The 144,179-nt window shown below is 41.9% G+C and overlaps 1 protein-coding gene across 1 annotated transcript; it reads right to left on the reverse strand.

Annotated features, from left to right (window-relative positions):
- Window positions 1–14,341: 14,341 nt before the first annotated feature.
- rerea (arginine-glutamic acid dipeptide (RE) repeats a) lies at window positions 14,342–111,881 on the reverse strand. The gene is given in 23 exon segments (XM_032572667.1): window positions 14,342–16,445; window positions 16,519–16,711; window positions 16,802–16,945; window positions 19,275–19,995; window positions 21,085–21,301; window positions 23,048–24,222; window positions 24,224–24,316; window positions 24,318–24,401; window positions 24,806–24,913; window positions 24,999–25,160; window positions 26,181–26,380; window positions 26,879–26,971; window positions 28,284–28,446; window positions 40,594–40,674; window positions 50,666–50,764; window positions 52,153–52,252; window positions 52,958–53,082; window positions 55,340–55,388; window positions 64,373–64,477; window positions 65,892–65,988; window positions 67,393–67,498; window positions 99,846–99,916; window positions 111,725–111,881. Coding segments are annotated over 23 exon segments (4,275 nt in total). The 5' UTR covers window positions 111,780–111,881; the 3' UTR covers window positions 14,342–16,411.
- Window positions 111,882–144,179: the final 32,298 nt, after the last annotated feature.

Here is a 144,179-nt window from a genome sequence, read left to right on the forward strand (position 1 = left end):
TAAAATAATATATATAGACCACATCAAGGAAACCCATCTCCCAATACAGAATGACAGCTACACCTGCAACAGTTGCTGAAATGAAAGAACATCATGAGCTGCTTTGATATTGATGTCTTTGTTTCAGTGACAAATTGAACAGATCACTTCCTAAACACGAGTAATTTTAACCGTAACAAATTTGCTCTAACCCCACAATACCTACATATAGCTGTAACAATTCAACAATCTGCTGTTCAAGCCATCTGCTCGCCCTACGATGTCAACAGAAACCAACAAATCTGAACTGAACTTCAAATATGACTGGAAAATCAAAATGTAAAATAAAAGTTGTCAAGATAAAATGAGCAGCAAATATCTAAATATGCCTGCGTAGAGCAAAGAATAGATGTTTTCTTTATGTTTTTACGTTTCTCGTTAAACTTTAGACAAATTGAAGAACTTTAGTGTGATGCTTTGTTCCGTCTTCTGCCATTTTGCTATATCTAACTAATTAAAATAATCCTTTAAAGCATCAAAAATGAAACTACAGCCATTATGAATGTAATGTTCAACTAACTGTGCCTCTAGTTTTTGCCACTGTTCTAATTAACCTAGAAGCTTATAAAGTCACAATATTCTGGTCTGGGCTTACCTAAATTGTTTAAAGGCAGAAAAATATCTCCCAGTGGCATATTCAAACATTTAAATAATATATTTCATTCTAGTGATTGTATGTTTTTCATTTCAAATTCATTGTATTAAAAATTGTTCGCTAGACCAACTTGTGGATCCTAGATGTCAAGATGCAACTTGTAATTGCACCAGTTTCTGCAGTAAAGCGATGGAGTTGAGCCAAATTAAAACACATATAATCTGAGGCTTGACCACTTTACCATGTTGCTGGGTTTTCTGCTGCACTTCTCCGAATTCAAAGTCATGAAAGTTGGGTTTGGTCAGCAGCTCCATGGTTTCAGAACCAGCCATGACTGATCAGGAGGAGCAAAGTCTTGAAAATATCAAATTATGTCGGAAACCCTGTTTGTAAACGCATGTTTTTACAATATGAGATAAAACTAAATGTAGAAATTTAGAATAAAGGTTGTTGAGGCTGTTTGCGTTGGTGTTTAAGGAGCTTAGTAGAAATGTTTGTTTACTTCAGCTAGCAGAATACAAAGTACAACTCTGCTGCACTTCTAGTCTAGGTCCGCAGATTAAACTGTTGAGAGTTACTTACCTCTGTAAGTTAAGAACCACCACACAAACAGCATCTAGAAACACTCCTCCAGCAGTCGTCACCAGGTTGGAGGCAGCACATTAAACCAACACTGATGTTGTGGTGAAACTGGGAATTGTCCCATCCTGACAATCAAGATGCTGTTACTGTGCAGAAGCAGTCTTTGAAAACACAATATGAGCATGAAGTGATCCATCTTGAAGTCTGTGTAAAATGAACAACTTGGATTTACCAACCATGTTAGAAAAAACAGACTAATCTTGATAATCTTGCACAATCTGTTCCTCCAAAGCCTTTATCTTTTTTTCTCGAAACAAGATCAACAAGGATTTACGAGGCTTAGTAACAATATTGCACTTTTTCCCAGTTATATTTTACCCACTCCCTGCTCCTGTTACTTCACTTCATTCCACCACCTGCCCACCGCACTCTCACTCTGTACACACACACAGCATCAGTGCAGCTTTCATTATACAACCAATAATCTTGTTTTGAGACATTATTTTTCTGTGTTCCTGGTTTCACCCTAGCTGCTCTCCATGAGGTTGCAAACCAAAAATTAGTGAAGCGAGCACAAAGGCAGAACTGGCTGGTCTGCTGATGTGTGTGTGTGTGTGGTGGGGGGGGGGTAAGACAAACAGGGTGTGACGGGTCCGCTCAGCCAAGTCGGAACAGAGGGTCACGCTTGTAGCAGTGCTCCAGACAAGGTCAGCCATGAAGAGACTGACAAGCAACGCTGGTGGAGATTACACACAATAAGCCGCCTGGGCTCGCGTTTCCTTCCCCGGCCTTCTCATATCTCTCGCCGTTTGCTCCTCTGAGAGCCATTTTGTTTGTTCAAACCCTCAGCTGAGCGAGGGTGTTTCTTTCCTTTAACGAGACCAAAGAGCCCCGTGCATGCAGGAGACCGGTTCCACGGTCAGCTTTTACTCAGAGACGTCACAAGGAAGAAGCAGCCGCTAGACTTAGAGACGCTGTGCTGTGATATAACAACAAACCTGCCACACTACTTACTCCCACACAGAGTCTGAGCTGCTTCTGTCAGCAGTCGGTGGGAGAGCGCGATTCTGCGGAGTATTTGCAGACATACAGACTCTACGCAAACACAACCTTATCAGTGTTTACACATATTGCCTGTTGAAGCTCATGTATGCACAAAGTAGCTGTGCAAACTGCAATAAAACTTACCTCAGCCTCAGTCTGTTTGGTCTGCAGCAGCTGGTTAATAATCCAGGAGGGGGAGAGAAGGGGTGTTATTGTGCAGCGACAATTTGTTCAGTCTGCCAGATTTTAATGTGCATGTGTAAAATGTTTCAAACTGAAATAACAGCAGCAGGGAGACGATTTCGGCTTCACTTTTCTTATAGTTGCGAAATTTGATACGTTTTCGGTTGGTAATAAACAATCAGAGCAACAGCAAGAAGTGCATCACGGTGAGAAGACAATTAGATGTTTGCAAAGGATTCTAGCTGACTTCAAAAATTAAACTTTGAAAAGTTTGGTTTGGATTTGTGTCCAGCCCTCTTTATTCTGATACCCCTAAGTGAAACACCCTGATTCAGAAGCATTCTAATTAGTGCTTAGACTCATTTAGATTGCAATTCAGAGAGTATGGCTTAAAATGAGCCTGTAGCAACAAGACTTGGCCATCAACCTAAGGCTTAGAAAGATAAGCATTAATTAGGGAAGGAACCAATAGCACTTTGGGAGAGCTGCAGAGAGCCACAGTTCAGGTGGGAAGATATGTGAACAGGACAATCATTGACTGTACATTTACATAAGAGTGCCAGGAACAAGAAACCATGACAAAGTTTAGACTTTAGAAAGTCTAAACCTAGACTTAGAAAGTTTAGACTTTGCCATAAACCATGAAAAAGACAAATCAAACATGAGGAAGAAGCTCAGATGAGACCCATACTGAGGTTTTTGTCCTTCATGCAAAATACTATGTGTAGCAGAAAACCAACACTGCAAATTCCCTTGAACACATCGCCCCACCATGGGATACCTTTCTTTAACAGGGTTAGAAAAAAACTGGCCAGAGTTGATATTCGGCGCTAAATAGATAGAAAATATAGTCTAGAGACTTTGGCAAAGGTTTGCCTTCCAGCAGAACAATGACACAAAAGTCAGAGAACCTCGACTCAAAGTATACAGACCTGAATTCAACTGAGAACCTCTGACAAGACATGAAAACCAGTTTTCACAGACAATCTGACTACTTTGCAAGGACATTACAGACTCAAAAATACAGTTATTAAATGAGTAAACAAGAAATTCCAAAGTCTCAAAAGACTCGACTGGAAACAAAAGCAGGTTGAATGTTTCAGACTTTTATTTGCAAAACATGTTGAACAATGTGTTTTATTTTATTTCCATTTCACAATAATGTACTAATTTATATTGAGCTCTAAAAAAAAAATTGGATGTTTTTGGTTGTAATTTGATCAAACGTGACAAAATGTTCTGAATACAGTGGTTTGCAAATATTTATTTCATGCAAATATTTATTTATCTGGCTTATGAGAGCCAGATAAATAGAAAAACTCAAAATATCTCAATAAAGTTGAGGAAATTGTAGTTCTGGAGTGGAATACTTTTTTTTAAAAAAAACAAATTGCAGGTAATAACCTAAAGCAAAAGCAGTACTTTTTGCGTGCTCCACTAGAGGGCTCTGCACACCACTTTCAGTCCAAATTTAAAGCGCATTGAAGAGCAGATGTGTTTGGAGGATCGTGGCGTAACCTGAAGAGGGCAGCCTTGTTAAGTGCCTTTAAATATACTGTTATATCTGCTGCTGCTTCATAATTTAACAACCAACACCAAGCACACTGACACATGGGGGAATAGAAAGTAAATACTGGCACAATGCTGCCAAAAAGCAAATACAGCTCATTTCTTTCTGCTCGGCGGGTGAGATAAACTCTCATAATAGCACAGCAAACCCAGAGCGGGGAGTAAAGAAACAAAAAAAAAAAAAAAAAAGAAAAGGGTTATCTAATAAACGGAACGAGCACAAGCTGTAAAACAGTTTTAATGGAAGACTGCAGGACCCTGTGGCTGCACCCAGTTCGGGCTCAGGCAGTCGCAGCTTGTGCCGTGGTGTTCGCTGCTCTTTGTTCTAACCAGAGCATATGCCACAAGCTCTCGCTGCTTTTCCTCAGCAGCTGCTAAACCCATTAAATCTGCAGCCAGCCACCGGAGCAGGGGGGGGGGGGAGGCCTCCACTCAGCCCCGCATGCACGGCGCTCCCATCATAAGCCCTGGGGGGCTGCGGCCGCGGAAACGGGGGTCCAACATGGACGTAGATCACCAGGAGCAGCGCGCCGTGCGTCCCGTTTTGACGTGTGTTTGCAAAGACGTGATCGTGACGCTGTTAATGCGAGGCGATATTGTCAAATTCACTTTAGGTCCTTATTATTACTCGTCTAATGTAATTCGCTCCAAGTGGCGCTCGCCTGCAAAGTGAGGCGCTGTAGAGGAGCCGCATTGTTGCGCCTTGCTGCTCCACAAGGCGAGTGTTTAAAGGAGCCTCGTTGAGCGGCGTGGTAATAATCCAACATCCATTCTGCATCATTACATGAACCAACACTCCGGCTGTTTGCTCTGCGGTGCAGCTTTGTGCCTCCAGGCTTTGAAGCTCAATGATTCCCAGAGCTTCTATTTGCTGTTGCTGCAGGATATCACGGCGCTGCTCATTTCCAGGCTTCACATCACCTCATTAAACTGACCTGTCCCCCTGCACGCCATTAAAAACTGCTTTATGTGGACTTTACTTTCTCCCCAAAAAAGGGGGGAGGAGAAGAAAATTAGTGTACTTGAATATCTGTCTCATTTCGAGGACTCGGTGTTTGTTCTGAAGGTTCTTCAGCCGGTCTGGACCCACACGGCTCCACGCTGCAGGGATTAGGAACATCTTCTGATTAGCGGCCCACCACGGCACCTAAAGCAGAAATTTATACACGAATTAGAAACACTTTCCTGATCAAAGCGTGACCATTCAGTGGCGTAATTACTTCTCCCCCTTTGGATGTTTGACGTTGCAACAACAAACTCCAACTTGTTGTAGTGGGATGATGGGCAAAGACATTCATCACGGAGCTCAAGCTCAGTCAACTGGACGAGGATTGTCTGTGGACAATCGTTTCCAAATCTTGCCGCAGATTCTCAATTAGATTTAGATCTGGACTTTGACTAGACCATTCCAACTTATCATTTAAACCTTTCCGTTAGCGCTCTGGGTGTATCGTTAGGGTTGCTGCTCTGCTGGCTTCCATAAAGGACAGATTTGTTTATTGCACAAATATTAGTTGTTCTCTGCAGCTCCTCCAGAGACACGTTGAGCTTTCTGTCATTTTTTCCCATCAATGTTTCCTTTATTTGCCCTTCCTCTTAGTTCAGACAGACAGCCACGGCTTGTGCCACACTCCCTTCATTCTCAGGTGAAAGGTCGAGCCGTGCTTACAGTAGTGAGACGATCAAAGCTCGAGATTCTCACCGTGTAAGATCCAAAAGTGCAGGTTTGATAAGTTTGATAAAGAAGAAGAAAGCATAGCGGATATTACCCATTTAAAACACGACTGGCAAAACAAAAAAAAACTCCGCCAAAAAAGAAGGGAACATGGAGAAGCCAAGCTTGAAAACAAGAGAAGATGCAGCAATGAGCGACTGCGGCGTGGAGGAATGTGGGCAGAGTGATAACTGAACAGAGAAAGAGGTGTGAATAATTACCTTCTCTCTGCTGAGAGAGAAACCAGGAGACTGAGTCTACTGAGGGAAGTCCCGAGCAAAAACAAGCACAGGAAGCAGAAAGATGTTCCTCACAAACCCGACAGGACGATCATGGAACTCGGTGCCCGAAGGAAAACCAATTTACAAAATAAAGCAGGAAATTAAGTCGATGGGAAGACATTAAGATTAGTCTAAAAGTATAAAATACAACAGGGAGGATGAAATGAACACAACCACAATGAAAAGCAAGCTATTTGTGACCCCTTGAGTAATTCAGGAGTTACAGACATTTGGCTCTCAAGACAGGTGGTTGATGCAGATCATGGAGACTTTTGATTTTGAGGTTTTTTACCAACAAATCAAACCCTTCTTACAACAAAACCACACTAAGTAGTTGACTGTTACTCCAATAGTGCGCACAAATCTGCTTTAATGTAATCTGTTAAACTTTGCTGAACATGTCAAGCATTTTCACAGAAAGAGTCAATCAAACTCTGTCCTTATCCAGGGGAATACCTACTACTTCTTTTTTTTTTTTCAATCAAGCTGGAAAAGTAGGCAGGAGTGCAAAAAACAAACATTTTACACAGCTCTTTCCTACAAAACAATCTGACTACTTTGTTTAAAATATATTGTATATAGTTTGTTGTTAGAGATAAAACAAATTACACAAAAAAACAAAAAACAATTTAAAAGTCATCATTTCACCTCTAAGCCCTGATTTTTATTAATATCATATTGCAAACAAAGTTATTTCAGTAACTGGTGAACGTGTGCCCACTATTAAAGCCCCTATAGAGAAGATTTTAAATGTTTTCTTTTAGGAAAACGCATGATCCGGATTATGATTAATATGATCCCAAAAAAAAAAAAAAAAAAAAAGTCCGGCTGCACATCTTTCGGGTCTTTCCGAATCACAAAGCCGTTCTGTGTGATGTGGGCAGGTTTTGGGGTTTCCATGCAGCACGTTGACACAGAACATAAAACAGTGAAAGCGCAGAAAATATCCGTTTGCTTTAAGCCATTTTAGCCCACAGCCTTATTATCCTGTGAAATGGAGCAGAAAACGTGCGCTGCAGCTGAGGCTATAGGCAGACAGAAAGCAGGCCTCCGAGTAAAAAAACTAAAATAAAAAAAATAAAAACTATGTGACGGCAGCGGCGCTTGAGACGCTCTATTACTGCTGAATCTTCCCGCAGAAGCCATTTCCATCCAAGATAAATTGTGCTCCTGAGCAGGGACAAATATTGTGCCTCACAGTCTCCTCCTTTTGATAACCAAGGTTGAGGGCGGAGGCGGCTTGCATTTAAACATCTTCTTTTGCCATCTTCTTGGTGGTGGTGTAAAAAAAATTTTTTAAAAAGCTGGTCCTGCTCGCCCTGCCGGTGAGTTTGATCTGCCAGCGGCCATATAGTCGCCGAGCACCTTCCTTCTTCCTATGAAGTTGCATTGATGATTAATTTCACAGTGAATGGAAGGAGTTCGGTTGGGGGGTGGGGGGGCAAGAAACAAAAGATCGATCCATCTGTGTCAGGGCAAGTGGACAGCCCTGTGGCGCAGCAGGTGAACGCTCTGGCAGCGCCATCTATCACAGGAGCGGCCATTACAGCATCACAAGGTCAGGGCGCTGCGTGTCCGGCGGACCCCCCGGGCTGCAGCGGGAGGCGCCCGGGTTTCTCAGGTCCTGGCGTGGCGCACGGCCAGATTTTCATTATGGCTTCTTGATGCGGAAAGTCAACACTGGGATCTTCACCGGTGGCGTGATCACCGTCACAGCAGAGGAAAAATGATGCTATGGTGGAGAGAAACTATTAGTGAGCTTGCGAGTTTACTTCTTCGGCAGCAGGAAAACAGGAAAAATAATTAAAACAAAAAAGGTTCAGGAAGCTGCAGGGATGAAAGGAGCGGTGGATCATTCCTGCTTGGTTAGAGGCCATGCTGACATCTGATCAGCTGGTCGTCTTTTCTCCTTGATCTTATTAGAAAGTGCAAACGTCCCCTCGCGGAGAAAGTGGTTCACTCAGCGGTGCTCGATTAAAATACGTTTTAAATGGACAATGACTCTAAGTATTAACGATGCTGCGCTATTTCATCAGATGTCATTTAACACAGATGTAATTTCAGGGCTATGCCGTCACTGTGTTCCCTGTCTGTCTTCATGCCACTCTAGTGGCAACTACTTACTTAAGAGGAGGGAAAATTGTTATTCAAAACCAGAAGAAGAAAACAGAGCACAGTGTTGCACTGAAAACACTGCATAAAAAGACACCCACTCTCGTTTTCTGAATCCTTCTTGAGATTACAGACAGGGACCTCACAGCTCTTCGTCAGCTATAAACGGACATCATGTTGTCTTCATGTCCACTTTAACAGTCTGAGGTCGATGCTTTGAGACTCACTGCAGAACTGTGAGGCATGCGGCTGTAGAAGCAGCAACAGCCTATAAGCAACGGTTCAGCGCTGAAATATATTCTCAGGCTTTAAGAAGGAATAAACAAAACCATCAAATGTTTAGCTGATTAGCTGTGACTCCTGTGACTCCTGTTGCATTATCTTACTCTCTCTGTGGGGTAAGATAATGACTGCTACTCCATCCAACCCCACTGCAAGTGAAAATGTCTTCAACAGTTGATTTTTGTGATATAAAAATAAAAATCTGAGTCACAATAAATCTTTTCATTGTGTTTGTTTCCCTTCTTAATTCTGTACGTTAAGTATAAAATGAACCTGTTAAAGAGGAAAATTGAAAACTAGACGCTCCTACACTAAAACTCGAAGGACCTGTTGAGCTAATTTCAGTATCGGCGTCTTTGGTAGGAGTCTAGCCCTCATGTTGACTTGGTGATGTTTGCCCAATCTGCTTTGGAAAAGATCTCCAAATGTCTCAGTCAGTCAGGAAGTTTGTGTTGTTCAGAGCTATGAGCCGCCCTGTAGATTTTACACAGCATTTAGTTTTTCTCTCTCTAAGCACACCTCCATCTTCTTCTAGTGAAACCTCTCTCTCTCTCTCTCTCCTTCGTTGCTTCCACTGCCATGTTTGGCTGTTTTTGGACACACTGTCCTCGAAATGCACAACGTTGTTTTAGTGCCGTCCATAACACAACCTAGCACAAGGTTTTCAGATAAGACGACGGAAAATTATGACCAACAAAACCTGGTCTTTCTCAACAGGTCACCATGCCACACCGAATCAAATTGCTCCCTTTCAAGGCCTCCCTACCATCACCCTAATCGTCAGCTCCCTCCACAGGTTTTCCATCAAATTCAGCTCAGGACGATGGCTGAGATAGGCTTCCAGTCAAAAGAAAAACACGGCAAAACTAAAAGATGACTTTAAACCGGCGTATGAATCATTTTGAGTTGAACTGTGTATCTTTTTCTTTTTTAATCAAGCCTTGCAGTGAGGAGTTCAGGATGACCTGGTGTTGGAGAGACGTCATCTTTTCAGAACAGATTCGGAGAGAAACGTTTCATCATTACTTTTGGATTCCTCTGTTCTTTCATTTTTGCCTTTCTTTGAGCTTCTCCATCCGGTGTCAGGAAGCATAATGTCAACAGATTCCCCCATGAGCAAAGCAGAGAGCTTGTGTAACACACCGAGGAGCCGATCCAGTTGGTGTTCTCCGACGAACGGTACCAACTTGGCTCTCGTATGCATGTAAACATCGTGGACAGGAAAAACACACACACAAAAAAATAAACCTTTTTATTCAAAGTTCCTGCTTGATTCTGCCCTGTTTTTCTCCGCACAATTCAGAAAACGTCGCACAGAGAATCAAGCAGCTGCAGCTCTGCAACAGCAGCGCGCTGAGCTCTCTGGGTAATGAAGGAATTTGTTTGCAAAAAGCTTGGAGTAAAACAAATCTGTTTTTGAGTCGGACAGGGGTTATGAAAGCCACATGACGGCATGTTAAAGGGGATAGGGTTAGCCACATGGCAGCGCGCAGACCAGTTCTGGGTTTCTCTGCCTATTAGGAAGAGGGGAAGTAAATCAGAACCCAGCCTGGAGTCTTATTTTCCCCCCTAAGAAAATAAATTCATGACAGAGAGTGCTGCCAAAAGAACCAATTTTCCTCCACTGTCCCAATATTTTTTAAAATGACAGCAGAGGATGTTTGATTTTTTTTTTCTTCTTCTTTTTTGTATGCCCTTATTTTTCCAGATTTTCCACTGGCTGACTGATAGAAATGAGAGGCGGCGAGGAAGCTGAAATGTCAAGGTCTCTTTGACTGTGACGGTGCGCAGACACGGCGGTGTAAGAGACATGTACGAGGACAGAGAGAGGGGCCCAGCGCCCGGGCCTGACTGAGCAAAAGTGAAGTCTCTGCCAGCTCAGTGCTTTATGACAACACATTAAAGAGGAGCCAGGAAGTCTGGGGAGCGAGCTTTGCATTGTCTCTGCTCTGCCAGCAAGGACCCAAACCTGGCACGCTTTATTGGACAAAGAGTTCCTGCGACTCCAGGCCGCTCCTGCGAAATAAAACTCAGGACAAAGAGGCAGAAACGAGGAAGGAGTGTGTGTGTGTGGGGGTGTATGTGTGAGGGTTGTGGTGAGCAGCAGCAAAGGTCTCCTGAGGTTGCTGGTGTGTGTGTGTGCGTGTGTGGGGTGTGTGTGTGTTGGGATGGGTGAGGAATGCGCCGACCGTGCCAGTGGCCGCGCTGGGTTGATCCGCTGGTGCGGAGAAGGGGGAAATCCAGATCAGCTATGACAGGAATGTGAGAGCAGATATCATTAGACGTGCAGGAGCCTCAAACTCACAGCAGGCAGCAACACAAACAGATAATATGACCTCTCTCTCTCTCTCTCACACACACACACACACACCCACACACACACCCACCCACACACACACACACAGCAGCTCAGAAGGTGCGTGTAAGATGGCCAGATCCTGACACGAGGCGCTGGGATGTGATGCGCATGCGGGCGGGCCAGGAGGGATCCGCCGGTTCATCGGGTCGAAACAGATCCTCCTTTAAAATGTTCTGAAACTGGAAAATACAAAACTTCCTTCATGTTTTCCTCCATAGTTCTTGTGTGAGGCTCGCTGTAAAAGACCAGTGTGCATGTTTAATCCAAGAGCAGCTGCAGAGAAGCTGCTTTGAAGTATCACTCCGGTTGAACTTTTAGTCCACATTTTGTCAAGTAACAACCACAGTTTCATAGATTCTAAAGGGGAACAACTACATCACTTTCAAAAATGTTAAGGGTGGCGTAAATTTGGATTCAGATTTTTCTCCGATTCCAGAAGATAAAATCCAGTGCAACCAATTGACCAAGAGTCGTTCTTAGTCTACAAATATAAGAGAATTATAAAACAGTGTATAAGGCACAGCAAAACTAATCAATATTTCATCTAACCTGATATAAAATTAAGTAATACAAGTCTGCATTGTTGTTCTTCAGTTTAGAGATTTAGGAACTAAGTTTTGAAAAAAAAAGAAAAGAAAAAAAAATGGCAGAAATTTTCTTTGTCAGGGCAAGAAAGCAGTTCCCAAATTGTAATAAGTTCAAATGCCAGGGCTTTGGGCTTTCAGACTATTGTTTAAAAACTTTCTCAACCTACTTATAGCACAAAATAATAAAAATAATGATAAAAAACCAACAACAAACCTTAACCAGAGTAAGAGGGGAACTATAAAAATGACAAAAGATTCAGCAACCCGTCTGCATGAGAGAGCGTTAAACCTCTTCTGATAGGAAACCTTTTTACCGAACTGATTGTGTTATATTTAGAACCAACTGAGCATACCTATCGATAAATATAAATATGTAGTTCTGCTTGTCTCGCAAAGGGAGTTCAGAGGATGTCACTCTTCTTGTTTCGGCCATATTTGACCCAATATGGCTGCCTGATGAATTCCTTAAATTCGTGCTGTTGTCCTCCGCCATAATGGGTCAAAAACTAAATGCTCTGTGCAACAATTCATAACTAAATCCACTCCAGGTCCATCTGAAGACCCCAAAACATGATGCTGCCACCACCGTGTTTTAGTCAACAAAGGCATTTCTTTCCACTAGTTGACTTTATGCAACAGTAGACGGACAGGAAGAGAGAGATTAAATATCCAAGCACAAACTGTAGAAATCTCCAAGGAAGAAATACGTTTAAGTAATGCACAAGCAACATAATTAATTATACGGATTTAACAGTTACATATCAAACTTTTAGCACAGGTTCAAATAAATGATCTCCATTTCCTTCCATGTTTCCCTCTCTATGTTTTTCCATGTGCTGAAGACCAGGAAGTAAGCAGCCTGTTCGAGGAAGAGGTAATTAGAGCGGCATGAGAGAGAGGTCAGAGGTCAGTAACATGGAGCCCCCGATGGATGCGTCTGCACCCAGATGTAGTTGGGATTTCAGTTTATGTTTTTTTTTTTTTTTTAAATGACGTCGTTTTGACAGATATAAATATTCAGGCTGCAGAAACGTGGAGACGGAGCCCGTTTTAAATAAATCACACACGAACGAATGCATATTTGGCTCATTTGCATCTTGGAGGCGTTTAATTACTTTAATCACATGCATCAAATTCTGACAGCTGCGCTCCATTTATTCGAGGGTCTTTTTTTTATTTTTTTTTTTTTTACATAAATACAGGTTTGCTTGGTTTGTAAATCGACTGCATGTTGGCCCAGATGTTGAACGAGCGGGGCTCCGTCCAATAAGGGATGTATATAAATCACGCCGTCGCCTCGGATACAGAAGGTTTGCTTCTGTATCCGAGCGCGGCTTTTATTTAGAGATAAACAAGAAAGCTGCCTTCCGACTGAACGCACTAAAAGCTCAGGCTCGTCTCTGCAGCAGCAGCCAGGCCCGCTGGAGCGAAAGGAGAGACAGGAGGCTCTGTGGTCTGAGACCTGCTGCTGCTGCTGCTGCTGCTGCACACAGTAACAGCACAAGACATATTGCTATTCAGACGGAGAGAGATGATTTTCTTTCTTTTTTTTTAAGGCCATGAATCCCTGTGTGGCTGCCGGAGGGGTACACACAGCATTATGAGAAGGATTTGAGCTGACACAAGTCACAGTCGCTCCATCGCTGGTGTGAAGGAGGAAGAGGAGGAGGAGGAGGAGGAGGAGGGGATGAATTATTCAGGCAGCCGGATTTGAAGGGCTCTGACGTCTTGTTGTTTTACTGGTGAGGTGAAACAAGCAGCCAGCAACAAGCCGCTCCTCCTCTCAAAGCGCCGTTACCTCACATCCACAGCTTTAAAAAAAAAAAAAAAAAAAAAAGCCGCAAGGAAGCTCAATTTTACCCCCTTCCCTCCCCACCACCACCACCACCAGAGGACAGGGGCATCATTTCAGAGGAGCAGCAGTGGAATAATAGCTCCCTCTCAAAATGACAGCCATCGCTGCGGCTGCAGCATCACAGATTGCAGGTCTATCACTCCCCACACGGTGAGGCGAAATGACAGCCGCGGCTCGCTGATAGCGGAGGCATCTCCAACCCGAGAGGAGGTGTTCCTCATGGCTTAGCCCGGCTTTCATGTTTTTAAAGCGCAGCAGAGCAAAAAAAAAAAAATATATATATATATATATATTCCGCTCAAAGATTCACAAGCAACCTGCTGCTGGCTGCTGCCGCCGATCTCTCTCAAAAGCTGTGGTTGTGAAGCAGGAGAAAATCGAAGGCTGCAAGAAAACGAGCCTGAATGAAGGGCTGGTCTTCCTGAATTGCCTATAAAAACAAGGAATTATAAGCTTCTTTTTAAACTAATCAGACCCATTTAACCCAATAAAACAGAAACGGATTGAAGTGTTGTTATTTGAAACAAACACAATAAGAGGGCGCATTCCAGAAGTAATCACGCCAGTGGTTGTTTTTAACAGTTTCTTATGTTTCGACAAGCGGCTCCAGTGTGTTTTATTGGGATTTTATGGGACGAACCGACACACACGGTTGAAAGCGGAGTAACAAAGCACAGACACCTCTTTTCCCTCCAGACTCACTCACCGTCAGAGTTTAAGCCAGAGCAAATCTCTGTTTTAGGTCAGTTTGAACTTGCAGAAAGTTTGCAAAAACAAGCAAGCAGACTATTGACTGATTTCTGTTTTGACTACGGTACATAAATCAGAGGAAAGAATCAATGCTCACAGATGCTCTCCATCAAATCCCACCTAGATTTGAGATGTTTTGCAAAGACAAATTAGTAAAAAACAAAATTTTTAGATGGGAGACTGATTGAAGCGTACTAGAAATCACATAGTTGTAACTGTAGAGGTGGTTGTAGAGAGGCTGAATCCAAACCCATGCCACACTTTTCAGATTTTCACCTATGGAAAATGTTGGAAGGCCGCCCCTTTGTTCCGATTCGCCTCATAAAATCCCGACAAATCAGCAAAAATCAAATCCACGTCGGCGACTGAAGCAGGATGACGGCGTGATCTGTGGTGTAACTCATTCGTTTATTTCATTCCACAAATTTTTCAAAAAAATTACAAAATACTCAAATGGAGAGAGAGAAGACAGGACTCACAATTTTTCTTATTATTTCTACTTTTTGTTTTACATTGTGTCATCCCATGGCGACTACTCGTATATACAATAAGCTTCAAGATACCAGTATATATATAAATCTTAGCAGTCAGAATTTACATTCTGCTATTGCCGCTTTGAAACAAGAAGCTAAACCATTGACAACACTTAACATCAAAGGCTTCGGAGACACAAAAAAGAGGGAATCAAAAGGCGAGGCGAGAGGATGACGATGATGATGAGGAGAGAGAGAGATGAGGAGGAGTGATGGGGAAACGGTGAGATGAAGCGACAGGCAGTTGTCAGCGTCAAAGTCCTTTTTTGATAAGTTTGAATTTTGCCGCTGTTAAGATAAAAATATAGTGCTCCATGGGAAAATGTGGTGCAGTCTCTTCAACTGGCTAGACTAAAAAATAAAAAATAAAAAAAACATAAGAAAAAGCCACAGATGTTTTTTCGTTAACACGTCCATGACAAACAGTCTTAGTGCACGGGAAAATAGCAGAACGAACAAAAACGTGGGCTTGTGCACCGATACGACAGGTAACAGTCAGTGGCACACAAACACACATAACTCCCGAGCTGCAGGAAGCTGGGCGCGTCTTTAAAAAACAACAACATAAAAACAAGGCATACAATGAGAACGTGAACAGAACGGTCCCTTCGCCTCCTGCTGGTCAGCAGAAACCCAGGAGGCGGCACAAAGGGACTCCAGGCAGGTCCTGAACTTCTTCAGCTCATGTGTTGCTTTTTGATGTCTTTTGGCCTACTTCATGCTGTCAGACAGATCCTATGCAAGTGGTTTCCTCATATTCCGTGTGCAGCGGGTCTTGCGCTACTGTTTGAAGGTTAAAAAAAGTCCTCTTAGGCTCTAAGATTGAGCAAAATTCAAATCCTGCTCGATTTGAAACAAAAAACTCAAACAAACAGAGAAGGCGCCTCTTTATTTGGCCTGAAATTGGTCCATGTGGTTGAAATTAAAACCGCTCCACTACACACGGCGATGGTGTACCGCTCCCTCCTGCTGATGACACAAATTAAAAAGGATGAGACCATCTTAGCCGAGCTCCAGGATGCTCACTCAGTGCAAAGTTCTCCTTTTCCCGTCCGTCGCCTCTTCAAGTGTTTCAGATCAGTAACTCAACACGCCAACTCTGACAACCCCGCTGCGCGTTACAGCCGATGGATGGATAGATGGATGGATGGATGGATGGATGTGTGGGCGGGTGGATGCGGAGGCGTGCGTAACGGGGGTGAGGGGGATTATGGTTTACATACAACAAGCGTATGTGGGACTAAATCTAACACAGTGAGGTCACAACCGAACCGCAACTCTCAGAAACTGCTCGTATAATGCCATGGTGCTCCCCTCTGAAACAAGGGATAATGCTTCAAAACAAGTTATATTGGAGGCTGAAACGACTTGGAGTCCACACCTAGTAATAATAATAATTATAATTATATGTTTATATATACTATTTACAGACTGAAAAACGCCATGCTGTAGCTTTTCTTAAAATTATGAAAAACCTCCAACAATGTATTAAAATAAAGGTTGAATTTAAGATAGCACTTGTTATTTTTTCATAAATGGTCTGACAGGTCTTTATTTTTTTTTCTCCGTTCTTTTTTCTTGATAAGCACAGTGTCTTGTTCTAGCACCTACAAAACATCAGGGAAGCTTGTCATGCAGGAGTCTTGAGGATGTTGTCACTACTGGTTATATACCAAAGAAAGTCAATGTCTTGAAAAATAAAATAATAATAATAATAATAATAATAATAATAATAATAATAATAAAAAGAAAATCAAAGGTCCTCAACGGGAACAGAAACTGAAGAAACTCAGAAGATCAGCTTGGCCTGTTCCTGTTCTTCAAGACTGAAGGTGTTCCGAGGTTCGTGAGGAGCCTCCGAGACCGCTGCTTTTGTGACAACTTCCTGTGTCCTGCACTCGTCAGTCGCCGCCTCCCTCCGGTTGGTTACAGCTGCTTGTCGCTCTCCTTCTTCAGTCGGCTGAAACACAGAGAGGAGTTTTAAAAACGTGGAACGCCGGGTTTACGTTCCAGGCGTTTGGCGCTCATCTGACCTGTAGTAGTCCTCCTGACCAGGAAGTGGCCCGCCGTGCATGTGATGGTGGCCGTGGAGCCACTGCTGCTCCATCGCCAGCCGCTGCAGCTCTGCATGGCCGCTACTCTGCATGGCGTGCATGGCCTGCAGCTGGTGGGCTGCGGACATCTGCGGCGGAAGACCCCCTGGTAGGTCCCGTGGGTACGGAGCACCTGGAGGGACAGCATGCGGTCAGGAGGAGCGCCGGAACACAGGGGTGATGGATTATGGGTAGCCGACGTTGACAGGGAGGGAGAGCTTACCGAAGACCGGGTGGCGCAGCATCTCGTGTTCGTGCGGCGGCTGGCCCAGGAGAGGGTTGGGGATGGCGCCGGGCGGGTAGGGGAAGCGCGCCAGGTGAGGTCCGGCTGCCAGCGGGTCGACGGCCAGAGGGTGGGCCCCCGAGCCTGGAGGACAGACAAGACATTCACCACCACCTTCTGGGTGTCAGAGTCTTAGGGTCAAGGTACACTCATCACATCATAGTGCATCAGCAGCAGGTCATGCTCTGCTGGTGATGCACGGTTTCATACAGTGGCTCTCCTCTCATGGAGCAAAGCAGCAGCTGCTCTCGCTTGCAATCGTTTAGGTTAGTGCGAATATTTGAACATTTTGGCGGTACGGACTTTTATCGCGGTATTTTCTGGTACTATTGTGATCACGATAGAAGTGACAATAACTATTCGTCATTTCTTCTTAGGTAACCGTAGCTGTGAGTGCATGACAGCAATCAGATCCCCATAAACACAAATACTGCTCTCAAGGAAAGTACTATCTGTAACACTTCTTTAGGAAACCAGTCACACAAAGAAGTGTGATTTTTGTCACCAACTGCATATAATTACATTTTCAAACTTATTTATATTTATTGATACTCTCATTGAACAAACTGGAGAAAATAGTAAAACTAACAATCAAAACAATACTGACAGTTTTAGGGGTTTGAAGATTAATTGGAGTTTATTGCGACAATAAATCAAAATTCTAATCGCGATATGAAATTTATTACGGTAGATGGTAAATGATATGATAAACGCCCTGCCCAGTTTGGGGTAAATTGTTAAAGGTTGAACAGTAAAATTTCCCGGTTAGTCACTGCTTACTGCGATGAGAGGAGTAAAACAAGAATTCACAAAACATCACAACTTCAATACAGAAAATATGACAAATTAATTATCTAATAATAAGGCCTGTAACTCCAGGCCTCCACTGTCCTGCATCTTTTACATGCATCCCTGCTCCAACACGGCTGAATCAAAAGGCTGAATTTGCAGCCGTCCATTTGGTTCAGGTGTTGGAGCAGAGATGGACGGTGGCAGTGGAGGCCTGGAGTTGCAGATTCACGTCTTCAGAGCCTTGCAGAAGTATTGCCTCCCCTTAATCTTCTTCACATTTTGTCACATTAGACAACCACAAGCTCCAATAGATTTCATTTGGGGTTTTAGAGGATTGATTTTCAAACCTTTTCATGAATAAATAATAAACCCATAAAATCACATTTTACTGCAAATACAGCAGCATGGCTGCATCTCTATCAGTTTTGCACAATCTACTCAAGTTCAGCTGAGCTGGATGTCTGTTAACGTCACTTTGCTGGTCTTTCCACAGACTCTCAGTAAGATTTAGGCTTGGACTTTGACTAGGCTAATTCTTCTAATGCATAAAAAAAAGCAAAATTAACTATTCAGTTGCAGATTTGGCTATGTAATAGTTTATCTTCCTTGAATGTAAACCTCAGCCAGAATAGCTGGCAAACTATAATTACCAATTAGGGCAAAGAATGAACAATATGCTTCTCAGATTTTTAATTGTGAGATATCCTGTAAACTACATTTATTTTTCTTCTGCTTCACAGTAAAAAAGCCTAAAATAAATTAAAGCTTGTGGTCGTGATGTTACAAAAGGTTTAAGGAGTTTGCAAGGCACTGTAAACTTATCACTGAATATAAATTGACCAAATAACACTGACAAGTTCAATAACTACAAGTACAAGGCATCTTATAAAACATTGCATATTTTATCTAATTATTTTAATAAATCTTATAGATCAAACAGTTTTAACTTCATGGCAAATCATAAAAATCTTTGAGCTAAAACTACAGTATGCAACTTAAAAAAACAAACATATTTGTTAAAACCGTCACTGCATCGTAAGAGTAAGGTATGAGAAACAATCTGTGGAAAAATTGAGTTCTTCTGCCTTTTCCATATAATTCTACTGTCATCTACAGAAATACACTGCTGTCAGAAACAACCAATCAGAGCCAAGGGGAGGGTCTTAGTGCTGTCAATCATCCTTGTGTATGCACTGCTGCTTGCTCTCTGCTATGCTACAGCTGGTCCACCACAACAGAGGCAAACTACTCAAGCTAGTTAGCATGACCATGAGCATGATGGCGGATAAAAAGTTTTCCTGCAATGGTAAGTTGTTTCTTCACCATTAGCACACTGAGCAGCACGTACATGGTGTTGATTGACAGCGCTAAGATCCTCCTCCTGGCTCTGATTGGTAGTTTTTGACAGGGAGGAGATCGATCTTTCCACAGATTATCTGTCTCAGTAATTGTCACGACATGCTGACAGTTTTAACAAATAACATTTTTTTTTCATTAAAGCTACATGCTGTAGCTTTAAGCTACCACAGCATGTTAAAATATCAAGTTACCTAAACTTTCCTGATAACATGCTGTAACTATTACAGTAACATTGTTAAATATAAGCAGGGCTTTCGTTCACCTTGGTGGAGAGGGTCCTGCTGATGGAGGTGGAGGTGGGAGTGGATGTGCGAGTGTTGGTGGTGGTGCGGCGTGACGTTGAACATCTGCAGGCGGGCGATGGGGTCGTTGGCCACCGTGGCCATCCGCTCCGCATGGAGCCTCTCTGCTGCCAGCCTCTCTGGGTAAGTCATGTCCGGCCGCAGCTGGGGCCCCGGGAGGCCGAGCCGCTCACGCTCCAACGGGTTCAGGCCCGGGTGGAAGGAGGCGAACGGGTGAGGGCCGGCCATGGGGGGCAGGGTGAGGGCCCCGTGCCGGGCGAAGTGCTCCATGGGGTTTGTGGAAGGGTGCAGCGAGTCCATTTCTGGGGGTTTGACTTCGAAGCCCGGTTTCATCCTTTCCCTCAGCTCGCGCTCGCGGATCTCCCTCTCCCGCATTTCCCGCTCCCGCAGCTCCCGCTCCCGCATGGCGGGGTCGGCGTTGTACAGGCCGGGCATGTGATAGGCCAGCAGCGGGTCGGCGGGGTTGAGCGAGACGAAGAACGGGTGGTTTCTGTTGGTGGGCGACATGACGTGGGGTCTGGCGTACTCGCTGAGGGTGCGCAGCGCAGGAGTGTCGGGGCCGATGTATGGAGGCACCGCTGCGATCGTAGTTGGGGGGCCGTCGAACGGTGGCCGCATGTGGGTGGGGCCGGCCATCTGGGGCTCCCCCATTCTGCTCTCATGAGCAGAACTGGAAGCTTTCTGTGGGGAGAAACAAAACATTTAGGCTAAATGTTTTGTCTAACCTGACGAATAGGATCTTTTTCCGTTCATTTAGGAGAAGGCTCTTCTTCTACGGCTCCTTTGACTTGCAGCGTACTTCAGGGCTCTAGTCTAGGTACGCTACTTTTTAACCTTTACATTTTGCCTCTGGGTTCCTTTTTTTAGAAAACATAATATTCCCTCTCTCTGTTTTTGGAGCTTATATTCAAATTTATCAGCCAATTAAGCAAGATAGTGTGAGTTGTCTTAAACCACTCTCCAAACTGCCTGACTGCCATTAAAATCTGGTTGAAAGTCAGTTTCTTGAATTTAAATGAAAATAAGATTGATGTTTTCAGCTTTGGAAAATGTATAATCCTCCTTTGCTTCTTTCCTGCAGTCAGAAATTTGTGTCTTATCTTTGATAGTGTTTTTAAACTAGACTAAGAGATAAATGTTGTTGTAAAGTCCAGTTTTTTTCCAACTAGACGAATTGCCAAGGTGAAGTCATACGTCCCAGCCAAAGACCTTGAAAAATTGTGATTATTGTAACACTTTCTATGTTGGGCTATATAAATCATGTCTGCATCGCCTACAAACGTCCACAGTGCAGCAGGTCATCATTTAACAACTCTAAAAAACGACAACACATATTTTCGGTTCTGGCTTCTCTTCATTCACTTCCCATTTATTTTAGGATTGATTTTAAGACTATCTTGATATTTTTAAAAGGTAAAAAGCCCTTCATATCTTTGGTCAACCAACCAGTTTCTCGTACATGTTCATAGATCCTGGTTAAAATTCAGAGGTGATTTTGCAATTTGTACTCCTAAACTTCAAAAGGGTCAAAACTGTTGAGACTTTTAAACTCTGCTCAGTATCCATTTTTATTATTTGGCATTTGATTCAAACAGAGTTTGAGTTTCTTTTATAATAAAATTTATGAATTATTTTTGGGTTTAGTTTTAACCTGACTTTTTTCTATTTCTTGCTTTGTTTTATTGGGTTGTGCAGCACTTTGGTCAACATCTGTTGTCTTTACATACTTTTTCAATAAATTGACATTGACAAATTAGATTAAGTACTCACCGCTGCACGCTCCACCTCCTTCTCCCGCTCACGCTCTCTCTCTCGTTCTTTTTCCTTTTCCCTTTCCTTCTCTTCCCTCGCTTTCTGCTCTGCTTCTCGCTTCGCTTTCTCCAGAGCTTCCTCTCTCTTCTTGGCCAGCTTAGACGAGGCCAGCGGAGTGAAGTAGAAATCTGTCCGAGCGCACGAGTTATAACCTCGGTCCAGGTACTTGTAGAACCTGTCGGAAACACAGAACATTTCCGGCTCGTCAATTCGGACCAATCAGAGGCGAGCTACATCTCAATTTTACACTCTGAATGTGGCTCTAATGCCCTGTCGTGCATTACAACAGTCCATTATTCAACGAGGAAATAAACTCCCACTGCGGCCACTTTTGCTGCTACGCTGACTCTGAATTAAAATCCTCATTGCTATTCATTGGCAGCCTGAGAGTCACTTAAGCACAAGACAACCACAGATAGTCATATTCAGAAGCCCGAGGTTTGCTCACGTCTCTCTGTAATTAATCTGCCCCAGCTCCATCCTCTGTAATTCTAAACTATCTGCCACCTCTGGGCTAATTGCGGCCTTGGACCGACGTTCTGCTGACCACATCCAATCTGCTGCCTCAAAACGCAGAGCAAGCATTTTTGATTTTGGAGCAAAGCAAACCTGTAACCACATAGGTAAATATTAGCTTATGTACTGGCTGCACCATATTGACTAAACACACATCTGCTGTATTTTAACTGTAAAGATTAACCCACATTTCCTCACGCTGCTCTCTCATCATCGTGATGTCTCCAAAGCTCTGCATCGGTTTTAGGATTTGGGTCACTATAATCTGTTAGCTTTAGGAATCAAGGGCAGTTAAACTTCGTCTGACAAGTCAAATATATGGTGGACAAGCAAAGCATAAATGGGATTGAAAGTGACTGGCTTCTCCCAGCAGTCTCTGCAGTTCTGATATTGTACATTTTGATTATGATTCTATTGTGGAGCTCAGGTTTGTTGGTTGTTTTCTTCCTCTGCAGCTCCGGGTCAATTAACCAGTTCATTCATAGAGCCATGAATTCCCTAAACAATTTAAATTTTCTTTCCACTAAAGTATTTTCAAGAATAATGAGAGGAAAATAGTCATAAAAATCCCCAGTATAATTTCATATAAATGTGCAATTTTTTTCCTGATGATTATATTAGATCTTAATTTATAATTGATTCTGATCTCCATTTGAGCCGGTTGAGTTTCATTAGATCACTCTTGAGAAACCTCCAGTTATACTAGTTAGCATGCACGGGATGGCTACTGGTGTCAAGGCACTGTGAGTGTTCATTAGTTTAGGTTTTTAAAACAGCTAACGTATTCCAGCAGAGACCATAGACACATCTCTGCTCTCACACATATATTTTCTAGGCACATAGTGCCATTTTATAGCTCAATAAAGTAATTACATTACCTTCAGTTGTTTTTCAGGATAATAATGCTTTATATACCAAACATAACAAAGAAATTCTGACTTTGTAATTTGACGCCTTGAAATTGAGCGCCTGTCTCTTTAAGACGCTCCGGCTCTTTCAGATACTCTGCCTTCAGCATTTAATTACAACAATGATCCTCCAGGAGTTTGCTAATTGCTGCTGCCACTAGTCTGCAGGAGCTCGGCTGGAGAAGGAGCTTTAGCTTTAGATAAATAGGTGGAGCTTTGTGAGGCACCCCAATGGTTGCTATGGAGATTCAAGGATTTCTCAAACATGCATGAATGAATCAAATAAACACTCCACGTAAGTTTTTGGTGTGAGAATAATGTTATAACAGGTGATAAAGCAGAAAAAAGTTGATTTTACTTAATACCTCCCTTTATCATACTGGCCTGAAGCTAATTTTTGGTTGTCGAAGCGGTATCAAACGAATCACTGCCGATATGAAACAACAATAACTGCAGAGGTATGAAATTAACACCATTCTCATTCCTTCCAAACGTACCGTGCTGACTGGCTGGCGTGGCTGGGCGTATTGACAACAGTGGGCTCTGGGGAGGGGCTTCTCTGCGGGGGAGGCGGGCTCTCTGGCTCCTCAGACTCATCCGGCGGCTCCTCTTTGATGTGTACAGGCGGGACCGCCTGGGAGGGTGGAGCGCAGCTGACCGAGGCAGGGAGTGGCATGGAGATGGAAGAGGTCGGGGCGGAAGAAGAAGAGGGCGGCTGTAAGCCAGGCATAGAGTTCGATGAGGAAGGTGGTGGGCCGCTTGGAGGTAGAGCTGTACTGAAAGGATGTGAGGAGAACGGGGGCTGTTGTGGCGCCCCGCCGGGATGTGAGGCTGCTGACGGAGGGGGCAGAGGCGGCGGCGGGGGAGGCTGGTGGCTGGCCGACGGCGGTAGACTCTGGGACTGGGTGAGAACCGGAGGCTGGGCTGGTGGAGGCTGGAGCTGCTGCCCCCCAGACATCAGCTGGAGGGGCGGGGGGTGTGCTGATGGAGGGTGGTGGTTGGATAAAGAGCTGAGGGGCTTCAGGGCAGGAGGAGGGGGCAGGTTTGAAGGCATCTGAGGGAACGGAGGAACAGAGCCGTGAGGGGGGTGTTTGTGAGACTGTGGGGTGGGCATCTGGGGGATGGGGGTAGTGGGAGGGGGCTTGATGTGAGGCATGGGCATGGGTGCAGGGGGCAGAGGTTGCTCTCTGGGAGGCTGGCCTCCGCTCTGAGAGGAAGGCTGAGGACTGTGAGACCTCTGCTGTGATTGGCCAGAAATGGGCGGGGGCGGGACCTGAGAGGCAGCCACAGGGAATCCCTGAGGGGTCATGGCGTGAGGATGTGGCAGAAGCGGAGGTCCTGGCTGTAGTGGATGTGGCATGGGGCCATGATGGGGGCTGGGTAATGACGGAGGCGGGCCAGGGGGCGGAGCCTGAGTCAGAGGCGAATGAGGAGACGGTAGCCTCTGAGGGTGAAGCGACGCCCCGGCCTGGATGAGAGACATCGGGCTGGTCTGGGGCAGCGGCTGAGGAGGTAGAGAGGTGGAAGCAGTAGGCGCCACCTGCGGAGGCAAAGAGGGGGCTGAGGCGGTGGGAGGAACAGGTGCTGAGGAGGCGACTGAGGAGCCCGGTTGACACTGGATGACCGGCGGATGCTGGCTCTGCAGGAGCTGCTGCTGCTGGGCTGAGGAGTCCTGAGTCGCTCTCATTGTCACGGGGACTGGGGATGCTGGGGGAGGAGCTCCGGTTGTCCTGGTCAATGTCTTTCGGATCGCTGCTGAGCTCCTCAGTTGATGCTCCGCCCATCGGAGCTCTCGCCCTCCCCTTCTCCCTCCCCGTCACATTCAGAGGGCGAATCCGGCCGGGTGAGCTCCTGTGAGACACAGAGGAGCATCGGATGAAGCTCATCATAAGAAACCTCAAGAAGCTTCAAAAAGAAACAAATATGGAAGATCGAACAACAGAATTTATGGCGGCAAAGCTCTGATGTGAAACTCAGAAGACCCCATTTTATTTTTAGAGAACAGGCTTGATAAATCCACTCCTATAATAGATACACGTTATCATTATTTTAGATCAAGTTTTAATTTTGTGTATTTTTATATATTTCTTTGTATTTCTTACTATTTAATTCTTATTTATCATGATGCACATGTGTATGGTTTATGATATTGTGACTAAGAGTTTTGTAAAATAGGAATCAATTAAGACAAAATTTAAAAAAAACAAGCTAACCGCTACAGCACCAGACTTAGAACAACAGAAACCCAGACTCACCTGTGTCTTGGACTTTTTGGCCCTTTCAGGTTCCTCTGTGTCCGAAGCTCCCTTCTCTCGTTGCCGTTTGGCACTCTTAATAGGTGACGGCGCTTCCTCTTTAATCTTCTACAAAGCAGCAGCGCCATTAGCGGACACAGTGCAAGCAGTTGCAGAGCAAAAATGCTTTTTGATACATTTATGTGATGTTTACCTTGCTCGTCTTTTTCATGGAGTCTGTCTTGCTGTCGGTGCTGTCAGTACTTGCTGCGCTCGGCGAAGTGCGGCCGCTGGAGCGCAGATCCTCGTTGGTAGGCGAGGCTCGGCCATCAGGACTGACTGTCTGCTTCTTACGACCACTGCGTAGCGTTGACATCTGTCATCAGAGTCGAGACAAAGGGTGTTAGGCCTCCACGTAAAACGACATTAAAAGTTGACTTCGTACAGATTTTTATGTCCCAAACTCAAAATCACTCCAGACTCACTAGCAAAGATAAACATTATAGTTCACTAGGAACATACAGATTTGTGTAAATTTCTACATAGAATGGACCTGTAAAACCCCAAGACTCTAAGGCTGAATGAATAAAAGACTGATGGATGCATGAATGGGTAGAAAAATACAACTCTCAAACAGTGGAAAATGGAATGAAGTCTGAAAATACAAAAAATTGCCCAAGCTTGCATTATTTTTTCATATTTACCTATTATAATTCCTTGAACAGGTTAGGCTATGGGCTATACAAAACATGTTCATTACATTTTTCACTTCAAATTAAAATGCTGTTAGCCGTTTACACTTGAAAATGGCTGCAAACAGATGCGCAGTTATACAACTGTACATCTTTGAAAAGCAGAAGTGGAGCCTCCTGTGCAACCAACAAGAATGCAGCAAGTGGTTTCTGGATGGTACGTCATCATCAAAACTGTTCTTTTCTAGCAGCCATTGTACAGAGAAAACAATGGTAAAAGTGGTTGCTAGGTGATGGGCGGGGCTCGGCAGGTGTTGCTAGGTAACAGCACAGTGCCTGTCGTTTGTGATTCAACAACAGAGGTTTCTATAACACCTAATTTTCCAGACACCAAAAAAGCATAAACTTATTGTCAAAATCAGCTGGATTATTTTTTAAGCACTTGGGCTGCTTTTACAATCAGCTAAAGCACATAAATGGACAAAAGTGAATTTTGCATAAAAAGTCCCCTTCAAATTAATGTCCATACATTTCCAGACTGCACAGAACTCTAAATATAATAAAAAGCTATTTTCCTGTACTATTTATTTATTGTCAACAGGTCCTGTAGTCTAGCTGCTCATTTCTCTGGGGAAACAGTCAGAAGATTTGTTTTGTGAAGGTGAGAATAGGTGGATGGGTGTGGGGAGCGAGTGTTGGCGCACCGAGCCTCGGTTCCGTCGAGTCCTCATGCTATGCTTCCCGCCGAGGCCATCCTCTTCCTCTTTGACGGGTTTGAACATAAATGGTGGCGGGTCCACGGGCTTCTCGATGGGGGGCAGCTCCCCGTACTTCTTGAAGTGGATGCGGCAGTCGGTGCACAGCAAGATGTTCTCCCGGCCCCCGTGGTGCCAGTCCTTGGAGGCTGAGGAAACCCATTTACAGTTGTGAAATAAGACACTCTCATTGGGGGGGGAGACGCGAAAGGAATAAACAACACACCGCAATAAACAGACAACTACAGAACACAAGGAAGTGCCTTGAGCAACGTCTTGACTTTACATTTCCAGTGCTATAGCCTGCACCTAAATTGTCAGTGATTTATTATTCTGTGTTAACAAGGTGAGGCGAGACGTATTAGCCACCCGTGTGATGGCAACCTTAGACTGTTCAGCTGGCAGCCCGGTTCCGGGAGCCAGCTGTGTGGAAAAAAAGAGAGGGAAGGATAATGAGGTGGAGAGAGTGAACGAGCTGTGGGCTCATGTCTGATTTGATCAAATTAGTCCTGACATCCTCTGATGCCCATCTGTCACACGGCTCTGTGTTGGGGCGGGATCACACGGATCCCGGGACAGACCAGGAATAGCAAACCGAGTCCAAATGATGAGCAGTGTGCTGAAGTGGTTTCATGTGGTTTGCTTACTGGTGGTGAAGCAGTGGCGGCAGGCGTAGCCCTTCAGCTCCTGTTCGCTGTCTTCACTGTCAAAGTCATCTTCGCTGGCGGAGCTCAGGTCCACTGGAAGAGAGACAAATGCATCACATTTTCACACCGGAAGATCCAGGATACACGTTCGTCTCAATGTAATCTGCCACATTCAAAAGTATTCACACGCCTCGACAACCACAATACTTCAGCGTACACAACTGTTGGTTTATGCAACGCAGAAACAACAAGTAGGGCATAATCGTGAAGTGAAAGGAAGAGGATGCTGTGGTGTACGTTTGCATTTACCATGTAGATCCACCTCTAGTTGCCATTTCAGCTGCAAGTTATTTGGGGTTTGTCTCTACAAGCTTTGCATGTTTACAGACTGGAATATTTTGCCGTTCTTCCTTGTAAGAGTTCCAGATTGCTTGGCGGCATCAGTGAATAGTAATTTTTAAAGATGCTTTACAAAGTTTAAGTCTAAACTAATCACAACAGAAGAATATAGTTAGATATAAAAACCACAACACGCCTGTTACTGCTAAACCAACAGCTTCCCCACAGCTGGACTGTGCCACCATCAGAGTTGGGCATTAACTTGTTACATTTACTCAGTAACATCTATAAATATATATTATATAATACATATTATATAATATATAATCTGCTTAACTTTACTAATAGTTTCAACATATTATTCCACCCAAGCTGTGAATTTCTGCACTTCCTCTAGAGTTTTAAAGTTGTAATTGTTTCGATTTAGTAGTTTTAAATACATTGTTCTATATCTCTTTTTGATCATTTTATTGTATTTACTGTTGACCTCAACCTTTCATTTAAATAACCTGTTAACTATTCTTCTATGGAGGCTGTTGTTTATTAGCCTTGGCTATAAAAACTACGATGAAGGTATAAGATCGTGTTGATATACATTTCTTGTCTGCTACCAAATAAGCAATAAAATGTATTTTTTTTTTATAAAGTGCGTCCTGACTGCTACTCTGATTATTTCTCCACCTCCTGACTTGTCACTTTAGGTGGGCAGCCATGTCTTGACAGGTTTGCAGTCGTTTCATACCATTTTCATTTTTTTATTATGATAGGGCAGAGTTCTGATTTATACTGATAAGTAAATTACACGGGTTGGCTCTGTTTACTAATTTTATTTATGCGTTAGTAAAGGGTTAAGAGTAAAATAAGAATCTGAACATAAACTCAGATTCTTAGTTGTGGAAAATAATTCTCTTCCTTCCACTTTGGTCCACCCTTTTGCACTTTGCCTGTCACATAAAATCCTATTGAAATATCTTGAAGACTGTGGCTGTGACCTGACAAACGAACAAGATTTCAAGGGGGTGTGAATACTTTTGCGAGGGAGAGTAACTGGGGTGTGTATACGCACAGAACTCGCTTGAGGGTGGGCGTGAGGGGGTGTTGACAGGAGTTGAAGCAGTTCGTGTTTTGATGCGGCGGAAGACAGGCTGGCGGCGGTGTCTCCTGTGGGCTCGGCAGCTGGCTGCCTCCGGTGTCTTCTTCCAATAATAGTAGAAAGTAATCAAGTCCCCCTGAAAGAGAGCAGTTAACACCATCAAAAGAGTCGCTCAGGCATTGTGTGTTTTGGCTGCATAAAGGTGTCTGGATCAAAAACGTTTTGAGTCGACTTGCTAAAGAATCTGCGTTAACTAAAACTGGAGTAAATACAGCTGTTTGGGAGCGAAGGGCTGCGGCGCAGGTCAGTCCATGTCGGGATTTGTAGGTGCCTGAGGCATGTTTGTGCTGCAGCCCTGTCTGTCCCTGGATTAAGCAAGGAGGCTCGCTGAATGCGGGGATATTAGGATCAGTGCTTTGGTGGCTGCCTGGGTGGCAGGAGGTTGAATGGGAACAAAAGAACATGTCAGGCAGCGCTTTGGCGCTACAAATAGGGAGTGAAATGGCTCCTCGCCCCTTCGCTGGAAGAGTCAATTGAACTTTAATCAAACATTCGGTGGGGTGCACTTGCCAGCGAGCCGGGCGGATAAATCCCACACACAAAAGGCCGCCAGGAAATCAATACCCGACTGAAACATTTACACATGCAATCATGGATCAGAAAGCACTTTGCTGCATATTAACATCTGTTTTGCAATATCACAATAACGCATAACAAGCTTTGGAAAGTGCTGAGTGAAGTAGTTAAAACAACCTTTCTTACCAACCATAAACTAACTAGTGGAATATCAGGATGGCAAATTCATGAAGTCATGGTATGTGATTGTTTAGTGAGCAGTAAGTCACCTGTAATCTTTAAAGCCCAGAGGGCAGCCATCTACAGGCGGCGGTCTGTTAAACTGCTGTTCGACAAAGCTCCCCGGGTTTAATGGCTATTGACTGTTTTCCTTCCCGCTTCAGCTGCAAAACTTGACATAAATTAGTCAGCCCGTTGCTCTCTGAAATGCATTAACGGCTTTTCAGCAATAGCGCCACGTCGTCTGTAAAAATTTGCCAAAAACAAAGAGGTGGGAAAACCAATTTGGTAAAAATGTGTGTTTATAAAAGTATTTAACTGACACAAAGCCAGCTGTTCAAAAGCATTGCATGTTGGACTAAAAGGAAACAAAAGGTCTGCAGTTGCTTTAATTTCTTATCGTCAAAGAAGTCTGCTTGAGGCTTGTAGTTGTTGGCCGTGAAAATACAAGAAAGCAGCTTTTTTATTTCAACAAGTCATTTAGGGTCAACATTAAGGAGCAAGCTTGGTTTTACTGAATTGCTGCTTTGATTGGTAGTTGATGCTCAACTCAGTGGGATTTAGGCCAGTTAATGAGATCTCTCTTCATGTGGTTCTTAGGGGAAATTCATATCTACCAGAAACAGTAGGGACTCCCATTTTATCAGGCAAAGCAGCACTGGAAAGTATTTACTGAAGAGTGTTGGGCTCTAGCGGAACCTGCTAGAATTTCAGAGGAAATCAAGGTGCTGCAAAACACATGCAAGAGTTTCCTTCACATCTTCACCAAACTCCAGTCTGGTTCTCTATGCTGATGACAAATAAAGATGCTCTAGCAGATATTTTAACAGTGGCAGGACTAAGGCTGGTGCAATAAACAATAAATTAATCAATCAATTAATTGCATGATAAATTAAAACGAGGTTGATAATTTCCTATTTGGAAGATTGTTTTTCTCATGTCTCTCTTTTTCTACCAAAGACTTGATGAAAAAAGGCTTCAGTGTAGTGCATTGGTCTCTACTAGCCCCTTTTGTGAAAAGCAACTTTGTTTCCAGAGTCTTTAGTATACATTTTATTTGTCTTTTTTTTAATTTTGTTTATTTATTTTGGATATTTAAAATGTCTTCCAGTTCCAATGTGAAATTATTGATCTTTGAGAGTGTGTGTTTGCATTATTAGGCCTCTACCACTACATCACTTGAAAATGGTGTCAAAACACCAATATCATCCTTTATCAAAATAACTTCTCGGGCAATTTATTGTTCAGCAAAATTTGATATCTTGACAGGCCTACGAAGGACTGTGAATTTGAAATCTACAAAGATGCCACTGGATGGTTGGACGGACGGATGCTTAGGATGGATGGACAACCACATGTTTTAATAAATAACTGGTTGAATGCCTGGACACATGATGAACAAAATGATGTACGTATTGCTGAATAATGGACAGATGGAGGGACGGTTGTGGACAAACGCATGGATAACAAATAAATCGAAAGACAGATGGATGGACAGACTGACAATGACAGATGGATGGACAAGTGGCTGAAGAAACGGATTAAACTTTCAGAAAATTGGATAAGGAATAAGGCCTGGAAACACAAATATTTGTCCATCTTCGAGGTTCTGTCTCCATAGTTGGATCAAATTCCACATTAGCTTGTGTACGAAACCAGCTGAAGGGGAGGCCATCTTGAAAAGTTGGGCCAATTTCACTCGCAAAATTTGCATGAATAAAAAGAAGCTGTCTTGCATAAATAAAATGAACAGCCCACTCAAAACAACATGGATTTCCTTCTCTCACTCCATAAAAGCAGGAAGCTAACGATAATTCCTGTCTGCTCCCTGAAAGCCGTGCTGTTTGTGCATCCATTTCAGGCGGTTACGGGGCGCACCGGTCGTTTCCTGTACGCCTACCTCCTCAACCTGGCCGGGGCCAGCTGGAAAGGCAGGCCGCAGGTGCGAACTGAGGGAAAGCAGGCGTCCTGATGTGAAATCTAATTGAAATGTGCAGATCAAAAGTGTGGAGCGGTGCCGTGCGCTGGCTTTGCTCTGTGCTTAATGACTGTTCTCAGCAGTGCTCCGCTGCCTTCTCGCTGCGGGCTGACAACCACACGGCCTCAGCACCAGCTTGGCAGACACAGAGAAAGGTCACCCTGCCTCTCCATCACTTGCACTGTGTCAAGTACCATTACATTAGGGCGAGCCTAATGAAAACATTAACTCAGCCTTTTGAATGAGAATTAACAGGTGCACTGATGAGCCGCTGCAGCCGGATGGAAATGAAAACAGAGTTACAAAGGAGGCGGATTAATAACGTCTTGATGAATTTAAGCAACCGAGAGCCGGTTTTGATGAGGAAGGACGGCTAAAGTGGAGTAAAAGCCAGAAAGATAATCCTCTCTGTGCGGTTCAAAAACAACCACTTTCAATGAGTCATTGTAAACAAAGGATATTGATCGTGAGACATAACAGGTTCAACATGCAGCCAAGTTCTACAATATGCAAGATAAAAGCAGCTGAAGATGAACACAACATTACTGCGGCTGAGGGAAGCTTTGCGCTGTAAATTAGTGTCAAAAGGAGACAGACAGATTACCTCTCAGGCTGCCTGCATGTCAAATTTAGGCCCTCTGAAGCTTCAGTCGCGTCTCTCATGCCAACTTTGTGCTTTTCTCCATCAAAGACACTTTGTCATGCTGCCGTAGGCAGCACTTTAACTTTCATTACCTTCTGTTTCTACCCCCGTGATCGGACGTCTGGGCTGCCAGTTAGGCGCTTAAAAGTGAAATTAATACCAAAAAAGCTGAAAACTCCATAAACTACATTCACGTGAATCTACTAACCAAAATTATGAAGGTATTTGAGCAAAACCTCGACAGGTCGTGGCTTTCGCTTAATAATTTTCTCAGACTCTGCCGAGTTGCTGTACAACGGCACAGACCTTGCTGTTGCTGCTCTGCAGAACATGAGATAGTGACAACATAAGCTCAGCATTATAAGGCCTTTTAGACCTCTTCCATCGGCAGGAGCTTTCTGGCTGCTGGATTATCCGACAAGCAAAGGGCTTACCCCTCTTATCACGACACTCAGAGCTTCCAGGGCAGTTATTGCCACTTAAAATAGGAAGCTGCACACAAATACAAGAGTGTGAAATAGATTTAAAGTTGGAGACCATGTGCTAAAACATTTTATCAAAGTTCTGGGATGGCCAGGAAGCAGGTCTGGGCTTTCAAATTATACATTATATTAGCGAGGAAAATGTTTTCTTGAATTCAGGAATGGCCATCTATGACTTTTTCTAAAACATTTTGAACATGAGCTACTTTCATTTAAAACTTTGAAACAATTATTCATTCTTCCTAATGGACCTGCTGGCTTAAAAGTGAAGCTCTGCAGCTCACACGCCTCTCTTGTTGCACTCCTGTCAGCTGCTATCTTTCAACTTGCCGACCCGGACATTTCCGGTCCCTCTCAGTGGCAACAGCACAGATTTCCAAAAGAGCTTTAGCACGTTCCATGAGAGGTAGAGGTTGAAAGTTTAATAGTATGTAACAGAACAGATACACAAAACATCTGATATTTCAGTATTTGTATTATAATACATCAGACATTTTCTTTCAGGTACTCCACAACTCTACCAGGAATCAATTTCCGACTTCCCGTAATATATTTCTCAACACATTCTTCAAATTAGGGATTTCCACATATAGATTTTTCTTTGTTGTCTATACAAAATTCAAGTCATTGGTCAGAGTAACAGGCCAAACAGAGTGCCAAACAGCTCTAATTATGTATTCAAACAGTAACTCTGAATAATTGTTGTGTACAGGCATTAAATGGCGCCGTTTTGTTCCATAAAACACAGATTTCAACCCTGGGATTTGCAGTAAAACAAAAACCTGCCATTGTGTCTCAGTCTCCACCAGTTGGACCATATTTCACTGGTTTTATATTCCTGACTGAGTTAACACATGTTGAATTCATGTGCTGCCATCTATGACAGCTGACATAATTAATCTAGACGCAGCAGCTCTGAAATGGCTTCAGTAATGCACAGATGTACTGATATGCTAATTAGCCATGTGCTGCGGCTATAACCGATATAAAACAGATCAGGAGCCGTTGTCAATAAACCACATGAACCAAAACTACCTTCCTTGATTAAACGTTAGGATTTTTTTTTTTTTGATGTCAAATATCTGTCCTTATAAGGGTGCAAACATGGTAATATTTTATAGATAGAACATACAGACTAAGTTTATTATAAATGCACAAAACAGCTTTTAACAACTAGCATTACGATATGTGTCGTGATGCAGAAACTGAGGTCAACAAGTTATAATGGATGATTTATAAACAAAATATAATTAACTATTGCAGTAATTTCGGCTGCAGCCTAATTGCTGATAGGACTTGTGGAGGAGCTGGAGTCCAGTGATCCTGCTCTGCTGGTCTAGGTGGTCCAGTATGCGTTGGCAGGGCAGAGGGCGAGGGCTAAACTCGTGTGTTTACACCCTCATCCGTGCTCAGGCCCAGGCCTGGACAGATGGTTTCTGTTTTTCCTGGCAGATTTGTGACAGAGCCACAAAAGGCCCCTGCTTTGACATGAAGCCAAACGGTTAAGGCTGTTGCTGGCAGGGAAAGGAGAAGTGTTTGGGGGAAGAGGCGACGAGGGGGAGTTGCCGAGTCCGAAGCCGGGAAGAGACAAGAAGGAGGAACGAGCCAGCAGTGGATTACAATAGACCATCAAGGCCGAAACCGAGCAGTTTTACTTACTGAGGCTAATTCAGCAAGTAAAAATGCGTGATAAATATTTCAGGCGGTATGAGGGAACGGAGAGCACTGGGATGTCGTTTCTGGGCTCTGCTGGATGACGGTGAGTTGTGTAAACATCCATTAGAGCAGCGTGAAGCGGAGCTCCTCCCGTTTCCTCCTCAGCCTTCACACGGAGGAGGGCAGATTGCTTCCTGATTCATTTCAGGCAGGTTAGGGGGAAGTATTTCTAAACTAAATCAAACCGCGGTTTATTATATATGTGCTTGACCCATGGACCTTGAATTCCTCAACAGCCGTACAGCGTTTCGTTTGGCGGGCGCGCTGACTTCCATCACCTTTGAGCTGACTGCTAATGTAGGAGGAACCATGCTGCGTGCTTACAGAGTTGAAGGAGGCAAGAATTTAACTCCGAGGCCATTACAGAAACATTTTAGTGGAGAGAAACCGATCAGCCTTTTCATGGCTTACACCAATGTCTGGTTCTCTAAACGTCTAACCTGCTGATTCTGGTTTTTGTTTATCCTTAGGACAACGCACAAAAAAGAAAAAGAAGATGAACAGGTTTTCTCAGTTTTGAATACAACAAAGAGTTCAGTTATTCCCTTTTTATGCCCAAACCTTGATTTCTGTTAATCTTAAGAAAATAAAGTCAAATAAGTAAAAAAAACATTAGGTTACCTGTATTTAATTAAAGCCAAAAAAAACCCAACAATCAGATGTGAAATTTTACCTGGCAATCAAACAGATTCCATTAAGGGAAGCTGAAAATGTGTATGTATCTCCTATGTGAAAAATGTTTCAATATGTCGCAGATGGAAACCAAAAAAAATAGATTAACACTAAAGACTTTACTACCACTGTCTTTAGTGGTAGTAAAGACAGTGGTAGTAATGCTATGATGCTATGAAAGCACCAACCAGCAGCATGTACTTTGAGGCACTTCTCTTCATTAGATAAATGAAAAAATAATGGAGGATAATCTTGTGATTATTTAGTTTCCTATACAATTCAAAGCTTATTCAAAGCCAATTCTGGCTTGAGGCACTTAATATCAGGATAAACTAGTAGCCATTTGGGGCTCTAGATTTTAAATAAAGCAGAAAAACATTAACATCATAGACCTGCTGGAATATGTTCACTTATATTTATTTAGATGAAATATGTATACAGACTCATCTCACTATTTGGCAGGAACCTGGTCAGTTTTCTCTTTCTCAAAGTATCTAAGCTATTTTTCAGTCATTTACAAGAGGAACCTTACTGTACAGATGCCCCATACATGTTAACAATTTAACTCTTACAATTGGACTGGAATTTTCAATTTTAATAATTTAACTTAGCACACAAACTTGTTGAATCAACAAAAAATGATAAACACATTATAAAATGTGGCGGCTTTGGGTTAACTTTTGCAAAATTGTTTAACTGCTCTTTAAATTGTCTTTATTTCTTGGCAATAAAAAATTATTTTTAAAGAAATCCTTAATATTTAGAGGCTAATTATCTGTAGAATCAGACACAAACAGCGTTTAGTCATTAAAATGTCTAAATAAAGCAAAGCGATGAGGTCGCGCATGGAGGAGGATCTCTGCATGTGGAAACTGTTTAACCAGTTTCCACATGCAGCCCTGCGACGGCCATGCTGCGCAGCGCCTTTCTGTAACGGGGCGACTGGATGAGCTCGGCTTTCACAGGTCAGGGATGCACAGGATGAAGAATCAGCACTCGTGTTTTTCCTGCTGTAAGCTCTTTTCCCAGTGAAAGCAGAGTGGAAGGCAACAGCGCCTTTGCACTGGCAGCTCAGTCCGGTGTGTTCTGCTGATAAGCCAGTCTGCAGAACCCACACAACACGTAGCCTACCAAAGACTCAATTACACACCGAGCGTCATCTATTAATCTGCCTACATTCAGCTGTGCCGAGCTGCCTGCCGCCTTCTAAAAGAACATCAATATGTGCTGGTTGGGTTTATCTCAGCTGACAGCAATATTACTACCTAAACACGCTAACCCATTTACCAAACACCGATCCTGTTTCTCTCATCTGCTGTCAAACCCACCAGGCCACCGTAATTTTGCAGCAGCTTTAATTAATGTTTTAACCTAAATATTTATAATCACACCTATCCCCCCTGAGGTTGGGACTGCTGGGCTAAGGACAAGGCAATTTAATCAATTTGACGTTTGTACAGATTGTACCAGGGCAAACATCTGCTGTGAGGTTGTGTTGAGAGCAGTGCTCTCCTGTTGGCCGTCTAGAAGATGACAGCAGCTGGAGGGGACAGAGCGCCGCTTTTACACACAGACACAGGAGGAAACGAGAGAGGCTCGGCACGTCACCTTCTGGTTGATCCGAGCGCTAAAAATCAGGATGAGGTAAAAAAAAAAAAAAAAAAGATCACAAGCACAGACGAGGTCGTTCATGGCCCTGAAAACCATAATGCCAACGTTTCTGAATGCTAATAATCCACGCTGAAAGATGTAAAGACAAACTAGCGGATGCTAATTCAATCCCCTTCCGGTGCTGTAGGAACCAAAAGTGCTTTTAATCTGATTGTGGCTTTACTAGTTGCCGGTTTGCACAGCTTTATGGTTTTTTTTTTTAACCTGGTAGGTGATAAAGCAAGAAACACAATCCTTCATCGTAAAATTAACAGATTTATTATAGTTTTACTCCCTTTAAAATAAAAATAATTAGGTTAATAATTTTGCATTTTTGTAAAACTAGAGAAAAAAAAAACAATGGTAAGAGTAAGAAAATGCGTTGGTTTAAATAACTTTCAGATTTAATATTCAGTATCACATTACTTAAAATATGTGTGGGTTTGTGGTTTATATCAAATAAACACTAACAACACATATCCAACAAAAACTTTTAAGTTGGAGGACATTTTACTTGTTTCTGCTCTGCAAGCATTTTATTTAAGTAAGCAAGCTAGCGCTAACTTGCGTCTCTCGGTTTTGATAGGTCTTGTTGATTCAATTTGTGGGGGAGCTAATGTTCATCTCCTGCTGCCACTGGGTGACAAACCGAACAAATGGACTAATCCAAATGTTTGTGTTAGACTCCTGATTCTAGTTTCTTGTAAAGCTTTGACCTCCTTCCCTTGGCTCTGATTTACCTTTGAGGACCCAAATATAGAAAATATAGAATATATAAACAGGATTGAAAATATTTTCCAACCGTCCTGCTTTGAGCAGACATTGGTCATCTTCAACGTTGAGTCCTCCTTCCTCAGCAGCACCAACCACACACAGCAGAAATAATAATATAAAAGAACTAGTTGATAAAAATACAAACATACAGCTTTTGCTCTAAGCTTGTAAACATTTTATGCTACTTCACTGGGTTTATTAGATTATAGTTGCTCTCTGTTCTCTTGCTCATCAGGTTTACGGTCTATAAATAAACATTATAATACACTTCTGCGTGTATCAAGTTAATAAATTACTTGGGCTTTCATGCTGTTTAAAATCTCTCGGGACACAAAGAAAAACTGAGCACAGAGTCAAGCATGAGATGTTATTGCAATAGTATTTTTGTTCAGTGAAGCGTATTTAACTTTCCAATTTCTGTGAGATGAAAAGAAACCAGTGACTGAGCACTGAAAATTGTTTTATCTGTCATAAAATAGTAAGGTTAGAGATGCGTTTTTGTGTCCTAAAAGTCTAAATAATTAATTTATATGTTTTTGTGTGTAGGATGTTGTTTTTTCCCCCTCTTTAATCTCTGGAAGTTTTGGCCTGTCCATTTCTGTGTTGAGCTGCACTGCAAACAAAGCTGAAGCTGATACAGCTCTGTTTAGCAAATACAGTCTGTTGACCCCCCTCCCTCCCTCCATCCCCCAAACAACATTTTTCCTGAAAACCTCTCCAGTAAAAAAATAACAGCCGCAGAGTTTATCTCTAATCTGCCATTTTAGCATATTTGAGCTGTTCAAACAGTGGACTCAGCGAGCGCGTGCTCCATGACGTCCTCTCAGGAGTGAAGGAAATGGTGGCAGCACAGCTAGCTGCAGACGGTCAGACGGCACACCCACTTCCCCCCGCTGGGCCTTGCTGTGACTTTATATAAGGCATTCCTCACTGCTAGTCAGGCCTGGTGTGTTTACACAGAGCTGGGCGCTTACCCCTGGCACTGGCTGTTCGAGCTGTGCTGCTTCAGGGGCAGAGCGTCTAATACGAGCGAGGAGGAGCAGCGAGGGGCAGACACTCTGTACCGGACCTCTGTAGCCCTGGATATCCGCCCGAGGGCTTTAAGCTCCGCGCTACGCGCCAGGATTTAGAGCAGGAGTAAGCAGGCATGTGAGACATACTGCTCTATTTATGAAACAAAATATGAGTAAAAACACGAGATCAGCCCAGCAGAAATCCATATCATCCTTCTGCAGTGACAGGCAGATATTAAACGCAGCGTTCCTTGAGGAATTGGCGCACAATAACTGGAATCATGTAATGTTTTAAATCCTCCATGTAGCAAGCCAGGCATTTTTAGCATCTAAAACAAGCTATATCCATTCTTCACATGTCACGACAGCCAGCCGTCCCTTCAAGTGTTTACAGGCCAGTTTATTTTTCGTATGCAGGAGGAAAATTAAGCTCTCTCTCTCTCTGCTTTGTGGTGGCAGGCAAGAGGTAAGGTCTATTACCTGCCAAGTAAACTCCCCCTCCAGGTTCGACTGCGTTAATACCGGCCTTTATAGCCAATCAACCAGCCACATATTAAAAAATAAAACTAAAAATAACTGGAATGACTATTAAAGAATAAAAGGATTCAGCTTAAGACTTTTATGCCAGAATAACCAAGTGAACATATCACCAATATATTTTATGTTAACACAAGTAATCAAACTACTTCTAGAGTAATATTACATAAATTACTAGAGATTTAAAAAAGCTAAATAGATTTTGACCAGAAATTTAGTAATATTTAAGTGTGTATTGTGCAGAATATTTTTCCTTTTTGCCGTTCTGGTTTTATAAAGCAAAACCAGAACGGCAAGTACAACAAGCTGATATTAGCTGGTCAGCTAGGCAGGCTATCTGCTCAGGTAGCAAGCCTGCAATCAGCTGCGTAACTGTAATTTTCTCTTGAAAGAAGCTCCATCTGTTGGAGTTTCTCTCCTAGATGTATTTTTAAACAACACAATCCTCCTTGTAAACTCCTGAAAAGATCTAGGATGCCTCTTTTAGCCAGCTACATCAAACTTGTCACGCCACAATTTCTCATTCATGGGATTCAGGCTTGAGGACACAGAGCTGCTAATATTCTTCAACGCAAAATTGTTGTTAAAACGAAAACGCCATCATGACTGGAGCTTTCTTTGCAACACAGTGCTGCCCCTTCCCCACCTGTTGCTGCTCACTGCCAGTCAGCTGGCTGAAAGGAGGCTTATACACTTGCTACCAAAAAAAAAATACAAATCTGATTGGAAATATTTTCGATATAAAGAAAAATTCTCATGAATGCAAAGCACAACTTCTTACTAGAAACTGGTCCATGAATAAATCAGAAGTCATTTTTTCAAAAGGTCTGAATCGGTTTTCAGAAATAAAAAGAAACTGTGACACAGAAGCACCGAGGAGTTCCTGAGTGTGTGAAAGTCTGTGTGTTTGACAGAGAGGTCTGCTGTACCCCCGCCCTGCAGCAGACGAGGAAATGAAGCAGATGAGAAGCATGACAAACAATTTAGGTTTTTTCGCTTTGATGTCTGTGTCAGCATTGTGCCGACACACTTCCAGCGGGAGCAGCCGCACAAAACAACAAGGTCTGCAAGGCTCTCTGAATCGAGGCTTCTCAGAGAGAGTAATCCAGCAGACAACTCAAAGGTGTGAAGCTTTCTGTTGTAGGAAAATGCAGAATGCTGCTCTAAATTTCTCCTGCAGTAGAGCGGAAACTTTGCATTTTGTTGGCGGTGGGTTGCTTTGTAATCAATATTAAATTTCAGCAAACAGGAGCAAAGTCAGAACCGTGTTTTGCTTTTGTTACAATTTCCAGTCAATAAAAGTTAGCAGTCGTTAATCATTATCTGGGCCGGGATTTGAGCTTTTTTTTGCACTTTGACAGAGGTCATACACAGTTGTTCAGCAACAATTACCACAGTGACGTTTGCATTCACTCAAACGCAGCGGAGGGAAATATTGCAACAGCAACACCCCACGCTGCTAGGGCATGCAAATAACACAATTACAGAGTGTGAGAAGGATTAAATAACTGCCTCCACAAATCAAAAGCGCTGGCAGTGACAGGATAAAACGGCCGCCTCCACTGAGCCTCAAGTGTTTGGAAAGTTAAAAAAAAAAAAATCTCATTTATTCATGTTTCGGGATCTTGTAGCCCTTTTTTGCAACTTTGACACACAAGCATTCCATAAAACAATGGAAGCATTAGACAACTGATAACTGCTGTAAAGGTCGACACTAAACTGTTACAGTTTACAGCACACATGCTGGACAATCGGGTGATGGTGTGCTGCAACTTTACAAGCAGCAATCAGGTCTAGTCTTTGAAGCAGATTTAAAATTTTATGTTTCCTGTTCCACGGAGTCTGTTAATGCAGGTCTTAGTAATTACAAAACAAGGCCTGTAGTTGGAAAGCGGCAGGGCTCAAAACATCCCCCTCAAGAGGTTCCCAAGAACGCACCTTGTTTTTCTGTGCATCTGTATTTAAAACGAGCAAACTCTGGAAAAGTTCAAGCTGCACAAAAAACAAAAGAAAAACATCTTACCGTTTCTTTGTTGGGCAGCAGCTCTTTTCGGATCCTGAAGAAGTTTTTGCCAAACTGTCTCAGCCCTTTAATGAAGCGCTTCTGCAATTTTTCACAGAGGAAGAAAGAAAGAGAGAGAGAAAAAAATACAAGTTAGTATATGTGAAGTCAGCTAAACTGCGGCTGCAAGAAGTTACTGCTGAGTACCACAACAACAAGGAAGAAAAAAAAAAGAAGGTTTTTCGTTTCTCTGGTCTGTGGTCGCAGAGGTTTGATGTGTGTTTGAGAAACCTCCGTCGCTCCGTTTAAACTCCGGAGCAAACACAGCCATGTCAGGGCAAAAAACGAGAGAGGAAATGACTAGTAAGGCAGGGAGAGACTCTGAGATTAATCTAGTCGTTTCATGTGCTGTGAAAACACAGTTATCCAAACACTGCTGGATATAGAAACATTCACAATGTGCGTGGCTGTTAATCTCAAAAGGGAAAGTTCAATGTCAAAACCTGAACTTGGGAGTTGACAAATCAAGAAAACGTCACTAATTTTAGAATCTTTAGAATCAACACAAATAATCCGGTCGGAGTCAGAAGAAATCAAGTTACCAACACAGCGGTTGCCACTTCATGACATCGGCTCTAATGTGAAATAATGAAGAAAAGAAAAAAAAAGCAAACGTGAACATGCCGCCTCACTTCACCGAGAGCAGAAGCAAAACCAGAAATCCAAACTACCTAAAACGCATTCGTTCTCCTTTAAGAGCCACAGACTGCGAGCCATGAAAAACGGTGGCCGAAAAACATTCACAACCAGCGAAGCAGACGACCAACAGATTTACTTTCTTGCTCCAGAGGCAAGCCCCGTTCTTCAGTGATCTCAGCCAACCGTTTCCGACCAAGCAACTCCGGCAAAAAGCGGGGAAAAGTCCACAGGGAGCGCCACACGAACCTCCGCGTCCAGCCGCAGGTAAAAGAAGGGGAAAACAAATAAATCAGGGGACAAATCCACAAGGTCTCCGACTGCACGGCGATTCTTTTTCTTAACAAGAAAGAAATAGCTTGTCACTCTGTGCTCCTCCACTACAAAGGGGAAGGCTTTACATGTGATCTTTCTGCAAGAGAGCCTCTGGTTTGCGGCAGGCTGGAAAACCTGAAGTGGACTCTTGGTGGGCGCAGCGCTCATTTCAGCTCGTTTCTGCCCCATCTAAATCAGCAGGCGCATGATCTTTACCCACCAGAGAAAACACAGACAACTGTCTGCTAACAACAAATCAATAAAACTGCCTCTTTAACAGGAACCTACGCCGCTCCTTTAAATGGATTTACAGCTTAGGGTGAGCATACACGGAGGTAAAACTAGCTGCGAGCCTGAGAGGGGAGGAAAAGCAGGCAAGGCTGACACAATTTGGGAGGAAAAAGCTTCTGGACATGATGGAAGGGAAAATGAGTGGGAAGTAAAACCAGACACGGAGCCTCTAATGAAGTTCACTTTCCAGCACAGTGAGTTATGTAACCGCAGATTGTTTACATATCCAGCTTTGGTGTGGAACAAAGGCCAAATTTACTGAAGTAAAAACAGCCAGCTGCAAAACACAACCGTTTCCCAGGGGGGTGAAAATACAGACATGCACAGGAGAAGAGCTCAGTGTAACCAGGAGGTGCAAAACTCTTGCATTTGAAGTCAGATATTAGCACAAACACGCTCTCAGTGTTAGGGTGTAACTAAATTACTACTCAACAAAAACTACACCAGTCTAAACAATCAAACGCTAAAAGGACTGATTAGAAGCAACACGTGTTCTGCTGACATCTAAAACAAAAAAGGCCTGTCACATCAGTCCCCTGGGACATCAGGTAATTTCCATTTATCACCCTGATGATAGAGGAGTTGATCAGCCAGTAGATGGAGCAATCTGTAACAAAGCGTCTCCAGCCACTTGAGAGGTCAAAGTGCAGATTACCATTTGGATCGTCACTAACTCCACCCAGTCACAACAAAGAGAGATCCAGAGGATCAATACTAAAGAATTTGTGATAATAAAGCCTAAAATATTTAAACACTCGCTTTATAATTAAGATTAAAATGCCGCAGCATTTTCTGACCACACCACCTTGCAAAGTTTTATCTATATTTAAGATAGAAAGTAGTTCTTACATTTCCCCTATCTGCTAATAGACAGACCTATTGAATTCAATAACAACAACAAAAAAAAAACAATCGGGCTGACTGAAAACACTAAACACAAGTTAAAAAGAAACGGGGTGAACCGATCGACTGCAAGTACGTCAGGAAAACCTCAACAAGCTAACCGTTAGCCACTAGCGACACCAAAGTTAGCATCTGTTTTTAGCTTCCCAAAGCTAACAAACTATTTCTGTTTCCTAATAGGCCTAGACTGCACTTAATCATTTCTACATAAAAATTAACAAACACTGGAAAACTGTGACTGGTTAGGTGTTAGCCGCCAACGATGAATATGTTAGCATTTGTTTCATTGCTTATTATTCATAGTAAACTAAAGGGTTAAATTCATTGTTTTTTAGTGAGCATAGGAAACCTTTGATCCTATTAGGGCGCTTTTAAAGTCAATTATGTCACAACTATGCAGCGGTTTTAAGATTGACGCTGATCAGCTGCCGAGTTCCTCAAATGATGAAGGCTCTGAATTTGGACACACCTGATGTCAACACAAACACATAAACTACAACTTGCTAAGAGCTAGGAGCTAGCCACTACTGATGCTAATGTTAGCATCTGCTTAGTAGCTTTCTACTGGTGATAAAATATGATGCCATTTCACATACCTTAAAAATCCGTCTAGATAGTAACTATCTGTATATCAAAATGTAAAATACTTACAGTGATCAAACAGTGTGAGGCTATTGCTTATAGGCCTTCTGTTGCTGCTAAATTACATACTAAGAACACTACACATTACTAAATGTTAGTCACTAACCACCCTATTGGTATCTATTTTGTCACTTCCTTTCAGTACTTAAATAAAGGGCTTCTGCTTTTATTTAGTCTAGGTTGCAATTCATCATCTCTACTTCACAACGTAAAATACTTCAGACTGTTCAAGCCCTGAGGATACACTGACTGGTTTTAGTTAGAAATATTAAATTTCACATCTAATTTATAGCCTTCCATCAATGATAAAATAAGGGGTCACTTTATTTCTTTAATGAGCCTAGATTGCAAATTATCATCTGTAGCTAAAAATCTAAACCAGTGATAGCGAGAGTACCTTGACTACTAAACCACTAGTTACAAACCAGGTGACTTTAACACCTGGTTTATAGCTCCTGACAAGCCCAAATGGAAAGAGCTGTTTGAGATATATTTTTAATAAGCCAAGACTGCATTTGATCATTTCTATGCCAACATTTAGTTTGCTTTGAAAAAATATGAACTGCATTTGTCGACACTAAAAACACTTAAAAAAACAAAAACAACAAAAAAAACAACAAGTGGTTCTATGCGTTTCTGACATTTGGGCCTCAAAATCAGGAAAGAATGAAAAATGCTATATTTGGACTAATTAAACTGTAACTACAGTGGCAGTTTTACACCAAATTTCACAAATGAAACAAAACCAGGGTAATAGTTCATTGTTTAATATATTAAGTCTAAGAGCTACTTCTGTCTCCAGAACTGCAGGTTATAAATACCTGATCTAGCCAACAAAAACGGTGACTTTATCTTAAAATGGCTGAAGCAAAAAGTGCATCACAGTAAAACTGTGGCTGTAAAAAATTAACTTTTCCAAGGGACCAAATAGTTACAATTTATGTCCCATAAGAGACCATAAGAACTTGATTTAGCTTTATTTCTTCAGTACAGGTAACGGGCCCAATTCTACGGGGGTCCTGGCCCCTGTTATTCCTATCTAGAACCGCCCACGCTGCACTGGACTATTCTACAAATATTACAAAGCCTTGGAAAAACAGTTGTGGTATGTGAAACCTTAACTTGATTTGCAAAAATAAAAAGTGTGTATTGTAAAATTTTTAAAAGATATTGCTAAAAACAGATCGTTTCATTCTAGGTAATCTGATTTGGTGTTAAGCAAAACATTCAGGTCATGAGTGGAGACGACACACAAAACCTTAAAATATTATTAGATTTTTTTTTTTTTTTTTTTTGTGCAAGGATTAGACATTTCCATGTCTCTTTCAATACATCTTTACACGAGCCAGTGAAGCTTTTATACTGAAAATCAATTAGACCTGCTCATGTAGTCTGACCTAATCAGGTCATCTTAATTATGTCCCATAACTGTACTTTTTACCCAGTTGAACCAATCATATCTTAATAGCTGGGCTTCATGCGTGCTCCCCCCTCCCGCCTCCCTTCAGTTTTCTTTTTCTTGCTGGCTCCCTCCCTCCTCTCTACATGTCGGCTCCAGTTTAAGGCTCCATTTCAGCTGCCTAGGCTCACTGCTCTCCAGCCCAGCTAATAAATCATCCGCCAATCTGCTCCCTGAATCGTTCTGCCCCTGCTCCGACTGCTCCAGCCCTTGGTTGCTAGGGAACAAAGGCAGAGGAGGGGCTCCGAGAGACGGAGAAACGAGGGTGGGAGGCGAGGGGGTTTTAGCTGGGTGGAAGTGCTACCAAATGGCCATCCGCTGTGCAGAAACAACAGGCTTCTCTCTCTGAGCGTGTTCCAGAGAGCTGGCGCTTTTTACCCTCCCCGAGTTTCCCCTCAGAGCCGAACAGTGCACCATTGTGAGGCCTGAGAGGAGACGTATGAAAGGAGGACGAAAAGCAGAAAAAAAAGGGGGAATATTTCAATGGCCCATTGTGTAAGCGTATGTCCTGCTCGAAGGCCGATTGTTTGGAGTTGTAAAACTGGTTAAGATAATGTAGACACAGGCACACAGATGGTATCGTGATGACGACAAACAGAGGGCAGGCTCACACATGGAACATAATTCCCACTAAATGTCATTCCCCGAAAACAGTGACGCAGGGCCGTCGGACGAAAAACAAAGCTACATTCACTCAATATGGAGTCATTATACTTGACTTGTTGTTAAAAGATGACCTTTACCGAGCCTGCTGTGTGCAAACCCAAAGGGCTGACACTCAGTAAAAGAGCCAAAAATAAAGAGAAAAAAACACTTTCTTCCATCAAGCGTCAAGCTTGTAGTAAGATTAGCCACGGTGTAAAAGGGAGGAAATCACAACACACTTGAACAGGAATAACCACACTGACAGACACTTTACTACCCACATCCTCTTTGCAGAGACACACAAAAAGATCTATGTTTAGATCTTTAAAAAGCTGTGCAGATGTTTAGGGAGGAATGGCCTTTTAGTACGAGTCTAAAAGAAAGATGGCTCTCTGTAGACCCAAGGTTCGTCCAGCAGACCAAGTGTAAACGGTTTATATTTACCCCATTACAAATGTGGCAGCCCTCACAACACGACCTTTGGAAAGTGAAGTAACAACCTCTGCTTTTCTCTAGCATGTACTGACACAAAAGGTGACAGGAAATTCCAGTACACACCCATCCTGCCCGCTACTTAGTTACAAAACACCCAAAAAAAAAAAAAAAAAACTTTGCTGGCACTGTACTGTGAATGCAATAGAATACACTGATCTGAACAGAGATGCCAGACAGGTTTTATGCTGTGTGTTTTTGCTGCTGTGTGAATGCTCGTTTTCTACCACTGGGGGGCTGCTGGTCCATCCTCTCTGTTTTTTTTTTCCTTTTTAATACCCACCCTCCTCCCTCCACCTCTGCACCTCAGTGCAGTCATCCATCAACCACGGACACAGCCGGAGATAAGCCGCGGCACAGTGCAGCTGGCTGAGAAATAGACCTCCTGCCCTGCAGCAGTCATAGATCAGCCTGTGTCTCCGACACGGTGGCACACAGCGAGACTGCGGCTGCTGCCGCTTGCTTCTGATTGTTTGTATGGCACCTCCTGTTGGTCCGACGCAAGGTTAGCACCACTTGGTAACAAGTGCTAGAGACGGCTGCCACAGGTGATGAGCCTCGTGTTGGTTTCCAGGAGCAAAAAGACTAGGTTTGAAAATACTTTGTGTCTTGCAGACAGTGTTAGTGTCAAGTTTTGATCACAACTTTCAACGTGCTTTAGTGGGATTTAAGGACAAAGGAGAGTGGGATTAATGTTTTGAAAAAATAATATAAAGACAAATCATTTGTATTCAGCTTCCCTGAATCAACTTGCAGAACTCTGTTCAGCTAGAATTACAGCTGCAAGTGTTTTGGGATGCGTTTTTAACCAGTTTAGTACAAAGCAGTTCTTATAAATAGTTTCTACACAAAAATTCCCAGAGCACGATGCAGTTACCACCATCATTAAATATGAGGATGCTGTGTTCAGGCCTGAATGCATTGTTAGTTTTTTGTAACACATTCCCTGCTTTGCATATAGGTCAAAAAGTTTCATTTGGTCTCATCTGGACCAGAGCAGCTGGTTCTAGGAAACCTTAAATGATACTTTCATGGTTCTTCTTTCAACAGTTGTTCTTATTCTCACTAAAAGACGAGACATATGGAGGGCATGGCTATTATTGATTCTGTAAATGTAAAAAAAAAAAAAAAAAAAAAAAGGTGTGAAAACCTTTTATGTTTTATACCAATTAAAAAAGTAGGGTGTCTATGGCAAAACAAAGAACTCTCACACTGGTCACATCTGTATGCATAAGTTTAGAGAAAAATCTGCTTTAAGTATATATATATATATCCCTTTCAAAGTAATATTTGTTAAGGATTAAAGTTTTTATTAATCACAAAATAAATGTCAGCAGAACTGGATTTTCCACTTTATGTGATGCTTACACTCTAATATGGGTTGAGGCTAGCTATAAACTGGAACTGAAATGGATTTCATTACAGTTCTTTTCCTTTTAAAGACTAAAAACAAAATCAGAAGTTGTGCAGAGTGACATGGTAACCAGCTGTGGTTTCATGCATACTGAGCACAGATGAGCAGGTAGAACTTTGTTTGGACGTAAAATATCATTTCCTTTTTGCAACATCGCTGCAAGGATGTAATAGCAACATATAACCAGAGACAACCTGTTTGTCTTTTATTTAATGTGCTCTCTGCTCCTGGGTTGGACTTGTTGGGTTCTGCAGATGAACCCAGGCTATAATAAATAGGATGAGGTCTGAGGTAATGTCTTAAAAACAGACGACTGGCTTCATGTCTGACCATCAGAAGCAGCTTCCATCCAACCACAACAACAGATTACATTGTCTGCTCTTTCTCTGTGGCTAAATAAAACGACACTCTGACTTTAACAGCCCACTGCAGAAACGCAACAAGGAGGGTTAGGCTACAGACTTGATGTTTCTGATGAATTATTCATAGTTTTATATGTTACCTATTTTATAATGCATGAGAGTTTTGTCTGGTGTAATCTACAAGTCGTCGCTGAACCCGTGAGAAGGCAACGTGACGGGTTTCCGGCTCGCCAAAAGGTGCTCCACTAACATCAGAGTAACAAACTGCTGAGGGGACGACTGTCTAAAATGTTTCCTTCCCAACCAGGATACCAATAAAGTGCTTCCTAGTGGTGTCTGTCTCTGCGGAGAGGTCTGAAAAGGACTTTTAAATGAGCTATTTTTATTTGTGCGGTGAGATTAAATACATTAACAGTGAATTCAGAGTTTAGACCAGGTTGAAACGCTACACTGCAGAAAAGGGCAAGTTCGCAGACGTAGGTTAGGAGAAGGAAAAGACGTAAGAAGGGAGGGTGACAAGTGACCCTGCAGACAGGCTGATTCTGTCATTTCAGTGGCCCCGCTGTCACTTTTATTCACATCTGAAACCATCTGATGGGGTGAAAAAGCACAGGCAGAAATAATTACGCCAGTCCTGGAGGACAGAGAGGAGGGGGGAAAGGAGCAGAGGAGAGGCAGAGCGAGGCTTGATAAATAAATGAAGAGCAGCAGAACTTGGCTTCTGTCGGTGCGTCAAGGTTGGGGCTACATTTACACCTGTCCTTCAAGGCTGCGGTGCTGAAAAGGGTCAAGTGGTGATCAGATCACTGCGAGCCTCGTCCTCGACGGGTCGGTGTCGAGATACTGCGTCCGCAGGCAGGTGGAGCGCCAACAGCAGGCTGAGTGCCTCCAGAAACAGACGCAAACACACTCGGGCTCTGAACGGGAACCAAAATACTCTGGACACACTGACGAGTCCTCGGCTACCCTTACGTAACAGAGCAGACACACGAATACGTAAACAGGAATTAATAGAGAAGTCTCGACATGCGTGATTCAACGTGTATCCACACAGAAATGAAGCGTTATTATTCCAGTGCGTCTCTGTTTGATCTTTTAGTAAGGGGGGAAAAAAGTTTCCTGGCTTACTTCCACTGAATAATTAACAGAAAGTGGGAAAAAAAAAAGTTCACTGCATTTTAAATCGGATCAGGAATTTTTTTTTTCTTACAGGCAACTTTGTAAAGATTATTACAGCACCATGATTATTATAAGAATCTCCAGTTAAGATGTGCAAAAAGAGGTAATGATGCCAAGCAGTACTCCAAGGAGCTACAGGTTTTCACCGCACTTTAAATGTGACATACTGACCCTTTTTTATAAATGCTAAACTCAGAAAGTGCAATCTTAGTCGTACCTGACCAAAGCCTAAGGTTTTGGTAAACATCTTAGGGGTAAATTGAAAACTCCATCCTAGGGATGCACCGCTTGCAGTTTTCTGGTGGATCACTGATCTTTAAAAAACCCGATCTGCGATTCTTTTTCCTTCTCTTTTTTTTTTTTTTTTGCAGCTGACCCCTTCAGGTGTCATGAGGTCACGATACACCTTCAATGTTCCAATCTTAATTTATTTTAAAAGAAACATTGAATAAAACCATAATACTACAAACATATTTTACCTGCACAAGCTAGTGCTCTCAAATATAAATGAGAAACTTAAACTTGATCTGTCAGTCAGCCCTATGTCACGGAAGAGCAAAACAGGACAGTGGCTGATCTTCAGACCTTTGCAGTAGGTAGATAAGATCTGTGGATAAGACTGCATCGACCGATCACACAAAATTAAAGAAATCAGGGCCAACCAATCAGTCGACTGATTGGTCTGCGCAACGCTGTTGCACCAGTTTATACATGTGACGGCAGGACGGATAAGACTTTTTAAACTGCTGTTTTTTCTCTTCTCATGTTATAAATATAGACATATCTGCCATAAGTGAACGGCTTGTCCCCCTGTCTTTCCCATGTTGACTAGAGGCCAAGACATCTTGCTCAGATCACCTTCATCAGCTTTTAAAGCCAGGTGTCAGGTGTTACTCATAAGTAACACACAAAAGAACAGCAGAGGTGATTTAATGTTGTTGGACCATAATGTGATTATGGTCCAACAAAAAGCTCCTGCTTTACTAAAATGTTCCAGTCATGTGTGATTGAGACATATGTGCTCATTACCAGTATTTGTGAGCACGCGAGGGAGAACAAAAATGCAACAAGAAAACATCTGAATTCAACAAAAACGCACCAAAATGGAAAATGAACGAACTGCCTAAAAGAAGAATAAACTTAGAGACTGAGCCGTCTGAGATCTACAGTCAGATCAGGCAGCGGTGTTATCTTTAAAAAGCAGTGGGTATACAAACACGCAGCCCAGTGTGTCAAAACGCATGAAAGCCATAGCCGCAGTGCTCATTCGGTTTGACATGCTGTAATTCAGAGCTTTCATTTCCCCCCTTCCCACCCATGAAGTGGTGTTTGATCAGCCATTTTCTGATTCCAGCCCTCCGGCAGCTGCGGTGAAACTCACTTCTAAATACAAATGGAGGCTAACATTACCAGCCCCCAATCTTTTCCCTTTCCAGACTTCCGTGCAAAAAGATTTATTTTGTGGGTGATAAACAGGACGCAGCTGCTCTTAAGCAGCGGAGGGGCTGGAAAACTAAAGAGCGTTTTTACTGAAGCCGCGTGAGGCCGCGCCAAGAGCTCCGTTACCTCTCAACAGCTCCCTCTAAAGACAAACGCTGCACTGACCTGAAGATACTATTAGTGGATAGATAAAGAAAACAGTGGCATCTGATGAATCTGCATTTTTTTTAAAAATACAAAAACAGCTTCTCTTACCACTTCATCCTCAGACCAGCACTTCTCTATCAGTTTAGGTACCGGCTTCTTCACCAGACGCTGCAGAGCCTTGCCTGCATCGTAGCTGCTCTCGTGAAGCTGAAAACAAACACCACAAAAAACAAAAAGCATACAGTTATATCAACAAGGCAACAAAATACACAAAAATAAAGAAAAATACTTTTATACGTTGTCACACTACAATTAATATTTCAAATAGTGCATAATTGAAGTGGAAGCAAAAGGGTGCATTGATGTCTTTTTACTAAATCTGAAAACGATTAGCCTCTTTGAGTTGTAGAAAACTTTGTAGAGCCAGATGGACATTTTTGCCCTTTCTTCTTCACATAACAGGTCAGATTGGATGGAGACTTTCTGCAAACATTTTAAAGTTAGATAGTCCCTCTCGACTGGTTTTGCGCCTAGACTTTGACTAGGCTATTTTAGCACAAAATATGCCGTTTTGCACTTAGAACAAAAAGTTCAATTCTGGTTTTATTTGATCAAAGCACCCTTTGCATCTCCTACATGGCTTGTGGCAAAATGCAAACAGGACTTGACGGTTGTCTTCCTATAGTGAGCTGTGGATCTCTGCAGCTCCTCCAGAGTTACCATGAGCCTAACAGCTGTTCTCCTGAGTACATCATTTGCACTGGATTTCAGGAGTGTCAGGGTGAAGGAGAACCGATTACAAATGTACGCAATACTTTTCAGTTTTATTTGTTTAAAAAAAAAAATTAAAAAGTGTGTATCATGTTTCTTCACTTCACAAGCATTCGCTACTTTGTTAGTCACGGAAACCCAGCTAATAGATGGTAATTGCAGGGCTCGAAAATGTGTCAAGGTTCCAGGAAACCTGCAGATGGATTTTTGAGCTGCAACCAAATCACATGCGAACTTGATATGCAAGATAAGAAGAAAAAAAATATTCCACATCTAGGTGTGACTGGACTTGTCAGTACAAATCCTCCAGCATCAGAGGAAATGCCTGCCAAGACCTGAAAACCAGTCTGGGGATGAGGAGCAACAGTGAAAAGAGGCGATAGCTGTGGAGCTTTAAGCACTCTGTCACATTCAATTGGGTGAAACAGGCAGCGCCAGAGCTCTCCCTCCGAGAACAAACAAGCATTACTCATTGGAATTGCAAATAGAGCAGAAGGTCAAGAGACAATGACCCGTTCGCTATGCTAATTTTCTAGTTTATAGAGTCGGCATATAAATCCCCTGTTTATGATGATTCTAATCTCTTTGTTGTGCTTGATTCCCCTGCATTCATTGTCAATGTGATGGACAAATCTCTCATTATGCGCAATATATTGTTAGGTTCTGAGGTTGGGTTCACAGACAGGAAAACGGGGAGCGTGTCCGCTGTCTCAGAGGCCTCTTCACTGCACAGATAAAACTGTAGCTAAAACTGCAAAAACACTTTCAGCAACTAAGGGATTTTTATTGTGCAACCATTTAGTTGCCGCTGCATGACGACTTACAGTGTTAAGTGCGTTTAAGGTAGTGTCGTCTCGAGAGGCGGCTAGACAGCCATCTTCTGTCGATCCTCCGTCACACATCCCTGCAAAGGCAGCCATGCTCCTACAGACAAACAAATAATACATAGTTTTAACATTAAAATAGCAAACAATAATATAAAAAAAATTTGGTTGAGTAAAAAAAAAATTATAATTCTTTAACATGACATTACAGGTAGTGTTGGTACATAATAATCTTTCTGCCTTCGATGACATTATTTGATGTAGATGCTGAAGTTTAGGAAGAGTAGAGGTTAAATCATGAAGATAAGAAAGAAGTGTCATAAATGCCTGTTAACCACAATCATCATGACTGAAATACTGTTAGTGAATGCTTCCCTAATATTGTGAAGACTTGATGAACCGAATAAAAAAATGTAAGTAGTAAGTGACATCTTCACAGCTTTGTCTTGATGGTGGCAAACTGGATATACTGCAGTTCAACACCAGAAACATGTGAAGCTACATCACCCTCATGATGACGTACTAATGAACTCCAACATCAATAAGTGGCATTACAATGTCAATTATGAACTATAACAAATCACAGATGTTGTACTTTCACGGATATTTAGGTCAGGCAGACATGTTTTAACATAAAATTATGCAAATGCTCTCAGATGTCAGCTTTGCAATGGCAGGATGACGTGGAATGACACTTTTAATCCATCTTAAAACCCCGCAGCGGATGTCTTTAGTGAGCTAGATCTAGAAGCTTAGATGCTCCAGACTTGTGCATTAGAATGGATTTCTGTTTCGGGGCGCTCACCTTGCAGCTCTGAGGTACATAAGAAGGTCACAGTCGTTGACCCCTGGCATCCAGACCAGCTCCTCATTCTCGGTCACGGCCTGGCCACCAGGGGAGGGGAAAGGCTGCAGCTCTGGGAGCTTGGCCTAATTAGGTCCACAGAGAAGGAGAGAGACAGATGGTATCACACTACAAATAGCACACACAGGCTTGGAAAAGAAAAAAAAAAAGAAAAGAAATATCAGCTTACAACCCCTTGTCATCAACTTTTCACTTTGAGCCTGAGTGGTGGCAGTGGGGACGAGTTAGAGTCACAACGATTCAACATCACAACAGAGAAAGTCATTACCGAAACACAACAACTCTGAACTTCTGCTGTTAAAACAAAGATATGAGTTTGCATAAATCCTCCAAATGAGGCAGTGGTGTTAAAAACTTGCTGATATTTCAAACGGGATATTTAACTTTTTTTCTTATTTTTTTTTTTACATGAAAACACTGGCTTCATTGAAGCACCAAATGCTTTTTGAAACTATGGAAACAAGGTGAAATTAATTTTTAGTTCCTGTCTACAGTGTTTTAATCAGGAACTAATTAATGAACAAGGAGTTTGGAAATCAATCTACAGAATAATCCTTTTTACAATGCTTCTGTAATTGAACTTATATTGACTTGTACATATGTGTGTATATAAATAAAGCTAAATTACAACTACACAGCAACAGTTCATAGCAATACTGATCAACATGCTCTAATATTCTTATTGGTAAACATTTGGCAACAAATGGTTTGAGTAAAAGAAACAGCCATTCTCATGTCAATCATGGAATCAATACAAAAATATTTAACATTGTCAAACTGCTTCTACTTGAAAGACCAGAAACTACTCTTTTTGTTACTAAAATTGTATTTAGATCATTGCAGTTATAATGATGGTGCTCATTTATTATGATGATTTTGATCAACTTCAGCAAAAGTTTAGAATAGTGGTAATTTCCCCAATGATAGTTAGACAGAATATTATAACCTTTTGCTGTTCTGAGTTTTATAGAACAACAAAAGCATATCATACTGCTATTAACTGGCAGGTCCGTTTACTCCTGGATGGAGAAACAGACATGCCCGTCTTAAAATAACATTAGCTTAACAACAGAAATGGGAGATGCTGTTTGAGCTTTGGCACCAATACTTAAGCAGGGGAAAGGTGTGCCAATCTGTTTTCAGGCAGCTGACTTGAAGTGAGCAGCAACAGGTGGGGGGTTACACCGAAATGCTCTATAGGGCCAGAAAATCTCCAGCAACAAATTAAAAGGACTTTAAATCATAGCAACAATACAACGGAGAGTTTGCTATACCTTGATACTCATAACTAGCCCAAGCAAGAATTAAATTTTTTACTGTGTGATGTTTACAAATGCTGAAAGAGCTGAAGTAAAGAAGGTCTCACAGCACTATGAGATACTTGTGCATTTAATTAATAAAGCTAAATTAGAAAAATACTATGGTCGGGAAAAAATGCATTTTTTCCACCCATTACCTACAAATTATACATTAACTATTATGGGAGCCTTACATTTATAAAATTAGGGTCTCATGGATAAATTGAGACTCCACTTTCCAGAGTACTCAGGCCTTTACTTTCATTTCATAATCTAAAAAAATAAAGTTGCCTTGGAAGAAAGGGAGGAGGGATTAAATGATAAGGAAAGAAATAAGGAAGGAAACAGGAAAGGAAGGGACATCAAAGAGAAGGAAAGAAGACATGTAGGACACGAGGAGGAAAGGACGTAGGACACATGCAAAGAAAAAAGGAAGAACTCAAAGAAGGAAAGAAATAAAGAAAAATGAAAGGAAGAACAAGAGCTAACAATAAAGAACAGAAAGAATTAAAGCAGGACACAAAAAAGGAAGAATAGAAGAAAGGAAGGAGAGAAAGAGAAAAAGTAGTAAGAGCACATGAAAAAAGGAAGAGAAGACAGAATAAAGACTACGAGGGACATGAGGAAGAAAAGAAGGACAGAAGAAAGGATGCAAGAAAGAACTTAAAACAGAGAGGAGGGGAGAAAGGACAGAAAAAAGGAAAGACAAAAGGAAGGACAAACTGTAGGCAGAAAAATAGAGAATAAAGTAAAATGAATTAATATTTTTGAGATCAAACTCCAAACCTTTCCAGGCTGAGAAGAACAGTTATTCAGAGAGGACAGAGCTGTTTTGCTCTTAACTAGTAAATGTTGCCAGTTTGTTACACATCCTCCGAAAAGGTAAAAAAACCAAACAATCACATTCAGTTTGGATCTGAATTTTCCACATGAATGATAAGAGTGGCCTCCTCTCAGCGTGATAACTGTGCAGTGAGTGGCAGCATCTCATTTCCATGCTGATGTGTGTTGTGCAATGACTTACCTGGTGACTCGGTCCCACTCGGATTTCCCCCTGTGTGCTGTTCAGTCGCCTGGGAAGAGACAAGCGGAGGAGATCGAAGCTAAATATTTATCCACTGACATTTATGTCATGTAAAATGTTTTGCTAATTAACTAAGGCTGGCACAACCCAACAAAAATACAAAAAGACAAAACTGAGGTAGAAATTATAAATACCTAAAGCTAAAGGGGAGGATAAAAAGTGGTAATATGAATTCATGACAAGGAGGAAACTTGCAACAAAGAAGATAAAGATAAGTGTGCCAAAAGTGCAACAAGTACACCGTGTTTTATTCTGAGGAGCAAACACAGATTTCAGGAGAATATTCTCGACTCTGCTGCTCAGAGAAAATGTGCAGGCCTCGTATTATGGATGCAGCAATAAAAAAAAGCAGAAGGAGGAGGGGAGGATGTGGAGTAGCTGGCTGTGGATGTGCAGAGCGAGGAGCCTCTGGAAGCGGCTGCCGGTACAAACGCTGGTAGCCATAGAAACTGCTGTTTAATAATAGTGTTCGGATTCTCCAGCTGCAGTGGATTAAAGAAAATGACAAGATGTTCCTTTTGAAAAGCCTTTCCCCCCCTGTTGCCAAGGCAACGGCTCTGATTTTCATACAAGCGAATGCGAGGCGGCCCAGAATCTGTCAGCGTGATTTGCACCCGGAGAAGCTTGCACTCCATCACCCGGACCTGGAGGAAACTCAAGAGGCCGAAACCCTCTGGTTCTCTTTACGATCCTCGCATCCACACAAAACCCTGTGGTACTCGGGCTCGCTTTCCCCCTTCCCGACACGTCTCCTCCTACACAGTTTCTGTGTCAGGACTGGGTGATTAAAGGTGTAATGTGAGCTATGGCTGACAGGAGTGCTGGCACAGACGTAGATACAAGCGCAGCACAAAAAAGCACAAATACGTTCAGCTGCAGTGAGAGACCCTCGCCTTAACAGCCCGCCGCTCCAGAGAATGTTGAAATGATCCGTTTAATTTTACAACATTAGCAGCAGTTATGAAAAAACAAATGTAATGCAATGAAATAAGCATTTAAAAAAAAGAAGGATGAACATTGCAGATAAAACTACCTTAAGTGCACCAATTATTCGAATATGAGATCGTTAACCTTGGTCGCCTCTAATTGCTGATCAATCGGTCTCAAACAAATAATTTTATTTTCCTATTTATTAAATCGATTAAGTCAAAAAAACTCTTTTACCTCCTTTTTTTCCTCGATAAAACACACCAACCTACAGGAAGTATTTTAATTTTTAGTGAAACTTCAATAAAGGATAAGCGCATATGCTTTGATGCACAAGTTGGGCTAATCTGTTCACGTTTTGTAAGATTCAAAGCTGTTAACTGTACTGACCTTAGAAAAAGAACAGAAACGTCTAAATTGGTCAGCATCAGAATCTGTTAATCCCCACTAAAAGAAAACCAAAATTATGCATCAGAATGAAAAGCCTGATTGGTGCATCTCTCTATTTTCAAATATTCAGAGCTAATGACGCAGAAAACCATCAGAGAAGCACTAAGCAGGTTTTTTTTCTGGTTGACAGATGTTTTTTGGTTTTCTGTGAATTAATGACCCTCCAAATTACAGTCAGAATATTTTTTTAACTCTCACTAATCTGAAATAAAAATAGTGTCATTGAGTTTTTTACACTTATTTCTTGTATGCCGTCATCAGGCTTTTCTAGGACTATCCCACTTATTGTGTTTCTCTGACATCTGACCTAATCATTTTGACTTCTGTCATTTTTTAGGGACTATAACACATAAAATAGAAAACTGCAACTTCTTTTGTAAAGGTGGTATAATTTGAATCCATCAGAAAATAAAGAAATTACAAAATTACTCCTACTTATGCAACACAGCAAATGCTCCAGACCTTTATCTGGTTTTAAAAAAAAACAGCATGGAGGTGGTTGATTAACTTATAAATTAAAATAGTGGCAGTTATTTATTTTTATGGTTTGAATAAATAGAAAGAAAATCAGTTTCCTAACAGTATTTAGGAAACTTGGCCAAAAAAGGATAAAATTGGCAAATTCCCATCTGAATGTTTTAAAACATGGTATGCGAGGATAAATTTGAAACCCGTTTGCTTGGACTTATTTAAGAGAACAATATATACAAGCATTAAGTTATATCTTTTTGGGGTTTGCAGAGTAAAAATATAAACTAAGCATACTCTAGACTAACACGGCCTGTATTTCTTGACAACCAAAGTTGTGCAAATGCGTTTCTGACGATGTGCAGTTGGTCAGGTCAACAGTATGTTTGGCAGGAAGTTGTAAGGATGACAAACGAGGATCTATGCTCCAGGACAAAAACAGTATGTCTGAGGAAAACCGTGCTTTAATGCTGCAGACTGCAGCAGTAAGATCTGAGGAGTTTCCTTAAAGATAGAGATGCACCTAATTATTTATTTGATCAGCAGGTCAGATACAAAACAAATCCTCTCCTAATCCTTTTGATGCACTGAAAGCAACAATTTTTCAGCCAATCATATAAACGTAAGGGACATAAGCTATGAAGTTTAATGGAGATAATGTTTAAATTTAATTTTATGCGCCATTCAAAACAAATACCTCTATCCAGAATGCGGCAGATTTTTCTCTTTTATGCATTACAATGCTCAGGGCAAAAAATAAAAGAAATAAAAAAAGAACATCAGAAAGAAAATCAGCAAAAGTAGAAACGTGATCGGTGCAGCTCTAAACTAAAATAAGCAGTTTGATTAATGCAATACAACTAGTACTTTGTAAGTTAATAAGACATATCATATATATATATATATATATAGGGAAAGTTGTAATTAATTTTCTGCACCAACTAATGGTGTTTATGTACGTTTCACCCCAATAATCCCCTAAAAGCCTGTTGCCGAGTGCAATAAACAATGTTAAACCTGTCCCTTTATTCCTCACAAGTTCAGCTTAAAGTCAGCATTAGCACACAATCTTGTCAAGCAATTATAGGCTTATTTATAAAACCCAAACAACGTGACAGTCAGGGCAACTTAGCGTGTGTGTAATCAAGGAAAACCCCTCCCACTCCATCAATTTCAGCCAATCAGAGCGCCAGACTTGTGGCACACTGACATAATTGCAGCAGTCCAGCTAAGACAGACCAACTTCAACGTATTAGTATTGGTAAGCAGAGTCGGCTGAGTTTTGACTGCTCCTCAGCGGAGCTTTAAAACGCCATGTCAGCCGGGTAGTAAACAGGAGCTGCAAAATGGAGCCTGTCTCATTCCGTTGCAATCACCCAGCTGGGAGCACATTTATCGGCTTGTTTGTCGAGGCAAGCCCCGCTGCAAACACACCGCGCATTCATCGGGACGATATTGGACATGGATTTAAGATGCAGCGGTGCATTTTCTCCGCTGCTGGCAGCGCAGACGGAATGCAAAGCTGCGGTGACACTCTTTTCTTCTCCCCGACACAAACACTGCCGCTCCGACGCAATGACAGCGATGCGGGCAGCTCGCAAACATCCCGGCTCAAATCAGACAGCCCCGTGAAAATATGACGAGCCGACCCTGACGCTGCAGCCATTACCCCGGCGGAGCGGAGAGGAGAAGAGGAGCGCAGACCTACCTCCGGGGGCTGAACAGGTCGTCCATTTCTGACATGGAGCCCCGAGGCTGGGTGGTGACACGGTGTGGTGTGTGTGCGCCGCTCGCCGGATTGAACTCCCCCCGCCCCTTCTCACACCTATTCCTAGGCGCTCAAAATGGAGAAGCACGCATTCGCCTGCCTGCCACGGAGAGGTGCTCACTGAGCTTGTGCTGTGACCTCAGCCTGCACGCACAGCGTCAAGAGCTCCACTCGCTCCTCCGTGGGCTCTACTGAGCATGTGCCGCGACCTCACACACACAAAGCACGTAAACACACACACACGGAGCCACATGTGGGATGTGGGATTCATCTCTGCGCCGTGATCATGCTGCAGACACCGCGCTCTGAATACCCAACGAGGAGAGGAGAGGGAGGGAGGATGATGATGATGATGATGAGGGGGGGGTCTTTACAGTCACAGGCAACCCGGTGGCAATAACAAGGACTGCTGTCAGTGCAACATGAAAGATGCTCCCCCCACCAGCAGCAGCAGACAGCTGCCGGTGGTTCTCCCATCCCATTGTGCACAAATACACATCATCATCATCATCTAAAGTGAATTCCTTTACAGCCACACGACTTCTTCACTGCTGGCTGGGTAGATATTGTATGGACACACAACTATAAAGCCTCTCACCGGAGCATCCTCAACACTGACTGTTCCAAAATACAGCTAAATTGTAATATATATATATATATATATGCTAGCGACATTTTTATGAGTTGCATGAGTCAATAAAATAATGTTTACATGAAGAACATTTCCAGGATTAAAGAGTTAATGTCCAAACAGGATTTTGAGAAACTCGTGAGCTGAATTGATCACAACATAGTCTTCACAAGTTTGCCAAACAGACAAACGCCCACGTTCTGGATGTCACTAAAACTAGATAAATGGTTAAAGTCCCTATACACTAATTTACCTGTAGCTCAAAGAATAGACTTTAAAATACTTTTGCTACTTCATAAATCACCAAATGGACTAACATTTGCTCCAAAACACATTATAAAACTGTTTTTGTATTATTCCAGACCATTCAGGCATTCTGGTTCTAAGTCTGCTCTGCATCTCCAGAACCAAACATGGAGAAGCAGCATCTGCAATAATCTGGAACAAACTTCCAAAACACTGGAAAACAGCCGAAACCATCTTTAAATCTAGGGTCAAAACCCACTTGTTAAGAGTTTCCTTCAATTAATAAAGAAGTAGAACATCACTAATTGTAATCTGTCTTTCCACTTTACTTTGCCACTGCAATGTAAGGTTTTTGTTTTATGTTTTTAAATCAAGTAAAGAACTTTGAACAGCCCTGTTGCTGAAATGGACTTTACCAATACACCTACCTTGCCTTCAAATTATACAAATGCACAATTATACCATGCACAATCGGGTGATAAAAAATATTGGATACCCCATTAAATTATTGTTTTCTTAAAAAGTGCTCACATATCAACGTCCAATGTATTTTATCTCTGAGAAAAAAAATGATTTAAATAGAAAATGATGTAAATTAAAAGGCAAAAGTTTAGGACAATTACACTTTCTACATAACATAACGGCACAGACTAATTTGTCAGTTTTTGTTATAAAATTGGCCCATACAACTGACCCATACCGTACCATTCCTGGGCCTCCTCTGGTTGTAGGTCCATAGTACCGTGGTACAGTATAGTTAGGACGGCTTTACAGGTGTCACGCAACATAATCCATTGATTGGAGGACAGAAAAATGAGACCAATTAATGCAGTGGTGCCCAAAGTTGGTCCTCCAGGGCCGACATCTTGCACGTTTTAGTTCTCTCCCTGGTGGTAGTAACGACCTTTTCAGCATGTCAGTGTTCTTCTTAGGCCTTCTAGCGAGCCATCAATTGGATCCAGGTGCGTTAAACCAGGGAGAGAACTAAAACATGCAGGATGCCGGCCCTCGAGGACCGACTTTGGGCACCACTGAATTAATGCATTAGGTGTTTGGGTTAACTATTCCTGCCCAGAGAAAATCCAAGTGGAGACGCTCTCCTGAATAAGATGGTGTACTATCTTAAAGTATGCTAAATCTTATGTCTGCAGCGACCTCCTCCATACCACTTGGTGGAAATACAGTATACTTGTTAGTTCTTCAGGTCAAATACTTCAGATGGAACGCTTCTCATCTCTGACATCAATCTCAGAAAAGTTTGCTTCACTCCTTAACTTTAGCTGTGTAGACATATGAGCAGTTTCTTCCATATTCAGCCCTTTTCAAGCCACCCACAGCATCTCAAACAGATTGAGATTTAGGGCTTTGATTCACCTCAGGACTTTCCGTGTCATAATTCTCAGCCAGTCTCTCGGGGGATTTACTAGTACGTTTTGGGTCATTGTCATGTTCAAGGGTCCAGTTCCAGTTTAACTTCCAATTTATTTACAGATGGCCTCAGATTTTCCTCATGCACCATCTGATACACATCAGCTGCAAATTCTAAAAAGAGAGCAGCATACGTAGCAAAAGCCTGGATTTTACCACCCATGTCTGAAAAGGTTGGGCTGCTATTCAAACCACTCAGTAAATTTGATCTGCAGCTAGACACCACATGTTTGGCAACAAGACTGCATAATATATTAAGAATATTGTGCCATGGAAAAGTATCTGTTCCACTACTAATTACTTTTTATGATTCACTAGAATGTTTCATATCGAACAAATTCTTAATATCAGACAAAGATAATTACTGCGGATGATTTTTTTGCCCACTCTTAAATCATTTCAATTCAGTCACACAGGAGGGTTTTCGAGCCCTGAATGCCGTGCTACAGTACCTCAATTGTGTTTAAGTCCAGGCTTTGACTAGACCACTCCAAACCTTTTTGTTTTTTTAAGGCTTTCAGAGATGGATTTGCTGGTGTGGTCTGGATTATCATTCTGCTGCATAAACCAACTGCGCCTGAGTTTAAGGTCACAAACTGAGGGGTCAATCATTTCGCTTTCAGATTTGTTTTTTGCTATAAAGCAGAATTCAGGGTTAAGTCACTTACAGTGGGACATTCAGGGCCCAAAGCAGCCCTAGATCATCTTCTCTGAAGATGAATTTTCAAAAAATTCTATTTTACACCAAAGGTTTCTTTTTTTTCCTCATCACACCACAGATTATTTTCCAAAAAGTCTTGGGAATCATCCACATGTTTTTTTCCCCCTTTTTTTTCTTTTTGGCAAATGCGAGATGGACCTTTTATCCATTGTTTTTTTCCCCCATGAATCTGTCTTGTGGAAGCAGATTTTTACCAGGTTGCTTTATGACATCCTGGATGAATTGCTGAAGAGCTTTCAGAGTAATTTTGGGAGACTGAACTTGAATTCAACATCAAATGAGCTCCTTTTTCCAGTCCCAGCAAGCAGCATGTTGGAAGCAGTTAAACTAATTTCTATACTTAAACAATACAGCCCCACTTTAACTAAAAAGAGAAGATAAACAAGAGATAAACTTAAGAAAATAAAATCCAAAAAAATCTGTGTTTTCACCGCACGAAACCTGATGTAGGGAACGAATATGCAAAAAACAAAGATCCCAACAGTAAAGAAGACAGTCCATCAGCATTTTATCTATTTGCACATTTTTTCTTTCTTTTTTCTTTTTTGTTGTATTTTCTTGCAGTAATGTAACACAATGTGCTTTGAAAACAGAAGAAAAAGATTGGTGATTAAAACCTGGTGCATAATTTAACTAATCTAATCAATGCCAAAACAATTTAGAAGCCACGGGGGTTTCCCCAGATCATTTCCTATAATTACGCTGCATGAGGATCAGTTTTTGTTTACTGATAAGATTACCAACGTAATGAGCAGAGGCTATCGTTGGAGTATGTAACCACAGACGAATAAAGCGGAAGGATGTAAAATAAAAATGACCTTTAATGACCTGAATGGTGGGATTAGTAGCAGACAAACAATTTGTCCAACAGTACGCAATCTGGTTTTTTAATAAATACTGGAAACATCAGCAACTCTGCTTTCATTTTAGCTGAAGTCCATCAACTATTAGCATAAAGGAAGTTATTTACACAAATGGAAAACTAAAGACGTAGTTTAGCAAAAGCCTCAATGTTTAAAATTTTTTTTTTACTTAATTTCTGAAATTCGATTTTTATGTTAAACTAAATCTTATTGTTCTTGATTTACTTTCCCTTATTATCTTATAGAGACTTTACAAGTTTTATTTTTTACCATTCTAGCTTCAAAATAGTATAAAATACCTCAGTTGGCCAAGTAGAACCATTGAATGATTGAGTATGAGAAAATTATTTGTGACAATGTAAAAATAAACTCACTATTTTACATTTCTCTATTGTTTTGACATTTATTTTAAGAAGAAACATAAAACAGTTAAGAAGGAAAACTTTCAGCTGATATTGTCCTGATTTATTTGGGTTTTATTTAAGACAGAGTAAAATCTACCCAGTGCCTTAAAAAAGTCCTTATACCTCTTAAACTTTTTCCCACATTTTGTCACATCATTACCACAAACTTCAGCCTGGAATTATACCAACACAAAGCGATGCATACATCTAAAGTGGAAAGGAAAGCACAAGTGGTATTTAAGATGTTTTACAAATAAAAAAAAATGTTTAAAAAAGCGCTCTCTGCACATCTGGAGTCTTAAAGTCTTGTTCATTCCTCTTTGCAAAAATAACCCAAACTCAGTCAGCATAGACACAGAGCGACTTTTCCAGTTCAGCCACACACTTTCAAATGGATTTAGGTCTGAGCTTTGAGTGGCTCATTCTAACAAGAACATGCTTTGATCCACAGCGTTCTGTTCCAGTTATGGATCTATTTTTATTGTAGCCACCGGAGGGTGAAAGTCTGCCTCAGTCTAAAGTCTTTTGTGGCCTCTAAGAGGTTTTTCTTCCAGGACCTGCCGTGTAATTTAGCTACATCAATCTTCACTAAAACTCAGCTAGCTTCTCTGTCCCTTCTGAAGAAAAAGCATCTTGCACAGCATAATGCAGCCACCACCATACGTCATTGTGAAAACAGTGTGTTCAGAAAAAGGTGCAGTGTCTGTTTACAGTCGCATATTTTTACAGGTTGGCCAAAAAAAGTTCAGTTCTGAACTAGGACGCTTTTTTCCCCACGAATGCCGTGTCTCCTCTACTGCAAACAGGACTTAATAGTATTTTCTTCCACCAACGGGTTTCTTCTTTGATCAGATTTGTCGAAATCCTCCACAGTTACAATTTCATAACCTTACATGCTACTTTTTGTCCATCTGTTAAGCAAAATCTCATTAAAGAGCTTGAAATTTAGCTTGGAGTTATAACATGACAGCATTTGAAATGGTTCAAGGGGCTTTTCAAGGTACTGGATGAGGAATCGATTCCAGCTTATCAGTCGGGGTAAACAGACAGCACCAGCAGCAGCTCACCTGGTCTCTGGGTTGTATCCCAGGATGTAGAAAAAGGAGTCGATCCGGGCTTTGAACTCCCGGGCAGCAAAAATGTCAGAGAAATGGGAAATGTTGCATTTCCCCCTGCAGGACAGAAGACAGACTCTTAAGACACAAACAATGACATGACAACAACAAGCCTGAGCAGAGGAATCTGGAATTAAAAGCTTTTTGGGTGTTTATTTATTTGAGGGGAAAATAAAAAAAATCCAGGCAGCAGGTTTCTATTGTCAGTTAGTGACTGCTGACTTGTGATGAGGCATCAGGCTGCGCGCTGAAGCCGTAAACATCAGCTCAACATGCCTGCTTTAACTCAACGCCTGCTGCTGAGGTGTTGGAGACAGACGCCACAGAGATCTAGAGAGGTTTTCAACCTGCCTGCGCCCCCCGCCCCCACCTTCCACAACGAGCAGGAGGAGCAGGAGGGGGTGAGGCTCTGACCACATCTTGATACCATTTCCCGTTTCCAGCACCCTGGTGTCTGACTCTATCAAAATAACAGACATCACACGCATGCGGGGCTCTGCTGCCAAGCACAGAAACAGCATCTTCCTCTCCCTGAAAAGATTAAAGGGCGCTAAGGCGAGCCGACTTCGGAGAGCTGCGGCATTACAGCATCCCGCTGGAATTCCCTCCCGTTTATCTAAAGCCTGGAGAATAAGTCAAATCAAAGGGAGCTCTGTGTAGGAGAGGTTGCAGCTAATTTTCCCTGAAATCAGTGGTTTCTGGAAGACATGGCTTTACTGCTCACACATGGTTCTGGTTGAAGAGGAAAAGGGGGGGGCGGGTACAGGAAAGGAGGGGTGAAGAGACGGAGGCGGAGACAAAGAGTGTTTGTTTTTTTCTTTTTGACTGCGCCTGCACGCGGTGCTGCTAATGTTAAGGAGAGATGGCCAATGCTGCGCTGCAGAGCAGGAGACAGGTCTCTCTGTGAGTTTGATGCTGAGGCACATTTAAAGGAGGAGTTATTGTGTCTATCTTTACACATCTTGTGAATTTAATAACCCTTTAAGTGGTAATTACATGGATTTTACCTGCTCAGTGTTGCAAACCAGCAGCAGCATCATTTTACTTCTTGCAAAATAGAAATCTGGGTATTTATTACAGGACTGTGAACTGGAGAGGCCAACGTAGTTTAGCTCTATTCATAAAGTGTTTTTTTATTTTTTGATGCAAGTAGTTTTTCTCCCAAGATTATAATACACGTGTGTGAAAATCTACCAAATGTATAAGAATCACAGTATATTAACAAAAAGAAAGAAAGCAAGTCAACCTAATGGACACCAGAGGGCGCTATTAAAAAGTGCCTCAAATGTTTCTGTAAAACTGGCACAAGACAAAACAAGGGAGCTAAATTATCCAACATTTAAGATTATATATTTAGAGTATCCCACATCTGTTATTTAAAAGTCAGGCAGACGGCTGAGATTAAACACATCTCATACAGTTTAAACAAATCCAGAGAGCTGTGATTACAAAGCACTGCACTGTTTTGTACCTGAGAGCAGCAGCATGATATGTGTCCACGTAGTCGGAGATGAAGAGCTCTCGACTCCTGACCACCGGGTCTGTGATGACCAGCTCGCGACCAGAATCTGCAGGAAGGGAGACATGAATAAGCTCCACGGCATGTTTAACTTCGATAAACCCGTCGTTTTACCACAAAAGAGCAACAAACACCGACTACTTCCATCTCTTTCGTCTCATTCATGAGGTCATTAGCACAGGTTTCATGTACAGTACAGACCAAAAGTTTGGACACAACTGTGTGTCCAAACTTTTGGTCTGTACTCAATACAGACCAAAAGTTTGGACACACCTTCCCATTGAAGGTGTGTCCAAAAGTTTGGACACACCTTCTCATTGAATTCAATGAGAAGGTGTGTCCAAACTTTTGGTCTGTACTGTAGGTAGCTCCAAAATTCACTGCCTCGATAGAGTCGACCTTCACGCTTGCTGAAGTGACCTTGGTGCAAGTTGACACAGATCTGGTCGAGAGCCTTGGCTTGCTGGGGCCACCCCGCTCCGGCCTTGTGACCACAACTCTGAAAATCCAGCGTTCCTGGCTGCAGGAACAGACTGATAACAACAGCATGCTGAGCTGAACTGAAGCAAAAGCAGAGACGCAGCTTTCAGGCCTTTTAATGGTCGATGTTGATTTCAGGATTTCTTTAAGGTCGGATTCTTAGTCAAGCTCTATTTTCTTTCTAAGGACTAACTGCTGATTACATGGTCATATTATTGGTTCTTTGATAGTAACATCTTTTCATTCTGTTTTTATTACTGGTTGTTTTCTAGTTTATTGCAATTTTAAGTTAATGCACATTTTTACTGCTTTACCGGGTATGACTGCTTTGCCAAGTTTTAAAATGAGTTATTTTGTAATTTACTTTATCCTAAAGAAACTTTAACAACAAAAAATATATTACAGTGTCATACTTGCAATGTATTATCATTTTGGGACAGTGACAATAAAATGGGGATGGTTTACGGTAACATAATAATGTTTAACTTAGTTGTGATCTTTAAACACTGTTTAACAATGTAAATGTGTTATTAAGGTTTATGCACATAACCATGTTTCCTTTCAGTCCTCAAATTTGATACCGAGCAGCAAACTGTCCTTGACACGGCCCGTGTTCCTGTGGATGTGTATGTGTGAGAGCATGATGAGTCCTCTGGTGCTGACGGTGTCGAGAGTGCGTGTGCTCAAGGGCCACATGACACCGCGGGTTATTAACACTTGACAGTGCCGCTGTCTGGCCTGAGGGAGTGTTACCCGGGGAACAGCACGGATCCACGGCATCGGCTTGGCTGCCTGGGATAGTGTCATCTGGTTTCTGTTTGAGATGCAATTCACAGCCAGCTCTCATATCACCCAACAGACCGGGGGGAGCACAGACAAGCATGTGTGTGTGAGGCTGGCGATGCACGGAGATAAGGGTATCTATTTTTGTGCATGGTGTGGATGTGTCGAAGAGCCTGCGCCCCGCTCTCACCGTTCTCATTGTTGCGATCCTGCACCAGGTGCTGGTACACGGAGTCGGGCACCTCCGACTGGCGGTAGTACCATTTCACATTCATCAGCAGATGGTCCCGTTTACTCTGAAACACACAGAGAGAGAGAGAGAGAGAGAGAGTGAGCAGGAGACACGGAAAGCGTCCACAGCAAGATAAACAGACATCATTTTGTTTGATTACAACGTCACAGGCTGGCCTTTTTGGCAAGCGGTGACTCTGTGCAGATGCATTGTTCATGACTAACAGAGAGACGCCAAGAAGCCTGCAGAGACACAGAGTCAATTAAAAAGGGATTGCGGGGCATTTAGAGATTTAATTAGGTAAACAGTGGTGGAGAGAAGAAAAGGGCGGATCGCTAATTTTTTTTTTCTTTCACCTTATGATAAAAAAATATTTTTTTAACAATCTTTTGAGCTTATTCTTATGGCGTATGCTTTCTATAGTCTCCACTTCATTTTCTTATTGCTGCCACCAACTGGGCATTTTATTAAGTGCAAGTCAGAAAGTTACTGTAATCTATTATTTGGCCAGCAAGTGGCAGCACTAAGGCAGTAAAAGAGCCTTTTCAAGCCAAAGGGAATACAAAAAACAGACATGGTAAAGGAAAGAGAAGGGAGGGGGGAAGAGTTTGCACAGAAATCATAAAATCCGAGGCCCATACTGAGGTGAAGGATGAAAAGGGCAAAACACTGTTTTCATTTCATGAAATGAAACATTTATTGTGCCTTCATATTAAGCCTAAAAGAGCGTCACAGTTGCTTAAGAGAGCACCAGGAGAGGCTGCTCTCGACTGGGTGCAGGAATGCGACACAGTCCTATTGGCCCGAACCATCTTTATTACAGATTCGACTGCGGCGCGTCGAACAAACACACCGAGACACCTGCACTACCTGCAGACAGAGGAGGGAAATATGCAGCGGGGTAAAAGGTTACGGTAATCAAAGCCAGACGCTTAACATCCGCCCTCTCCACGTCCAAGCATGTGAGTGTGAGGTCAGAGCAAAGATATTTAAAGCCTACATTGTTATGCTCTGTCACCGAGGGAGGAGATGGAGCGCACATGCAGCCAAGCAAATCATCACCTCCCTGAAACCTCGAGCCCACCTCTGCTTTATCCATCCTCTCCTTTACTTCTCACTACAACCTCCAACACATCTTCATTTTATTTCCTCCAGTTTTTCTCCCACTCTCTGCAGTTCTTGAGCAGGGAGGGGAGCGAATAAGTGAGCCTGGACGTGTTAAACAGCAGCTGGCATGCAGTCAGTCAGCTGCATTTACTGCTCTGGATGATTACAGGAGCATGCACGCCACATTGTGCAGCCACACACAGACTCTTCTTGTGATTCAACAGAGACCCAAACTGATGGAGTGAGACAAGAAGCTCCCCCACCTCCCCACTCCACACCCCCCCGAAGCACACAGGCACACTGTGTGTGAAGAAATCTGTGCAGTGACGTCATCTCCCAGCAGTCAGCCAGCCTCGTCTTATCCACACGGTTTTCGCCTTCTAGGACTAACAGCAGAACGAGTCGTTATCTGGAGCTTATGCATATTTAATGACTTAAAGAGACTGTAAATGCTACCTGAGCAACGTTCTCTGCTACGGAAATCAAAGCGCAAAGGCAGACTTCTTCTGTTTATGCTTTTTTTTTTGTCATCAAAGAACACACATAAAAAAAAAGTCAGACTAAAGACAACCTGGGGTGAAAAAACAAAAACAGCTTCCCAGTGATGATTTCATTTATAAAGAATTGCTGCTTCTCAGACTATCCAAACCAATCTGATTGAACTGAAAACGTAATAGCACATTAAACGTAATAACTAACGACAACAACTTCCATTAAGCGTTTGGACTAAACGGCAAGAAGTCTTTTTTTGTTTTTGAGAAGATGCGGCGCGCTCTCCTTTGCAGAGTTGTTTGAGTTGAGCCATATAAGAGGACTTTGAGAACGAGTGGATGATTTAATGTCTAGACTTTGAGACTAGGCAAGTAGTCCCAGTCTTTGTTGTTCTAGCCCTGTACCTCTAATTTAGATGCCATTTTAATCTGGATACTTTTGTCTTGTCTAAGCATGAACGCTGACCTTCATTGAGGTAAGTCAAGCCTTTCGCGCCCTCCTAGATAAGTCGTCTATGTGATCTTGGAGTAATTTTGGTAGCAAGGTTCACCACCGTTTCCTGTTTTTTCTGTTGTAGAAAATGGCTCTCCTTGCTCATCAGTCTTGAAGTATTAAAAATAGCTTTGCAACCCTTTATAGTTTTTCTGAGCGAAAGGGGATATTTCTTTGGATCTGGACATGATATGCTGCTTTTTGAGGGGTTTTTTTTAACCCTACTTGGTTCTCAAAAAGGTTCTATTTAAGGGATTTCTTCATTATGTATGTCAGTCAGTAATCAGGTCTGGGTGTAGGCAGTGAAGTTATGATTAATTACACTCAATCCATCATTTTACAAGGGAGGTAATTATATTTTCACATAGGGTCAGGTTGGCTAGGGGTTTTCCCCTTAAAAAAAACGAGATTATCTTTGATGTTGAATGTTTGACATCTGAGTGTGACAAAAAGAGCAAAAAAACATGAGAACACCCTTTTTCGTGCCACTGTACAACAAGTAGAAACATGCAAGCACATTCACAGGGTTAATCGAAACTTACAAAAAGCAGATACCAAATGTTACTTCCACTATAATCAGCGTCTTTGTCACTGCAGAGTAGCTGCCACTCACCAGAGCAGATTGCTGCTATGAAGCAGCGTTAAGCCCTCTCAGGCAAAAAAAAAAAAGGGAGGGGGTGGAAGCAGAAAGAAAGACAGATAGTGCGCAACATATGGAGCACGTAGTGGGAGTCGAGCACAGTGTTCAATTATCGCAATTCTATAAACACACTGGTTGGAAAAAATTAGTAGATAATGCAAGGAGAAAATGAAGTGAGATGACAGACAGCTCGGGGCCCGGTGAACAGAACTACTAGTTGCATTGTCTGGGTTGTTGCTAAGCCTGCCACGGAAAATGACAGAGCGAGAACATACGAGAACCACAATGCTGAATTGATTAGAGACATTCCACGCTGCCCCGTAGAGAGTTGAGGATGGCTGAGCCTCGCACAATGTCAGACATCTTTGTCTGTCCTGCCAGAGGCTAAACACAGCGCTGCCCTCCCTCCACACAGGCCATAAACCCTGGGAATGCTTCTGCACAAGGGCCAGAAACCTTCCTAGCTCACTATCGAGAGGAAGAAATAAAACAAAAAGAGAGAACGTGGAAACAACTGGAGGTGATAAAAAAGGGGCAAAGTAAGGAGAGACAAAGTAGCTGGATTAGGATAGGAGTAGTATGACCATCTCATTTCCTTCAGATGTTAAATGAAAGCCGTCCTCCTACTGCTTTACTGAAACCCCCCAGGGTACAAAGCTACCCCTTTATTCACTGAGGTGATATAAATCTGACAGTCATGCTTTGGGGGATGAATACAATGGCAACCCCTCCCTCCAGTGGCTCAGACTGGCCTGTGGCGTTCTTCGGCTTACTCATCAGACAGGGATTACAGCACAGGAGAGCCATTCCTCAGAGGGTAAACATGACGAGGTTTAAATATATACTCAGTCTGTCAAAATTTCTTCTATAGACAAACAAACAAACAATGCATTCACCTCGGTGTTCCCAGTAGCCAAGACAAACCCGAGACGTGTGTGAGCCAGTTAATTCTGCCTCTGACTGGCTAAAGGTGGCTGGCCCCTTAGGTCCATAATGGCTGTGCAGTGTTCTTTGTGTGGCCGCATGTGTGTGCAGTCAACTCTGGAGCCGGGGCCCCTGAATGCAGCCACAATACTACAAAGATAGGGAGTAAAAGGGGGTGTACAAGGGTCAGCCTTTATAAGTGCTGTCTCTAAATGTGAAAAGAACCAGCTAGGTCATTTGATGGGGGGGGGGGGGGGCTACAGATGTATACACTTAAAAAGACGGACTGAGAGAAGGATGGATTCGGGTTTAAAGAACAAGTGAATGATGGTGATTTTTTTCATAGCAAAACACATTCCAGTTAGCGTTTTTATTTTTATAGAGCCAACAAAGCAGCTGGAGCTACAGATTTATGGGCAAAATTATTAGCACAGATCAAAACTGTTGGTGAAAATAAATCGCTTATTCTAGTGGAAATTTCATTTAATCACATCCATTGAATTTCTGCACCTTTCTTCATTAAAAATAAAGCTGTATTTAGGCTTTTAAAAGCTAAATTAAGACTGAATATGGCTGTGCAGATGAATGAATTGAGTGTATAGACTATGGACCAATGGTTAGATAAATGATTTTATGGATGGATGCAAATCCTGTACAACAGATAATACAGTTTGGAAGTACAAGTATTATGCCATGTCTCTTAGAAAATGCAGATCCTTCCCTCAGCTCTGAGATTCTGAAATAGCTTCCAACATTTGCAAATCCTGGAAGCTCCATGACAGCTTAAAGCTCAAACAAGAATTACAACACAGCAACTTTGCTTTAATAGGTTCAGTCTACCTGCTGTCTGCTGAAAAACTGAGCTCAAAAGTGGCAGCTTTAATGAACAGCCTATGTAGAAAATACTGATTCCTTTAAAAGTGGTTTCTATATCTGTGAGCTTCCTCTGACTTTATTTCTAAATACCAAATGACGCTGAAGATGGCTAACTCGAAGTATTCACACTAAAGAGTGTTTCAACCTATGTTTTTTTAATTAAACACTAAACTGATACTGAAAATTGCTAACCTTAAGTGTTCTTCAATCAGCAACAGCAACATCCATAAGACCAAACTAAGAATGTTGCATTGACAGATGTGTGATTTTGGCTATTCACCGGCGGCTGTGGTCGAAACCCTACTCTGCATTTCTGTTTTATGAATGATTATTTTTAGGGATGCACCGATACCCGATCTTTATATTGCTGTTATGGCTGAAAACCAATATTTACCAATATTATCAAATATATTTAACTACCCTTTTAACACCATTAAAAACAGCTACACAGCTGACATTTTCCCTACAATCACACACTGCATCACTATCACATAACCAAACAAATACCACATGATCAACCTCCTCCCCTCTTGAAAAACACACAGTTTGTTAAACATTGGTTGTTAAGGTCAGCACAGTTTTATGCATCGGGCCGATACCAACATGTTAAAATATGACTAACATACCAATGTCCTTGCTATTGTAACATGCATCCCTTTTTTTTTAACATTCTGGTTTTAACATGCAGACAATGAAAAACAGTGGACTCCAGAGTTGGCCACATGTAAACCAGATGTAGCAACTAAAAAGTTACCAAGTTCAGGTTCATTGTGGACAGTTATTACCCAAATTCAGGGATGGATCACATATTGAGGATCCCCTTATCTCATGACACTCTCTGGGTGAAGCGGAGGAATCAAAGGTTGCGTTGGTATTTGTCATGCTGGTTGCTGTCATAATATTGTGCCAAGTCCAAATTCCTGCAAGTTTCTCTCAAATTTGCTGAAACTGGCATTCACTTTACTGCCATCCTGTCAATTACAAGCCATAAGCTTAAACTCTAATGCCAGATTCCTCCTGCTCTCAGCACCTTACTAATGGGGCTTTGCTTTAAACAAAACCAGATCCCCCTGCTTCCACACGACAGCCTCAGCAGTGCACCTTGTTAACAGGAAACCTCTGTTTATTTTCTGCGCTTTCCAAACACTCTCCTCTTCCTCTGCCAAGTCTTTTAGTGACCCACCACCTCCACCGTCAGCGCACACACTTCCCGTAACATTGGTGACAACGGCAGCCAGGATCTATGGCTTCCTTCAAGAGGTGGCAACCAGGAGTGAGGAAGCCGAGATAGATCTCAAACTTGCAGACAAATGAGATGGCGCAGAGTGAGGCGAGGCGGGAGGAAAGAAGGGGGAGGAGGTCAAACAGACAAGAGCAGCAGCAGAGACTCGATGTTAGGAAGGAATGCCAAGCAGTTCGGCTCTGCTAGGAGGCTGCAGAGCTAACAGCTTAGTTAGCTAATGTCTCAGAGGTAGGGGAGCATTTGGTATGTTAGATCAGGGCTGATGGCTGTGTGACACCGACATAGGGCTCAAAATGGCTGGGAGGGCGGCATGGGGAAATGTTCACCTTGCCTGTCGCTAGAGAAGAGCAGGCATGACCGAAGAACAAAAGGCTGATTGAGGCATTTGGAGGCAGAGATGAGATCTGGGAGGACTAATCTGCTGCTCCGACATGATAAGATTAGAGAAGGGAGGGCAGGAAAAGCTGGCTGGGAAGATCACACATATACTTGTATAAACACGCACACAGTAAGATGATGGATCTGATTGGAAAGGTTTTCCACCCCTCCCTCATTTTCTCCTGCTCTCACTGAGACGAAGCAATGTGCCAGCACACCAGCACTCAATAAGCACTTCCATCTGGACGACAGAACACCAGCACGCGCTCCAAAAACCTGTGTATGTGTGGCAATGTATACTGGCAGGATACAAAGGATCTGCTGCAGTCATACAATCTCCAACATCTCAGTGACTGACAAGGGAGATTGTTTTTAAGGACAGATCACAAACTAACAGTGTGAAGACGTCCTTAAAGATTTCTTCAGGTTTTGCTTTCTTGTCACTTTTAGTTGTTTTAGATCCAACTAATCCTAATATTGAACAAATCTTTGCAGATTTTTTTAAAATTCAGCTACAGTGAAGGGTTCTCAGCATCTGCTGAATTTAAGTTTCTGGTTGTTTAGCCGTTTTAGAGGACCGTGGATTTTACATGTTTGTCCTGCTCAATGACTCAAGTTTGCTTGAGCTTTAGGTCATAACTTAATGAGCAGAGATTTCCCGTCAGAACTGTTTGTTAGAGAGCAAAATTTAGTAAGTCATCTAGATCTTGAAGCAGCAAAGCAACCCCAGACCATCTCACCACCACCCTCACCACCTCTAGGTTTGAATTGTTTCACTTATGTCTCATCTAGGTACAGACTATTTTCTCAAAAGTCTTGGGGATCATCAGGACGATTTTTGGCCTTGCCTAGGAACTCTCCATAGATACCGTTTTTGCCCAGTATCTCTTTCTTATTGCTGAAATACAAAAACTGACCATAACAGAGGCCTATAGTGCTTTAGATGATTCTTCTGTAACATCCTGCATCAGTCACCAACTCACTCTTGCGGTAATTCTGGAAGGCTAACCACTCCTGGGAAGGTTCACCACTGTCCTATGGTTCTCATTGTGGTTTGCTGGAGTCCCAAAGCCTTAGAAATGGTTTCTAACCCTTTCCAGACTGGTAGTTGTCAGTGACTTTATTCTCATCTGTTCATGAATTTCTTCAGATCAAAACATGATGTGATTTTTTTAAAGTTTTTCTAAAGCCTAAATTTTGTCAGGCAGGTGCTATTTAAGTAAATCTACAGTTGACAAAATGAAAATTCAAAATAAATCTGTAATTGGGGAAACATTGTTTGTATGGTGTATGTGTATATGCAAACCAAGAACATCAGAGAAAGTATCATTCATTTCCTGACACTGCAGTGGAGTGGTGCCGGTTGGGTGTAAGCAGTAAACTAAACCATCGCAGGATCAGTTTGTCAGAGCCAGCGGCAGCACAATCTAGCTCCTATCCTCACTGGGTTTAAATCTACACTCTTTGCTACCTATTGTCTCCTGGACCTCCTTATTTGAGGCATGAATAATAACACTAAACAAATGCTGATTACAATGTTTGAGAGGGAGGACTGTGCACAAACTGCTTCCCTGCCTGGCAGCAAGAACAAATGGAGAGAGTGTGGGAGGAGGAGGCAGTGAGGAGGTGAGGTGAGACCCAGCTGTGGTGGCGCTGCTGGCAGGACTTCTGCGCCGTGTCTACACAGGGGTCTCTCTCTCTCTCTGCTTTTTTTTTTTTGGCTTGACCTGTTTGGATATTAAATCGGCACCCTCTGCTTTGAACACACTGAGCCCATCTGTCAGCCCAGGTCCATATTGGATTGGATGAGCATTAGCTGAGTCAAACCGGGCAGATTTACTCGTGTCTCTTTGTGTATGTTGGGTGAGTGCTTTCTAGGCGTGAGCACCCATCCCTGACTTAAATCCAACCTCCCCCAGTCCTGGACCCCAGAAGACAAACATAAAATACTTTGACTGACTCACTAGCTGCTTTACTGTGCAAATTAATGACAGGCAGCGAACACATCTGAGAACATTAACAGGTCCTGGTCTCATCCAGACAAAAGACAGATAGAGGAGAGGAGTAGAGGGGAAAAAGATGAGGGGGGTTGAGTCACATGAAATTCACAGATGACACTAATTAAGACTTCAGGGCTGAGGGCCACTAATGGTAGATCATACAGGCAACAACAGGCCTCCTTTACACAGTGGAGAGTCACAAGCACAGCACATGACTACTCCATCTGAGGTCTAACACATTGCTCCACTCCATTTTAGGAACAAAGAGGGCTAATTGGAGCCGTATTTGTTTAATCTCCCCTTTTATATAAATGCTTCCCAAAGGCAGAGGCAGCATGACGAATCCATCAAGCTGACCATGGTGCTCTCCCTTCCAGGCACCGTGAACAGCAGTGAGAATTGAGAACACTAATGTTGACTACTCGCTTCATGAAAAAGCTATGCTGCGTCCAACTCAAATATTTGTCTTTGCCTCCAACACACTTCTGCCGCAGGGCAGTTTTTAGCCAAGAAACTCAAGAAGAGCTAAGTGGTGGTAAAGAGAGCAGCACTGTTTCAGGCAGAAGGAGAGGTCTTGTGAAGAATATACTCTGGAGTTATTACCTGAAGGACAATTATAGGGGCATCGGGGACCTGGCGAAACATTTGTGGTGATTTAGACTAAATTTGAATGCAGTACTTACAAAGGTTTGTGCTACAGCTACAAACTTTAATGTCTTTTTACTGGGATTTTATGTAATAGACCAACACCAAATAGCATATAATAGTCAAGTTTGTTTAACATGCAAGGCTAATTTTCACTGCATGAACTACATCCAGTCTTTTGCAGTGCCTATATCAGCTTTTCACTGAGAATTGCATTGAGAATTTTGAGAGACTGAGAATTTTATCCATTCATTTTCGCAAAACAGGTCAGATTAGATGGAGAGCAAATGTTCAGATGAATTTAAAAGTTTTGCCACAGATTCTCAGTTGGATTTAGGTCTGGACTTTGACATTCTTTGATGCAAACCATGTCATTATATTCCTGGCGGTCTACTTAGGGTTACTGTCCCGTCGGAAATTGTACCTCACATTTTTTGCGACTAACATTGTTTTTCTGTAAAAATTATCCTCCGTTTCGCTTCATCTATCCTCCTATAATCTCTGATCAGCTTCCACACGTCCCTACTGAACAGTCCCACCACCTTGTTTCACAGTAGGCATGAAATGGTGTGCACTGTTAGCTGTCTCAAACAAAGCATTTTGGCAAGAGGTCAATAAGTTCAATTGGATTATTTGAAACTTCAAAGACATTTTCTTATGCCTTTTGTTCAACAATGGCTTTCTTTCGGTAAGTCTTCTATAAAAGGTCAGATTTGTGGAGGGCATAACTACTATTTGCAGATTAACTTAATCTCTCATCCAAGCTGCATATCATCTCAGCTTGTTCAGAGTTACAATACAGTATTATCTCCCTACCCAGCATGTATTGATAGATTTGCACTTATGATAGAAGCTGGAATGATATCGAAGTCATGTTGGAGTTTCCATTGTCTTCACAATTATTGTGTTGGTCTTGCCCTTAAATTTCCAAGAAAACAAGTAAGAAGTCTGTAGTTTTAATGTGACAGAAAGTGGAAGGATTAAGGTTTTCTTACGCCATAGTGCATTCATCAGTGTAGATGTTCATGTGTATGACCTAAGACTAGTCTGGTCCAAGGATAATACAGATGAGTCAGAACTGCAGCCTAAAATGTGGTTTAATGCTAACATTAAAATATTGATGTTCTTTGTGCTGCTCAGCTGTTAAACCACTTGGCGTTTTATGATCATAGAGTGAGAAGGTAATGAGAATTCCTTTGAACACTATCTGGTCCACTGCAGAAAAGCAAAGCTCACAGGGAAGGGTGTGCAGGAAGGATATCAGCTTGTGTGTGTGCGAGTCTGTGTGGATTTACCATATTGGATGTCTGCCCAGGCAGATAATCCAAAACCCTCTTGTGTGTACGACCACCAGTGGCAGTCCCGAGAAAGCTGAAGCAAAGATAGAGCTGTGTGCTGATTGAGTGCTGTGAAGAATGGCTGGAAATGAGAAGGTTTGCTTTAGGCTATGCTAATCAATGTCTCACCTTAGTGTAATTGACACGAACACACGCATACACACACACCTTTTTAACTGACGGGTTTAAGGGTAGGTTTTCGGAGCGATGTGTGTGAAGGGCGGAAAGGTTGAGTGTGCAAAGGAATGAGTCAGAAAAGGTTTTCGTGGTTTGAGAGAGATGATAAGACCTGGTGGCAAAGGAGTATGTGTGCATGTTTATGTGAGCAGGAAAGCATTGGTATGCATTATCTTAGTGCAGGTGTGAGGCCATCAGAGGACTGTCTGCAGGGAGCAGGCTGGCTACTGGTAACATGTTATCTCAAGGTCTGAAATAGTTACAGTTTCAAAACCTCTAAAACTTTCAGGAATGTCCCTGATAAGACCTGGTGTTAGAGCTGCACCTATCAAACAGAGATCAGAATCAGCAGATTTTCTGTCGATCTGCACGATTGACGGTTGATAGGGCTGGATGACATTGCTGCAAAACATGTCACGATATAGAAGGGTTTTATATCAGTATATATCCACAATTATTGAGTATTTTCTTATTTTAAATATCTGAAATAATGCCATACAAGTGACCTGATATTTCATGCATTCTCCAGTTTTATCTCAGGTTGTTGTACTTATTTTCTACTTTCACTCAACACTACATGGTGAAACTGAAACTGATGCATATGTTACTCAACAGACTGTTGCTAGGTAACCAAAGCGCTGAGTTAGCTAGTTAATATGATACCACCAACCTTGCTTAGCAGCTAATGTCTTTTCTCTGCCGACATCCCCCAGAATGCTATGCGATTCTGGATCGGAGTACAGTGGCATTATTGAATATTCTGTCTGACGTACTTATTATTGCTATTGCAATATATGTTGTTAGTGATTTATTGCCTCAACATCAACAAATACTAACAAATTTGTTCTGTCATCCCAATTCATTCAACGCATCAAAATCATCTTTGTCACTCAATAAACTCATCTAAAAAAACACATCTGATGCACTTTTTTGAGTTTGTTAGGGCAAAATACTTGACACAGAAACAGGGATATTCTAATTCCTTCATTTTTTGTTAGATTCAAAACTACATCTATCATCAATCTCCGATGTTGCTCTCTTTTGTGTTATTTACCTTTAAAAAAAATTATTCAACGCCAAAGTCAACAACCCAAACCTAAAAGAAAACTGGAGATCAGCCAGAAAAAGGGCACACAGCTTTTTGGAGTATATTTATGATTCCCCCTAATAACACAGATGCCAAAGCTAATTTCTGCAAACATGCACGCAAATACAAACACGGACACCCAGGAGGAAGAGGAGTGGAGATAACCAGCTTCAGATTAGAGAAAAATAAAAAGGAGAAGGGGGTGTCCAGAAGGGGTTTGCATGCTTGGGTAGTGCAAGCATGCAAACACAGATCTTAACAGCACGTGTGAAACTGGACAGACGACATTACACACAGCCTTGAAGAAAACGCGAGCTTGAACATTTGTGATTGTACTGTTTTTATCTGCTTCTAAGGATATCCATCTCTCAGTCCGTCTCACCCTTCCTCTATCCGTGTCTGAAGGTGACCTCGCCTGTCTGTCAGTCTCCAGTGATGACACTGGCTGTATCAGTAATACATCATGTAAGCTGTGTATCAGCCAGATGCTGCTTGAGCTGAGCAGTGGGTGGTCTGTCAAGCACGCTCGGGTTGTACAATATGCAAATAATCACATGCAAATTACCTGCCTCAGTGTGTGACAGTATATCAGCAAAAGATACAAATGAAACACGCTAGTCGATGCTCGTCTGAAGATTTAAAGAGGTTGCTGGGGCCTTTTTAAACTAAACAGCTAAAATGGCACTCAGAGAAGCTGCGGTATGAACTCTGGAGAAGAACTAGACTGTGCACACCCATACAAACACACAGAGGCCAGAAGCTTAGAGCAGCCTCCTGCTGTGCAGCAACAAGAGGTGTATTGTAGACGACACAGCTGCAATAACAAGGCTGGCTCAGTTCTGGAGCGAGATGGGCTGCGCGACCCTCAGACTACAGCGCCGATGATTAAGGACGAGGTTAAGCGTGTGTCAGGAAACCACGTTTGTAAAATGTGTAAACTGATAATAAATTTTAAGTCACAGTGATAAAACATTTTACTTCCCTAAATGTGGAGCAAGTATAAAACCGGTGTAAATTCTCACTCTGCAAGGTCATGGTATTTCTAAGTGCGTCAATAAAAGAAAATGGACTCCCGTCCTCGTTTCTCAGAAATCTTTTATCCCTTCATCGAAAGGCCTCTCCGGTTCGAATTATGGACTGAGAGTTATTGACAGGACACGTTAACAATGCAACTAATGGGTGATTAAAACCATAGAAATCTTTAAGATGAAAGCTAAAAAAAGAACGAGGGGAGAAGAGGTGTCCAGTTTCTTTTCAAACAGGTGTAGTTTAGTTTCCATATGTACAAAAGACTCAACGTCGTTTATTTTAAAAGAGGAAATAAATCAAGAGATACAGTGCCCTGAAAGCATTCATGCCCCTTGAACCTTTTCACGTTTTGTCATATTATGACCACTATTTTATGTGGTAGGCATACAAAGTAGTAAGTAAGTGGAGGGAAAATGTTTCCCGAATAATCTGTAAAAGTACAGGCATTTAATAGCTTTCAAAATTTCATCCCATCAGCCCTCTTTACACCGACACCCATGAATAAAATACATGTTCCAGAAGTCGCCTAATCAGGGAATACAGTTACAGATATGTTTAAACCATAGTCGGGTTTCATTTAAACATCTCATTGGGCACCTCTTCATCCTGCAGCGAGCGAGAAAATATGGTGTAATTGTGGGGAAAAGCTGGTTCTGCCAAGTATTAACTCAAACTATGAGCTGATTTCCTTCCACGTTACACAAACCAGCACTTTGAGTTGGTTTATCACATAACATCCCAATTAAGTACATTAAAGTTTGTGGCTCTAACATGACAAAATGGAGAAAAGTCATATTTGTTTATTATAAACAAGTATGTGAACAGCTATAAGAATATGAAAATATTACAATAAAAAGCTTAGATAAAATTCTCTTCAAGATAAGCTGATGTATTTAATCAGGGTAAAAACTGGTTGTATAAGAGGAAGGGCATACCAATGTACAAATTATTAAAATTAGCGCAGGCGAAGCAACAGACGAATCCTTCTGTATTTATTGAGCAGACACGCTGTGAATACTACACAAGAAGCTGCAGACATTGTTGCTGTATTGTATTAAAAATGCATCTGTCGAGCTCAATGCTTTGTAGTATATTCAGCCAGATAAGGTCGTGTATTTTGTAAAAAAAAAAAAAAAAAAGTCTACATGTTGCATTGAAACAGTGAACGCATGTTTTTAGCCGAGCCAATCTAAACGCAGCCCCTCAATGCAGACTTCCCAAACTGTAAAACCATAAAAACACAAATGGTTAAGTAAACAATTCCTCACTAATTGCGAACAAGAGGAAAACAGTGGAGCAGTGATGAACAGTGTGTGTAAAACACGGTGGTTATCGTTCACACACACACGCACGCACACGAGGCAGGGAGCACCCACAGAGACGAGAGAGCGAGACAAAGAGGTTGAACAGCACACAAACATCTCGACTCGGTGCAACCAGTGCACATCAAAGCCTTCTCCGCCCATTTATCTGTGCCTGCCTGTAAATCAAAAAGCGTTCTTTCAACATGCAAACACACGCACGCACTTGCAAACTGACTGCATTTGCTTTGTGCAGCAGCAGCAGCAGCAGCAGCATTGTTGAGGATAGGGGTAGGTAAGGTAAAGATTTTCCTGCAGACAAAGACATTTAGTGCTTTCTTTAAAAAGCTTCAATAGGAGATGAGAAGTCAGTTTATAATTAAGATCAGATGAAAAGAAAAAAAACATCAGTATGTTCAAAGGAATGCACACACACACACTTATATAATCTGCGCATCCCAGTGTGACCATATGGTTTGGCGGGGACTTCCTACCCACCACAGAGGAAGTGTCCGTTTACAACGCACAGCTCAGTTGTCCGCCATTACATCCTGTCTCCCAGCTCTAAACAGCCCCGCTCAGGCGCAGCCCAGCCTTGGCTTTGAAGTGAAATCAAGCAGAAGGGAGACACAGTTCGCTACGCCGTGCAATCAGCATGGGCAGGAGATCTGTTGAAGGGCACGCAACCCGGGGTTTGTGAATGAAGTTGCTTCACGTTAAAACAGTTTTTTTTTTTGGTCGTTCTTTCTCTTTTCTGAATCTCATCGTTTGGTGTCGCTGTGATTGACGTCCACCTGTCCTGGTGTGGAGGGTTGAGTGGGGCCCCCTTACAGCCGGCTCTCTGGAAGAGTGGATGAGCGTAATGGATTGCATGTGAAGAACGATATGATCGGCTGATGATTGAATGATCCGGCAGACACAGACTAACAGTGTGTGGAACCCAACAGGGCGTGGTTATTGATGACTCTCTGGCACAGTGGGTATCATTGCCATGGCAGCCCATACATTACCATTGGAAAGCCACGCCCCCCCACCAACGTCTTGAACCAATGGGCAGGCGTCGAGGTGGTTGAGGGAAAGAGGAGAATGCTGAATGTGCGACTTGATTGACACGGAGCCTCTTGTTTACCGGCGCCTGGGAGATTTGCATCTTTTTACAGCCGCCCCTCCTTCCTCTACCCTCTCTTTCTCATTTCTTTCTCCTCTTCCGCCCTCCACCCCACCTCCACAGAGCCTTGCTGCCACAGTCCTCGCTGTTTTTGGCGTCTCTGCGTGAAGTGGATATTACCCCACCCTGCTGGTGAGATATTGATCAGCCTTCTCCTCCACCTTCTTCTCCTTTCTCTCCACTCTTCACAGGCCACTGCATTGATTCTCCGTCTCTCCCCCCCAGAGCCCGCCAGCTAGGAGTGATTACACAGGCTGCTCACATACAGTGCAGCAAACACAAGCATTAGAGCCTTTTGGAAGGGGATGCGGGGAAATGTAGCCGGGCTGTACTTTAAAAGGCTATAAAGTTCAGCGGCTGCAGCACCAGCCTTGTGAAAACACTGCTTCTTTTCATTCTTTAAAGAGGAAAAAAAAAAAGAAAAAAGAAAGCGAGCTTAGCGTGACATATTACCACAATAAATACGGCTGTTACAGCATGTTAGCATAACACATAAGCCATCTGGCATCAAGCTGAATCTGCTATGGTGGTTTATCTTTTTCTTTTTTTTCTCCCCATGGCTCATGTTAAAGAGGGCTGTGGTAGAGGTTGACAGGTGGACTCCAGACACCTGGTGATTCTGTGCAGAGGCACACAGCGCTAATACAACCTCCTTATAAGGAGCTGTGGTGCAGCGCCCACCAGATAGAGACTAAAAGCCTGTCCGCTTGAGTCAACATGGCTCATTTAAATAGCTAGGAATGAGTGTCGAAACTATACAAATACTTTAAAAGAGCAAATATCAACCAGGTACGGCTGCAGAACCGGGAGGTTAAATATTAATTCAATTCCGTGCCACTAGGGGCGCACTGGTAATCAAATATGTATTTCGATCTCAGCTCTGAATGACTACAAAAACAATGCAGTGAAGAAAAAAAGTGAAACTGAGTGTCAGTCATTGTGTGCTATCTGCAATTCATAAGGAACTGGAATAAATCTAGGCTAATAATTTAGATGCTATGCATTCAGGCGCTCTATGCCTGGAATATATGCGGTGACACATGTTTGATACAGCCTCAAAAAAGTTTGAAAGGTTAAGAGTTGGAAAAGTAATTTACAAACTAAATAAATTGTTTCACTGCCAAAAAATAACCAAAGGGAACGTTTTCCATAAAGTTTGGTGATGTTTTTATTTTCCAGTAGTTTTTTAGACTACTTTTCATTTTGATACAAAATAAATTAATACATTTTTAATTAATTTATCTCAAGACAAACTGTTATTGCAACATTTGCCATTATCAATATGGAACATTTAATCAACTACTTAGTGGCCAGTGTGATAAACGCTGCATACAGTTTAGTTTATTGAGGGAATCGAATCACACTGGGACAACACCATTTAAGGTTTAACACAATAAACACGATAGAAGACCGTGGGAGGAACAACGCTTTCTGAGCAGAGTAAACAAAGTTGGGTGTATTACTATGTAATAAAACTGTTATCAGCTGAAATTTATTCCTAAGCATGAAATATAACAGCAAAGATCTGGTTCATTAACATTGTTAACTTCACACAACAAGAATGGCCCAATTTACACAGTGTCTTTTTGTAGAAGGAACTGCCAGCACTTATTAAAGAGATGCACCATTTCACTGTGAAATATTCTAACCACCAATCCTCAAAATGAAATAAGACCCTGTAAGCTTACAGGTTTCCCTTTTAAATTTTGAAAACACTCTTCATGTCCACAGCCAAAGTATGGCTCGTCTAAACCGTGCAAACATCAGGAGCTGCTGCCTCATCTGTCCAGACCAGGGATAATAATTAGCAGACCAGCCCTCTGCTGCTGTTTACCATATGCCAGCACAGCTAACAATAGCCTACAAAGTATGAAAGGTTTTGGAGGAGAAGTCTGTTAAGCGAACAAAGGCCAGTGTGGGCTGATTCAGCGAGTGCGGGCACTTCTCTTATTGTAACCTCTCTCTGGCACCAGCAACAACCCAGTCGGGAGTCTAAAGCAACCGGGCCACAGGTCTGATATATTGTACACGCCCTCGCTGCCATTTGGCATTTAGATGGCATTTTCGCATGGCGACAAACTGTTTGCACCTAATTATGGTCAGTTGCTGCTGTGCAAAGGCGATCTTCGCATGAGCACGGTTGTTAAGACATGCTCTCACAAGAATAACCTGCCGCTGCCACTTTTATATGTATTACAGGATCTGGATGGAAGATGATGGTCAAGATGGAGGGCCCACAGTAAAATGTTAACAGGTGCAAATAAAGGTGGGAGTAAGGGAAGTGTGTACTTTCTCTTTCATATTTCTCTCCGTTTCGATTACCGGCAGTAGTCCTGTTATTTGGACTAAACGTCGTCAACAGGTCCAAAGCTAATTAAGTTGGTTTCTGTCCAGAAAAAGGGGCTCACTTATTTTTTAAAAGTCCCGATTAGAGCTGGGGTAAGTATGATGCTCCCATAAAAGCCAAGAGAAATCAACCTTATGACTGGAAGGAGACTATTTTCAGCGCGATACTCTGGGAACCAGTCAGCCTTCTTTAAATGGAAACCTTCTTCCGTCCCCCTCTAGACCCTGTCACCAGCCGGCCGATAGAAAAGTGTAAATACAAGCCCCGCTTCGCTGTGCATGCTCACGAAATGAAGTAAGCGTTTTGAGTAAATGTTTGCACAACTCTGCTCTACGGGAAGGAGAGGACGAGAGGTCGCCGTCTCTCCACGAAGCAATCCCGGAAAGACGAGGGTCTCGATCACCTTCGTCGCTCCTCCTCACTCTCCGCCTCTTGATGGACAGAGTCTCTGCACTCGTACGCCGACTCCATTAGCCGCTCTGACAGGGTTGCACATTAAATCATCACATTTCACCTGACAAGGAGTGTGAAGAAAGAACCAGAAGTGTGAATGTTATTTTCTTTTTCTGCGTAGCCCTCTGTCGCCAGAGTAAAAATATTTTGTGATGCCCACAGCAAGGAAGAGACATAAAAGCAGAGCGATATTAAGAGAGAGAGAATGATAGAGATCTCACAAGAACAATCGAAGCAGCCAGATCAAACAGGTTTCTGAACTCTGTTTTGTAAAGCTTAGATCTGCAGCTATAATTCAGTTAATACTGAAATAAAACAAGGCAAAATGATCAACAGGCTCCAAAAGGAATGTTTTATTCTAGGGAATGTAATGACTGTCTTTTTGTAAAGATGTTTATCTGAACATAATTTGCGGGTGAATATGTCAAAAACTTCAATATCACATTTTATTTAGTAAAAGCACGTGCAAAAAATATGTTTATAAAATGTAGATCTACATTCTGTAGAGAATGTAGATGATCCATTCTCTGACATTTCCAAAAAGTTACCAACATTCCCAAATCCTCAAAACAACTAAGCAGAGAAACTGTCCTGTACTCCATTCAGCCTTCCTGCTCCCTGTTACAAGTCTTGCTCTCTCTCACTATCTAGCAGCCTAAAGGAAATGCAAACATATTTCACCATTCTTTTTATCGTTACATCTTCTTCTGACTTTATTTTTACACTCTGTGCTAAACCCAGTGTTTGGGGGACCTCGGCAGTCATTCATCCTGCGGCCCACCGGGTTTTTGAGTTAAAAAATGTTTAAAGCTGACAGTAGACTTGAAAATATCACTTGATAATTATGCATTATTAAAAGATTAATACCTGAAAACCAACTATAAAGCCTTAAAAAGACAAACATTTTAAAAAGAAATAAAATAAATAAGCAATGCTTAGCCTGGTGGGGGCACAAGTAAAACCTGGTGGCCTGCCAGGCTTATAAAACACTGGGGGAAACTGAACCCTGCCTGTCCTGAAAATAGCTGAGTTTTCTTCCCTCAGTAACAACTTCCACACATCAAGAGTGTTCATGTCAGTGGTCAGGAAAATATCAGACACGATTTTCCAACTACATGGACATATAAGAACAAATTTTGAGCTCAACAAGCTCAAATTTACAGTCAGATCAAAACGCACCGCGTCCCGTTAATGCGCTTTAAAGTGAGGCCGTGGAGGTCGAGCATAACAATAAATAATGCTTTTTAATGTAGCGCTTGATGAAGTACTTTTCCACAAAGCGCATCTGACACAACAAACTTGTTTTGCTGCTGCTTCAAAAAGAATTTAAAACCCACTCAGTTTGTTTTAGCAGCTAAATGGATCAAAACATTAAAAAAAAAAAGAAAAAAATTTAGCTCCAAACAGAGTGAAATGCAGCAGCTTGTCTTTACAACTGCTCAGGGAGAGAAAGAAGCCTTTACATTCTGCGAAAGACAGAAGAGATTTGAGCAGAGAGAGAAAGAGTCTTAAGGGAGGTCTGCATATTTTAAATCTTTTCATTAAAACAGTGGTTCAGCTAATTTAACTGAGCTTAATAATGCAGACTTTCCCCCCTTTTGCTCTGTATACAAGTGTTAACCGCCTGCTGGAACAAAGGCAGCTCTGTTCGCAAACACAACACAGTCGAACTGTTAAGTACATTCCTATAAAGAGAGGAACAAAGAGCATTTGAGCGTGGCGGGAGCAGAAATGAATACAGCTACTGAGGGGGATAGCGCAGCTCGGCCCTTTGATGGCAGGAAATGTCTTTACCATCACGGACGTGTTTATGCTGCTTTGTAGCACACTTTTAGGACTGAGGCAAAAAATAAAACAAGCAGGCTTTACTGGGGAATCTCAGTAGGAATCGTGCTTGGAAGAAATTGAAAAGAGAAGACAGAGTCAGTCGGAGGTGTGTTCTTGCAAAGAGCAGAGCGCGATGGAGGAGAATTTAGAGGTTAGGGTGGTTCAGAGCGACAATGAAGGAATAATAAAGTGTGCAATCTCTTCTGTCTGGGAAGAAAAAAAAAAAAACACCTATCCGCAGACTAAATAAAGAGTGTGCACAAGTGTGGTGAAGCGCCCCCTTCCAGCACTGGCAGCTGTGGTTCACTCAGTCCGTCCACTGGCAGTGACAGACAGGCAAAAACAATTTAGACTCGCCCATCAAAGCGCATGCTACGCCAACCACAGCGGGCGGAAACGTGACGCACCGCATGGAAAATACATAATCCTCCTCCTGTGTGTCTGGGGGTGGGAAAAAAAAACACTGTACATTTTGCTTTTCACAAAAACTGGAAAACATATATTTGGCTGTGATTTTCTACTTTCTTTTGAAGTATCCAGGTATGATCTGACATTACAGAATAAATTAAAACCGTTGAAGCTGTTTTGTGTGAAGTGTTAAAAAAGCAACGGAGAGGATTTTTTGTTTATTTTTACTTTTAATTTTTTTTTTTTTAAATCAGTCGGAAACCACAAGCCACATTCGTAAAAGTTTTTCTTTTATTCTCAGTCCAGGACATGACAATCTCTGAAAAGAGTTTAGTTAGTTTTTTGTTGTTTTGTCCTTTTTTTTTTTTAGGTACGTACACAATTCTGGAGTCAATAAAAAAACTAAACAAAACAAAAAAAACAAATAGATCTCTAAAATCAAGGGATTAGTCAATGTTGTTTTTGTAACATAGATAACTTAGGCAGGAATGCATTTTAAGTCAACTTAAACATGTTTTATTGAGGTTTTATGACCAAAATTATTAGCTGAAAAAAAACTATATGGCAATTTAAAATTTGAAGTAGATTTTTCAGTAAAGTTTGCTTTCTTCTTTTTTGGAACAGAACTAAGAAACAAGGAATTAATTTCACTCCACTTCATAATTAGGCGCTCTACATTGCGTTCTGTTGGTTGTGCACAGCCCCACTTTACTGCGACACCTCTAAATAAATTCCAGTGAAACTACTGGCCTTCAGAAAGAGTCTGTGTGTGATTTAGTCTCAGTATAAATCCAGCTGTTCTGCGAAGGCCAGAGGTTTGTTAGGTAGCATTAGGAAATAAACAGTATCGTGAAAACCAAGAAACTCTGCAGAAAGGTCAGGAACAAAGATGTGTGGAGAAGACTAAAGCGGGTTATAAAACAATATCTCAAGCTCTAAACTTCTCAAAACCAATTATCTGTAAATTAAAAAAAAGAGCACCGCAACAAACCCAATACAGACACAGCTACCAGTGTTTTTAGATCATCTTTGCAAAAGCGTTTTGAAAACAAAAAAAAGGAAAGGAGAGAAGTCGACATCCAGCAGATGGTCGAACCGAGGCTGAGCAGAAAGAGATTGAAAGTGGCTTCACAGCTTTTTGCACAGTAGTGTGCATCCTGGCTGCCTTTGCTTTGAGAAACCGTATATGAGTGAACCTTGGACACACAGAGATCCTTCTTTTCGCGATCAAAGCTCGAGCACATGTGCGCCAGTTGTATTGCATTAGATCAACAAGCATCCAGAGATGGAGGATAGATGGGGTGAGCTGGGAGTCAAGCTGCAACACATGTACTAAATGTCAGCGGGTCTGTGTGAGATTGCGGAGGTGCTGCAGGGGAGCCGCGGAGGATCGCAGCCTGTGGGGATGTTGCTGTTGTTTTAAAGGCTGTGGGTTCAAGGTACAGAGTTTGGACATTCCTGAGACCTCACAGCAATCCTTGAAATTTCCTCTTCTCCCGTCTGCTCCTCTCTTTGACCGATGCCCTTCCTCCCTCTTTCCTTCCCTTTACCCTCCCTGCTGGCAAGAGTTAATTTGCACCATGTGTTCCTTAATGGAGAAAGAGAAGGGGGGGAGAAAATAGGACCCTAGTGGAAGCGTGTGAACTCGATACCACTGTAAATCTCCACTTCCACAGCGTTGCAGCCGCCGCCCCTCCTTCCCTTTCTCCTCTCCTGTTCTCTCTCATTCGTATTTTATTGGCATGTCACACATTGGACAAGCTGGAAATTACACCGAGCTGAGCTGGGAACCAGCGGCGAAGCACGCCAGATATCTACTTCAACTGAGAGAGAGAGGAAGAAAGGGGGAGGGGGGAGGAAAAGGTGTAGACGCAGAAAAAGGAGGAGGTAAAAATGAGGGGGACAGAAGAAAGCGGTAATGTGGAAGAAGACTGGGAGGAGGGATAAAATTAGCCTTCCATTTCCAGAGCAGAGGGCAATCCAATTAAAGCTTCACCGGTCCACACAAATGTGTTTAGTGTCTGCTTACTCAGTGCTGGGTGACCAAGAAAGAGACAGGAGCAATGTTCAATGCAGCTACTGAGACACTGAAAACAAAAACGCTGAAAGAACAAAGTGAGGAGAGGCGGGGGGGGGGGAGAGAGAAAAAAAGAAGATTTGTCTACAATTCCAAGCCCCAGTTCCAACTACAGCACCTTACAAATAGGTTTTATTGGGATTCTGGGAGATAAAACGACAACAAGGGGCTCATAAATGTTAAGAGAAAGGAAAAATGATTCATGGTTTTCAATCATTTTTACCAATGTGTGGCTTGTATTTGTATTTAACCTCCTTTACTCTGATACCTTCAAATGTAACCCAGCGAAACAACTTGATGTTTATCAACAAAGGCTGATTCAGGGAAAAGCTCCTCCTTTTACTCTATGGATTTTTATAGTTTTAAGATTTTAATTCATAAAAAACAAAGGTTTGAGAGCCATGTATTCTTTACATCCTACAAATGTTAATATTTTTAGGACAAAACATTTTTGGTTGTAATTTAGTGTTTTTTATTCTTATCTGTTATGTTATTGCTTGTAATTTTAAAATTAATTACTACCACAAACATCCAGTGGTCTTTACTAAAGAAAAAATCTGAGCGAAATAAAGCAAGTGTGAACCATATCATATTTTTGTTGCTGAAAAGAAACAAATTCTAGAAAAAAAATTACCACACCGAAAAATAGATGATCTATTCATTTTTAGGATCTACAGTGATTTTGCTTTTCTGCAGAAATCAAACTACTTTGCCTGTCATTAAAATACTGTGTGTTTAGTTCATTGTTGACCAAGTACAAATAAAAACTGAAATCATTTGCGCAATTTTAATAAAATACATAAAATCTTTTATCCATCCACAGTTTACGTTCCTGCAGGAAAACTGGCGCAGCCGATTTAACAAGACAACATCAATTTTACAAGATCAGCACGTCTGTGTGATCTTTTCGCTGCTTAGAGTAACACAAATAACTATCTCAGTGCTCCGTCTCCCACTTCTAGGCTGAATCTTTGCAAAAATAAATAAAACTGAACCGCATTTCACAAAACGGAGCTGGGACGCGTGATCAATGTCTGAGAGGTGGGCATAATTTACAACCTCAGAGGCGTCTTTGTTGTGGAGGATCAGGGAAAGAAAGAAAAGCGAGTTTTGTTTAGTGTTTCTGGTGATTTCAGACAATCCAGGATGCGGTTTAGTTCTGCTGAACATTTCTCTGGTCGTTTAAAATAATGAACAAAAAAAAAAAAGAAAAAAAGAACACAGACAAGATGGAGGAGTTGCACTCACAAGATAAGAGAAATTGAAATTCAGACACTCCTAGATGACTGAGAGGTTGATATCTCGTTGTATAAAGCCTGTAAGATAAAATGCAACGATGCATCACATTGCATTAAGAGTGCTTGGTGAATTTACTTTAGGAGTGAAACTTTGATGATTATTTCCCCCCGAAGAAAAACTCTTATGTAGTGTCTTCTGCATAACACGAATTAATCTTTGTGAAGCTTGCAACTGCTAATCGAATGAAAGTAAAAGAAGAAGCCTTTTGAGATGAATAATTTAGTAACCAACAAGGAGGTGGCCATTGATTGAGCTTTTAAATAGCCTCTGACCACTGGCCCCTCCAACAAGGCAAACCCCCCCCATTGTCTGCAGGCTGCACCCACTCCCCATCTGGGAAAGTGATCATCACACCAACACCTAAAACTGTGTTCTGATTTCTCCTCTGGTAGTCTATCTGAGGGAGAGAAAAAGATGACTTGAACAGCTGGTTTCCATAGCAGCATTTAGGTAAAGCTAAAATGGGGGAGAAAGAAGAGAGCTTTCGGCCCAAGAAGATAAAAAGAGGCGGCAGGAAGCCACAGTGAGGACTGAGTGTAGTGCTCAAGCCCACCAGGAGGGCTGGATGCAGCTCTATCCAGGTCTGAACTGGGCTAGCTTAACTTTGGCTGCTGTGTTAATTTATCACCGTGCACATGTGGACAATCAATCTCACCTGCCTCCCTAAAGACACCAAGTTCTGGCGCTGTCTGAGAGATGCATGCCTGTCTCAGTTTAAACTGAGTGACGATCCAAGCATGCAAACTGACACCAGAGTAGGACTAATACTTTACGGCGTTGCAGGCCGTGACCGCCTAAGAGCGTGTTTGCACAGAAACAGCAGCTGCTGCAGCCTGTGACCCCGCCACCTCGGCTAAATGACCTAATGTTATTACAAAGAATGGATTAAAGGCTTCACCTCGGTGAAAATTCAAGTGTGCAGAGACAGAAGAGGAGAGAATGGAAAAAAGGCAGGATTAGTAGAGTGTCATGCCTCATAGACGAGTAATAATCGAATGTAACATTGTAAGCGACGTCACCTTAAGATAAAAAAGCCTTACCAGTAGACTCAAGTTAATTATTAGTCAAATGGAGTGCCTCAAGAAAGTATTCCATTCACTTTGTGCTTTTTCACATGGTCACGTCTCAAATACTGGTTTATTTTAATATGCCAGAGAGAATATGCCGTGTTCCCTTGTCTTCATGGTAACGTCTTTTTTTTTTCTGTAGTTTTTGCCAACAGTAGTTTTTTGTCAGCTGGGTTTATACCGAGAATAAATCAGATTATTACTTACAGGTGACTTCTAAAGTCAACTGGTTGATCTTAATTTGACTTCGGGGGTATTGAAGTAAAGCTTCTCCCACCTTACATAACCTTACAGTTATATGCTACTTAGCGTTTTTTATTTTAAAATGACATGATGTGCCAGATAATAGGGTGTTTTCACACAATAGTCTATTAGACTTGGTTCAATTGAGGACCAAAATTGGGACAATTGTTTAATTTTCAGTTAATTTTCAGACACTGCAATGTGTCAAACTGAAGAAACCCTTTGAGCTGTTTACCTCCGTCCCTGTGGGGGGCACTGCACCAAGATCGAAACAACATGAAAACCTCTGAAGAAGAAACTGAAAGCAACTTCCTTCTTCAATAAATGTAAACAAAAATGGAGTGGGGTTAGATTTTAGTTACTGTAGGACTTATCTTTGGACAGCCTTGCACTTTAGTCCACTTCCTGGTTTGTAGCTTTGTTTGGTCCGCTTGTATTGAACTGAGCCAGAGCTCACTTCAACCGAACCGAGACTAAACAGACTAAACAGGTATGTGTAAATGCACCCTTAAATAATTATTATTCATTTCAGAAGGCTTTGTACACCTTAAATCTGTTTTTCAAGCTGTAAATAGATTTGTATCCATTTGGCAGATAGGAGACAAAAACATGGCATCAGTTTTCTGTCCTCAACTCAATTTGAATATAGGTGACAGTGAAAGGATGTTCAGGTTTTAGCAGCTGCTGTGCTTTGGTTTCCTGTTGCTTTAAGGCTGCTATTCAGAGGTAAACATGACAGGAAGAATGCTTCAATCAAGCAGTTTGCAGCCAGCTTGCCTGGCTGGCCCCGTCTACAGACAGCTAGATGCCCTTGTCAAAGCTGCTTCCTCACACAGAGCACAAAGACAAGCACACACTTAAGACAGCAACACACACATGCAACACACACTGTAAATGCCCACATGTTAATGCTTGCAAAATGTACTAGCTCGCTCACAGCAGCTGAGTGGACTGTGGAATGGAGCGAACACAAATACACACACACACACACACACACACACACAGAGAGAAAATAGCCTCTAATGACTGTAGCGCCCCTCTCTCAGGAGATGGCAGCGGCTGCTGCTCTCCTTGATAAATATTAACAAGAAGTGCGACTGATGGTGGTGCTCACTGATCCATAATTGCATTTCAAATGTTCAGCGGGGGCTTGGGTGGGGGGTGGTCACGAGGGGGAGAAATGGGAAGATAAAGAGGGGGAAACTCCAGCTTCTAGGGAGTGACAAGAGAGAAGCCAACAACTGTCTAGTCATCCAGCGCCCATCATCTCAGCGCCTCGGCACCAAATAGAGACTTTTTTAGTCTGTACAGAAGCTGAGCGTTACAGTCCAGGATTGTCACTTTCACTGACTTCCCGCAGCATGCATCATCACAGACCACTGACGCCGCTACTGTGAATAACGGGAGAAATCAGAGCACAGAAAGATGGAAGGAAAGTAGTTTTTTCTTCTTCTTTTTTTTTGACAGCAAATGTACATCGAGTGGAATGTTTTCATTGATCTGAATGTGTGATAGACAGAAGTTAATTAGCCTGTGGATTTCATTGTTAAGCTAATTCAGAGCACTTTGGATTCCATTAGGCCTTGGAAGTCAAGGTCTGCAGAAAAACTAATAGCTGCTCATGTTAAAAATGCATATTTATGCACATATATTTGCATCTCTCTCAAACATTTTTAATTATGGGGTTTGAATAGGTGGCTTTTTTCCAAGGCGGTATGATGAGCTTTCGGCTTATAACAATCAGTGGTGAAAAGTGGGATAAACATCCAGTTGATGCACAAAACAAAACAACACAAGTTGTCCCATGTCAACATACAAGAACATTTACAATCACTAGCAGACAGTGAATATATGTCCTGGTGAGGCATTGGCTAGTGTGACATTCCCACTGATTGATAAATTTGAGTAAAAATATTATATGTGTTTATTGTGCAGAATTAATTCTTCTAGAGTTACATAAGTATAACAAGCAGGAATTAGCTGGTAAACTACTGGGGACATCTGCCCTGGAAGCCAGTGTGCATTCAGCTGCTAACACACACACACTGCCTGTAGCTTATCAACCATGGACGTACAAAACAAAAACAACATTAGCTTAAAAAGAGTGATGAGTGGACCGACGCCATGTCAGTGGTCATCTGACAGGAAGTGTGCAGCAACAGATGAAAAATGTTTAAAAGCACCACAGCCTGATGTCTTTATTCAACTCTCACAACAGAACCATTACTCAAAGTCTTGATAAGTTTATTTGCAAAACAGCCAGCTACCAGTCCAGGTCAAGAAAAAAAAAATCTTTTTATTTTGAAATATATATATATTATAGTAAATCTACAGGGAAAAAAGCTTCACACAAATTACAAACGTTCTGAGTTTTACATTTAAGGAAACCCTCAGAATAGCAGATTTATTGGAATGTTTTAGGTTTTAGTAAGAGTAAATATCATAGAAAGGACGACTTTTCCCCCCCAAGTGGCTCCAGTTGACAGCAACTAACTTTTCAAAGGTTGGTTTTATTATTATTATTCATCTTATTTGGCCATAAAAAATAGTCTTGGGCAAACGCAAGTGGTCAGAAAGCAACACAGTGATACACAACCTGGGCTAATTTGCCTCAGACACTCAAAACTACAATTTCTATTAAAAAACCTGCAGAACATTTAGCATCTTAAGCGCTTTACTCCTTAGACAAAAAAGTAAAAAGGGAAAAAAGAAAATCATAAAAATAGCTAGTGGTCAGAAAAAAACATGTCTGTTGGATTGCTAGTAAATCAAGTAACAAATCAAAGCATCAGAAACAAAAGCTGGCGCACGTTAAAAAAAAACACATTAGACATTTAGAGGACAGCCAAATCCACTTCCACAAAATCTTGTCTGTAAGATAAACGGCCAAACTATCAGCATGAATAGTGATTTATAAGCACCAGTTTAGTTTTGACACATCTGATAAATTAGACTGACACCAATAAATTAGCTAAAACCATAGACGAGTTAGTTTCCGCAGAGAGCTAAAAAAAAAGCAGTGCATTTCACACATTCGCTTAAACATATTTGATAGAGGAGAGAAAGCCCAAGCATATTTCTGATAATTATAGACATACCGCCTGATTAAACGGGAAAAGAATGTGTAAATACAACGTGCACAAATGTTCCTCATTGGTAACATGACTGGGAAAATCCTCTGTCTCCTTAAGCTGCTCAGACCTACAACATGCAAGATGGACTTGTGGCAAGATAATTGCATTGTGCGTGGTGCTAATTAAATGTCCAGAAGCAGGAAGATCCTTGGGTGGAGATTTGTGTGTGCGAAGCTAACAGTGGGAGAGCGAACGTGTGTGTGTGTGTGTGAGATGGTGTACTAGTCTCCTCAATCCCCTCGTTCCCAGAGGGAGAAATGCTGCAATCACTCCATTAGTGAAAGAGGAAGGGGGAACAGAGAACCTGGGAGGAAACGGAGAGAGAAAGATGTGGGGAAGAAAAGAGGGGAGGGAGGACAGGACACAGCTGACTTGGCCAATAACAGCAAATGAGGTTAGAAACAAGCAGAGAGAGAGAGGTAGGAGGGTCAATGAGCGTCGAGGACATGGACACAATGACTCCAACGTGGGATGAGAGGAGGAGGAGGAGGAGGAGGAAGAGGAAGTGGGAGTGAGTGACAACAGATGAGGAGGAGGGGAGAGGGGGTGAGATGTAGAGACAGATGGATGAAAGAGAGAGGAATGGAGACAGAGGAGATGGTTAAGGTAAGGGAAGGAAGATTGATCTGTGACGTCAGGGTTGGAGGAAAGATGTGCTGATAGTGTCGCTGCCTCATTGTCTAAAGACTCGGCGCTCACTACAAGCGGTTCGCACGTTGCTGTGACCGTGTTGCACTGAACCAGATAGTCAAGCAACAATCTGGAGAATCACAACCGGTACGGAGATCTATCAGACAGTCATGACACAAACGTTCACCTCAATAATGTTCCTCCATTAAGCAGAGAAGGTAAACTAATTACAAAATCACAACAGTAATCAAAACCAGGCATCGAGGACTGAAGGGCCCCAATTAACCTCTAGAATGAGAGAGAATGAAATCGTCACAATGAGTCTTTGTGTGTTTAAGGAAGCAAAAACGTTACAAATCAAGTGCTTATTATATAAATGTCCTACTTTACAGTTTCCATATACAAATAATTCATATACTAGGTAGGGAAGTCCTGATTCAGACCATGCTGTTGTTGTACTGTCTGTGATTTAGTCAGCCAATCCCCTCAGCGACTTGTTTGGGCACATTAGTGTGGTAAATTTAAAAACAACAGCTTGTTTTTACATCCACAGTTAGAAAAATTTGATTTTAAACCATGCACCCAATTTTGCTGATCTAGTATAGGGTTTTCCTTTCAATTACTATGTCTTTCAGTCTTTACAATGTTTCAGGGAGAAAGGGAGACTGTGTTGGCTGCTGCATCTATCCATATGTGTCTTTGTGATTTCTAGCCAACTTTCAGAACAGAGAGCTGCTGAAACACCGGTCATCAAATGTTATGATGTTCAAAGCAAAACACTGCATCTATAAATCAGGAGTTGCTTTTAAGTAGGTTTAGTCAGCTCATGAATAGTTAACACTGTGTGTTATGACCTGAATTATCAATGAGTCATATGAAAACAAAGAGCAAACATGCTAACATTAGTCTAGAATGTATATAGGAGTGGGATACAAAAATAAAGACACTCTAAAAATGCTTTTAAACTATTTTAATAGTTTAAACACCAAATATGCCTTAATACGTACTAATACTCATAGCAGAAAGCAACATCCACTCTTTATTATTTCTGTTCTCAGGGTACAGCCAAACAGCACCAAGGACAATAAATGTGTTTATATATATATATTGAATACGCTCTACAAAAAGATTGATACGTGGCTTTTCCAAAAATAATTAGGAGTTACGTATCTCAAAAAAAATGCACAAATGGTTAAATACACAAGTAGGAAGTGTATACACACGACACTGATTTGTTCATTTTAATAAAATTTAGTCAATTTGGCAAATGCCCGATAACTTGGATCGGTATCACGGACAAAAAGAAAACAATCCGAACAACTGATATTTGGTATGTTTATAATAATAAATGTTTGGCTGTTGTCATTAAAACTTAAATATAGGCTGAGATTTAGTAGAAGGTTCAACGTTTTGTTGAAATGACTATAATGGCTTCCCAGTGGTCATCTTTGTAGCCGGCCAGGCATGTTGGGAGGAAGGCAGGAGGCTGAAATCTATATAACTGGATCAATAAGTCACAGAGGTCGCAGTGGTCACCGCAGCTGCCACTGTTGAGTAAACAAGCGGAGGAAAATGATTGTCCTCCAAGTCAAGAATGACCCCAATCATGATCTAAGCATTGATTCTGTTCCTCCCCTCTTATTTGTTTTTTTTTTGTTGTTTTTTTTTTGCATGCATTATTGCCGACAGTCCAAGTTTCTGTACAGAAGATCAAATCTGGGTATGAAGACAAGTCTGCGGATTTCTCACACAACATGTGAAGAGAAAAAGAGTCAGCCAGTCCATTGCTCCCATCCCCACACAACACAGTGATGGTTTATACACAGCAATAATTGGATTCACAGGTCATTAGATAGAGAACACAAGTGACACTCTCTCAGCTTAAAGAATGGATCAGATAGGCGAGAAAATGGAGATGGCTGCAAGAATATTGATGGGGTTGTTTGGTACAGGACCAATAAAATGTCGTTTCCCTGTGCTGTGCCTCTGAAGCCCAGTTACACCATGAATGGCAGGGGGTTAATCAATAATTTGTGAGGCAAGAAATAAACGGTGGGGGAAGGACGGAGAAGAAGTAGAAGGGGGAGACGAGGGAAAAGAGAATAATGGTTGCTGCTGTTGCTCCTTTTTTAATGTATCATTACAAGGACGAGTGCAATCACACTGCTCATTATGCTGCACTAAACAGTACAGTGGTCAAACATTTCTTTTATTCCAACAAGGCCCATATAAAACAAGCTGGGAGTTTTCCGCTGCACTAGCAACAGCAGCAGCAGCAGCAGCAGCAGCAGCAGCCGGCCCTTTTTTTGTGATTTGTCGCCGTGTGACAAAGTGAAGTAACTGAAAAACACTGTAGTTGTTTAAAAAGCCAGCAGGGCTTGTTGTTTTAACATAGGAGAACAAGAGTGTAGTCTGCTCATACACATTCAAGCATGCAGATGGCTGGTCATTAATTACAGATGGACTAGGGGAGGGAGTCACAGAGAGACGGATACAGAGAGTTGAAGGGAGAGGTCAGCTAAAGCAGCCAGTTTTCTGTCTCTCTATCTCCCCCTGGACAATTACCTCTAACTGCCCCCGTACCTCCCCGGACCCTGTTAATCAAGGAGCAGGTTTGTAGTTTTTTCATGCTAAACTCTGCGTGCAAGAGAAAGGGGAACTTGCGGTACTCAGCACTTTACAGGTACAATCCGATTAAAGTCACACTGCTGTGGGGAGCTGGCTGCAAGTCCTACGGCTCACCTTAGAACCTCCTGTCCACACAACAACTGACCTTCATTCATTTAAAACATGCTTTATCCAGAAAGATCCTCTGGACTTTTTAACATTTTGGTCAAGACACAACCAAAAATATTTCTGTATTTTATTGGTACTTCTTGAGATGGACACCATTTCAAAGTATGCTTTGGCTGCTATGTTTTTAGCTCAATTTATTCTCCCCATCGCACAGTTACTACACAACTAATGCTATTCCCACAGCATGGCGCTAACACCGCCACGTTTTATATTGAGGATTCTTCCTGTGGTGCTCAGACATGACACCACATTTCAGTGGGATGAAAATGCAAACAGCACTGATATTTTTGGCCTTAAAAATACCGATTCATAGCCACAAAACGTGACCACAGCAAAACCACAAGACAGAGAGAAATTTAAAAAACTAACAAAACTGCTTGTGTGGTTTCAGGTTCAGTCAAACATACATTTTGTGCAATTTTCATCTGTCAAGAAGAAACAAGCAGTTGGCATCAAGAAATCCTTTATTACAGATGGCGATAAAACACAGAGGGACAGGAAAGCTAACTGAGATCATGCTGCGCGCTACTTGAAAGAGTTTCTGCATGATCGGCATGTGGCCCTGAAATATTCATGATTCATGTGTGTCAGTGAAGCAAAGTATGTGAATCTCTCCAAAAATAATGCACCGTCTTTCATCTGCAACAACAAAGAGCAATCTGTTGTGGTGAACTAACATGCAGCGTTCCTTTCAGAAGACGGAGAATGCAGTGCGAGACAACAAACTACAGGGGTGTGCACGTGTGAGTGTGTGTACAAATGTCCTATTGCTTAGAAAACAAGCCCCTCTTTGCTAAACTGACTGAGCTTGATGAATCAGCCATTCTTGCAGCAAATTAAAAACTAATTTCTTTCTTTATGCAGGGAAAGAGGTAATTTGGTCACATTAGGTTGTAGAAAAAAATCAATTTAAAACCGGTGAGGGTTTCCTCCATTAAATCAATTAAGTGCATCTACAAACATCTATATTCTCATTACGAGCATTATTACACACTACATGCAGTGGACTGCAAATGTGGTAAATATTCAAAGCAGACTCCCAGAGGGCCTTCCTACTTGTCCGGGCAACAAAACCCGACACGAAAAGTCATTTTTGAAATCAGCGCAGATGTAAGCCACATGCACAAGCAACGCAAAGCAATTTTCCAGCATTAAACACCAGCTTGATTGGTTTGTGCTGCATCTCAGGTTAGGAGAAGAAAAAAGAAAAGAATAGACATAAATATCTACTCACCAGCTTGAAATCCTGAATGCTACAAATAAAGTACGGAGTATTGGGTCGCCGACTCTCGATGTACACACAATCTGCAAGTGAGAAATGGAAAGAAAAAGGGGTTTTAGAGATGATTTTCATACTTATCAGAGCTTTCATGATGTTAAGCAGTCAGACTCGGCAATACATTATTTCTTGTGCCGTTACCTCTGCTGAAAAGACATTTTTCTCCTCGAGTCAAATTCAATTGGAATGCGAGTAATAGGATTAAAGACTTTTGGAGCGCTACAAGGTTGCCTTTCCAAAGCAAACATTACGCTCAAGGGGAATTATGTTATTGTTCCACTCCGTTTATACACCAGTGAGCAACACTGACTTTAACCTCATCCCACCCAACCCCCAACACCCCCACCGAGTCATCGCCACATGGCCGTAACCATGGAGGCAACCTTGGAGGGGACCAAACCTGCAACTCATTGTCTGACATTTGACGATTTTCCTCGCATTTTAAATCAACTTTTGAGTACATTTTCTGGGATAATTTTCAAAGTGCCACCCACATTTACTGGGAATCCTAGCAAAGATGTGTCAAAGGTCTTAAAATCATCTTTTACTTCATGATGTAGTTATATTAATAGTTATACAAATCCAGCTTTCAGTGTATTCATCCCATTATGAAGTAATTGCTTGAGAAAATCACCAGTGACAATTATTGGAGATCCTGTGATCAATATTTACAACAACCGTGACAGGACAGCATCAAGTTTTCTTCTGCACCATTTGACAATGTTGAAGCAGACAAACACAAGGACCTTTGACTGTTTCTCAGAGCCCAAACTTTCTGTATCAGTGGTGTCAAAACTTTTTCCACTTGGGCCAAAAACGTCAAGCTATACCCATTCATCCTTGCAGGGTCGCAAGGGAGTCTGGTGCCTATCTTCAGTATTCATTGTTTTTCACAATGAAAAATATAAAATGTTTCTGTTTCTTTCAACCACTTGCATCCAGGCAGGCAAAACTTTGGACACCCCTCTCTGGTTGTCCTCTCTTATACTCACCCACAGGTTTGCTATAGGTCAGTGGATCATGGTGGAGACTACATTAGGTTGAGTTGGTGTCTGGAGAACCATTTCTGTGTTGTTTTGGTCATCTGTTTTGCATCATTATCCTGCTAAAAGGCCCACTGATAACATCTGCAGTTTCCTAGCAGAGGCCACCAGAGTTATGTTTGATGTCTCCTGCTATTTTCAAAAAGTTTATAACCCCAACAAGTTCTCCACGTTTCCACAGCTTCAAAGACCCCAACACATTATCAAAGACTATGATGTACTTTTCCTTATGTGCAACCTTTGTTTCACCCCAGATCCACATGGAGTGTTTCTGCCTCCAGATTTTAGTTTAATCCCATATTCCAACAAGAAAATAATTGCTGCTCAACTTAAAACAGTGAGATATACACTCTATTTTTTTTATTTGATTGATATTAAAGGCATTTCAATTGCATCATTTTTGACACCTTGTGATTTTTTTCTCTGCTCAAAAGATTTTAGTTCAATGCAGTTTTCAATGTCAGATCATGTTCCTGCAATAAAATATGAATTTCTTTTTGTCCATTTTTACAACACTGTTTTGTCTTTCAGATTCTCTTGCTCTCTTGATTCTCTCCCATGATCACATAAAATGTGGTGCATTAATCGCATAGTAACCACCAGAGACGTCCCACTCAAATGATGCTATAGCATAACATGTTTAAATTAGAGGATATGTAATCCACAAACACACTATATGTCTAACTAGCTTCGGATTAGATTGAGAAAAAACAAAAAGCAATCCACCCTCTGTCTCTTATCCATTTTTAAAACGGTGGTTAGTGATGTCAGTCCTGGAGCACCGAGTGAGAGGGGCTGGCTGTGTTGTTGAATGAAATGTGACTGGTGGTATGGTCGGGTCGTGAACTTTCATCTCCTTAACAAAAACATTCACGCTGCCGAGGACGGAAACACAAGGCCACCTATGCTGAGAAGAAAATAAGAGGAAAAGGAAACAACTAAGCACCGATGCGGCACTCTCCAGACACAACCGAGTATTATTAAACTATAAAAAATAAGATTTCAAACCGCTAATGTCACATGTATTATAGTGTGCGAAACCAAACTGTAAAGAAAAGACAAATCTTCCTGCTCCATCTGATACAAAAATATAAAACACAGCTCTATATTGCTTTCTATTGATTTAAAAACAACCAAACAAGCTCCCGGTTTTTGCTACGACAGCTCACATTTTTGTGAGCTCTCTGCTTCAAAGGAAGCCAACAGAGGTAAGATTTACACTGACAAACACAAACTGCTGGCGCTCATCTCACCAAAAAACACATGCTGAGCGGGTCTGATGCTGAAGAATTAACAAAAGATCTGCAGCTACCTTTTTCTCCCCCCCCCCCCCACTTCTCTCAGTGACTGACACTGCCATCATCTGTTATTTATTTGTTTGTGTCAACACAGCTATCGATCCGGCTGTGGTTTATCTTACCGCTGGCAGAGGAGAAGGAGGCAGGGGGAGATATTAAATGGCCCTGACACCCAAGATACCGTTTTGTAGAGGTGCTGGTGTGTACGAGAGCATCCCTGACATCATTTGCTTTGTTTTTTTTTTTTTTTCTAAGTGTGTCTGCATGTGTGTGAGACCCCAGGGTGGGCTTGTTATCTGCTGTGAGCTGAATGAGCTGTTCTAACGGAGGGAGGGGGAGCGGTTATCGCCCACACTCGGTCTGACTAACGCATTATATCTCTTTCTTACTACTAGCCTCTTCCTGTCCCCCTTTTACAGCATCCCTGGAAGTCATTTACAAGATAACATGAATGAAAACGTCCATCAGTCCCATTGTGTGATCTGTGAGCAACACAGGCAGCGTGAGAGACGGAGAGAAGTTGGCGAGGGAGCGGAGGGATGGTAGGGGGTCGGAGAACAAAAGAGACTAATCTGAAGGAGATGACATGTTTCGGAGGAGTCAAATCAGGGGAATTAGGGTTTAGTGTCCCCTCACCTTGGCGGCAAATTCATTTAGAGGAGCCAAATCTCCATGTCTGTGCCCATGAGCACATCAACAGGCACAAAGGAGAGAGAGCGAGAATGAAAAAGATAGTGGGGGTGGTGGCGGTGGGGGACGAGGGCGGGGGACAGGGATCTACTTTAATCACTTACAGACAGCGTGGCAGTCCATTCTTCTAACGTCAAAAGCACAGTTTGAATTAATTTTGGATAGTGAAGAGTATACTGCCCTTTGGGGCATTTCTCTGAAAGCGACTACAAGGCAAAACTCTATGAATTTCAAAAGTTAAAGCAAAGTTAGCACCTTAAAATTTGCCTTTAGAATGAAAAAGGGCAAGGAATTGGCGCCAGGGGAGACACTATGAGGAGGAAACATGGTGGAAACGGGCCTCCTGGTTTCTCGACAGGTCGTCGGCGATTGCTAAACATTCCTGCCATTTTGTGCTTTTGGAAGTGGGTCTCCTCGCTCAAGTGGAGAGGTGAAGAGGGGAGGGAGGAGAGAGGTTTAGCTGTGGAGTGGGTGTACGTGTGGGGGATGGTTTTTTTTTTTAAAAGACTGAAGTGCATGCTGGGTGTGTAGATGTAGCCTTCACCATAGGAGGAGGGAGACCACAGCAGGACTGTAGCAAGAGGAGTGCTCCCATTCCTTCAGCAGCAATAAGTTCAGCTTCCACCGCACCAAACCAGACACGGAGCAAAGGCTCCACACTGGGCGCCGGAGCGTTTTAATGCTCAATTTACAGACTTTTACAGAACCAAATCTTTTAATCCTTACCATTATGTAGTCCTACAGCAGGCTACATAATAAAAACAAAGGAAAAAAAGGTAAAATGAAGTTAAAAAAAAAAAAAAGGAAGAAAAAAAGTTAAAGGGGAGAAGGAAAAAAAGTAAAAACTATAAAAGAGGAAAATTGTAAAAGGAAAGAAGGAATGAAAGAACAAATGAAGAAAGAAAAAAGAGAAAAGGAAGGAAGGAACAAATGAAGAAATAAGGTAAAAAGAATTAAAGAAAGAAGAAATAAATGTAGGAATGAAAGAAGGAAGGAACAAATGAAGAAAAAAGGTAAAAAACAAAGAAAGAAGTAAATAAAAAAGGAAAAAGACAGAAAGACAGAACACATGAAGGAATGAAAAAAGGTAAAAGGAAGAAAGGAAGGAGGGAGGGAGGTAAAGAAGGAAAAAAGGTAAAAGGAAGGAAATAAAGGAGAAAGGGACTTAAATTAGCAAAATGATGAAATGGGGACGGAAGAGGAAAAATATGAAAGATGTCACACAAGGAAGGAAGAGAGCAGGAGTCAAGTAAAAAAGAAATAGAAATAGGGCACCAGGAAGAAAGGAAACAGGTAAGAAAAGAAAGACACAAGGGGACAATGTTGGAGACGAGGAATAAAGGAAGGATGGAAAAAACAAAGGTAGAACACAAGGAGGCTGGAAAACTAAAAACAACAAGAAAGAAGGAGAAAACATAAGTAGAATGAAGGAAGGGAAAAGAATAGGAACCATTGAAGAGGGAGAGATCTGAGGCACAAAAAGTGAGGGAGGACAAGGAAGGAACATGATGGAAGAAAGAAGGAAGGACAGGAGGAATGGAGGCAGGAGACAAGGTGGAAAGGAAAGAACAAAGGAACAGAGGTCACACTGTCACCGCCGACTCCAAAGAGCAACGCCATATTGAATATTATGACCTACACACACACTCACACACACTCCGACTCTTTGTTCAGGCTGCTGTTCTCTTAAGGCTGCCAAGCATGTCTGATCTAAAACACACCTAAGCGAAAAGAGTCGTGCATTACTTCGAAACAAATATGATGGCGTTTAATTTGCTGCTGCATCCCAGCAGCGGGGAGGGGAGGGGCGAGTTCCTGATAACATCAGCCAGGCTTTTACTTCTCTGAGCCAAAAACAATGAGCGAGTCGCACCGTGAACACAGACATATACAGACAGTGTTTTGTAAACACAGCAGCGGAGGGTGGCGAGGGGGGAGATGAATATTTTAGGATGAGAGACAGGCTTATTAAAATCAAAGGGAGTGTTTGTTTAAGTCATACCAGCAGGTGGTGAGAGTTGGGCATGAGGCAGGATGCACCTGCATTGTTAAAAGTGGAGCTGGGCTCAAACTAAAAAAACAAAACAAACAAAGCAGGCATGCAACAAAGCTCCACTGTAATAATGGTCCTACAATTGATCTGCACATTTACAATAATGTAAACGCAGACGGTGAAAGGGCTCGGAGGTAAAACTAATAACTGTCTTGTCAACAGGGTCAGATTGTAATTTGTAGATTTATTTTGAAAAGTATGTCCATCTTTTTGATGGTTTATCAGTGATCTTTACGATCTTCAGTCATTTTTACCCTGGCATGTTATGTTCAATGCGTCTACATCAGCAAAACTTACAGCACCATTTCTAAATCTTTATATAAAAACAGGCTAGGATTCTACAAAAGATGAGAAAATATCTCTCTTGCGACTGATGTGGAAAATTACAATAAGGTAACACCTTAAAAGTCGACCTTCTTGTCCGTATCGCGTTGGATTGTAAAACTAAAACTACATGAACAAGTAATCCACTATTGTTGTTAGAACATAGGATGTGTTTGAGGTCATAGGTCAGGTTACACTTTGTGCTAATACATCAAAACTTTAACAAGAAAGTTGTCGTCGCTATCCACAAGTATGAGTGGGGGACAGTTTCAAAAAACAAAACAGTTTCGGGTCCTCAAAGACTGCGTTTCCGTGTGTACGGGGGAATAACTTTAGAGAAAAAAAAAAAACGTTACCGTGTGGGCGGGGCCTAGTAGACACAGTAGCTGTAACTAATAAACCCACTGAAATACATTTCCTCTGTGTTGAAACAATACGAAATGTTGAAACGTTTAAACACCACGAAGAGGCAGTTTGTGCATTTTGCTTAACCAAACACTGCAGATCAAAGTTTACACAAAGTGTCAAATTCCCTTCATTTCTACAGCTTACAGTTTATCAGCAGAACAATGGATGTAATAATGAAAGTACAGAGGGAGTGACGGCACGGAAGAGCTAATACAGACAAGGGAAGAATAATAAAGGTGTTTCATCTGATCCAACACAGACTCCAGCAGCTTGTAGAGACACACCAGCTGATGTCCAAGGCTGTCTGTTCGCTGCTTCCTGCTGGCTCGCTCCCACTAGGGTGGTGTTACATGTAGACAAGGCCTGGAGGTGCAAGGGCACTCGATTCCTCCACAGCTTTCCTTCCTGTTTTCCCCTCCGCCGACCCAACAAGTCCTACTTCTCGCTAGAAAAGCAAAGGGAAATACCTGGCAAGCGATACCATCAGCTCTCTACAATAGGGGCAGGTCTACAGCTGACTTAGCTCCTCGGGGGGAAAACAGAGGCTCTTTGACAGTAACCCCCCTCCGTCTACCCCGCTCCTCTCCTTCTCGCCTAGCCCACGCTTTCTCATTTAGCAGTCGGCAGGTGGTTGGATTTCACTAAAAAGCTCTTTTCCCAGAGTCTCTAGCGTAAAGGAAGAGAGAGCAGAGCAGAGAGAGGCTCTTTTAAAAATAGATCTGCTCAGTTAACAGCAGGCTACAGATTCACACTGCCGTGTTTCAACAGGAAATGATTCCCAGGGCTTGTCCCTTATGTTTGCCTGACTAGAAGCAGCTAAGTGATTGACGGCTAGCCTTTGCAGCTCAGAGGATATGTTTTGCTAATGTGCAGTGGCAGTTGTCCAACGCTGAATGAGTAACATTTTACTGGCTTTTTCACAGACTACATTCTCACAACAAACCAACCTCTTCAAAGCTTCAGGAGAAAGAAATGATCTTGGAATGAGAAATCGCAGAAGCTAATATTTTTGTTATATAAATAATAATTAAAAAAACGGCTCGAACGTAGCAATCAGAAAGTCAGAAAAGTTTCCACACTTTTCCTCCACTCTGTTTTTATAAAAGGGTCAATTCTACTCCTTTAAAATCATGTTAAAATGTGGATCTGGTTTAGTTGATTAAAATGAACAAATTGCCCAACAAAAATACTCATCATATCTAAATCATTTTTGTTCAAAATAATAATTTTAAAAAAATTCCCAATTAAAAAAAGCATACAAGATACTTATTAAAACTCAGTTTTTGTTGCAATTACACTGGAGCTTTTTGAGGGACATTATATTTAATGAGACTTTACACAAAGGTCACATTGTTCAAAATATATATTAAAAAAATCCCTTTTAAATGATGCACTGCTATCAAGTGCCATCCCAATAGGTTCACACATCTAAATTAAATTTAGCCATAAGTTGTCATGTTTTCACTTAACAGGACATGTGAGAATAAAAATAAATACTGTGGAGAAAAAAAACTACATAACCCCTAACAGACCATCCCTACCATAAAATATGGCAGTGGAAGAATCATGCTTTGTTATGCTCTTCTTCAGCAGGAAAAAAGACGGTGAGAAGGGTGGAGCTAATTACAGGTAATCCTGAAATAAACCCCAAAGGCCCTGCTTCTGTTAAAACAAAATTCTCACAATTATGCAAATTTGTAAGAATAACATTGATCTTGTGTGAATTCCCACACTTGCAAAAATAAGGAGGGACTGCCTAATAAAATATATTGATGTCTACGTAATGTGAAAAAATCTTAAAAGACGACGTTTGATGCAACATAATGTGGAAACTTGAAGTTCTGATAATCACTGAGAAAATGAAATGTTTATACGACTACAATCAGTGAGGCTGAAAGTTAAGGGAAACTGGGAAGCCTGGTTATTGAGCTTCGTGTGTGTTTCTGTGTTATATAGCTTACTGCTCTGCAGCTTGCTTTAAATGCACAAAATCTGATCCTGCAAGAGCAGAGAAGACTGGAGCCAGAATCACTGGCTGTCCCCATTAACGATGGAACGCAAAAGGACTGCAAGTCTGTAATTTGTTTCTGTATGCTGCAACAAACAAATCATTACCGTCTCACATCTAAAATGACCTAAATCACTTCTCTCTACAGCTGATGAGGCAACCAGGCTGTAGGACACATGCTGAGGTTCCATTTTGATGGATAGAAGGGTACTAAGGAGACGTGCGAGAGCCAATAAGTATTTAGGAGACTGGTGTGTAGATGAGAAAAATCACATTTTAAATTGTGTTTTTAACGTGGCTGCATTTGTATAACAGTTGCAGGTGTTGTTTTGCATAAGTAGTAGCTATCAGAGTGCTTTGCATGCATGTGTACAGGCAACTTTTGTGTCCGTCTCCTATTGATCCCCCCCTGGCTATGTGCATACTCTCTAAGGAGAGGATCTTCAATATGGAGTGGGGGTGGATGAGAAGAGAGAACAGGCTTAGAGAAGTCTATCCGGGCCTGGAGAAGTGGTGCGAGCTCAGCCACAGGGCTCACATCGATCTGGCATGTCTGCTCGCCCTGTGTAGGGCTGCTTGCCCCACACAAATGGCCTGGGACACAGTCCCCAGGCCGCCACCGCAGACACTCTCCTCTCTGCGTTTTAAGCAGCAGCGGGGCTTTAGTTAGCTGCAGGCCCACCTACTGGCTGCTCACACTTCCCTTTGCACCAAGTCCCCGTCCAATCGATGTGCACTAAGCCGCCTGAAACCATCTTCAAGGGATAGAAAGGCTAAGCAGAGAGATTGGAGAGTGGTTGGAGACCGGGAGGGTTTCCAACCCTCCCTAGATTACCTGTTATTTTGTATGTGATGACACAGGGCCTGCATGCTTCTAAAGCTCCCTGTGACAAAAAGCAATCAAAACCCACAACCGGTGCAGATTCTGTCCTGCTTTGGCGACCGCTCTCCATCACAGTCCCATCACTCTCCATACATCTGGGGTGGCGCAAATCCCCCTCTGAGGGTGGTCAGTTTTACATATTGTATGTCACTAGACGGGTATAAAGGGATTTAACATTTAGTAAAGCATAATCCATCGGAGGCTTTGTGCCTGCCTAAGCTGCACGCATCAAATCTGATTGCAGGAAGGCTGCTACCAACGGCTAGCTGGGAGGGGGGAAGAGAACACACACACACACACACGCAGATAGACACACACGCATGGTTTGTCACTCGAACAATGAGGATAGGAGACAGCAGGAAGTCTGCCGGGGAGGTGGAGGACCTTCCATGATGACACCGGGAGGTAAATTACAAACGAGCATGTAGGTGCTGAGGCTGTAGTACCAAGTCGAGAGCCGTTCTTAATATAAACCAATCTAACAACCCTCATCGTCATGGTGGGGGTGGGCTGTGACATTTCAGCCCCTCTAAACCTGTCAATCTAACTGGAGGAGAAGACAGGAAACATAAATATTCCCCCCACACTGGATACGCTGCGCGCTCGGATGTGGAAACATAAATATTGGATAGAGCTAGCCCTCTGAGATGGTTGGTTGTGTTTATACGCCTTTTGAATGTTTCATTGATGTGATTGGCTGTTTACATTATTCTTCCCCCCTTTTTTTACATTGAGCTCTAAGCCGAGTCAATGCAGCGCAGACTGACTGCACTTTTATTGGTTAACCCTTGGCTTCGGGGTATGAATGGGGGATAAAAGTGACAATTACATTTATAACCCGGCCTTTTAGCTAGAAGTCTACCACCACATTCAGTAGAGCTGCACAGTATTAATATTGTAAAACCCTGTAAGTGGGACATCGTTTGTTAATATTTCAGCCATGATATCAGTTATAATAAATCTTTTTTCCAAGCTCGTCTCTTTCATTGCCAACAATCTGTGGTCTTAAGCATCCACCCAACAGGATGAACATATTATATTCACGCAAAGTGACAATTTCTGACATTATCATAAACAATATATATATAACAGCCAGAAATGTTTATTGTTATTACATCACACAAGATACTGCATATTTACGATACATTATGTAGCCCTAGCATAACATTAGAGATAAAATAATGCTATGCTTTGAAGAAAGCAAACTATTTATTACTAAACAGAATTAACAACACATCTCCACTCTATAAGTACGTTATCACTCAGGCTACTTCAGTTACAGTAAGTAGCCCAGAGATGTTGGGAAAGCAGCACACAATAACTCTGAACAAAGAATAATTAAAAACACTGTCAACAGCAAAAGTAACAATCTCAAACATAATGTCCAATTTTTTGTGATTTCAAACAACAATTTGATCTAACACATTAAGTCCAAATAGTTTTTCAAGTAATTAGCCACTCAGAGTGGAAAAAAATGATCAAACCGCAAAAAAAATCAATTAATGCAAACTTCCGATGTATTAAACAAGGTGGTTAAAGGAAACCTTCAATGTTTCCTAATGAAGCACTTGTGCCACGTGAGCATCCCCTCCACTACCTGACCTTTCACCAGCTCCTACATAAACGAAGAGATGTAACAACGATTTAGTTGTAAGGCGCGCAGCCCTGAGCAGCAGGAGAGCAGAGAGTAGCCAGCTTGGCCTCCATCTCAGTCTGCTGACATGCTCACCTGCAATACAAACGGTTTATAAACAACACGTGAAAAAGAAGCCAATATTACAGCTCAGGATGAGCTTGGCTCTGTTTCCATATCCTTATGTCCGACTCGACGAAGACGTCGTGCTGCAGCTCAAACATCTCTCCAGGACACTGGGGAACCCTTTGGCCCCAGAAATGATGGCAGACTTTCAGAGAGTCAGATGGTGTTAGGAAGAAATCGTTATCGCGGCTGTCGTCACAATCACATCATCTAGTGGAGCACCACTTTGCTTTATTGACTCAGCTCAAGACAAAGCTCAGAGTGGGTCACAGGATTGATTGCATGATGCATCGGCCTTTAGCCTTAGGGAGTGTTTCTGCTGTTGGAGAGTTGATTCTTTGAAGAATCCGCAATCCCTCCGCAGCTCATCGCAACTGAGATGACTGCTTCTTTAAGGGAAATCAATTATTGATCAATTAGGTTTTGTTTCCTCGCATCTCCTAAAGCTAGTTTCATCAGGGTACAGGCACAGTTTTACAAGAAAATAGATACTTTTCCAAACTGAACTTTTCAGACTTCTTAGTGGCTTTTTTACCTTCACTTTGAACAGAAATACTAAGGTTTGTATAGAAGACATGTTCACTTTAGGAAGGAAGGAGCAGAAGGCATGAAATGAGAGAGAGAAAGAAAGAGCCTGAGCCGCTACCTTTTTCATAAAGGACAAAAAGAAAGACAGAAAGAAAGAATAAAAAAAGAAAGATACTGAAGACACCAGGAAGGACCTAAAGGATGTGAGACAAAAATGAGTGGAAAGACAGATAGGTAGGACACAAGAAAGGGAAGAAAGACATTTAGGACACATGTGAATAAGCAAAGAAGAGTAGAAAAAAACCCAAAGAGGAACTAAGGGAGAAAAACAAGTAGGATATCAGGTAAGAGAAAAAGACAGGTTGCACATGTGGAAAGAACAAAAAATACAATTAACAGATAGACTAATATGAGAACAACAGGAAGAACCAAAAGAAAGAAGGGAAAAAATGAAAAATACTAGTTTTGGAGATGCGTATAAAACACACCAAAAGAGTTAGGAAACAAGACACAATAAAGGAAGGAAAGAAATGAAAGACTAAAAGCCAAGTAGAAGTACACCTTTAAGAAAGGACAGAAGGAACAGGTATGTGAGAAGTAAAGAAGAACAGAAGAATGGAAGGACATTATGAAATTGTATTCATTGCTTTCACAGACTTGAAAAACACCGACATGAAATTCCAGACTCTACCTGACAGTGTATCAGTCCTGTCTTATAAACAATAAAGTGGTGATTGTTTGACTTTTGGCTATGAAACGTAGATGGCAGAAGTTCATGAACTGAACCCAGTGACGGTGAAACAACACAAACCACAGGTCAACTCCGCTGAAGGAACTCACCTCCGGGTCTGTAAACAACGTCGTCTTCTGTAATGAAAGGACGTAATCTCTCCATTTTCTGTGCGCTCGTAGCGCGACTTCTTCTTGGGCATCTTCTTCTTGCCCTTCTTGCCGGCCTCCTCGGCCGTGCCGCTTCCGCCGCCGGTGCTGCCGTTGTCGTTGTCCTCGTCTTCGCTGTGCTCGCTTTCTGCATAGTTCTTGGCCCCGCCCTCCAGCGTGCAGCTGCGGCGCGGCCTGGAGCTCTCGCTCTCGCCCCGGTCTCCGTCCTGCCGGCGAGATTTCCCGGCCTCTCTTTTGTCCCGGTCCCTGTCTCTGTCTCTGTCCCTCTCTTTCTCCCGTTCCTTCTCTTTGTCGGCCGTCATGATCCGCCACGTGCCTTCCTCAGTCCTCTCACGGCTGGGCCTCCGTGAAAGGTAGACTGTGAGCCTGGGCTTCAGAATTCTGAATTTACCAGTCAAATCCAGGGAAAATTCGGCCACTCCAACAACCCCAGTGTTTCAGGAAACCTGCGGATAAAACAACAACGATTAACACAGGTTTGTTCCTGTACAACTGTTAGCTGGTACATGCACCATTTGCATCTTTAGTGATAAAATACAACCACCTCCACCAGGAGCAAGGCCGGTTATTCTTAAAGGACGTAATTTTATTTGGAAATTTCTTTAAAAACAATGTATGCGCCAGAGAAACACAAGCAGTGTTAACAGTTGCAGTTTTAATAATTTCCACTTGATAAAAGATACAGAAGTAGATTTATTTAAGTGTGAAATGGAGAAGAAAGACAAGAACCTGAAGGAAAATCAAACCTTTTTGTAGCTACAAGAAGCTTAAACAGAGCCTTAGAAAGATTTTACGTGTTGAACTTTGTCACATAATGACATATTACCACCACAAACCTTCTATGTATTTCATCATAATTATATGTTATAGACCAAAACATTAATTTTGAAGTTTAAAAAAAAAAAGAACAATATATTTTTCAAACTTTTCACAAATTGGAATCTGAAAAGTGTGCCTTGTTTTTAGCTGCATCTATCTTCTCCTCAACTATAATCAACTTCCCTGTCCCTCCTGAAGATAGATATTCCCACCACGTCTTATCTCATGTTTTCCGAAATACATACTATTTTGCATGTAAAAGTTGATTTTTTTTATTTTTATTTTACCAGGTAACAGTTTGCCTGTAGACAGTCTCAAACATGAGCTGTGGATTTCTCCACTCTTCCTGAGTCACCATGATTGAGTCAACTTTCCATTTAATATATTGATCAGTTCTTGATGCTGATTGTTCACTAATGTTCTCCAAAAAAAAACCTTTGTGTGCTTCCCTGAACAGCTGGATTTATACCGAGTTTAAATTACACACAGGGAGATCTGGTTACCAAGTAACTGACCTCTAAAGAAGAAGAAAAAAAGCCAAGTTGGCATAGTAATTTTTCACTCAACATCACAATTATGCACTATTTTGTGTTGGTCTACCACAATAAAACACACTGAAGTTTGTGGTGGTAACATGATCATAGCTGTAACGCTGTTTTTTTTTTCATTTCAGCAGTAAAAGTAGTAATCTACTTGGTTTATATGGAGCTCAATCCTCAATGACAAAGTTAGCAGACTACCGTCTTCGCAGGCCACTGGTGACATTTCTGCCCATCCATCCATGTGTGCTTGTACTCCTAGACTGCTCCCACCCCAACCCAATCCAGCGCTTAGCTGACAGTCACTGCTGTGATAATGTGAAGTGACAGCTCCGAGGACAGGGGGGGGAGAGAATACAGCAATCCGAGGGGAGAGGAAAAGAGCCAGAGTCAGTCATTTGCCATGCTTAGTTCGCTGCCACTTACAGCTATCTTCACCGAGCCGCCACTTTTTTCATAAAACCCTCCATAAACACTGGAGCACGGCAAAGCTGAAGCAGCGCACTGTCTGCGCCACACTGCTCCTACACACAGCACCCACAAAGGAGGCTACTCATTTACTGCCAATGTTCACCTCCACCTCCGCCCCCACGGCAACAATTTAACTAGAAATGGTTATTATAGCCCCTGGAGGGCTAAGGCTGGGCAGTCGGTACTGGTGTTACCATGGCCATGGTGGCAGAGAGGAAGAGGGGAGGCTGAAAGAGACAAAACCACCGCTGAGGGAAAATTAAAGAGCGTATCTTCAGGCCAGCGAGCGTTTATTTGAAGAGCCACAAAGACGGAAAGGTGAGGAGTGGGGAGAAGGTGGAAGGTGAGAGGGAGGGGAGGAGAAAAATGCTTTTGGCTCAAACTAACACACAGTGATACACACTGAAGCCTATTTGACAATGGCACTCCTTAGCAGCGGGCGCTGTCATCTCGTGAGCAGACACCAACTGACAGGGCAGCTGCTCTTGTCGTCGGTTTCAACACAAACACAGAGTCTGATTAAACCGCAGCCTCGTCACAGCCCCATTAATCACCTAATGATGAGTTACCAGGCGACCACTGGGCTGCTGGCACACACACACATTAGCGAACAGAGGGAAGATGAAAGGGCTCTGGAGCTTTCTGACGGGCATGTTCGTGCAAGGATACGCAGCCAAAACCAACACATACAGATAGTGTGAAGAGACACTGTGTGTCCTCCTGCTGTGTGCCGGGTCCAAAATTAACTTTCTGACACAATAGCTAAGAGTTCAAGGGGAAAACACTTGATGGATAAGCATTTTATGGAGTTAAATATCAGCTTCATCTAAGAGTTTGAGTGACAAGTTTTGCATCATCTACAAGGTCGGAAATAAAGTCAAAAATCATCGTTGGGTGTTAAAATGTGTTTCATATTAAATCCATGTGATATGAGACATGAAAACTGTTTGTAAATACATCACATGCTTAATTAGAGGAATCTGACGCCTCACTGCTTGTGCTGTCTGCAGTTACATTTAAACCACCTGATATTTAAAAGGTTTACCTAAATGTAGGCATTAAATCCAATCAGAGCATTCACATTTATTCCTGGAAGCTGGAACTCGGATCGGGAAGTGACGTTGCCAAACCCAAGCATGCTCGAACTGCAATTTGAAATCCAGTTAGATTTGGTAATTGTTGTGCTCAGTAACCAGAATGACCACTATTAGCTATACAGGCCAATATAAATTGATTTTGTTTTCTCCAGCATTTAAATGCATGCAACAACAGCAGCTACATATTGCCTGACAGAGGCAGTACTGCTGATTTATTGGAATACAATCCAACAAAAGAGGAAATAAATAGTCTATTGTAGCTACTGCTTCTTATTTCATAGAGAAGAAGCAGCTTACCAGCAGATTTGGAGGTGAAAAACTAACAACAGTTAAAGCAAACATAAATACTGGTGAAAACATGTTTAAATACATCAAGAAAATGAGGAAATTGACCTTTACATAAAAAGTTTAAGACAGCAAAAAACACTACACGGCAGCAACTTGTAGAAGTGGCATTCTGTACTGTTTGTTATATAGCTGTAATTATAGCATCTCCGTGCCTGTATGTGGGTAATATATTCTTAAAACTGTGATAGGTGAAGAAATCTCCTGCAGTGAGATGACATCAAACAGGTTGAACATTTTATAGAGATCCAGGGTATGCAGACAATTTTTGCTCAGCTGCTACGGGTTTTAAAAACGGCAGAGTAAACACAGAGGTGTAAAGACAACATATGGAAACATTTCTACAGCTCCTTCTAGCTGCAGGAGAGCGAGCGAGAGCAAATCTTTCAGCAGAGAACGAAGGCCTTTGTAGTTCTTAAAGAGCAAAGCAATTAGTTAAAACGGGGTATTAGCAGTTCAAACCTTTCCAGGTACCAAAAATCCATCCACAACACTCCTATCGGTGCCTCTCTACATACCGCTTTCCCAGCAAAAGTAAATATTCACTTGCATTTTACAGCTGTTTATTCCAAACGTTTGGCTCTACCGGCAAGTCTAGAAGGTGCTAGGAACACGAAGACCTTCACAACGGCACCATTTGATAGCTGGGCTCAAATCCCGAAGGCTGCCAGAATCTCTGTATACGCTAAGCACCTCCTCGCTCCTCTAATCAGTAACATAAGCCTCTTCCAATGAAACCAACAAGGACTCTAAACTGTTGCAAATGGAGGGCTGACCCCCTCTCCTTTGATGTCAGAGGCAGATGTAAGCCCCTGCACGGATCTTTACAACTTAGGTACGATTAGTTTGCATCTGGAGACGCTTTACGCAGCTGCTTTGCTACAAATTCTTTAACTTTGACTATTTCACCAGAAATACACACACGAACACGCTTGTGTTTGTTAACCCTAGAAGGGTAAAAAGACAGAAAGGAAAATCTTAGAAGCTTCGGTGAGGTAATTTTACGCAAGCAATGGAAGATGAACAAGCAGGGAAATGTAGAAGTAGTCAGTGACTCTGTACCAACAGGGAGAACAGGAATGAGAAAGTAAGATATATGTAGAGAGAGAAAGAGCCATTTCTTCCTCCAGTACTCAAAAAAGAAACACAAAGTGCTCAGTGGAAAGCGGCACTGGCCGATGAATAATACTGTGAGGGGGCAGGTGAGGCCAGGAGCTATTACACATCAATCACTGGGCCAGGACCCTTTGAAAGATACCAGCTGTCTTAATGGAAAAGCAGAGGAGGGGGAAGTGGCTGAAGAGGGGTTGAGGAGGTCCCAGCTAACGACACCTAATCCACCATTTACATTACTGCAATGAAGTCGAGGGCTAACAGCCAGGGGGGCCTCAGCTGAAATACATTTTTCTTTTGCGTGCCTTTCACAATGAGACCTCTGGCCTGAAAAAAACCCACATAGTTTGTGGCTCGATTAACACATCATTCCCCCACCGGCGGCCGCACAGCAGGTTTGTGTTTCTAAACGCAGCTTTTTCCTTCACTCTCAAAAGAAGGTATGTTTTATTCATTCCAGTCACTCCCACGTTTAACTACATCCAAGATCTGTCAAAGAATAAACAATGAAATCATCTTGCAGTGTGATAAATCAGTAGGGTCAATGTTTAACCGTGCTAAATCTAAGTATTTGATAACAAATATTGCTCAAGTTGCACATCCTTCTCCTTCAATAATCCACTAAACACGACAATAATAAAAATTTAAGTGGGAAAATATAATGAAGGCACAATATGACCAGCACACTGATTCACTCAGATTAGGGAGAGAGCCTGAGAAGTCATTCATGGCATATTCAATCGCAGAATTATGGAGTAGCAAAATGTGATTGGCAAGGATTTAGGGCCAGCTTTGCTTGGGGATTGAATGAAATACTCGCATGAATACAGATTAGAGGAGAACAATGTTAGCATGAATATACACAGGGTTATTAACAATGAGGGCGCCTCAAATTGATCCGAATAAACCAGCCAGATTCTCGGTAGAGAGGGGATCCTGGCCGTGGCGGTGAGGAGCTGCAGCGGGTTTTCGTCAGCTCCAATCCATTACTCAGAGTGATCTAATCTAAGCTGCCATCCAAGCTCCCTAGAAACAACAGCACAATGAAAGGCTCAGCTGGAGGCTGGGGTAGGCCACTTCATAAGGGATTCTTTGTGGTCTCTGCACCCTTCCTGCTTTGTCTTACCTGCTGCAATCATGCCTCGCTTTGCTCTCCAAGGCCTGCTCTGTTTTAGTGCGCACAAGATTTGTTTTTCAATTTACAGATAACCACTTTTTTTTTCCCTTTTCCGCTAAACTTGCTTTTGCAAAGACTATTTTTAGTCAACATCCGGGGTTACTTTAGCAGGTAAAAACCACAGCTTGAGAGAGAGAGAAAAAAAAAAGGGCAGAATGGGGGTTTCCAATGAAAACACTCCACCCTGACTTGGAACTGAAATGGTTTAAAGCAAATCAGTGCTGCACCAGATCAAATTTTAAAGCAAAAGACAGATAATAGTGAAATATCGCAGACAGAAATTATGAACAAACTATATCCTATAGATCACAATAAAAACAGGTGCTGTCTTTCAGCAGTACAATCTTATCCTCAGGGCAACAAAGATGGATGGATGTACAAATTGGTAGACAGACTGTGGAAAAGGTAGAGGGACAGATGGATGTATGAATGGGTGAAGATTAGATGAACCTAGCTTAATTGAAGGTTCGATGAAAGGATGCATCAATGGATGAATGTGTAAATGGATGAAGGGATAGATGTACTGACTGTATGGATGAAAGGAGGACTGTTGATTCTACTGAAGGTTGGAAGATGGATATGGACAGAATGACCAAGAACAGAACAATAGATGGATGTGTAGGTGACGAATGAATGGATGGATGGATGCAGCTTTCAGAGAGCAGGACAGTGGATAAATCTGGAAAAAATAATTTTTTTTCTATATCAATTTCTTCTTTCTACATTTCTCCAGCACAGCAATCGATTTAAATCAAATTCCAGACTATTCCAGACTGTGCAGAGATCCTGTAATCAAACATATTTCTCACAGTCACACAGAAACACCTTGTATTGCTCCTCACAGCCTAAACCTGTACTCTATCTCCAGAAGAAGACTAAATCCCCCTCCACTCCATTTGTGGGCTTCTCCACAAGAGCCTGAATTGACCCTGAGGCGGCTGCGCCGCAATTCAACACGTCCATTACCTCCAATGTTTGTAAGCTAGTGCTTCACTTTGCGGCCTAATACCGGCTGCTTGGAGACACACGGCACCTACTGGTTTCTGCAGTCCGAGCAAAGCTGCTATTTCATCGTCACATTTTGACATAACTCCGAGGAGGGGAAATGCCAGGGCTGTCCACCTTCAGCCCTTTTGCCTTTCCGCTAAATGAGGCACTTTTAAGAATGTAATGGCGAGAGAACCAGTGAAGGACCTCTCCCAATGTGCCATTGATAACAGAGGCTGGAGAATGTGAGGTATGCGCTGGCAGACAGAGCTATCATGAACGTGGCTCATAATTGAGTTACCCTGTAGCTCTGTGAGAGGCTGTGTGAAAAAGAGAGGATTTCTAGTGTCTCATACATTCACCAAGCCTCTGACAATTCAATTTTTTGGTATATTATGCTGTTGAAACGGAAATTTAGCCACTGGTGAAGCTGGGGTCAGGAGGAGTATAAATACCCACCGGGGAGACATCCAACGTTGATTTGTACCAGAGAAGATTTGTATCATGTTTGTGTCTCCAAATGTTTATCATCATGAAACAGAGCAGAGGGAAGGAGTGGGGGGCTTACACGACATTTTCTCAATCAGATGCATGCCGGAAAAAGATTTACTAGTGTAAAGTAGAGATAGAAAAAAAATCAACAGTGATTTTTGCCTGCTGTTGAAAAGACTCTTGAGATTTTAATATCTGAGCACTCAATCATGTAGCACTTCCACTGATATTCTGCAATCAAATATCCCCACTCTTCCTCTGCAATCTGCCTATCAGCTTAACAAGCCTATCCATCAGTTCAACTTCAACTGGAAGTCTAAATGAGCGTGAGAGGGGAGGAAATGTATTCATACAGCTGCCCTACATCCTCCAGCTACACTAATCACTATGCCACACAGAGAAATGTGCCAACGCAAAGGAGGAAAAAAACTAAAAAAAAAATAAATAAATAAATTGGAGTGACAGATAAGACAGCTAGGAGGTTTCAGAGTGACGGCGCGGGCCAGCAGGAGCCATGAAGGATGCCGTCAAGAACAGTGATGCTGGTGAAAGCAAAAACAAAGCCACCGAGGTCAGCACACAAAACGATTTCTCCGCCTAAATTATTAAGCGACGTAACGGCAAATTCTGCTCAATCCTCGAGCAGATGGTCGGGGCGGTGGAGGACAATCCCCTCCTTTCAATGCCTTTTACTGATAGGGGGTAAAGAAGAAGGGGGTGGAGAACCTCCACCTCAATATGCCACAGGATGATATTACAGCTAATTAAGTAGGTATTTTATTTCATATGCAAACACCTCTGCTCTAACCACCAACCGCCACGACACAGCCGTCTACACTGATTTCTAGAGGGAGACGAGTTAAACAAAGCGTTCCTTATTTCTCTGTAGTTTTCCACCGTGGCGTAGTTTTAATGTGCAACCCAGTGCTTTTGATGTATGAACATTGCCACTACAGACTGCGAGTTAAAAATCTGCATTTTGAGTGCTTTTGCTAAAGGAAAGGGCCATGAGCCAGGGCGGTGACCGGGTGAAGAGCAAGATTCAACCTCATCACCTCTAAAGCCTCGTACACGTGTAGCCGGGTCTTTATAAAACCTAATCTCTCCAGCACATCATCTAAGAAAATAATATCGTACACATGGACAGATATATAGACAAGTTGAACTACTCTTAAATAGCGTATTATGATTTAAAGTTAATAAAACATGAGATGATGTTGATTAGGAATCATGTCAAAGCAGGTAGGTGGATGTACTGGTGCATTATTTGTCGCAGACTGTAATACATAGGACACCAAATTTAAGTTTTTCCAGTTTTCTCACATCTCCATGCTGGTCTGAGTTTTCATAAATAATCGTCTTAGTGGTATTAAACTGAGACTTCATATGGAAAGACCAACAAGCATAAAAATGTATTTGTTCTCCTAGATGTCTAGCTATGTGTGGACTAGATCTAAGTCTGTTTCAAAGTTGGTGATTGTTGAAGAGAAAACACTCAACAGGATGCAAAATCTGTGAGAGGACTAATGGAGGGTATGATGTTAGGAATACAAAGTGTTGAGATGACCTTGAATACTGTACTGATTATATTGGTTAAGGCTACTACTCCTGCTTTTCCTTCATCATGACAAACCTCCATTCTCATAAAGCAGGTTGGTCACAAAGATCCACATGAGGCATGGAAGACATCTGGAATTCTATATTATACCAAATATCGCATCGAAGCAGTCCTTTGCAACAGCAGCTATTTTTCTATCCAATTGTCATGTGGATTTTGAGCAAACTTTTGAAAATGTCGCATAAAAGAAAATGTGGATTAGGCATGTTTTCTATACACTGCCTTGGAGCAAATCTACCAGAATATGCAGAACGTGATTTCGTCAGATGTTGATGCCGTAATAAACAAGATGTAAAGGTTACAAACTAACATGGACCAAACATCTCAGAAAAATGAAGAGTTTCCCCCTCCATGCTGGAGGCTTGAACTTTGAAACTATTCCAACTTTTGTGTCTCTAGTACGGAACAGGCTCACTAGCGGATGGAAAAGTTTGCTACGTCAGAACTTATTCGGCAAATGTGTTCTCATCTCCCCTTTAGAGCATTTTGTATTTTTCAGAAAAGCCAAAAACCAGCCCAAGCAAGCATAATTAAATTTTTTTTTGTAGAATTGAGGAAGTTATTTCAAATTTTGCAGTTTTTAATCAATCTTTTCTCATGCGACACTTCAAAAATGCGGATAAGAAAAACATTGATGGAAACAAGGCTTGTGAGACAGCACACATAATATTTCTGGACAATTACATTCCTATCTCCGAAAAAAGACATCATGCTGACATTGTGTAAAAAATCCACCGTCTAAGCTCTGTGCATTTCTTTACAATTTCCTGGAGTAGAAATTATGAGCTAATGAAGGCAGTGTGACACTCACCAGACTGTAGCCTTTACTTCAAGGTGCCTTACTTTAGTAAATGACGGAGACAGAAAAACAAGCATTTAAAGTACAGTCAGGCAGAAGCTGCTGCAATAAGGCTATGAAATAAGTAATACTTTTCTGTTCTTGTTATATACAGAAGATGTGCTGCACATTAATGTACCGTCAACACTGAAAATTGACTGAAATTACTGTAGGAGAGACTAGAGATGGTTTTACTAGCCAATAGCAATTTCCAGTTTTCTTTCAAGTTTGACCACGCCGAAAAATGTGCTTTGTGTTCCTCATTAGAGGTAGAGGTTTTAAATTGCATGTAAAATTAAGGAAATCACAAGATCACTTTCATTTATGCAACAAACATGTTCTTCACATTTAATTTGATTTCTATTAGAAAACATATAATTATGAACATGCTGTTGAATCATGTGTAAATGATGAGCGTTATAGTCCTGAGACCTTTGACGAACAGAGACAGGTGTGTAATTGACTTGCCAATCAGAGATCAGACCCAGTTAAGGGAAAATTGACTAATTCTAAACTGTGGTTGATTTGTTGATTGATTGGTTGATCTCCATATGTTAGCATGTTTGTTCTGAGTAAAGGTGTCTAAGTGAGAAATTGACAAAAATCTGCAAAGTTTCATATTTCCTTTGCTGAAGCCTAAAAAATCATCTCTGTTTACATAAAGCTGAGAGTGTGCTGAACATTTTGATGCCTAACACATGGGTATCATGATGAACACAAGTGCTGCAGATAATGAAAATACCCTGAGGGTTAAGCTTGCATGCTGCTAAAACTGCAATCAAATCCAGGGTGGCATTGTAAATATTACCACATTCTGGATGAGTTTGCTTTCAGTCATTCCTCCTTAACGAAATAAAAATAAAAGGAGGAAAAGGGGGCAGATGTGATGAAAATGCTGCTAGGGCGAGCAGCATCTCAGAGCTCAGCTCATAAAAACAGAGTACCTGGGATTTAAGCCTCTTACAGCAGTCGAGGTTTTTAGGTTCTGCACACACACGGTTCGACCACAAATACACACAATTAATTTCTAAAAGCGTGAAAGGGCCAGACCTGCGTGGCTTAGTGCTTTGACTAGAAGTGAATGTTTAGATCCTCTTCTATGTTTAGACGCCGACGACAAAGGGAACTATTTTCTGAAAATATTAACAGCAGGGGATTGCTGGTAGAATAATGGGCTTTTGGGGAAGGAATTTAAGAACAGAGTATTGAGTATTATACAGTGTACTGTGGTGATCCGGAGATTAACTCTGTCTGTTCATGTGTGAAATGGAGACTTGATCCCCGACTGATAGCGTCCTATGGCTCCTGCAAACACAAGCTGCATTATACTCACCTCCCCCCCACACACACACCTTAAAACTGCAAAACACTGATTTAGAAGTTGCACCCTTAGCAATAAAACAACAAAAGGCATGTTATAAACACAGCCCGACACCTACATAACTCACACTGCCTTCAGTTTGATTGTCTCCTTGATACAGGAGGTGAACAAAGCTGGCTGTGTATCTGAGCTGCTGAGTAAGCCTCAGATATTCTTGGAATGTTAATGTTAGGCTTTGACCATGGCAGTCTCACTGACTTCTCCTCTTGTTACAACTCCATTAATGACAAGGAGAGCACTGCTCTGCTCTGCCTGTATAGTGTGATTTTCTGATGGTGCTAGGAGAATAACTGTTAAACTGCCACTGTGTTATGAAACATAACTGCTGAGCTAATCCTGTGCTTACGTTGTGTTTAAGCACGACATATGCTGCGTTCATGCACGGAGAATCAGCCTCAAATACGTCTGCTATTGGTAGGGCTGTCACTAAAAAACATGTCTTTATTTGATTTATTTTTGGACTCATTTTTAAAGTAACCGAATAAAGTGTGTCGTCTCCTCTTTGTGGATTATTTTTCATAAAGTATATCTATAAAATTCAAAAGAAAAATGCAGCTTTGGAAGCTGTAATATCTATCTGTAAGGCTACTTCACATCCTATTGGCTGGTGTTTGCAAAGCAACCAATCCAGGAGCGCCGTGCATTCTGCTTGGATCTGATTGGCTGTACCTCCTGGAGCGGAAATAAGGAAAATTGTAAAATTAAGATTCTGTAGTAAGTGCCAGAACAGTTTCCACTGTGCTTATTAAAGCGTATTAAAAAAATACTGCGGGTCCAATCTAAATGACCAATTTTATTTTTATATTATTTTTTTTAAACCAGCCAATGAATATGAAGAAAGCACCAAATCCCTAATGGTCTATCTAAAATTAAAAAAAATTTAAACTTTGAATATGCATGTTGCATAGCTCAAATATGATCAACCCGAAGTGAAAATGAACAAAAAAGGACTCGTTACAGTAATGAGAGCAACACTGTTACTATTTTAAAAGACATAACATGAATATTCAATATGAATATCAACTGTATTTCTTAACTGTGAGTATTATTTATCATTTTGCCTGGTCTAAATGTCATTCATTGAGATAGTAGCATTATCTACACAGTTAAATGTCTTCACTTAATGTGGTTGGCATGCATTAAGCCTGACCACACATGGACAACGCCAGGGCTCCTAAGATATTATTACTCTTGTTTTATGACATCATGGAGATGTGACTATAAAACCATATTCGGGTCAAGAAGCTTGGCTTCAGTTTTAAACCTCGGCGGTGTAAATAGATATAGAGCCCCGACCCCCAAAACAGTGAACTTGTTCTTTTGCTTTTAGAAGGAGTGTTTCTGTTTTATTCATTATTGGCTGAAAATTGTGATCAGAGAGTTGGAGAGAAACTCATGCTGTGACGAGGCAAAATTAAGAATAAGGGTGGTCATCTATACATAAAATAAATAGATAGTATTTATTTTTCACAAAAACTTAGATTATTAGATAAAGGAACGATGCTAAAGTAAATTCTGTACAACCAGAAGGTCCTCAGTTTGAATCCGGAAGCAGTCTTTCTTCATGTGTGTGTGTGCGTGTTTTCTCCAGGTACTCCGGTTTCCTCCCACAGTCCAGTTACATTAATCTATCTCTCTATATTGTTAGCAGTGAGTGTGTTTGCATGGATGTTTGTCCTGTGTGTATCTCGTGCATCATGTTGTGTTAAACTACCAAACCAAGCAACGTGCTCAAACCTTCTATTAAACATCATCTAACTTAAAAAACTGTCAAACTTCAGTCGGTACGCACACATCTATCTGAAATCTTTTGATTATTGCCAAAACAATGGCGATAACCAAAAGTGGGTTTGTTTATATACACAACCCACTGCTGCAGCTGAGCAACTGTATTAGCAGTGCTGGTCAGACTGCGTTCCCCACCAATAAATGGCTGGAGTGTAATGTGCCTTGACCTTCTAGCTTTCTTTCAGCAGCTCTTTACGTATATTGCTGTCTCTCCTCGTATATCACTTGGGCAAATGGCGTCCTTCACCCCGCTGCCTCCTGTCCCCTCCCTTAAAGGCTGAGGGGACATCTTTGCCTCTGCTGTACTCAATTGACAGCCGTGGCAGCTCCCTCACATGAAGGGAGGGAGAGGGGGGAACAAGGCTCACAGAGGGGAAAATGATACAATGAATAATTGTCTTTCATAACATGCCCCACCCCTCTTTTATTAGCATCAAACAATAATTAACAGGGAACAAGGGGCAATGGGAAAGTCTGCTTTCCGTTTTCTGGAACAAGGGGGTCAATATGCCCCTCAGCCCTTCCCCCGTCCTCACTGTCAAGCAGAAGACACCTCATCGCTCTAAAAACACACTCTTAGCTTATTTATGACGCTCGGCAGGAGAAAAAGCGGCATTCGTGCTGGACTCAGCAAAAACTGGCCAGGCCACTTTATGCAGCATTTCACTACTTTCTATCTCCACTGTCTCCCCCCGACATTTCAATAATGAAGACAAAAAATATATAAATAAATTGTTGTCGTCGGGAGTGGGAGCTGGTGAAAATGTCATTGTTTAACAGAGAAGTTTTTTTTAAAAATAGCCGCAGACTGACAGTAACAAAGCCATTTGTGATCAAATTAGCTTTGCACTAAGAGCTTCATTGATCTCACAGCTCATCTGTGCGGATGAGTCCTGGAAAGGCAGCTGGTAATCCAATAGCAGGGATGGGGAAGTGCTTCAAGGACTCCGCTGTGTTTACCAACCTATTCCCCCGCACAGACGGCCCGACAAGTCAGCGAATGGCACTCTCCGGACTGATTGGAAGCCTCGGGGCCTTGGGAGCGACGGTGAAATGAATAAGAGCCGCAGTGTGACTGAAACCAAGGTACTTGAAAGGCGAAAGTAATTGCTTTCACCGCAGCTATCATGTAATGAGTAAACAGGATGATTCAAGCAGAGTCCTAAACAAGCGCTTAAATGTACTGAGCAGTAACACTGGCCCCCTAATGGAGGCTTCACTTCTTAATCCACATGTAAACTCTACCACAAAATAATGACTATCAATTTAAAGGATCTGGTCTCTCAATGCTGAGTGTTAGCGCTTCAAAACTGCATCATCTTCCAATATACTCTTCCTGCAGTTTAAAATTATCCTCACCAGATGACAGAAGAAGTGCTCAAGTAGTTGGGGTTTTTTTTCCAAGCTGGACAGAGATCATTGAACACATGAGTGCCCCTCCCCCACGTGTAGCTGCACAGCCCAAGTAAGCAACCTAAAATAAGGCTAGTTCTTATGCTTGCAATACAGACTGAATTTGGCAATCTGGAAATGCCCTGTTAGAAGAAAAACATATTTTATTATAGGTATAACATTTCATTGGGCTGCCTTTAGATTTGATTATAGCATCCATTTTCTGCAGCTTTGTTTCAATAAGTTTCCACAATGTAACAAGATTTATTTCCATCCAGTGTTGCATTCATTTTCACCAAGATCTTGTATTAACCAGAGCTTTTAAAAAATATCCCATGGCCCATGGAAGAGGGTAAATCTAGACCAATCAGATCACATGACATTTTTACATCACTCTAGAGTCTAATTTGTATGCTCCCTTTCAAACTAAAGCCCTTTTTTTCCGGTTAGCTCCACTGATTAGTGGCTATCTATGGCTCCACAGCTGTTCAGTCCCAATCCTTTGATTTCCCTTTGCATAGAGGTATAGAAAGGCTCTTACTTTCAACATTAAACAGCCCTGAGCGTTATGGTTATTTTACTTCAGTTTGATTACAAAGTGATGGGCAACTATGATCATTCAAGATTTCTATCCAACCACATTTCATCTCAAAGTTGCTTTTTAACAATGGGTTGGACAGTTCTTAACCTGATTTTAGTAGTTTCTGCAATATTTTCAGATGTTTTCTCTGCTTGATGCAAATTATTTGACCATTCTTAAACAAACCGACATCTTTTTCATGACCACAGGATGCAACTTTCTTCATGGCTGTTTAAAAAATTAGATGCTACTCATTGAATCATTGGGGATTAAATAATTTGTTGCCATCTGAAAGGTTATCACCCAAGACGTGCCTATGCAATTGGAGACTTGTAGCTATCTGCTTAGTTAAATATAGATGGCAATTCAGTGGCAAAAAACCCACCAAAAGTCATGGCATAGAAACTAAAGGAGTACGACTTATTGTCTTGGTAAGGTCACACCATTTTAAATTACAGTTGGGATGCTACATGCTAGTAAGGGGAGGACTGTCTTCTTTCAAAGATTTGTGAATATAAAAGAGCTGGCTTCTTTGTTTCCCAAATGTATATTCATCTGGCACATTTCAGAGCTTTCAATTATTATGATTATTATAATTATATGTCTTAAGCAGAACCAGAAATACTTGATTTTCTGTTAACAGCAATTAAATCGTGTGTTTACATTTTTGTCTACCTACCATAAAATTGTGTTTTTACTCCAAGTTATAATGAATGAGATGTTCGTACCAACCTGCCTATGGCTACAAAACACAAAGTGTAATGTGGGGAGAATCATTGAGGGAACATCTGTCTTTACACTGTAATAGCTTCTCTGCAGCCAGGACAGACACTAACCTTAGCAATCAATTTTGCATGATGTGAGTGACATGCAACAAGCAGCCAGAGGGCAGAGATCCCAAGACATGAAACAAAGCAAAAGGGCAACTCGTAGTGCCGTTTCCCTCCGCCTCGACGCTAATGCTGTTGTGCATTAAGTGTAATGCTGCAACTACAACAGTGTCGTTTCTCACACACGCATGGACGCACGGCTGTAATACATCAAGGATTCATGAGTGAATGCTCAACAACGGACTGAGAGAGTGCATTTCTCTCTCCTTCGTATCGCTGCAGCAAGGAAAAGCAGTGAGGGCTCTTGAGCAGCCCCCAGACACACCACGAACACGCACTCCTCTCATACCACACTAATAACCTTGGGCTGTCTACCAATGACTTTATGAAAGCGTATGGGCTCTAAATAGAAGCTCAATTTCTCACCAGCACTCTGTAACGGCTCTATTTCAGCCACCCTGTCATTAAATATTTATCTTAGCAGAGTGGCGGATATCAAGGTGATAACCATTAAAAAAAAAAACAAATATCGTTTTTTTTTTTAAACCACATTTTACAACCCATAGCTCTCTCCAACACTGTTGTAACATAAACCTATTTTTGAAAAGGATTATCTACAAGTGTTCCTTTAATCAATGCGAAGCAGAACCGAAGAAATCCCTGAACAACAGTCCCAGAGGAACACCTTCCTCTGAAGCCCTATCAAGAGGAGGATCTCCTTCACCGACAGCAGACTGTCTGAGTGGGAGTGAGTGTGTTTGAGGATGAAAAGATGTGCTGCTACCTCGCTATGATGTCTTCTCCAACAATCTCAGAACAAAGGCCTGAATTTTGAAGTGGAGTTATGATGGCACGGGGGCTCTTAAGGTCTTCTGTTGCTGTGTGTCCTATTGGTTTCAATCCTTTCTTGTAGGCCGGCTGCTTGTTATGCTCGTGAGATAAGTCACGGCTGTGGGTGGTTGGGTTTACTACAGCAACCGGTGTGCAGCTCTGGTGCCAAAGCCGACAGTCTGTGGGAGGGATTGTGGGCGTTATGGATCACTAGGAGACAGATGTCCAGTTTTGCCCAAAAGCTGACTCAAGCACTAACCCCTCCCCACCAAGTATCTGGATGTTTGCAGACTGGACTGCTTTCTGTTGGGAAGATCTTTTCTCAGACTTCAGCAGACAAGCCAATCTTATCAGTAAATGACTGAGCAGCGTAGTTATTTATGACACAGTGAAGGGGTGCTGGTCAAGTAGAGAATCAAGGAGCAAATCATTCCGAGCCAATAGCGACTTCCAGTTTCCGTCAAACCTGCTGACCCCAATTTAATAAACAAGAAAAAATATGCTGCAAGTCCTTTCATGGAGGTAGTAGTTGTGAATTCAGAAGAAAATGCAAGAACAGGGAATATTACATATTTGTTAAACTCTTAACACTGCATCAATGTACAAAGAGTTTTGCTGATGCATTTACTGACCAAAAATGGTGGATTCTTTTAGTTCCGATGCCTTTCTAGTTTGCGAAAACAGACTAGGGAAAACTGGCTGATTTTAATCTCTACCAGGATGAGATTGCTAGCACTAACCCTATATAGGATAAAGTGGATAGCTTTCTAATAGATTTGTGTTTCTCAAAATTTATGATACCAGCAGGAGTGCAACATAACAACCAGCTATAAAAGACAATGCACAATATGTGGGTAGTGATGGAAAAGATTTAACATTTTGGGTTTTTCATGGTTTCAGAATCAAAAGCAATATTAAAGAATATGAAACTCAATCTAGCAGCCAACAATTAGCCTGCAGTGGTATAGTCAGTTTTTAGAAATCATGTCTTGACCAAAATGCTGCCACATGTACACGTTGTTAGTCAGTTTGACAAGCAGCGTTTATTAGCAGACACGGTCAACAAGAAGGGGCAACCTAAGAACTACATACTTCAAAATAAGAGTTTTACTCCGACACCGATATACTCTTTCAAGTTTAAAAGTATGTACAGTGGACCCCTGTCGAGTTGTGGTGCAGTATTCGTAAATTCAACTATTCAAGAATTTTTATGTGGAATGTGGCTCCAAATTGGTCCATTCTCAGATTTCTTTTATAGAGCATATCTAAGATATTCCAAAGAAAATGCAGCTTGGGAAGCTGAAATTCCTAGCTGCAATGCAACTCAACAAATTGTTGGCTGGTGTTTGCAAAGCGACTGGCCAGCATTCATTTTCTCTGGCACTGATTGGCTGTACCATCAAGAGCAGAAACAAGACAGACAGTGGATGTCAGCTTCTGCAGTAACGTGAAGATGGTTTCTAATGTGTATATTAAGGTATATTTAGTGTTTAAACCATTAAAATAGGGGGGGGGTCACAAGTATTTGCTGATGGCTGATTTTGGCAGTTAGTTGTGGTCTGTCACCCTCACCAATACTGGAGGTCTTCTGTAGCTTAATATTCAGGATCAATAATTATTCTTTACACTCACTAGACCAGACAAAATCTCATGGTAACCACAACAAGATGGCGCTTCAAAAGGGAAAGTCTATTTTGATGAAAAATATTGTTTAATCTTGGAATTACACACAATGGGCAGATACATAAGAAACATTCATTACATGATCCAGAGTATGAAGCTTTCATTTTTATGAAGAAAAAAAGTAGGAAAACAGCTCTGTTGCCAGAAGCCATCTAGTGGAAATATTAGCCAGACTTTACGGGGCAAAAAAAAAAAGAAAAAAGAAACCAGGCGTGACCACACAATGAAATGCAACTCTGATTAAGTATCAAATCAATTCTGCAATTACCCCTTAAGAGCAGATGACTGGCAGGGGAATGGTACGACTGTCTTCCATGAACACAATGAGGTCTTCTGCTGTGCTCCAGTAAGCAGAATCAAGCCCTTTGAGCATCTGTTGTCTTTACCTCACCCCCTCTTTGTTTTAACGTATGCTGTCACAGTTAATGATTTCCTCAAGATTTCCATTTACCGCGTAGCATTTGCATGCGTGGAGCGCGCCGTGGAGCAGGTACGCGAAACAACACGCTTACATCCAAGGCGTAGTCAAAGAGCGATTGGGCAGCGCTTAGAAATTTCAGTATCAGCGTACCGCCTTACAGTTTCTGCTTGTTTACATATCTGGATTGTGCAGTCATCCCTTCCAGAGAGAATCACCGCCAGCAAATACAATTACACCTCCTCCTCCCCCTGCCCCCTTCTCTTTTACAAGCACAAGCCTCTCGCTGACTGCTTCGCCTCAGCTTGACAATCAAGCCCATTAGATCTTTCTGAGAATTAATGCCGGTTAACTTAAAGCACTGACACAAATCAAGAATAGTCATTAGGCTGTCTTTTTAGCATAAAAAAACAGGAATGATTTGCCAGTTCAGAGAGATCATCTCCCTACATGGAGCCCGGGGCAGCTTTTGCTGTCTACCTCATTATTTTTCAGAAGAACAAGGGCGCTGATGAATCCTGTTGGATTAAATGAAAGGTTGTCTTATTATGACCTGCCTTACTCGCAGCAGCAGCCGCCGACTCCTGTAAGCCTGTTCTCCTCGGCAGACAAAAGAAAACGAAGCAACTCGCCAGCACAATAAATATATAGATAAATCACACTCAGCTGAGCTGCGAAAATCAAAGTGAAATAACTGGAGTACATCACTCCCACACTGCTGTACATTCTTGCTGTGAGAAAAGCTGTCAAGCTTTTTGTGGATACTAACTGAGTAGACGAGTGCCAACCGTACAGAATAAGTGATAAAAAAAAAAGGCATTCATTTCTGCTTGGAGAACATTTTTCCAGATGTTTGCCTCTGTGTTGCTTCATTACAGAATAAGACGAGGTGGATGCTGTGGGGTTTTTTTCTCTCCCCCATTTAGGTTGCCAGGGCGACAAATAAAATGCAGAATCACCCACACAACTAATCAAATGACAGGGTGACAACAAGTCAATATTGTCTCATTGTGGGGACAAGCAATGCTTGTGGATGGTTACAACTGGCGCTTCAAGGCTTTTGACTCGGGTGCGTCATAATGTGCCAATCTGCGTGCGGCTGTTGAGACCGAATGAAGACGCTGCATTAAAGGGAGAGCCTCCATCAGGCAGGGTCTCATTTACCAGCTCGACTCACTGTGTCTCGAAGAGCATGCGCCGCTTGTTGTGAAACAGCTGCAGGTCGTCAAAGACAAAAATGTAATTGCACCTTGATCTGTTGAGGTTTGAGGATAAACAACTCGCTCCGAGAGCAGCGAGGAGAGTGTATTAGCAGAGAAACCTGAGTTATTAGGAGAAATTAGAGAAGCACCAAATGCCATCAGCTCAAGAAATCCAGGCTGGATCCATTTTGAGCCAATTCCTTTGGGCTCACTTCTCATCTTTAAAGGAGTTCTTTTTTTTTTTTTTTTTTTTTTTTTAAATAAGGAAACCTGACAATTAGCTTTGCTATTCAGTACATCTTGTAAAACAAAGACGAGGGGGCTGGGGGGAGAAATACTTGAAACAAAATGGAGCACACATCATCTCTGCAAGCCTGGTTACACACAAGTGAGATCAATGGGCAAATTTATCAGCAAATATTACCATTCGCCGCTTGGCAAGTAATCATTAAGGAATGGCACTGATGAATTATTCATCGGCTAATGTATAATTCAGACTTAACAGCAGATTCTATGCATAAATAAAGCGGTGGTACATTTAAACACATTAAATGTTTACTTGATAAAATAGGATGCGAATGCACAGTGTGAATACTTCCCCCGGTGATGTCGTTTGATTGCCACTCTCCCGTGGATGCGGGGCTGAAAGGTTGACACCTGAATACAGGTTATGGAGACAGGATGTGTGATCTGAACCAAAACTGACATCTGGGTGGGGTTCACAGAGGGAGGGGAAACAAATATAGCCCACCCTGCATGGTTTTAAGTAAGTAAGGATCAGGATTGGTGAATACAACTAAATATGACAGCCATGCAGTAATTTAATTTTCTGGCACATGATGATTTATGTTCTGTCACAATCTCCCTCAGACATCAGCAGTGTTTAACCCTCATATCGAGAACGCGAGGCTAAAAGGAGAGTCAATGGGGAGGAGAAAAAGTAGAGAAGCACCAATTAGGATTTTATAGATACCTTTTCTTTTTTCTTTTTAAACCAGGAATATTTACACATGTAAAAAAAATTAATCAAATCAAACGCGTTTCAGGCTCTATAACACCAATAGCAGTTTGACAGAAGATCAAGAAATTACAAGATGTCCCGAACCTTTATCCATTTTTTATTAAACTTACAAAAATGACTTTTAAAGTTCATATGGCCGGCTGATACATTGTTGATGCATCGACGTAAAATGGTTAATTTTCTTGGTTTGAATAAGCTCTGCATCACAGTCCTCTCAATGTTGAACCAACACATGTTCTTCTTCCATCTAACTTTCCATATATTCTTTTAAATATATTAGTCTTGCTGTCATTTTCCTGGTTTCCCACACGTTGTGAGTTTTGTTCTCCCTCTTGATTTTTTCTATCCTTTACAATTCTGAGAGCCCGTCTGCTTTGCTGTCTGAACTAGATGCTATCAGACCTTTTAATTTAATAAAATTAATAGCATAGTAAGGGGAAGATCCCATACCCTACTATGAAGCGTACCTGCTCTTATTAAGATTAAAATATCAAAATGCAGAACAAGTCGAAAGAAGACAAAAATAAGTCCTGTTGCACTTAATAAACAAGAAAAAACACCAGATTTTTCAGTATTGCAAATGTCAATCACTGCTCCGGTCAGATTAAGGGACTGGCTGCTTCACAGGTACATTTCTATAAGAAGAAAAAAAAAAACATCCAGGGATCTGATGGTGCTTAGAGCAGGGCGGATCCACAGAGAACACTATTTATGACTGAATTAACAAGGACAGACACCCCTCACCCAACCCCCAACCTAACATGTGAGAAAACGGCCCTCTGATGGGCTCAGCTGCTTTAAACGTGTACAGACACAGATGATTGGAGAGGTGGTTTTCAATTACCCCAATTCCTAACTCTCCGCTTGTTCCTGAGGTTTATTTTAATTAAAGATATGGTCCCCCTCCTGCAAAACGGTCTGATTTTTCTATGAACACCGAAAGCTCCATTTCTGTAGTCACCCACCAGAGGGTACTGCCTCCTTAGCAGTTGCTACAATTGTTACCATGTCCATCTGTGGCCAAAGTGCTCAAAATGCCTCGATGGACTATTTGCAAGGACAATAGGTCACAAAGTGCAGAGAGAGCTTGTTCCATTTAGAAATGAAACCTGTCTACAGTCTCAAAAAAAAAAAAAAAAAAAAAACTGAAGAGTTTTCAAAACCAGGGGTGAGTTTCTAGAAAAGGGGGATGGATGGAAGTGGTGGAGACAATAGAGTCTCCTCAATGATTCCCCACCTGGCTTTTTGACAAAAAACGATCAATCTGGTTTTCTGTTTATGATCTAAAAATAGATTTTTAATGAGTCTATATGCTTTCATTTATGTTGGATATTACAAAAACAACAGCGTCGAGCCGTTGTAATTACGACGGACGACAACAGAGACATCCAGTCTATTACCCCAAATGGAAACGATAAAGACCCCGGCAGACTTTCTCATTAGGGAGAAAATGAGAAGAAGCCTGGCGACGCTGCATCAAATGCAACTCAGCGTTCTGCGATTCCTCACACGTTAGATCATTCTGTTTAAAACAACAACGACAAGCAACAACAAACTCGAAATGTTACTCTGCCACCCAGCCACTGCCTTCATCCTGACATGGGGGAGAGAAAAGGGGGGAACGGTGCAATCCCAGTGAGGGCCATCATGCGAGCAGATTAAATAATGTTTTTTCAATGCCCTGTCAAACATCGAGCCAACCTCTGCAGAGCCAGACAGCCGTTGCACGGCGTCACACTATGAAGCGTCTCTTCCCCTCCGCATGGTCAGAAACAGCCTCTTTGATCCTGATATCTCCTCTCTGATTCCTCAGAGGTGACACTCGTACGTGCGCCCCGTATGTGAGCTGCATGTTTACTAGCGCTCCGTACCTTGTCGGCGGCGAGGCTCGTGTTTGTGAAGCAGGGGTGACTCACGCCGCTGCTATGTTTCTCTCACTCCCCCCCCCCCATTGGTTTACATGAATCAACAACGCAGACTGAGGACTTGGACCCCACCGATCAAATTCCACACTGGATTTAATTTCCCGCAAAACGCTGGAGCGAAGCTCTGCAAACAGAGATGATTGAAATGATACAGACAGGGGGGAGAGATGTGTGCGTGTAAATTAAGACTTAGGCCGCCGTATTCTCCTCTGAAAGCCGCTCCACTGCGAAACGCTCGGCACTCTCAAGCCATACAAATCCCACAGTGCAAAACAACTCAAACTCCTGTATACAACTCCATTAAGAGGGCTGACCACTTCCTCTTTCATTCAGTCCACAAGTAGTGAAACTAAATGGATATCCTAACCTCTGGGGGGGAGCGGAGGAACAGGATGCCATTTCTAAAATGAGTTCAGAAGGACGAGCTATGCAAGTTTTCCCAAGTGGCAGGGCAGCCCGAGATTATGATTACATGTTATCCAGATGAAGCTGCAGCCGGAATGATTTCTGTCACACTGTTGAAAGTGTTTAAAGATGGCAGAGATTAAGTCTTTAAAAAAAAAAAAAACACTCATGCAGAAGCCATGAGCTGACAATAACGGCAGTAAAATACATGCATTGATTTTATTTCACTTTTATAAAAAAAAAAAAAAGCTTTCTAAGTGCCCCCCGAATGCAGAAAACACTCAATGTTGATGTGGAAACTTAAAAAAAAAAAAAAAAAAAAAAACACGTCGTCATTGTGCTGCTTTCACACAGTCATTCAGCAAACATCATTCAAAACTACATCTGGAAAGCGGCTAGCAGCATGTGTGTTAAATAAACTGCAATCCAAACCGACCTGGCTAAATAAATGTAATATATGACGCTATTGTTACTGTGATTAATCAGTGTTATTTCATATTACAGGCAGGTGCAATAATTATTGCTTTTCGAGTTGTATATAAGAGCGATTACATCATTTATGTTACTTTTACTTTTTGTGTTTTAAAAAGCATTATGAGTAACCAGGGTCTTTTCACTCAAGCTCATCATCCAGTGAGAATCATGTTCTGGCCGATGCCTGCTCCAAACATTAAAACCAGCTGAACACATCATACATTACACACAATTTCCATTTATTTTGTTTTTTCTCTCTTGGGCCCGTCCAGTCCTACGATAGATGACTGATTAGTATCACTCATCACACCAACACAATTATAATCAAAAACTAGCAAACAGATAACATTAATTGGAGTGCTATAACTTTTCCTTACGCCAAATTATGAGTAGGACTTGAAATAACTTCAAAATTGTCAAATCTAAAAGACCTTATATAAATATCCCCATATTATATGGTGCTAAGTTCCTCCATTCTGTGCCTGAAAAAGTCATTTACAGAACGCACCAGACAAATTCACATCTATATGAATTTTAACGCAGTGTGAGCGCTCGCACGTTTAAACTGTGTGAGAAGCAGATGATCTTCTATTAGCCTTTCATAGCCTGCAATGTAATATTTATTAATGAAGAGGTATCCCCCCAGAAACCGAGGGATCGTCCAATCAGCAGCAAATAAAACAAACATATACAGTAGATGGGAGGGAGATATTAGTTCCCCCTGTTAGTAAAGCAACATCTAAGTTCATTAAACAGCAGGGATTATTTGTTATTTGCCCCAATGTCCACACACCATGTGGATTTAGTGGGTGATGACAATTTTGATCTGTTATTTGTTACATTTTTAATGGTTTCTTTCTTTTTCAATAAACATTTCAATATAATAAATTAGGTTGACACCATTTTTGTCAACCAAGGATTTCATCATTTCCTGTAATCCACCCATCGTCAAGACTCCAATACATAATTAATACCAGCAGGAGATGAATTTTGAGTTATTTTGGTTTGATCAAAAGTCACAATCTGTCATAGTTCATAATAGTCTGAATACTGAACTACAGAGAGGAGTAAAATGATACACAATGGTTCCAGTAAAAGGGTACGGAACAGTTTTTATGGTAACTGAAGAAGGCCGAGGTTGAAACGGTAAAGCCTGAGTACGCAGTAGCACAGGTGCAAATTGATCTGGAGCCATCACAGGCACAACGAGAAAAGCAAACGATGCCTTTTCCTACTTGGAAGCTCAGCTCAACAACACAGTGTGACGTGTTCTCATCCACATGACTCCGAAAAGGTGTGTAAACTATGAAGACGAGGAAAGGCAGAGAATCCCAGCCTCTCATTGTCTTTATTGCGACATTCATTCCACTCAACCTGGATTACTCACATCTGAATCATCAAAAACAGAGGTCAACTCTCGGCTAATAAAGGAGCATTAAAAAAGAGAGAGAAAGAGACAATAAAGTAGGAATGGAGGAGATTAGCTCCTCAATTAGCAGGGCAATATTCTAGACTAATAGTGAGGCAAGAATTTAGGAAGCAGCCGTTTTATTTGAAAGAGTTAACCACTTCCTCTTGTCTTCATTTGAATCTGTCAGGTGGAAAGCTGTCTTTGTGCTTATGACTCCATACACAACATGGATCTGTTTACAGTTATTTAGGTAAACAAGCCCACCTCCCTCTTCCCAGCGACTTGAAAACACCACATAAGCCCTCTTTTAGACAAATAACTGTAGACTGCGCCTAAATCCTAAGCTCCTAAAACACACACCCAAACACATACATACATCTATATCCCTCCAGCCAACCGTCCCTTCCTCCCTCCTGCTCTGTTCAACAACAGACCAGGACCCCCACCATCACCAAGCACACACAAACAGAACGAGAGCTGCATGTGCTTATGCCAGAGTTCATAGCCTCTGGGGTTCAGAAAGGGAGGGAGGGGGTTCAAGTTAATTTGGCCCTTCAACAGTTTGGATCTGTTTGAAGCTGATCTCACACCCACACTTCCCTAGCCACATTAAAAAGAAAGAAACCGAGCTATTTTCCATCTTTACAGTGTTATGACACCAGAAAACTCAAATTGATAGTCCCATTCATTAAGAGGGGCCTCAGCATGTGTGGGGGAAGAACAGACAGCACTATTACTGTTACCTTCCTTATTTTCTTCCATCCCTATTTTATTTACCTGAATGTGACTTAGAGACTTTCTTAAATCAACCACATGTAGGCAAAAAAAACCCAACAACAACAACAAGAGAATAATTCATTCAATATGCGAGAACATGCGTGCCCAATTCAATTTCAGGATCTGACCGAAAAGTTTTATTTCAAAAGGGAATGAGAGACGAGTGACTTTTAGTTCACTGTAAAGAAATGTGGTTATATGACTCTAGCAAATATTTACTAGCACAATCACTTTAATGGTGATTTAATGGTTTCTTTATAGTTACAAAAGTAGAGTCAGAAGGGATTATATAACTATGCATAGAAGAAAATGAGCAGCGTTTAGATTTGGACGTTTTGTGGCAATGTTTTGTTTGTTTGTTTGTTTTGAGGAGGGTGATTTGGAGTCCAAAATTACTCATACTCCTTACAGATTTAGGTTTAAAATGATTTTCATGAAATAAAATACTTTGTTTCTGATTAGAAATGAGGCAGATTCACCTATCATCAAAACATGATAGTTGAATTTAAAGTGTCAGTTTTGTTTTCATTAACACTCCAATAAAAAAAAAGGAATATTTATACCCTTCTCAATTAGAAAAAGGAAAACTGTTAGTGCCAATTAAACCCAGAGTTGTGCATGTTCCCACTGGTGTTTTAATTATTTAGCCTTAGCAAAGAGCTGCCAAGTCTTTGAGGTTGGAATGTCTCTTGCCATCACCCTAATCTTTAGCTCCCCACAGATTCTCTTTGATTCAAGTCAGGACTCTCCTGAGTAGCTCAAAAAACGTTAACATTACACCCAGTCAGGATAAACATTTTGGTTAAGTAAAAAAAAAAAAAACGACTAAACCTAAATCTGGCAGTGTGGGACTAATTCAATTTGTCTTTTCAACCTGCATGCGTGACCCCAAGTTTAATTGAACAGACTTTTAATACTTTGGTGAGACTGCTTTGACAACACTTTCTGCAAACATGCCTCCTTAACGCCCTGTTTAGTAGTCCTCAGGGCAGAGAGGTCGTCATGCTTACCTCATTCCCCACACAGCACAACCTATCAGTTATTAAAACGCTATTACAGAGCAGCCAGGTCAGTGAGGGAGCTCCACAGTCTACAGCCAAGTTTTACAACAATGCGGCCAACTTTCAGCTCCCCAGAGCACTCAAAACATTTGACTCCAGGTCACTCGCGCTTCCTCCTCCGGGTATAAACAAATTTAGGAAACTTCTGACTGAAACTACAAGTGTTAACCCGGCTATCACCCACACATTGCTCCACCTTCCTCAAACAAAACTATCCTGCAATCTTTTCTCTCTTTTTTTTTTTTTTTTTGTTTGTAACTCACCCGCCAGTCTGCTGATTCTTGGGAGTCCCAAAGACCGCTGCAAACAAGTTGGGGAAAAAAAACAACAACAAACGAGCACGATCCTTGGTCCGCGGAATGTGGTAAAAATCCAAGAACCGGCGAGAGACAAGGGGAAGCTGGACACTTTGTGTGTTTTTAAAATCCCGTGTTTAAAAAAAAGAAGAAAAAAAAGAAAAACGCAGCCCGCACGGGGGACAAGGGGGGCTCACGCAGGCGAGTAGTACTACTTGCTTCAACAAAAGACGGTTTCACTTCACTGATAGACTGCTCACGTCCGAAATAACCGAGGAAACGGGCGCCGCAACGCTCGCTCGGCCGCCCTCGGAGCCGCTCCTGCCGCCTTCGGCCGCGCTGTTGTCGCCGTCGATGATAGCGTCCACATGAAAAGTAGCACGGCGCTTGTTCCGAGCGGTAGGAAACCAGCGAGTTCTCCGTTAACAGGCTCTGCTTCCTTTTTCCACACACACACACACACACACACACTCTCACACCACACACACACACACAGCTCCCCCCCCGTCTGTTCTCCCTCTTTCCTACACACACACACACACACACACACTCTCCCTATCGCTCCCTTCGTCTCTGTATGCCCTCCTCCTCCTCCTCCTTCGCCACCACCACCTCCTCTTCAGCTGTTCAACAGACGCATCCACATGGCTGACCTAGTCTTTCTTTATCCACACACTAGTGAAGGAGAATTACACCGAATGCACTTTTGTTTAAAAAAAAAAAAAAAAAGTAGAAAAAGCGGAAAAGAAGCAGAGTGAAACAAAAACATGGAGTGGATTTAAAATAATCGTCGGGGACAAAAGGGGGTGGAGGTGGAGGTGGGGGGACGCCAATGGGGCTGTTGATTGATGAGGAAGAAGAGCTGTGCGCAACTGCATGAGGCAAAGTGGCCTGGTCGACCATCCTCATCATCCTCATCAGCGGATCAATGATAACGCTTATGGGAATGTGACTGGAACACAAGGGCGAGACAAAGAGAGCCGTGAAAGCCTTAATAGACTATAATATGCCCCCCCCCCGCACGGAAATGACGCGTTTTAATGTATAAATATCGGCATATCAGAGCAGGTCGCTGGTTTAAATCTGAAAACATTATTATATGCACCTCTGGGGGAAACGCACTGAGAAGGAGGCGAGTGGATCAGGCTTGTGCATCTCATTTGCATTTTTGTACAATGAATTAATTAGTCACCCCACCCATTAAAAAGGCAGGAACAAGCAGGGATGATGATGTGACTATAGTTCATTAGCCATATTTGGGAGGCTGATTTTAACAGCCTGCACTTCACGTCAGATTTTGATCACACTTATTTTCCAGCCTTTGTGCTGCTTTTGTTTTAGGGCAGCCAGCCAGCAGCGGTTCTGGGTGAGAACCTTCTACCACGCCCTAAAAATAATAACCTGTTAGACATTAGGTGTTATGCTTTACGATACAGATAGCTAGACTAGTCTACCGATTTAGATTCCATCTGTAGTGTCAACAGCAAGTCAAGGTATATTATCTTTTCTTACAGTTATGACAATATTTACAGTGTGTGACATAGAGGGGAGCACCCACTCTAAATTGATTGGACAAGCCATAAAAGGAAGTGACCGTTTTTTTTTGTTGTTGTTGCTGCTGAGTATCTGTGCCGCCCCCCAGGCCATGGCACCCTGGGACGTGAGCTACTTCGTCCAACATAAAGAGATAAAACTGTTCAAATCTCACATAATATTCAATATATCTGTATTGTTTTCTGAAAACTTGGATTAGACCCAACAAGCAGTTATTTTAGGTCTGATCTCTCCATTTGGTACAGTTGACTAATGAAATGTACAGGATTATGGCAAATCATCAAACTGTAATAATTTGGGGGGAGAGATATCAAGTAGTTATTAGATTCACACAACATTTTCTTACAGTAAAGAAAGAAATGTTATAATCCTATGTTTAACTCATAGGTTGTCAAAGTGGGTATGAAGTAACACATGCTAAACATAAAATCTAAATGGAATTAGTTTAAGGGGGCAAAATTATCAGAATCGGGGCGTGCCGTGGTGGCGTAGTGGATAGCGCGACCCGTATTTGGAGGCCTTGAGTCCTCGACGCGGCCGTCGCGGGTTCGACTCCCGGACCCGACGACATTTGCCGCACGTCTTCCCCTCTCTCCATCCCGTTTCCTGTCAGCCTACTATCACATAAGGGACACTAGAGCCCACAAAAGACCCCCTGGTGGGGTAAAAAAATAAAATTATCAGAATCGGCTCAACTTTCCTCTCAATTTTGTACTACACTATGATATTAATGTTTTTTTAAAAAACCATAACTTTGGTAACTTAATAGATTTTAACTGTTGGTCGTTGTGTGAAAACTGCTGCAACCTATTTATTTTGTTTGGGTCAGACACCTGTAATGAAATGAAAGATTAGGACACCTGCTCGCACTATTAGCAACTCCAAGCAACCTTGTCATGGTAGATGTTATTTGTTGGAGTCATTCAACAATATTTTCTGATATTGTTTAATGTTGAAATTGCTTTTAAGTCAAACCTCGTACCAATGATCCCAAGGCGGGCAGCTCCATTTAAAGTAGTCCACTGCAAAAATACTAAATGGTGAAGGGGCAAAAAGATCCGAACGGTAGGCTATCAACAACTCCAGATTGTTTCGTCTTTGTCCACAGAGATAATAAGAACTCTCGCCACACATGTAGAAGTGAGGGCGGCAAAACAAAGATGGCCTCTCTTAACTTATAAATTAAAAGGATAATTTTCATTAAACCAAGCTAGTAGCTTGACACATTTTCATCGTCTTAAACGTGATATTGGATCGCTGTCAGAATCCAATTAACTAAAGCAAATAGTCTGGTGCTGTGGGCTCTTTTTTGCACTAAGCCAAACAGGGGCAGCAGGAGAGATGGGCAGTGAGGATCAATAGAAATTGAGTTGAGGACAGGATGGAGAGAGAGGGGAGGGGGGGGCTTCATTGTGCTACAAACCACGTTGGTCGTCTTTGCTTTAGCAGCGCTGGGGGTGGTAAGGCTTCTGCTGTGTGCTGCTAAAACCTCCCTCCAGCTCTACGGGCAAATTGTCCAGAGAAGTCGTACTTCCCCGCCCCCCTTCACACAGTAACCCAACACCACAGCAGCCGTTGCACCTCCCTTATCACAGTATGTATACATTTCACAAGGTCAACGTTTATGATATTTACTCCCACCCACACACAGTTTGGACACCGTTCCTCGGCTACACAACTATTCAAAGGCCTCGAGGCTGATAAGGAGGTGCAAATGCACATCTATCTCGATTTCTAATGCACAATTTGACAGTTTACCACCAAATGTTTAAAGAAGAAGAGTCAAACGGCAGCAGTTTGCAGGACAACGCGAGACACTCGCCGGGCTCAGTGCAGCAGCGAAGCGCGCCGAGTGCTGTGAATCCTCTCTGAGGGCTCTGCACGCCAAAGCTGGATTGGCTGGAGGGGGAGGCTTCCCTTCCCTGGCAGATGAGATCCCATTATCAGGCAGACGAGAACTCCACCTCCAGGATTTCACAGCTCCTCTGTTTATCACATGGCTCTGTCAAGTTGGGCACCATTAACCGATAATGAAAGAAGACAACCGGTGCAGTTACAAGCAAAGCACTCCACATTCTACAGGCCTAAGCATGTATCTGGGAAGCTGACTGTGTCTATTCAATTCTGCTCTGCATTCAAACAGGCCATCACAATACCTTTTTTTTCTCCCCTGAGCACCTTCTTCTACAGCTATTGTGCTTCAGATCCTGACAGAATAAAAATGCTACTAACCTGCTCTCTGTTCTGAATTCAAGGGAAATTAAATCCAACAGGGCTGTGAGCTCTTTTGAGAAAGAAAAATACCTTTCTCATCAATTTAAAAGAACGCTTCCCTTTAAGAGGAAATAACCGCACGGGTAGATGCATCATTAAAATCACAGGTAAATTAATCCACAGTTCTGTCAAAAAGTATTTGCCCATTTACATATGTATTTTACCATTTGTTTCAGCTCAGCTCATGAAATGCGTTTCAATGTCAGAGAAAGTTAACATGAATGTACATAAAACTGTAATTTGTAGACCTGACCTGTAGACTTGAGAAACCAGAACTTGTTTGACCAAATGAAGTATGTTTAAAAAAAAAAAAAGACTCACAAAGAAGCACACCATGCATCGATCTAAAGACATGATGACAAACACAGTCATTGGGATCCATTAGTCTGGAAATGGTTACAAGTCCAGAGAACCACATGGAGAGTCATTATCCACTCACAAAGAAAACATGGAACCTCACAAAGAGTAGACAAAATAATTTTAAGAGTGAATTAGCGACTGCGGGCCTAAATTATCTCAGATAAAGTTTACTATTGAACAATAAGGCAAATAGATTTGGCAAAAATGTCCTCTATGAAAGAGTTTAAAGATCAAAACTACCACTGAACATATAGGCTCATCTTAAATTTACAGAAAAACATATTGATAACCAAGACTTTGGGAGAAATAATCTGCAAATTGGCTGACAGTGATGGCAGTGTCATGATCTTCTTGAAGAAGCTGATTTGCTTCTTCAAGATGTGGATAAATTGTTGTAATTCAATTGTTAGGTTTAGGGAGAAACTGCTTGTCACATAGGTACAAGCTGGTTAAATAGCTTTTTCCCCTTCATAAGTGAAATAATCATTTGGAAAACCACTTGTTGAATTTACTCAGTTATCACTGTCTAATATTACAATGAAAAATGTAATCAAGGCAAAGAAAACAACAAAATAAAACCCCAACTATCCCCATTCCTTGCCTGTCTAATCCTTCCACACCTTATATGCCTTTGTAGACACGTAAACACATTAAAAATGGATACTTGGTTGACACAAACTGATTTGCTATAGTCTGATTTCTTTACAGTGGAGGAAGAAGGAAAAAAAACAAACAAAAAAAAAAACAACACACATGCCACTTAGAGGAGGCAAATGGAGCCAGCATGGGAGCTAACAGTAAAAGTGCTCAGCAATACAAATAAGTCAGCCAGTAGCTTAAACAACAGGGAAAAAAAACAAGTGACACGGATGACTGAGCCAAAGCTGAGAGGAGAGAGACTTGGCAAGCCTCAGAGGCCTCGGTCTCTTAAGCACTCATATCCAGTAAGTTAATTTAATACATTCACCAGCGTGAGTGGACGAGTTAATGTGAAGAGGGGTTTGGGAGAGGAAAACAGACTTGTAAACCAAAAAGCGGGTTAGGTTTGATGGTGGTGCTGGTAGTAGGTGAGGGAGATTGTAAGTCAGTAGCTCAAGTTTAACACATGACTAAATCTCTAAAGTCTAACACGCTCACCTCCCTGGTGCAGAAATATCATAAAAAGTGGGAAAAAATGACTGTGCTAGATTGGACTTCATGCAGGCATTATCTGAAGCAACCTCTCTTCTTGTATTA

This window comes from Xiphophorus hellerii, chromosome 1, assembly GCF_003331165.1.
Source record: "Xiphophorus hellerii strain 12219 chromosome 1, Xiphophorus_hellerii-4.1, whole genome shotgun sequence".
In the NCBI taxonomy this organism is placed as follows: Eukaryota; Metazoa; Chordata; class Actinopteri; order Cyprinodontiformes; family Poeciliidae; genus Xiphophorus; species Xiphophorus hellerii.